This window comes from Diadema setosum, chromosome 3 (assembly GCF_964275005.1).
Source record: "Diadema setosum chromosome 3, eeDiaSeto1, whole genome shotgun sequence".
In the NCBI taxonomy this organism is placed as follows: Eukaryota; Metazoa; Echinodermata; class Echinoidea; order Diadematoida; family Diadematidae; genus Diadema; species Diadema setosum.
In genome coordinates, this window is record NC_092687.1 from 32977942 (window position 1) to 33122120 (window position 144179).

The 144179-nt window shown below is 38.1% G+C and overlaps 2 protein-coding genes across 2 annotated transcripts; both read right to left on the bottom strand.

Moving 5' to 3' along the window:
- Positions 1–2716: 2716 nt before the first annotated feature.
- Positions 2717–78498, bottom strand: LOC140246794 (uncharacterized). Its single transcript, XM_072326127.1, has 5 exons — positions 78111–78498; positions 33410–33703; positions 5907–7453; positions 4008–4169; positions 2717–2857 (listed from the first exon to the last, which is right to left on the bottom strand). Exons 1-5 carry the CDS (start codon positions 78496–78498, stop codon positions 2717–2719), a joined length of 2532 nt encoding a protein of 843 aa, XP_072182228.1.
- A 63867-nt stretch (positions 78499–142365) lies between these two features.
- LOC140226347 (uncharacterized) lies at positions 142366–143428 on the bottom strand. Its single transcript, XM_072306835.1, has one exon. It carries the CDS (start codon positions 143356–143358, stop codon positions 142366–142368), a length of 993 nt encoding a protein of 330 aa, XP_072162936.1. The 5' UTR covers positions 143359–143428.
- Positions 143429–144179: the final 751 nt, after the last annotated feature.

Here is a 144179-nt window from a genome sequence, read left to right on the forward strand (position 1 = left end):
TCACCCCCCGCCAAATCAGGGCACCCCTGGATCCGCCATAATCGAACATGAAATTTCAGTCATGAATGTCTCCACAACTCTAACTTTAACCCTTTCCTTTTTCGGTTCGACTAGGAAGATTTTGATACCTTTGAGACTCTGAAGGCTTCAACTACTAACCCCTCCCCTTTATCGTTGGGGGGGGGGGCTATTTTAACAACTCCCCCATCCCCTCCCCTTTATCGTTGGGGGGGGGGGGCTATTTTAACAAATTAAAATCATATCACCATCATACACTATTTGCCAAGTTTGGTGAAAATCCGTCGTAGATTTTTGGAGAAGATGCTGAAAAAGTGGAAAATTTCCCTCCTCTCACCCCTCCCGAAATTGGGGCACCCCTGGATCTGCTATAGTCAAACATGACATTTCAGTCACAAATGCCTTCATAGCATAAATCTAATAAACCTAAACCTTTTCTGTTTCGATTAAAAGATATTCAAAAATCAGACTTTAGGAATGATGACGTTTCAACTCCCCCACCCCCCCCCCCTTCGGCGATGGGGAGGGGGGGAGCCATTTCGACAAATTAAGATCACTAGAACATTAAGATGCTATATGCCGATTTTCGTGAAAATGCGACATAGATTTTTTAAGAAGATACTGAAAGTGCAGAAAATCCCCTTCCTCCCCTCATCACCTCCCTCCTCTTGGTTAGGGTCGCCTGGATTCGCCATAACTAAATAGGAAATTTCAGTCATTAATGTCTTCACAGCACTAACTTATCTCTATCTTTTGGGGGCTAAGAAAATGTAAAATTTCAGACTTTAGGTTTCTGAGGCTTGTACTCCCTCCCCCCCCCTTCGGCGGTGGGGGTGTGGGGGACATAAAGAAATAATTAAGATCATATCACCATAAAGATGTCATCAGATTCTGCCAAGTTCGATGAAAATCCGTTTTCAAGGTTTTGGAGTTAACAGGAAAATTACAACGGTAAAGGTTAATAAGCGATTTTGTTAGATATCGAGATCATCTATATACCATCGGTACGTAATACCATTGAAGTACATGATCGATGTGATATTTACATTTCCCGGCAGTGTTTTTATAATTCCCGGCAAAATTGAAAGTTTTTACATTTCCCGGCGAGACGATTTTATAAATCCCGTTGATGCGATTTTCGAGATTTTTACACTTCCTGGCGAGACGTTTTTACAATTCCCGGCGCTTTTACAAATCCCAGCATTTTCACAAAACCCGGCTCCACACCCCTCCCTAGCTATAACCATTTTACGCATGGATCCCCTCCTCCCATGCTCGATGGATCCAGAACATTTGAAACATGTGAAAATTCATTAAATGCTTATGGCCAATGACAATCGTTCATTCTAAATATTGGTCAGCAAGGGGGAAGTGGGGCGTAAGCTGTACACATTAGTTTGTTGTTCTCGCTGCTAAATAAGGCAGGGCATTGTCAATTACCTAGACCCACTTGACCTCGTCTACCATTCCCTTTAACACCATTGCTGAAAAGAATAAATCCGCGAAACATGTCATACAATCACACTGAATATATCTCTGGTATGTGAAATTTCCGTTTCAAGTAGGACTACATCCGGTTTCGGTTTAAAAAAGGTACTACACCTATAAATATAAAAATGATTAATTTATTAAGAATAATTGTATTGACCTGGATTTTCTTAGAGAGTGGTTTTAGTGTTGTTTCATTTAGCAGTATAATAGGGGGAATATCATTCCAGTCTAAGCTTGCTAAATATGATAATCAAAAATCATGTTTTTCTCAAACTTGAAATTATGGATGTAGTACCTTTTGAAACCGAATTCTTCATATAGGCATATGTTCGAATTTTTATGCAGATACCTTTATCCATTTACGAGATATGAAAAAAAAAAGAAATATTCATCTGACATACCTAATCTTTCCCTATAGATTTTTATCTAGTAATATATGTCTTATACAACTAAGACTTAATAAAATACATTCAGACACACGGAGGGACGGATTTCGAAAAAACCCAAAACAATAAGTGTTGAACCAGACTAAGATCGATATGCATAAAGGAGTTCCGTTCTTGCCAAATGTGACATAAAAAGTTGTAATCACTTGTCAAACAAAATAATGGCTGTCCCGAGCATGCCTCCAGAATCAGAGACTAAATCAATCAAACAAATTAAGACTGAGTTCCAAAAAGGATGTATATCAATAGCCCAACGTAAACCATACATACACGTAGGTCAAGATGATATACCTTACAGGATGATGCTAAGGCTTCGGCTGTTGAGAGGAAGTCACGATCCAGGTACGAGCAATTCAGACTGAAGCTTGACAAACTTGGCATAGTAGATACCCATTTGGCCAAGTCACCCCCCATCGAAGAGTGATTTTGAGAGACGTCATCCCAGCTTTGAAAAGACAAACTCACATCTTGAAGCTGAAGAAAGACACATTGACAATATTTAATTGATTAATGATATCAAGATAGTTTGTTGGCAAAAACCTTAAACAAAAATAGATCGATAAAGTATACTATGATTTAAGTAACTGTGGTACTGATCTGAAGAGTATATCAGTATATCAGTGTTTTGCTGCAATACCCGATAAACGCCACCCCTTAGTATACAAGGTGATAAGTCCACTTTAACCACTCATCACGTCGTATAATGATTATAATTTGTTTAGTGATTTCAAGGTGTCTGCCACCATGTTACGCTGTATTATTCATGTTGTACAGAATGTGTTTACACACATGATGCGGATCCGAAATGAGCATGCAGGCTGCAGCGACAACGCCACGGCTGCATGCTGATCTACATAATGGAAGGATACGACAGAAGCTTCTAGAGGCTGGCCAGCTTTCGTCTGATTCGGAACAAAAACGGAAGTACAAGTAATAACACAAGACGTTTATATGAAAAAGCAGTTCTTTAAAAAAATGAAATAAATATATGTGTTCTGCTCATCTTGATCCGACGAACAGTATGTGTGCCAAATTGCATAAGTACTGTTCAATGAGAAAAGAAAATTTGAAATGTAGTGTGAACCAGAAAAAAAAGTCAAGATTTATTGTCGTAAAAATGATAAAGTAGGTATCGTAGCAATACAATTTTAAAGACGCTCTATATAATTACATACTGTATAAATAAAAAATTCTGGTAATCACGCTGCATGTTAATGCGTGCAGTTTCAGTTACTGGACGCAATTTTCCTTCAGTACATTTCTGTAACTTGAACAAATTTTGCAGTAAATTACTGTTAAAACTTACACTGAATTACTGTAAAACTTACAGTAAATTATTCTAAATCTTACTGTAAAATATTGCAAGACTTACAGAAAAAAAAAACAAATCGGAAAAAAGAACAATAATAGACGATGACGTCCAGGATTCACTTGTGCCTAATGCTGACAGTAGCAACTAAAGGGAGAGGGAATGATTCGGCGAGAAAAAGCACATATTTGCTTTATAAAGATTGTCCTCATGCATTGTATTTGCATTAAATACATTGTTCATTACATCAAGTGCATAATGTATTAAAGGTATTAGCCCACATTTGTAAACCTGCAGCAATTGGGCTCATAGTCAGCATGGAGTTTGGGTATGATTGCAGTAACACCTGTGCAAAATTTCGTTCCAATTAGTCCATTACTTTCATAAAAATAAATGAAAACGCACCGTATGCATGCGTATAACGCTCGCTAGCTCCGGTCCACGTACGTACTACATGCATGCGATACATGTGTAAGTTACATGTACGTAGCTATAGCCCGCGCTCGTAATTCGATTTTTAGTCGGGTTGACCCGGTTTGAAAATTGACTTTAAAACGATGATTTTCTCTCTTTTATCGAATGGTATAGACAAAGAGTAACAGGTGAGGTATGTTACTGTTATAACTTGTACTTGAAGTCATATTGGACCTGTTTTATGCAGTTTTGATTTTCGTGGGTTTGCAAATGTGGGCTAGTACCTTTAAAGAGGGCACGAGTTACGAAACTATCATAGAATATCTAACCTTACAGGTCGACGCCTTATCTCCGATGATCTCATAGAATTCCGAGTGGAATTCTGAGTTATGTATTGTCATTTTGCTCATCATACAGCTAGAACACATTTCCAGCGCCAGGTCATGTGACTGAGTTCTTCCACAGGTGACTTCGCCAAGGTATAACGACCGCTAAAGCACGGACATAAATATTGAATGATGGAGCTAGAACAATAATGGTAATGATTCATATAACTGGTAGGAGGGGGGGGGGGAGGGGGGCGCAAGTACGAAGTGATACATTGCATTCATAATTTCATTGATTCCTTAAAAAAAAGAAACAAATCGAATGGTATAGTATTGATAAGATTGACAGGCATGTCCTGCTTTATTTCGCCGACTATAATGTGTATCCTATCAAGGCATTACGACAGGAAACCTTTCGAAAATAAGTGGTCTCAACTGCCAAGAATAAGAAAAAAAAAATGCATTTCTCTCCCAATGAACTTCGCTATTACTAATTGTCTTGGCAAACACAGTAGCGTGGTTCGATATAAATGTTCCCTGCCGGCTTTTGATATGATTAAACGCCGTATCTATGTCATTAACGATAGGCACGAAAGATTTTTTTTTTTTTGTATCAACTAAAAGGTCGGCTGCTAGTACGAGGAAATCATGTTTGAATAATAGACAACTTCTGAATGTGACCGTGCATCACAAAACGATGAAAAAGTCGCACGCACTGATTTTGTGCGAGGACTGACAATAGGTGAAATAGGTCAATTTTTTCAATCTTGACATTTTCATTTCTTTTTCTGAAAGAGCAAGTCCTCTTCTACACTACGCTAAAATTTGGTATCGTAAAATGAACAGAAAATGTGTTAATGACCCGTCACTGTACAGGCATGCTAGCCTGGAACTATTAAACTGCACATTACTTGAATATGAGACCATTCTGAAGCTAATAATTTTCACACAACAATGTACTCTTAAATGAATCCCACAAGAATTGTAACAATCATCCCCCAGCATTCCCACTGATTTCCACTGATCAGTTGCTAGCCATCCCCTTTGAAGGCAGATTCTGAAATCTCGAGCAGACTGTAGGCTTTAAAATAATGTACAGTCTGTATTACTCAATCCAAGCAGACAGCCCTAACCTACCTAAATTCTGGAAAGAAAACACACACTCTGGAATAGTGTGAACTGAGAAAAGAGGCTCTGAAATACACAGTCTATTCAAGCGTTTAATCTCCAAGCCGTACTAACTGTGTCACGAAAGGGACAAACAAAGGATGCAAATCACCGGAGCAAGAAAAATTAAGGGATTATCAGATTAAGCTGAAATTGATCATGTTCTTTCAGCACTTTCTGCCCATGATTACTGCTAACTTTTAAAGCAGTAGAATTATCCTTTCAAAAGTTATTATACTTGAAAGTGAAAAGTGTGTAAAGCATTTCAAGAAATGAAAAGGCGACTCTAAGACATACCCGATCTTTCTATTCTCCCAAATAAAAGGGTTATTGGAAAAAAAAAAAACAAGCTGAAAACACACTTTCTCATATATGTTATGATCCCAAACTAAAGAATTATGTAGAAGGTGAGCTCTTTCAGAAAAATATTCAAAACTCAATATTGACTAGGTTTACCCATTTCATCTTTGAGTCCTCACGTAAAATCAAGGAGGTGCGACTTTTTGTTTGTTTTGTTACGCACGGTCACATAATGTCTTTTTGAATAGAAAGGCTATCCACAATCAGCGTAATTAAGTTTTTAGAATGTTAATGACAATAAAGCTCAGAAGATTACAGATTTTACACTCACTCAAAGAAGTCAACTCTAACAAAACGCATTCAAAATTGCGTGGCTATTTTTATTTTTATTCTTTCATACAGTTTTCAAGTCGATATTCAAGTCGTGTTACTTACCACTTGGTCACATTGCACCATGAACACTACTCCTGATTTTGTATGTTCTGACGTATATGGTGATAGTACGTATTTTTCGTACCTTTCTCCAACTACTCTAGCGGCCTCTTCAGTATGACATTCAAACGCAACGTCAATGCAGAAATTCCTTTCAGCAAAATTTAGTAGACATTCTATGATATCAAGGCCAAGTTCATTTCTTGATGCTGAGACGAAGTAGAGTAGATAGCGGAACTCTTTATATCGAGAAATAAGTTTTTGCTTCAGCTGATTGTACTTAGCACGATCATTGACATACACTTTTGAAACATATACCCCTGCAACATATTCTTGGAACAGTTTGTGGGGGAAAGAAACCACTGACTCAACCAGGGATGGATTATTGATGTCATGCCGACGCTTCCCTCTGGTGACATCTTCATCTCTGGTTAAAATCCCGACTCTGCAGCATTTTGTCATAGCATCGTGACAATCTTTGAAATGTTCTTCAGGAAATGAAAGCGTTTTGTCAATCAAACCGTTCATCGCTATTTCACTTATGTCTTGAATCACCGTACCAGCTTCCGTCAAATGATAAGCAACCCCTTGATCCTGTTCATGTTCATGTTTACATACTTTTGATGCATAGTGTTCTTTCAGAAAAGAGATCATTTCTCCAAAAATGTTAGAGAAAGTTTGTAGTTTTGTCATTTCTTTCCGTTTCTCCTCACTGATGTCATTCCACATAAGGCAAAGCATTGCACAGTAGATGGGAAACGGGGCCATGTTCGACCGGACAATTTCATTTTCCTCCATAAAACTGATCAAGCTCTCTGCAAGCGCGCTCTTTTGTGTAATCATAAAGTATCGCTTGATGTAAGTTGCTAAATCACTCTCGTTAAATCCTTCCACTCTGATAAAAGTATAAGCTTTGGAAAGTTTTTTCGTCTTCTTGAATGTGCGGCTTCTCCATGGTCGTGTGGTCACTATTACCTTGCATGATTCATATTGCTCTAATGCTAGAATTCGAATGACCTCACTGTTGCTCCTTTCTTCTAAATCTTCGCTAAACTCGTCAAAGCCATCAAACACAAGAAGAATTTCATCTAGATTAGTTGAGATATAGCCGTCTATCTGTTCTGGTGTTGCTGCATTAGAATCAGACAAAAAACTTTTCACAATAGCACCAATACGTCTGCCGTCAGTGACATCTCGAAGAGGAATAACGATGACCATATCCAGATCCTGGAGAATCCTTCCCTGGCACCAGTCCCAGGCGATCTTAGCACAAAGCGTTGTTTTACCGACGCCTCCCTCACCCTGGATCAGAATGCGCTTTGAAATATGTCCGTACTCGTCATTGACCAAAATATCCTGGTAGGTCATTGGTGTTTCACGCATGTTACTTTCTATTAGACTCACATTTGTGTAAATGTCATCCAAGTTAACACGTTCCATAAAGTTGAGTGGATCCACTCTTACCGTTCGGAGTGACTCAAGGTAATACCTCTTCAGCTCTATCTTGCATTGCTGTACTTGCGTCTTCGTAAGCTCCGGTGGGCGTTTTGCTGATATTATATGGAAGAAAGGCAAAAACCCCGAAGAGAAATAAATGCATTACTTGTGCATATTTTATTATGTTGTGTGTAAATATTGTATATACGTATATGTATATATATATATATATATATATATATATATATATATATATATATATACATATATATATATACACACACACTTGGTGATTCTATCCTTCTATGAAGAGTGCTCGATATCCTCAAAGGAAGAGCTTTAGACAGAAGTATTGGAACAAGTTCACTCGGTTGACAGCAGGTTCATCCGCCGGTATTTTATTGCTACTCGGAGTTTCATGCCACCTCCATTTAGGGGCAATCATCAGTCAATGCTGTCAACCGAGTGAACTTGTTCCAATACTTGTATATATATATATACATATATATCACTGTTAACATGTACAAAAAATAAAACAAATAAATATTTACGAAAAATACAGAAAGAGAGAAGAGGAGAATGTGGAGAAATAAATAATTGAATCTCTAAAGAAAATGGAAAAATTTTGAATGAAATTTTGCTATTTAATACCAGGAGTTTATACTTTTCATCGTTTAATGAAATGTAAATATGTATTTCATCTTATGAATATGTCTTCTTCTTCTCTCTCTCTCTCTCCCAGGACTCTCCTTTGTTTTCATATCTTGTATTCCACACTGCAGTGGATTATTTGCACTAGTCATTGTTTAAGTATATCCTAAATTGTTCCTTTTTTTTTCCAGATGTGATACAGTTATTTCATCACTTTTTTTTTTGGTCCGTTTTCTTTGTTTTGTTTTGTTTTGTTTTGATGTAAAAGCTTTGTTTTCATGTTTGTTGCATTTATGATGTATTTTATCCGCACATACCTGGGGACTGAAGAGTATGCAGTCCTTAAATAAAGGAATGAAAAGAAATATTAAATAAGGAATATTATTGATGTCAAGCTATTGAAAGCGATTAAAAAAAGAAAGATATCCTAAGTGTTTTACATGTAGTATTCTATTATCAGTGGAATGATTACTTGTGCACTGCCACCCTCTTTGAATAAAACAATAAAGCAAAAAGAGAATCACAATGCACTATCTCATCTCATGGAAGTGTTTGTGTAGACTTTCAACTAACTGGACATTCTTTCACACCGTGTATTGAATGATATTGTAATTCAGCATACAAGCCAAATAATAATGGCTATATTTTGGCCCAAAACTGAAAAACAAATAAAGCAAAACAAAACAAAACAAAACAAAACAAAACAAAAATCATATAAATATCATAACAATGTTTCTCATACTAATCATGGATTGTTCCTCTTCATCAGGTCGCTTTGGTGCTTGTGGTCTCCGCCCGCAGGGAATCCAGTCACATCCTGTGAAACATGCTAATAGCATCAATAACGGCAATAGCTGTGCGATCGTTTTAGTACAGGTTATACTTATACATATATATATATATATATATATATATATATATATATATATATATATGAAGAGTTTGTTCCGCAAAAAACCCCATAAGTCCATTTTTGAAGATTTTAAAGTACGACGGTCTCTGTCATAAAGTACAAAATAATACCTTTTAAATAATATAGTGGTCACTACATTATAAAGGTACATTTTTGAAGTTATGGTCAAAAGAATCAAAATGTTCTTATTATTCTTTTTATTTCTCTTGACCTTTAATCGCAAATATCTCCATTTGGCAAATATGGACTTATCGGTTTTTGCGAACAAGCTCTTCATATATATACATATATATATATATATATATATATATATATATATATATATATATATATGTATAGAGAGAGAGAGAGAAAGAGAGATACGTAAATAAATAAAGACACAGAGAAACAGACAGACAGTGGTAGAGAGGAAGATGAAGAGAGAGTTTACATTTCTATCTTGGCAAAAGACGACAGACATCGTATGAAAAACATACATTTGTACCCAATACAGTAGGCCTATATTGCCGTCTTACAAATGAAGATGATCTCAAACGTATCTTATTATCTGTACAGTTTGCAATTCAGAGTTATTGTTATAATGATGTGTAGGGCCTACATCGAAATCAGCTCCGGGAAACCCACAAACAGACAAAGTAATATTTCTCGTTTTTTTTAAGCTTACTTTTCTTTTTAAGCGTGATGTAACAAACGGTATCAAAATTTGATATGCAAACAAAATAGTAATCGATCTATCTTGGCAATAATTTGATTACACGGTTTTCCATACTTAGTGTGCATAATTGTTCTTCCGCATCAAATGGCGTTGGGCTCCGCCAGCAGGGATTCCAGTCACACTCTGTGAACCGTAGCATGAAAAAAAATATTCAATAAAAAACAAGTTAAGTAACGATGAAAATAATCGCCTACATAATTATCTGTAATGAAGTGGGCCTCTGTGTGTGTGTGTGTGTGTGTGTGTGTGTGTGTGTTTATGTGTGTACAGGTGAAGATTTCTGGTAAAATATCAGATTTTCAAAATATTAAGTCCAAAATATTGTATGAGTGTTTCGTTACAGACTTACAAGAACTGTATACTTTGGAAATAAGACATGGAGAAATTAAGTGCAATTTCACTGAAAAGGAAATAAATATATTTATTTCACTTAGAAGTACGACTTTACTTAGTAAACACAGGGAATTTCAGTTTAAGTTGCTACACGTGGGATATACACAAGGGAACATTGTTCAAGTTCGGTGAATGATAATCTTTGTTCTGGAAAGGGAAACTTTTTACATATATATTTTTAATTGTGTTAAAGTAAAGCCAATATGGCAGTTTCTTATTGAGTATTATAATTTAGTTGAATTATAGACTCTCGAATGGAGAGATATTTTCTTGGGTTTAGGAGGTAGTTCAGATCGAATTGAAATTAATGTGTGAATGCTTTGATATGGTTAAATTTGATATGGTTAAATATAATTAAATTTCGGTCAAGAGAAGAAAATGAGTTGCCCAAGAGGGAAAAGATAAAGAAAAGTGTTTTGGATTTTATAGAGGAAAAGAAAATTGCGATGAAAGCAGGTTCGCTTGGGTTTTATTCGCAAAACCTGGAGCAGATTTGGTTTTCATTGATTTATCCACATTGTTGGCAGGTATAGGTATCTACATTGATGGTATGAATCATATATTTTTTGTTTCAATCATGCCTACATTTTTAATATCTTACCCCCCCCCCCCACACACACACACACACGTCAGATGTATGGCCAATTTTGGCTTGTGGCGTATCAATGTTAAGGAATTGGTATTTATCAGCATTATGATGATCATTTTTTTTTCTTCTTTCCCACGTCAGACGTTTGGTCAGTTTTGGTTTTTGGTGTGTGTCTACTAAACAGGTAACCATGATACGACATGTATGTAGTGTGATTTGGTGTGTGAGTGTTTGTGGTTGTGGTTGTGCGCGTGTTGGTGTGTTTGTTGTTGTTGATGATGTTTTGTGTTTGTATGGATGTGTGTTGATGAACATAACTTTCCGGGGGGGGGGGGTATGTCTGCTTAAATAAGTAGGGATGGGCGGGGTTAGGTAGATGTAGTAAGGTAATAGCAGAGTAATGGTGTGCAAATTCAGGGGGTTAAGCAAGAATGCGGGTTTGTTTTATTAATATTTGTACAGGGGTAGGTTGATAGAGAAAAAAGGATGAGTTTTGTTAGATCAATTTGAACATGATTTCTTTCTTTTCAGTTTATGGCAAGTTTTGGGAAGGGCTATATTCTCAAGGAAGTGTAAGGGAGTTTATGTAATGAAGCAGATATTCATTAATTTGATGAAGTTTATCAAGAAATTCTTCTTATATTTAATTTGATATAATTTTTGTATATAGCGTGTGCTCTGCAATAAAAATCATATGTTAAAAGATGTGATTTAGCAGTTTTGATTTTTTTTTTTTGGTGATTAGATGAATCAAGGTAGTCTTTTTCTGAGAGTTTTGCAGAATGTCCTTTTCACGAGGAGACTTATGATTGATTGTAGCTAATAATTTCTCCCCTAAACTTATTAATCAAAATAACGTCTGATATCAGACGGAAATTAGTCTCGACCATATGGCTGAGCCTATAGTTTCCGGCACGGGCTGATCAAAAAACAAAAAATACATATGTGACCGTGCATCGCAAAACGAATAAAAAGTAGCACACACTGATTTTGTGTGAGGACTGAAAATAGGTGAAATGGGTCATATTTGGTGAAAGGGCAAGGCTTCTTCTTTATCATACTTTGATTTGGGATCATAAAACGTGCAGAAAAGTATGTTTATAGCAGTTTATCCCGAACATTTTTGGTAGAATAGTGTGAATAGATGTGCCTTTGGAGTTTAATTCTAATTTCTTTAAAGAAAAAAAAAACACCTTGTACACATTCTCAATTTTCAACTCTAAAAACTTTTCAAAGGATAAATTTACTGCTTTGAAACTTGGCATTAATTACGAACAGAATGTGATAATGAGGCATGCTCAATTTCAGTTAAATCTGATAATCCCTTTATTGCTGTTACTCCGGTGGTTTACATCCCGTTTTTTTGTTTCATTCATCGCACAGCCAGCACGGCTTGGTACAGATTTAGCGCTTGAATAGATACTGCACTTCAGAGCCTCTTTTCTCAGTTCACACTTTTCCTGATTATGTGCTTTCTTTCCAATATTTAGATAGGTTAGAAGTGTCTATTTGATTTGAGTTATACATCATTTTAAAGCTTAAAGTCTGCTCCTTAAAAATATGCTCTTCACTAAAATTTCATGTCTGGCGACTTTCTGCTCCTTTTGTGGTGCTGGGTCACATAAATAACAAACAAACAATCATCAACAACAACAACAACAACAACAACACAAATAAAAACAACAGTTTATGCTTGACAAACGTACAACAAGAAATGCTCGCACGGCTTGCACAATGCAGCGTAGACGAGCGTATGTGTGATGTGGTGGCGCTTACAAATGCTTTGACTCTAAAAATTCTGTATGATGGCAGTATACATGGATAATCTGCCAAAGAGGATATTTGGAGTGTGACTGAAGGTGAATGTCGTGTATGCATTGCTTTTAGAAACTTTGAAAGTATTGACAAACACTGACAACCTACGTAAATTTGTTACAAGTTCACGAGATGTTTTATTTTTTTTTCTTTGGTTTTGGTTTTGTTTCTTTCTTTTGCATGTTCATAGCACTGCACACACACGCTGGTCCAGTGCATGCTTGCTGGCCCTTGTTGGGTTGATAGTCTGGGTGTCAGAGGCTGAACTTGTTTTGCAATCTGAACGATGTATTTTTTTTTGATGGTTTTCCCCTATTTTTGAGGGTGCTAAATCCGTATCTGGATGATGCAACTCTTGCGTCATCCTGGGTTCTTAAATATTCAAAATGGCCACCAAAGTGGCCGTCGAAACTGGCTGATGCAGCTCTTGCAGTCTATAGGGTTTTTGAGTTTTTCAAAATGGTCGTCAAAATGGAGAAATAAAAAACTCCAATGTGAGTATTTCATTCTCAGGTGTACTTCTTAACGGTGATAAATTGACTCTCTGACCTCATTCTGAGGGTGAATGTGAGGTGGAAACTTAGGTTAGCCACTTGAGCAAATATTTCAAATCAGTCAATTGTCAAAAATGGCCACCATGATGTAAATTTGCACCAGAATATTCCAGTCATGCATGCCTCATATACTAGGTGTTTCAAAAAACATTTCTCACTTTTGATTCTTCATATTTCATAAACTATATATCAGATAACACTGTCATTGATATGAGTAATAGCTGAATAGTGTACAATTTTGTTGAAGGTGGTTTAAATATGTAAGCATAAGTCAGTTTCATGAAATCCATTGTTAATTTCACAGTAGGTTCCAGATTTTGCTCTATTGCCAACCCTCTGCACAAAACTTTCACTTTGCACAGGTGTTAATGGTGTGTATGGGAGTGTGTGGTTAACATCCTGACAATGGTCCTGAACAATGGCCAGGGTTTGAATGCTTCACTGTTTATTCATGAGAAATTCCACTATCACAACTAGTCTTTATTCAGCCTCTGGCAGTATCTGTGTAAAGTCAAACGCCTGCCGATACTGTCGTTGAGTGGCGACAGTACTCTCCCTACTTCTGAAAAACAAAATTACGGTGAATACCTTCTATTCTGTCGTAAACATGGTGACAGGAAGCAAAGAAAATTAGAGTAATCACCTGTGTATATGGAGCCTTAAATAAATCTACTGTGAAACAAATCGCCCCAATGAAAAATGCTGCTGAACTCTTGACCAAAAATGATCTCTTTTTATCGAAAAAGCGACAAATTTGTCAGACTATTAGTAGACAGTTGTATCAAAATGAAAAAAACAACAACAAAACTTTAGATCATTTATGCTTATTTATATCCCAGATTTAGTGACATGTAAGGCAAAATTTGAAAATGATTGCCAGCTGGAATGAAATGTGATGTTTGCGAGCACATGGAAGCATGTGCTTACTTTTTCCATGTGCATGTATTTTACCCTTTACCATGCATGAATTCAGACTAGCAGTGCCCAGGGCAAGTCTATTTATGAATAATTGAATAAGCATTCATGTGCCTTGGAGCGCCAGACTGACGCCTAGGCAACAGGTGGCTCAGGCATGTCCATTGTCAGCACACACTCACATACACATCATTGGTTCCTGTGCAAAGTTCATTTTTGTACAGAGGGTTAAAATTTGACCAAAATCTGAAACCTTACTTCAAAATCAATCTTAGATTTAATGAAACTGATTCATGCTTTCACATCCAAATCACCTCCAACAAAATTATACACTATTAAGATATCACTCATATCAATGACAGTTTTATCGGATGAATAGTTGGGTTTTTTTAGTATGATGCTTTCATGCGTACTAAAAAGGTCGCTTTTACAAAACTATTTTTAGAAGGAGGGAAAGTTTCACAATTCTGACTAATGATATGCCAATATGGTTCTAAAGACGTTATCAATTGCTTACCCTCTCTATATCGCCCGTTAAAACGTTCTACAGGTGATTTTTTTTTTTTTTTTTACTTTCAGTTCAGAAAGAAATCACTGATGACAGATTTATATTTTTGATAAACCCTGCTTACATCGTCATTCAAAAGCTTTGAGGACTGATTTTTAGTATGACCACGAGTCTTTAAATGTGAAATGTTCCGCGCAGTAGAAAATTGAATGAGTTTTGGTGCTCTGTATTAGAACCACCAAAAATGACAAAAGAACTATTCTCGCTAATATAAATATTTGACAAACTTTACTGTCATGCCCAGGTAGCTATGTATTTCACTACAATGGCAAACAACAAAAATAAATCTCTGTTTTCGGTTCATTTTCTTCCGATCACGCTCCTCTATATCTCCTGCGATAAGTTCCTGTCCCTTCCTTGGACGAGAGCGTTATACAGTTAATGATATGCTTGGTAATCATGACTCTCGTGAACATTAAACAGAAAGGTTAGGGTTTTGGGATGCACTTGCCACAGAATCACATTATATATATATATATATTTTTTTTTGGACATATGAGTTCTTCTTTGTGCACAATAATCCAAACTGTTTGTAAAAATTTTCCTGTAAGAAAGTTGTAAAAACTCTGCAGCTATTATGCGTCTCTGACACCATTCTCCATATTTTTGTGCCTAAACCAGCTCAAGGAGGATAAGGAGAAGGTTATGCAGAGATTACCAAAGATTACCATGAACACTTTAATTGATTTATTGATTTATATTGGTGGTCTTCAACATATTGTTTCCGACACAAGTTGGATCTTATACCTATGTACTTATAAACATACAAAGTATAACAAAATATTATGCATTTGCAAAGAGTGGTTGGCAAACTCGCAGCAAATGCGCCGTTAACACAAAACAACAACATACAAACAGAGAAACAAAAGTTAAAACCAAAACCTTCGACAACATAATGTAACAAAAAACATAAACGAATATTATAGATATGCAGAATGATTTAGGATTCATATTGATATTATACTGGTCATGGATGTATAGCAATCTGCAATGGCTTTATCGGAATATGATACCATTGTGAAAAATATGAAATCAGATTCATAAGAATAAACAAGTTTCAACACTTATTGCAGCAAGGCACACTGCTTCTCCAGTCAAAATGAAATAACCATATTTCGAGCCATATTTGGCGGCCATAAAACAATTTCGTATTCCTATTTTGCAAAATAAATCAACAGTTGTATCTTGTTTTCGTAAGGTTCGGTATCATAATGATATCGACCTTTTCAGTACGCGTAAAAACGCATCATGCGGCCATTTTGGATACTATTGAGTTTTGTATGATTTGACAAATTCACTTGTACCTACCAAAAAAAAAAATTACGTATCATTTTTTTTTTTCGCCCAGGGTTTAATCCCCTGCTTCACTTTTATCACAATACAATATATTTGATCATTTCTGTGAAAAATGTAAATGAATATTTTGGTCTATAATACAGGACATATCTGAATATCTCAAACTTTCAATGATGCAAGAGGTGCATCAACCAATTTCGGTATTAGCAAGCTCGAAATAGGATAGGACCATCAACTTATTATCAATTTTGTTCCAATTTTTCGTCATTTTATAAGAAAATATTTTGTTTGATAGATACTTAATTTTCTGCAAATCAATATACATAAGTTACATAATCATGAAGATGCAGGAAATATACAAAGTAAATTCAATGCAGAGTCATTTGACTTGCATAAACCACGATACATATAAGTACATAATCATGAACATGTAGGAAATACATTTTGTATATAAAATAAATTTAACACAGTCTTTTGACTTGCATAAACAACGATATGAAAGAAATATAATATACAATATGCATGTCTATGCAGCAGTGATAAGAATAACATTTATAGTTAAGAAACGATTATGCAGAGGGCCGCCATAATAAGCATTGCTTGAAAAGATGGCCGGCCCGAGGAAAAGATAAGGACGTACTAGATTCGTAACAATATAAATTCTGCTGCGAAATTAGCAGGGGAAAATAAACTCTAGTGTGTGATGGTGGTGGTGGTGAATGTGTGTGCAGGTGCTTGAAGGTGCACAATGGCAGATAGGCTGGAATTTAGAATAATAAGATTGGTTTACTGAAAGAGGGGACGATATGCGTTGTTGCTATTGGGAGACCAACATTAGTTGTATAATTTGTTAGTTTTTAGTTCGTATTTGAAGTATACTGTAATAAAATGTACTTCTTTAAGTTTGCTTTAAATGAAAACAAGGAGGCACACTGTTTCAACTCCTCAGGAAGAGTGTTCCATGTATCCGGACCTTGATGTCTAATTGACTTTTGAGCAAGTAAAAGCTTCGGAGTACTTAAATGAAAATCATGGGCACGACGGGTAGGGTATAAGCGAATATGGTCATTGGTTACTAGGGTATTATGAAAAAATGGTAATAAATTTCGAGTGTGTTTATACATAAATATGGCAGTTAGGTATAGACGTATATCATGGGCCTTCAAAGTTTTTAGGCGATAAAATATGGGATCAGTGTGAGCCAAAAAATTTGAATGTGTGCATATACGAAGAGCCTTTTTCTGGAGAAGAAAAATTGTGTTCAATTTTGTTTTGCTACTGTTGCCCCATACAATATTACAGTACATTACATATGGTAAAAATAAAGTGTTATATAACATAATTAAAGGTTGATCATTAATTAAATATTTTATTCTTCTTAAAACACCAGTTGCTTTAGATATTGCTGTTGTAATATTCTGAACATGAGTATTCCAAGTTAGATTGCTATGTAGGGTCACTCCAAGGAACTTGGTTGAATGTTTCTCAGCAATGTTTATATCATCAATAAAAATACTTTGAGGAAGGGTGGGTTGGGATTGCAACGTATGAAAGTGTATAAAACATGTCTTATCAATATTCAATGAAAGCTTATTACTTCTAAACCATTTCGAGATGTTGCTTAATTCCGTATTTAATGTGTCAACCAGTGTTACAATGTCCTTGTGGGAATAAAAAACATTGGTGTCGTCTGCAAATAACATGAAATTTAAACGAGGAGAGGAGTTGATAATATCATTAATATAAATCAAAAAGAGTAGGGGCCCGAGGATAGATCCCTGAGGGACACCGCATGACACGTTAGAATATGTTGAGTGAGTGGATTTAAATGCAACATATTATTTTCGATGACTTAACTAACTTCTGAACCACGACAGAGTAATCCCTCTCACACCATAATTATGTAATTTTTCAAGTAAAATGTCATGATCAATAGTGTCAAACGCTTTACTAAGATCCATAAAAACTCCAATTATGTGCTCCTTTTTAGTAAGCGCATCAATAATATCATCAACAGATTTAATTATAGCATAATCGGTAGACAATCCTTTCCTAAAATCAAACTGATTCGCATTTAATATTTAATTTTCAATCATGAACGAGTGGAGACGCTTGTAAACTACTTTTTCTAAAATTTTCGATATTGCAGGTAACAATGAAACGGGTCTATAATTTTTCACCATTGAGGGATCTTCTCTTTTATAAATGGGGATAACTTTGGCCGTTTTAAAGGAGTCTGGATACTTTCCGTTGAGTAGGGATAGATTGAATATATGGGTGAGAGGGGCTGCTAGGGGGTAAATTATTTTTTTTCAACAAATTCACACTTAAGTTATCAGGCCCCCAGGATTTACTCCATTTCAAAAATCGAACAGTATCAATAATTTCCGATTCATTAATTGGAGTAAAAAAACAAAGAATTTTGATTACTTAAATAATCTTTATAATTCTTTATATCATTTATGGGAATAGATGCTGCCAAAGAAGGACCAACATTAACAAAAAAATTTGTTAAAATATTTGCAATTTGGTCAGGATTGGTAATAACATTATCGTTATGAGTAATGCTGTCAGGACATTCCGTAGGTTTCTTTTTCAGTATTCCATTAATAGTCTGCCAAAGAGCACTTTTATCATCCTTATTAGATTCGAGTTTATTCGAAATATATGATTTCCGTGAAACTCGAATCAAAGTAGTTAGTTTATTTCTATATATTTTGTACCTTTTCACGTTTTCAGGAGTAGGTTTTCTCAGAGATATTTTATAAAGACGGTTTCGAGTGAGAATAGAACATATAAGACCTTGAGTAATCCAGGGTTGCCGAGGTTTTTTCCTTCCATTTCTTTTGGGAGTTAAAGGAATGTGTTTATCACAATAATCTAATAATTTTTGTAAGAAAATTTCATAAGAAGAATTAACATCTTGGAGTTCAAAAACGTCATTCCATTGTTCTTCAAATAAATCTTGATTCAATGAATCAATATTATGTGGCGTTACGTTTCTATGCATTTTCAAATATTGTTTGGGTTGGTGGCGTATTGGGGTTGTTACAGATTTATCATTAATCTTAAAAATTGGTAGGTGGTCGGATATATCTAAATAAATAATGCCGTTCGTACAGGTTTCCGTTATTACGTTAGACATTATGTTATCTATTAATGTTTTGCTATGGGTGGTGTTATTTATTCTGGTGGGCTTATTGATGTGGGGATGCAGTGAATTGGAAAATAATATGTCATGGAAATGGGTGGGTTGCAATAAATCTATATTGTAATCTCCCATCAAGAAAATGGATTTTTCTCTCTCCAAAGATTTCATTAACACAATGGTCGAAGTTATCAAAAAAAGATTGAATGTCATTTTGTGGAGGACGGTAAATGGTACCAACTATAATATTTGTTCATTATCATTTAAGATTTCAATAAATAAACTTTCTGCTTCCTGAATACGCAAATCAGTTCGAATTTTGAATTCAATTTGATTATTGACGTACATGGCAACCCCACCTCCTTTGCCATGCTTTCTGTCATTACGAATAAAATTGTAATTTTCAATGCCAAATAGGTCCGGGGAATTGGTGTGCAACCATGTCTCGGTAATTCCTCTGACGGAAAATGAGAAATCATTGAGGGAACTCAAAAATAAATCAAATATTTCAAAATTTTTATTTAAACTTCTTTTATTAAAGTGAATTAAACTGAAATTAGCACAAATCTGATTTGCGTTATTGGAAGGAAATTGACGGTTAAATTCGTTGATATTGAAGTACTTGCTTGTGTGGTTCACTAGCGGTTGGTCATCTATTCCAAAATCACAATCCATTTACAATGAGTGACAGTACGTGATAGCTGCATATCATGCTTTTGCATCGTGAAGTGCAGTGAACATCGTATGCACGGGGTGTATATGATGAGGTGCATCGGTGCGTGGTGTGCTGTAACAAACTATAAAGGAGTGATTGAATCGAAATACTTAGAGCCAGAGTCAACATAATTACGTTACTACTAGTAGTCATTTCACAAAAACAAACAAACAGGGGAACTTAGTTATAAATCTGCGTATACATGCACATTTAACTATTATTGACCTTATTGAGTCCTCAATGTCACTGGATTTACTATCATAAGAATAGAACATAATAAAATCTGGTTCACCTGTAACATACAAATGAAGAGGTATTTAGCATTCAGCGACAACGAATACAAATTAGCTTGTCTCGGAGCTCTTTGATTAGGGGTGTGAAACGTTGAAATGCGGTTATTTCAGATCATCCTGTATAATAATTGCTTTCGCAATTACACCGCATGCATACCAACCATTGACATGTTCTAAAGTTTCCGCTCTCAATGTAGTGCAGGTGCCTAGTCCAACATAAAGAGCGTCACTTGTAGTAGTTTGTAAAATGGATCACCGATTGTCTGTTGACCTGTGAAAAGGTCTACACTTAAAGGTTAGTGACACACTGGAGCACACCGCGGGGCCAGCACGGCCAACCACCGGACCCCCACCCCCTCCACATGGTTTTATACCATATGAAAGGAGTGGAAGGGGGCCCGGCAGCCGACCACGCCGACCCCACAATACACTCCAGTGTGCACCATACCTTGACAATATATATTACACCAGTAGAGGAAAAAGAAAAAGAAAATATTTGGTTACAATGCGCTGAATAAACTGAAGCACCATCACTTTGGCAGTTGACAGGAAAAATGCGGACATGCGTTAAACAGTATAATGGATGGGCCTCCGCATAAATTGCTAACAACTGTAACAGTATGTACGGATTGAAGTCGGGGTCGGATAATAGACCGATTTGACTCTGCAATACACCCTAGGACTATCGAACTTTGCCTCATAAAACAAGAGAAAGAAAAAAAAATATAGACTTTACCATCTACTACCATGGGCGTAAATCCCGGGGGGGATGGGGGGGATATATCCCCCCCTGAAATGGAGGAGGGGGGGATGGCCTGTACAATCATCCCCCCCTGAAATTTGAGAAAAAAATGGAGGAAGCAGAAATGTGATTGTATCAATTTTGGCATATTGCATGACGTTCGTACGCCCGCCTTCAGACAGGTTACAGAGCTGAACAGTATTTTATCTTGTAGGATAATGTATACATAATTTTCTCAAGCGCTCGCTCGCTTCGCTCGCTCGCGAAGAAAGTAATATCGACATAAGGTATGGTCCAGACGTTGACAACGTCAAATAGCATAGGCTTACATGTAAACATGCTATGAAGCGAGCAACTCGGGACCATCTGCAAATTATGTACGAAAACAAACAAACAATAACAAAAACTATACCGCCATAATTGACCCCCCTCCATTTCCTGAATCATTCCTGAAACGATGATGACTCTGATACATCTATGGGCATACCCAGGGATGATGTGGGGCGTCGAATCTATCTGGGGGGGGGGGGGGGAGGGGGAGGGGAGGGGCATTTGCCCCTTCCCTACGGAAATGTTGGGGGCAGACAAATCTTTTGTCCCCCAAGCAATTCCCGAGATGAGGACAAATCTCGAACTTTCTTTATGGAAATTTTGGACAACTACCGCCAGAATTATGCACCGGATCGCTGAATTGCAATCATAAATATGCAAAAGCTCCGCTACTGGGTCCCTTTCGATAGACTTTGTACACTTTTGAGATTGACGTTTTATTTCCTTATATTTATCAAAGAGTGTGCAGCAGATCTTTCACTTACAAAAGCTCCCTCATATGCAGAGGCGTCGATGGAGGGGGAGGGGGATGGTTCCCCCGTAGAAGTATTGGGGACAAACAGATCATTTTGCTCCTCCTCGTAACTCCCGAGATGTGGAAATGTTCTTACTTTTTTGATAGAAATCTGTCTAAATATTTCACCCAAAGATGGCTGAATTTCAATTCTGAAAATACAAAATCTCCCTCGCGTAAGAGGGGGATAGGCCTAACCCCTCCCATACCCTCCTCGTTCAGTCATTTCTACTTAATACACTTTAGATTGACAGATTTCAAAATGTTTCATCTAAAGTGTGCACCAGGTCTGTTACTTCAGTTTAAAGAAATGCAAATGTTCCTTGGATGGGAGGAGATATACTTTCAATTAACGGAGGGTCCCCCCTCCCTAAAAAAAAAAAAAAATAGTATACACTTCTGTGATTGAAATTTCCCCAGATTACATCATAAATGTGTTTACGAGATATTTGTTGCTGCCAGTAATTGCCAGCAGTTGCGCCCGGTACGCCCCCATCCCTTAATTTCCGAAGCGAAAAAAAGTACAGCTACAAACGGCAGTTTTTGAATTGTAAAATGTCAACATTTTCAAGCTCGCTCGCATTTAATCGTCATGCCATTCTCCTGATGTCGCTGCCGGGTAATTGCCAGCAGTTGCGCCCGGTGCGCCCCCCCCCCCCCCTTATTGTTCAAAGCGAAAAAAATATAGCTACAAACGGCAGTTTTTGGACTGTAAAATGCCAAAATTTTCAAGCTCGCTCGCTCCGCTCGTTCGCATTTAATCGTTATGTCATTCTCCTGATGTTGCTGCCAGTAATTGCCAGCAGTTGCGCCCGGTGAGCCCCTACCCCCTTAATTTCCTAAGCAAAAAAATATAGCTACAAACGGCCGTTTGTGGACTGTACAATGTCAAAATTTTCAAGCTCGCTTGCTTCGCTCGCTCGCATCTAATCGTCATGCCATTCTCCTGATGTTGCTGCCGGGTAATTGCCAGCAGTTTGCGCCCGGTGCCCCGCCCCCATAATTTTCAAAGCGAAAAAAAATATAGCTACAAACGGCAGTTTTTGGACTGTAAAATGTCAAAATTTTCAAGCTCGCTCGCTTCGCTCGCTCGCATTTAATCAATATGTCATTCTCCTGATGTTGCTGCCAGTGATTGCCAGCAGTTGCGCCCGGTGCGCCCCACACCCCCTTAATTTCCAAAGCAAAAAAAATTGGCTACAAACAGCCGTTTTGGGACTGTACAATGTCAAAATTTTCAAGCTCGCTCGCATTTAATCGTCATGTCATTCTCCTGATGTTGCTGCCGGGTAATTGCCAGCAGCTGCGCCCGGTGCGCCCCCCCCCCCTTTATTTTACAAAGCGGAAAAAATATACCTACAAACGGCACTTTTTGGACTGTAAAATGTCAAAATTTTCAAGCTCGCTCGCTCCGCTCGCTCGCATTTAATCGTTATGTCATTCTCCTGATGTTGCTGCCAGTAATTGCCAGCAGTTGCGCCCGGTGCGCCCCCACCCCCTTAATTTCCTAAGCGAAAAAATACAGCTACAAACGGCCGTTTGTGGACTGTACAATGTCAAAATTTTCAAGCTCGCTCGCTTCACTCGCTCGCATTTAATCGTCATGCCATTCTCCTGATGTTGCTGCCGGGTAATTGCCAGCAGTTTGCGCCCGGTGCCCCGCCCCCATAATTTTCAAAGCGAAAAAAATATAGCTACAAACGGCAGTTTTTGGACTGTAAAATGTCAAAATTTTCAAGCTCGCTCGCTTCGCTCGCTCGCATTTAATCATTATGTCATTCTCCTGATGTTGCTGCCAGTAATTGCCAGCAGTTGCGCCCGATGCGCCCCCACCCCTTTAATTTCCAAAGCAAAAAAATTTGGCTACAAACAGCCGTTTTTGGACTGTACAGTGTCAAAATTTTCAAGCTCACTCGCTTCACTCGCTCGCATTTAATCGTCATGCCATTCTCCTGATGTTGCTGCCGGGTAATTGCCAGCAGTTGCGCCCGGTGCCCCCCCCCCCCTACAAACGGCAGTTTTTGGACTGTCTAATGTCAAAATTTTCAAGCTCGCTCGCTTCGCTCGCTCGCATTTAATCGTTATGTCATTCTCCTGATGTTGCTGCCAGTAATTGCCAGCAGTTGCTCCCGGTGCGCTCCCCCACCCCCCTTAATTTCCAAAGCAAAAAAAATTAGCTACAAACAGCCGTTTTGGGACTGTACAATGTCAAATTTTTTAAGCTCGCTTGCATTTAATCGTCATGTCATTCTCCTGATGCCTGATGTTGCTGCCGGGTAATTGCCAGCAGTTGCGCCCGGTGCGCCCCCCCCCCCTTAATTTCCCAAGCGAAAAAAATATAGCTATACAAACGGCCGTTTTTGGACTGCACAATGTCAAAATTCATGATCGCGTTCATGATCTTCAGTGTGAGAATTAATACAAGAAGTTTCTCTAAATGATACCATTTTATAGGCAAAATTGTTCAATAGTAATCTACATAGGAAAAAACCCCCAAATTTCACCAAAAGTGTGCACCAGATCGCTAAATTTCAGGTCTGAAAATGCCAAATTTTCCTCGTGTGGGAGGGGGATACCCCCCTCCCACACCCTCCCCCCGCTAGGCCGCTCCGCTCCCTCGCACAGATATTCAAACTCAAAGTCCCTCCCCTACCCCCCGTCATTAAAACGGAGCGATGCCCCTGGGATGATTGCTTTACTGACTTAAATCAAGAAATTGAAGAATACAATAAATAGCTACAGGAAAATATCTTCTACGTTATTACATACAAAGAAATGGATATCCTTATTAGCATTTTATTGAATTTATTTGGGCATTATTCAGGGCTGCGCTACGTTTTTGAAAGGGGGGGGGGGGTGTCAAAATCGCCTGTCAGTCAACAAGAAAGAACATCAAAAGACAAGAGAAACAACAACAAAAAAGTCTTCATACTTTTAAGGTCTATTTTCCGCCGAAAGTCGGCTGACAAGCAAAAAACAAACAAACAAACAAACAAAAATCAAGAAGAAAAAGTCTTCATATTTTTGCTACCACTTCCCTCCCACTTTGCATGGAAAAGAGTGGGACATTTGATCCCTGTAACGTATGTGTATGTGGGGGGGGGGGGGGGGCAAGCTTCTCCACCCCCCCCCCCCCCCCCCCCAGGGGCTGCGCCGGTCCGGTTATGGGCTTGTAATCGTGGTGATGGTGACTATCACCAATCATCCCCCCCACTCCACAATACGGATTTACGCCGTTGTCTACTACACAAACAGTTCGGAGATATTCAACATAGAATCTGTAGTTCATGAATACACCCGATTGTATGATGTAATAATCAATAATGTGAATGGATACAGTAGCGAAAAATTATAAAAAAACGCCGAACTGTGCCGTTGTTTAATTTGATTTTATTTTCAGTCTCGTCTTTGGGGCGACAGTGGTATCAACACATGTGCTAGGTTAAGCTCACTAAACCGAGCGTCATACTAAAATTATCTATTTAAAACCTAATCACTGAATGAATGTGATACCAATGATGATCGACCGGGGCTCAAGCTCTATTGCGGATAATATAGATAACCTGTCGACCAGTGTTTACAAAATACCTTAAAGAGGCAAAAATGTGTCCGATACCTGCCCGTACTGATTCAATACTGCGTATACCAAATTTTTCATACTGAATTGACTGCTTAGCAACAAGAAAGATTATGGCAGTCAGAGTTTTGCTAATACGTATTCAGATCGAGGTGTTAATCGTGCAACATCTGGTAGCCGGAAATTACCCCTTGGTATTTGTGCAAAAAGTTAGAATGAGCGCATTGACCGCAGTGACTCAGTACTGTGTATGCTACATCTATGATACTCAAAGGACTGCCTATATAATGACAAGAAAAATAATGACAGCCGGAGCTTCTTTAACACATATATTTGGAGGCGTTAATCATGTAACAACTGGTGGGCAGGAATTTGCCCCTTGGTATGTGTACCAATAGTGACAATGAGGGTATATAATTGACCGTATTGACTCACTACTGTGTATGTCAGCTTTTTCGTACTCAAAGGACTGCCTAGCAACAAGAAAAGTCAATCAGATCTTTTTGAACACACAGGGGTGTTAATCACACAACATCTGGTGTACATTAACTTAACCATTGGTATTTGTACCAAGAGTGAGAATGGGTATACCACGCTATGTTGCAACGTAATGGCAATTCAGAACAGGTTATTCTGACTACATAGCTTTTCGGGTGGCTGGTTTGAGGGCATGCACTGTACACAGTGAATAATGATTAAGGCGCCTTTTCTTAAGCAATCTGTATAACCATTTTCGGTTTCTTTTATAATAATCTGTGTTTATCAATACAGAATTAATGACAATTTATACACTATATGAATGTATTACCTCCTATCAATCCAACACATTTATGATTTACAGGTTTCCAACGTAAAACTTCGGGGTCTAAAAATGACCCTTCTCCACAGAACTCTACATGCACCGCAGACAGAAGGCCTATGTACGCCGTAGCACAACAATACCACGGATCGCCGAGATTATATGGGGTGTGTGTATGTTAAAAGCGGTGATAACAATAACACAGTTAAACCTGGTTCATAAATGATGCAAAACATAATACCAAAATTATTACTTTGCTTGAAGCCTAATATGTATGAAGAGGAGGGTGGGGTGGGGGTAACTCGAACTTTCAAAAATAAATACAGTAGTTATACTAATAGGTATTCATCATGGGATTTGGGGCGGGCTATACAATTTATATTCATATGAAGAGTTTGTTTGCAAAAACCGATAAGTCCATATTAAATGGAGATATTTGCGATTAAAGGTCAAGAAAAATACAGGGAATAATAAGAAAAGTTTTGCTTATTTTGACCATAACTTCAAAAATATACCTTCATATGTAGTGACCAATATATCATTTAAAAGGTATTATTTTGTAGTTTATGACAGAGATCGTACTTCAAAATCTTCAGAAATGGACTTATCGGTTTTTGCAAACAAACTCTTCATATATACAACTGTATTGGAATTTCAATTCGTAACAGCCGTTTTGGCAGTCTTCATAAATAACTCAAATCATTAAGGAACGCAGAAGTTGCATCAGCCAAATTCGGTCTCAGCTCCCTCGAAATAGATTGCTCTCATTTATTTTCATCCGTTTTTTATACAATTAAGAGGGAAATACAGTAAAATATCCATTTTTTAAAGACAAATTTTGGCAATGATCGTGCATATCTCATAAGCTTCAAGGATTCAAGAGTTGCGTCAGCCAGATTCGGAATCAGTACTCTCGGAATAGGGTAAAACCACAAATTGTTTTTAATTTTTCATGATTCAGATGAAAGTACATAAAAATCCCGTCTCTAGCGGCCATTCTGGCGGCCATCTTAAATATCTCAAGACCATCATGGATGCAAGAGTTGCGTCATCCAGATTCGGAATCAGCACCATCGAAATAGGGTAAATCCACACATTATTTTCTTCTTTTTTTTTCACGATGGAAATACATAGGCATTTCCGCTTTGGGCGGCCGTTTGGTGGCCATCTTGAATATCTCTAAAACCCTCAAGGATATAAAAGTGTCATCATCCAGATTCGGAATCAGCGCCCTCGAAATAGAACAAAACAGAAAAAAAAAAAAAAAATCGGGCATACGGCAAAACAAGGTCAACTCCAAATTCTGGCTTAGACACCCAGAATATGAAGGCTGGCCGGGCCGCGTTGTGCTCGCAAGAGCACCGGTCGCGCAAGGTGGGTAATCGCTGTATGCAATATGCTACATAACTGCAGCTGTCCTGTTCTCGTACAGCGTGAACGTTGCATGTGGAGGGTTGGGTTTAAGGAACAGACCGTACGGTTCTCAAGGGAAAGAAATGAAACTAGATACTAGAGAAAATTAGCGGTCGACTAAGGTTCGTAACAAGACCCCAGCTACAATTGAGTTAAGTCGGCCTCTTTATACTTGGATAGTTGATTTGGAAAATGATAAGAATTCTAACTGATTTGGCGAAGTTGTGATGGATTTTGCAAAATTAAAGTTGATGCAGGAGGAAGCTATAATTGATTTCATTTTAGGTCTCTTGATAAAACGGAGTCCTTCGATAGTAATAATGATTGAGAAGTTATCATAAATTTATGGACTTATGATTGACTTGGAAGAGGTATCGCTGATTTCCAGGACTTAAAAACGATTATAAGTGTTGATAAAACTTATATACCGGGACCCAGATCTTAGTATCGAAACAATATAATTAAACAATTTTTTTTTTTTTTTTTTACTATTTCAAGAAAATGTTTTGCAGGATTGATTAATTAGCAAATAATTGATGGTATTATAAATAACACTTAATAAATAAACAAATAAACTGAACACAGACAACAACAACAACAACAACAACAACAACAACAACAACAACTACAACAAATCGAAACCTTTTCGCGGAAGGGAATCCGGATAATTTTTTTGCAGAAACTTTCCAAGACGAAGAAATCCGATGACCAGGACAACGGACACAGCAATGACTGAGCCAACGATGACACCGACATTATCGCGTTTTCCTGAAATTTGACATGACAAAGTAAGCATGAGTCACTGTTTTATTATCACGCGTTGGAGACATTAACTCTTTACGTGCCACTTTCGCTCGTCCGACTCAGTTGACGGCGTGCCAACTTCGTTTATTCTGCTCAAACGCACAAACCCGCCAAAACCGACTGATAAATAGAAAAATGCAACAGTACATTGATAGCGTTTCTTATGATTCCGTTCTTCTATAGCGTGCATTTTAAGTGGTGATTGACTAGCAAGGAGTGTTTCCGACTAGTTTCCGGGTAAATTATATTAGGTCTTCTGTCACTGTTTTGTGTGCAAAAGTCGCTTAAAAAAACAAACAAACATAAATTTGTCATACAATTTACATCAAAGCAAAACTTGGCATTTCTCTACAACTTTGCTCACTCCATGTTCAGCGCAACAAACAATTATATAAAAGTAACATGCATTTGAAAAACAGAATGTTTTTCCAAACCATGACTACGTTGGTGTCTCAGAATACAGTGGCACACAGGGGGTTTCCACCATACATGGTACGTAAAGAGTTAATGTATACAGAAGTACACATCGATAATTTTACATCATCAGCATACTGTACACAGTGCTAAATAAAAGAATGTCATCGTGGGTCCAACAGTTATAAGATAAAGGCAAAGTAGTAAGCTTTAAAGACATGTGTCCTTACTCGGGGGGAAAATAAATGTTCCAAGACCTTCCTTGTATGAATTTCATTTTTGCTGTAAAATGGAGGTTTATTTCATTGTGTATTCAAGCATTAACTTTAGTCATAACTACTTACTTTGTAGAATTCTACCGTAACAAATCAAAAATTAACTATTGGGGGGGGGGGAGGGAACCACGGGACTCGGATCTTTCATCTTTTGCTTTCCGTCAGAAGTAGTCCGTGTTGGCCTGCCTTGCATAACAATGTTGGAATTTCGGAACTTGGGAATTTTTTTCAAGTTCATTGTCTCACCGCCGGAAACCAGGGAGCCTTTTGCAAAGACAACTCGCTATTATTTGTGCACACGCACACAGAGAGCAGTGGACTCGCATCCACAGCGCGCGAGCGACGAGCACCTTTCCGAAACTATAATTTTGACACTGATAATGAGCCTTGTGCATAATTTGCATAATTAACCTGTTGTATACTGATTCTGAAATCCCCGTACAGGCCTACTTAATACATAGACCACTAGGTTCCCGTAGGAAACGGGTTTACAATCATGCTAATTATTTGCATGACTAAAAACTTATAACATCGGCCAATGAAAACGCCAGAAAGGTAGGGAAGAGATTGTTACATCCACATTAGTGGGGGATATCTTTAAAAGTATCACATTTGATGCGTTTAAATCGATCGAGCACAATTTACAATATGTTTCATGTTCTCAAGAATTAGTTTTCATATTTTAACTCTACTTTGGAAGATGTGTTAATGGTTGGGACTGACTTGATAACGTTTGTTTTTCCTTTCAGATTCAGAGAAATAACCTCTTTAAGACATTTTAGATCTTCTACTCAGACATATGTCACAGCCCTATCTGATAGTAGACTGATTTTAGAGATTAATATGTTTCGAAATTTCGCATTTGTATCATTCTTTTTAAGTAATTTATGCGTACAATGTCAGCGTTATGCAGAAAATATGTGACCCTGCATCACAACCCCACCCCCCCCCCCCCAAAAAAAAAAAAAAAATCGCACCCCTTGGTTTTATGTCAGGCCTCAAAATAGGTGAAACGTGTCAATATTGATTTCTTTTTCTATGTTTTCTGGAAGAGCTGTTCTTCTACATTATTTAATAAGTTTGGGATCATAAGATAAATGTAAAAGTGTGCTTTTCAGCAGTTTGTATACAAGCTTTTTTTGTAGAGTAGTGTGATCAGATATGAATTAGAGGTCCCTTTTCATTTCTTGAAAATCTTTTGCACATTCTTCGCTTTTAACTCTTGTAATTTTTCAAAGGATAATACTAGGCCTATGACTGCCTCATTTGTTCCCACGAATGTTGTGGAAGTCGGCGTCTCTGATTAATTACACTTTTCCTAAACAGATTTGGGAGGAATAATCAAAGAAACAAGGAGAAACATAAGAATTGCGATGATACTTTTGAAAAAAAAAGTGCTGGCTCCAATCTGATCACTGTACGCGTGAGCATGCGAGTCTACTGCTCGCTGTGTGCGAACTGCCTTGACAAAAGGCTAGCAACCAGTATAAAATGGTGGTAGTGTCGCTGCCCGGAGAGCAGAAGATGCCAGGTTCGAGACCTGTGGGTCCTTTTTTCCGATAGGTTTGTTCATTACAGATCAGGAGTTGCGATCTCACAAATTTCATTTGTTAGAAGGAGACAAACTAAAGAAAATTCAAACCTCGACCTCCATCCCTCTACTTAATATCCTCGTGCAGTTAATAGCCCGTTATTATTAAAAACACCCCCCCCCACACACGCACACACATACACTCACATACACACATAAATTGATGTCAAAAAAAAAAAAAAAACCTGATAGAGGCAGAAGAGTAATTTCCTCGATCGATGTTCCATTCAGTGAGTCACCGGTAGCCGCGCACATGAAGGTTTGCTTTGTCCCATACTTCGCTGTAACAGTGACCGTCTCGAACCTCTCGTATGTGTCGTCAGATAGTGTTGTTTGTCGTGAAACCGTGGAATTCAGTGTCTCTCCTGACTCTTCGGTCCACAGCATAGAAATGTTAGGCTTGAAACCACTCACGACACACGTAAGGTTAAAGAAAGGTGTATTTGAGGTAGTTTGATATGTACATCGACTTTGATTGGACTGGCTCTCCTCCATGCATTCCTCGATCACATGCTTTGATGCCATAGCTGGTGAAAAAAATATTGATTAGTAAGACACAGTAAATATTTGATTTAAAAACTTTATTCGACAAATGATATTGAAGTTATTCCTGCGAGTCTATTTTCTTTCGTGGTCAAGAATCATTGTTTTCGATATTGTTTGCTACATTAAAATGTACTAGAAAAAAAAAAGACGAGCGGACAAGAATGATATATAATACATATATATATATATATATATATATATATATATATATATATATGAGTCAGAATTCTGAACGATGTACTATTGGGCGAAAACAACACCAAAACCTAGTAATCACTCAGACTCGTTTCTATTAACTGAAAGAGTATAATTCAAGCTTTAATATGAACCCAAATATACCAGTATCTTTCCAGAGGAACCATTGAAGACCTGAATATAAGAACAACCCAAGTCCAATTTTTGGCCAAATTCAGTTTGACATGGGAAATTGTAGCTTATGCATGGACTCATCTTGTGTATAAATGATAAATCCTAATTACCCCCGGAAGTGCCTGAAATGAATGATTAAATCTTATACGAGTGTAAGAATGAAGGACTTGGGTCATTCTTACATTCATATTTTAGCGCCCTCTCTCATCCTGTCATCTCTATAGCAGAATATCATGTATATGATTCAAAGAACGACCCAAGTCTATCACACAAAATGGCCTCTAAACAATTAATGTAAATGTTAATTGTCATAATATTATATGTTCTAATTTGCATGTGCAATGTTGCCTTCCCTTCACAGTTAAATAGAATATTATTGGACAAATAAAAAAGATATGAAGTTTTTTCAAGTTTACTCGAAATGGTCTTCCATGGACTTGGGTCGTTCTTAATATATTCAGATACTCAATTGTAACCTGTGGCATAGAGGATAACAGTGCCGTATATACAGCACTGGTTGATAAGACTCCCGATAGGTATCACTCCCGATCGGAGGACCAGAGTGTAAATCCTGCCCATTGCACGTAATTGGACAAGATGTTTTAGCCACCATGTCTCTCTCGACACAGGTGTATAAATGGGTATCTGGCAACGCTAAGGTAATAATGTTAATGGCAGGGTCCACTGGTAGAGCAGTGGCAAAAATGAAGAGACAACCTTAGGTAAAAAAGACATTATTATTTTTATTATTATTATTACTATTATTATTATTATTATTATTATCATTATTGTTATCATTAGTATTATTATTATCATTGTTATTATCATTATTATTATCATTATCATTATTGTCGTCATTATTACCACTGTCATTATATCAACAGCAAACTTAATACTGCCACCAACCAACTAAGCGCTACAGCAATCGAATTCATTGATGGGAAATGAGCTGTTGGAGGAGGTCTGCGCTCTCAGAGTACTTCTCTAGTTTGCTATACAGTCCACACACACGCCGCGGTGCGAATTACGCTGAAATTCTCTTCATGGAATTAGGAATTTAAGATTGAAAGAAATCAAAGATGTTATGGAAACCTTTTCTTATTTGTAATCTTGAGATCGCCGTCAACAACCGTGTCATGCCCTTGGCTTCATATTTAATTGAACAAGTAGCTTTGGATTCCCTGGCATTAAACCAATGTAACATTCCTATGAATTAATGGTTGAATTACTTGAATGTACCGAATGTCATTTCCTTAATAACATTGACTACTGTAAAATAAAGAAACAAAAGTTGTGTGAAATAACGTATGGAGATTTTTCAAAATGTCGCTGGACTATCAAAGTTTCACACTGAATTCTTGAAAGTATTGAATTGAAAACGCATTATTACATCAAACTCACTTGAAAGATTAATATTCAGCATGGTCGGGGGAGCACTTGTCGGTAGAGGGAATGTCGGATCTTCGGAGAAAATGTCACCTGATTAATATTGGTGGTAGAGGAAACATCGAGGGAGCAAACGTCGGCAAAGTAAATGCCGGAGGATAAATGTCGCGGAGCATTTGTTGTGGAACATTTTTTGCAACTTTGGGAGGTGAAGGACCAGTAGTAAATCCGCGTGTTTGTTTTTTTGTTTGGTTTCTATTTTGTTTTGTTTTCTTTCTTTATTCCATCTACGGACGGAACCCTATTAAATGGTATGGATTTGGTTATTTTGTGATTATCAATTTTCGTCTTCCATGTTAGTCCTCAGACCAACGAAATCGTTAAGAATTTACAGCGCGAGGCACTAATTGTAGTTTGCTGCGTCATTGGAATAAATAGTTTAATGTAAGCTTGTGGGGGTTCATTTCTTCCCACTCGATCTCTTCAGCTAAATAGGAAGTTCTCACATTAATTCTTTATCACATGAATGTGACCTAGATATGTTAAGGAAATTCGATTTAAACAGAACAATGTTTTCAAACAAAAAGAAAATATTATGTCTCAATTTTATGATTTCTTACCAAGTTTTGCTCACATCGCTTTCTCATTTTTTTTTTTATTTTTACCCGAAGACAAGACTATTGTTTTCATTGCAGAGATTTCATTCACAGATTATACTCGACTCAATATCAAAATGTTACTTACAGCTAATCGTCAAAAGGGTGGAGCTCTCAAAATTCTCATTCGTAAACCCCACTTGACAAATATAGAGTCCCTCATCTGCCACCTCGAGGTCGGTAATGACGAGGCTGAAGTCACTGTCCATTTGGAAACGTCCATCCCTGCTTTCAAATGTCCCTTCGTTATAAGTAGCCTTGGTTTCCCTGGATTGCTGTTCGGAGAGGCTCAGTTTGCCCCAGAACACAATGAGAGGCTTCTCTTCTATTTCACATCGCAGTCGAATGTCTTTCCCTTTCCATCCACGGACGACAAGAGAGGCTAGACAAAAGAAAAGAGTAGAGCATATATGTGACCGTGCATCACAAAACGAACAAAAAGTCGCACCCCTTGAATTTACGCGAGGATTCAAAAAAGGTGAAATGGGTGAACCAAGTCAATCTTGAGTTTTTATATTATCTGAAAGACCTATCCTTCTTCTACATTATTTTCAGTTTGGGTTCATAACATTAATGGGAAAGTGTGTTTTCAGCAGTTTATCCACAACCCATTTTTTTTTTTTTTTTTTGGGGGGGGGGGGAATAGAATGATCAGGTATGTCTTAGAGTCCCCTTCTCATTTCTTGAGATCCTTTACATACATACTCTTCACTTTCAAGTCCAATAACATTTGAAAGAATAACTCTGCTGCTTTGAAAGTTGGCATTAATCAAGGACAGAACATGTTAATACACCATGTCTAATTTGAGCATAATCTAATAATCCCTTATTGTTGTTGCTCCGGTGGTTTACATCCTGTGTTTTGTACCTTTCATTGCACAGCTAACACAGCCTGGTAAAGACTAAGCGCTTAAATAGACCCTGTACTTCAGAGCCTCTTTTCGCAGTTCACGCTTTATTAGGTGATACGCTATCAGCGTATCACCTATTGTGATTGTCAAAATCTCTCTTTATTAGGTGATACGCTATCAGCGTATCACCTATTGTGTTTGTCAAAATCTTCCTTTCTTTCTTTTTATTAGGTGATACGCTATCAGCGTATCACCTATTGTGATTGTCAAAATTTCTCTTTTTAGGTGATACGCTATCAGCGTATCACCTATTGTGTTTGTCAAAATCTTCCTTTCTTTCTTTTTAGGTGATACGCTATCAGCGTATCACCTATTGTGATTGTCAAAATTTCTCTTTTTTTTTGTTCTTCTTTCTTTCTGCCACATTTTGTGTCGTCAATATCTCAATAATGACGTTACGGAATGACATGACATTTTCAGTCAACATGTCTCATGACAAAATCTAGCCACAATAAGGTTTTCATGACAGTAACATATCTATGACGTCATCTAGGCGCCATTTTGTGATTTTCGGACCTTGTCACGTGATCGATCATAACTTCATAACTAGATGTTATTTCTGTATCATTTTCGGTGGACATGAAGTTCAGGTCACGCTCTATCTTACTTTTTAACGCTAGTTACACAGGTCATCATTACGCGCGCGTAAGCGCGCGTCAAAATTTTAAAAGACTCAAAACGACTTCCCAATGGGAAATCTCGAAGTTTCAGACAATTTTAAGCGTTTCAAACATTTTCTCGCGTGCGCGTCCGTCCGCGCAATTTCGCGCTCAGAGGGCGTAACCAACATGAAAATGCTATTTTTTTGACTGATTTGGATTCCTGATACTTTGAGTAACAATATCCACTGATTTCCGATCGATGTTGACCTATAACAAAGGAATGCGCTGGCGTCAAAGTTGAAATTTCGTGTGCGCGTCTATGTGGAAATATAGCGAAAAACATGTCTTTGTTTATTTCGCCATAGCTCTTTAAAACGTCTGGTTACCCTATGTTTTTATTGCATATTACAAAAACATATGAATTGGAAATAACGTTTCAAGTATCAATATCTCCATGAATACATTATGACGTCATCATATCATCATCTGAAATCAAAAAAGTGGAATTAATTTTTTTGAGGTACTGTTTCTAACATTCATTTGCTCGTATCTCTGTTGTTTAAGCTCAATATTATCCCAAATTCACATATGTTGTACTTTTAACATTTGCCTTTCAAGTCCATGTCATGGTTTTGAAATTTGATGACGTCATCATACTTTAAATTGTGATTAAAAGTAAAGATGCAAAATCGGACAAGTTTACGTGTTATGTCTATGGGAAGTGATTTTTTTTAAAACCATCCATTGACTTGACAACGTTTAAGCACCTTTATCTCAGATGATTTTGCTTCATTTCCTCTGAAATTTAAGTATGTTGTAGCTGAGACAATAAGCTGCAGTAATCATGCATTTTGTTCTTTGAAATCTTCTCATGAGGTTGACAATTTTGCAGTTTAAAACTGAAAATGAGAATGGAATGTGGACGAATCGATTCCTGATTCATCTTTCACATACATAAGTTTACGTTCCTCATATTTTCTCGTCGAGACGTATGGCCGAGTGGTTAAAGGCGCCGTCTCAGAGACGTGAGGTTGCACTCGTGCGGGTTCGAACCCCACAAGATCACGAAACAAAATACCTAGCTATTTTACTTTTTTTTCTTCAATGGTGTATTACACATTCGTCCATGTAGAAATTACGTTCGTATATAAACGCACCTATACACACACACACACACACACACACACACACAATATCCCTCTGTTTTGTGTTGGAGACCACATTGCTTCGACAGCTGCAGAATGTTGCATCCTGACTCTGTCAAATAGTATGTAATGACGACAACGGAGGTGTTGTACTTTGAGCAATTGTCTTTCAAGTCCATGTCATTGTTTTGTACTTTGATGACGTCATCACACTGAAAATTGTCATTAAAGGCAAGGTATCAAAATCAGCCGATTATAGGTTTTATGTCTGCGGGACGTATTTTTCCGAAATTGCCAGAAATGGCACAGCGACCTCAGTCGTTACAAGGCCGCATTTCCTTCTAGCAATGCAATACATGTTCACGCGGCCACAATTGTTGAGTGGGCATTGACTTTTTCCCCCTGTAATATCTATACATTTTTTTTTCGGCCTTACCGTTTCCGTGGATGTCCCGTGGCCGAGTGGTTAGAGAAACCGTTTTGCATGCACGCTCAATATAACTTCAAGGTGCCTATATCACATTCTTTTCTTTGTCGATCACAGATGACCGACATCTGATGACCCCAGGCGTATCACCTAACTCGTCAGTGTGACGAGTTTCATGTCTCGTTAGGTGATACGCTATCAGCGTATCACCTATTGTGATTGTCAAAATCTCTCTTTATTTCTTTTTATTCTTCTTTCTTTCTGGACAATTTTGTGTCATCAATATCTCAAGAATGACATTACGGAATAACATGACATTTTCAGGGAACATGTCTCATGACAAAATCTAGCCACAATAAGGTTTTCATGACAGTAACATATCTATGACGTCATCTAGGCGCCATTTTGTGATTTTCGGACCATGTTACATGATCGATCATAACTTCATAACTAAAGGTCATTTCTGTATCATTTTCGGTGGACATTAAGTTCAGGTCACGCTCTATCTTACATTTTAATGCTAATTACCTAGGACATTATTACGGGCGCGTACGCGCGCGTCAAACTTTTAAAAGGCTCAAAACAACTTACCAATGGGAAATCTCGAAGTTTCAGACAATTTTAAGCGTTTCGCGCGTTCGCGTCCGTCCGCACATTTTCGCGCGTAGTGCGCGTAGACAAAATGAAAATGCACATTTTTTGACAGATTTGGATTCCTGATACATTAAGCAATAATATCCTTTGATTTCCGATCAATTTTGACCTATAACAAAGGAATGCGTTGGCGTCAAAGTTGAAATTTCGTGTGCGCGTCTATGTGGAAATATAGCGAAAAACATGTCTTTGTTTATTTCGCCATAGCTCTTTAAAACGTCTGGTTACCCTATGTTTTTATTGCATATTACAAAAACATATGAATTGGAAATAACGTTTCAAGTATCAATATCTCCATGAATACATTATGACGTCATCATATCATCATCTGAAATCAAAAAAGTGGAATTGATTTTTTTAAGGTACTGTTTCTGACATTCATTTGCTCGTATCTCTGTTGTTTAAGCTCAATATTATCCCAAATTCAGATATGTTGTACTTTGAACATTTACCTTTCAAGTCCATGTCATAGATTTGAAACTTGATGACGTCATCATGCTTTAAATTGTGTTTAAATGTAAAGACGCAAAATCGGACAAGTTTACGTGTTATGTCTATGGGAGGTGATTTTTTTAGAAACCATGCATTGACTTGACAACGTTTAAGCACCTTTATCTCAGCTGATTTTCCTTCATTTCCTCTGAAACTTAAGTATGTTGTAGCTGTGACAATAAGCTGCAGTAATCATGCATTTTATTCTTTGAAATCTCCTCATGAGGTTGACAATTTTGCAATTTAAAACTGAAAATGAGAATGGAATGCGGACGAAATGATTCCTGATTCGTCTTTCACGTACATAAGTTTACGTTCCTCTAATTTTCTCGTCGAGACATATGGCCGAGTGGTTAGAGGCGTCGTCTCAGAAACGTGAGGTTGCACACGTACGGGTTCGATCCTCACAAGAGCACGAAAGAAAATAATTATTATTTTTTTTTTACTTTTTTTTTCTTCAATGGAGTACTACACCTTCGTCCATGTAGAAATCACATTTGCATGTAAACACACCTATACGCACACACTCACACAGTATACCTTTGTTTTGCGTTGGAGACTGCATTACTTCGACTGCTGCAAAATTTTGCAGGCTGGGCTTTTCGTCCATGTACAAATCACATTTGCATGTAAACACACCTATACGCACACACTCACACAGTATACCTTTGTTTTGCGTTGGAGACTGCATTACTTCGACTGCTGCAAAATTTTGGAGGCTGGGCTTTTCAAACTGATATAGTATATTGTAACAAAATGAAATTTGTCCATACCAATTCAGTAACACAATGTAGTCGTGGTTACTTTGTTCTGATTTATACATGTAACAAGCTATACATTGTAAAAAAGGTATTTGCATTGTTCCTTTAAGTCAGTCTTCTGTATTGATGATTATTTGTCAATTAGTGGTTTTTGTGGAGTTTCAGATAGTGATAAAAAGTATGGATGATAAGTGCAGCGATAATTCCTACAGTTAGTTCAAAGTTGTGTTACAGATGTTTGATACATGCATTTAGCATTGTGTGTGTATATACGTGTGTATACAGGTTGGCCATATGACACATTCTAGACAAATAATCTTAATTAATTAGCAAACGTGATCAGCTATGGAACTGAATATGGTACTGATGTATGATATTAATGATTCTAATTAAACTGTGACGAGTTTAAAGGGATAGCATAACTGTGTGTAAAAATAAGGCAATTATAAGGAAATTTTAGGGGAATTTGATAACCATGCCTATAATAATTTCATACAGGTACTAATATCTGCCTCATATTCGTGCGATTGATCGTCATGTCAATAGCAAACTGACAACGTACGATGAATGTGTTATATATTGAACAACTGTCTTTCAAGTCCATAACGTTCCCCATATTTTCTCGTCGAGACGTATGGCCGAGTGGTTAAAGGCGACGTCTCAGAGACGTGAGGTTGCGGGTTCGAACCTCACAAGATCACGAAACAATGTACTTAGCTATTTTACTGTTTTTTTTTCTTCAATTTTGTATTACATATTCGTCTATGTAAAAATCACGTTCGTATATAAACGCACCTATACACACACACAGACACACACACACACGCCATATCCCTCTTTTTTTGTGTTGAGTGGGCATTGACTTTCCCCCTGTTATATCTATACATTGTTGTTGTTTTTTGTCTTACCATTTCCGTGGATGACCCGTGGCCGAGTGGTTACAGAAACAGTTTCGCATGCACGCTCAATATAACTTCAAGGTGCCTATATCACATTCGTTTCTTGTCGATCACAGATGACCGCAATCTGATGACCACAAGCGTATCACCTAACTCGTCCTCAATGTGACGAGTTTTCATGTCTCGTTATTCTTCTTTCTTTCTGGCACATTTTGTGTCGTGAATATCTCAACATTGACATGACGGAATAACATGACATTTTCAGTCAACATGTCTCATGACAATATCTAGCCACAATAAGGTTTTCATGACAGTAACGTCTCTATGACGTCATCTAGGCGCCATTTTGTGATTTTCGGACATGTTACATGATCGATCATAACTTCATAACTAAAGGACATTTCTGTATCATTTTCGGTGGACATAAAGTTCAGGTCACGCTCTATCTTACTTTGTAATGCTAATTACCAAGGACATCTTTACGCGCGCGTACGCGCGCGTCAAACTTTTTAAAGGCTCAAAACAACTTCCCAATGGTAAATCTCGAAGTTTCAGACAATTTTAAGCGTTCCCCGCGTTCGCGTCCGTCCGCATATTTTCGCGCGCAGTGCGCGTAAGCAACATGAAAATGCACATTTTTTGACAGATTTGGATTCCTGATACATTAAGTAACAATATCCATTGATTTTCGATCAATTCCGACCCATAACAAAGGAATGCACTGGCGTCAAAGTTGAAATTTCGTGTGCGCGTCTATGTGGAAATATAGCGAAAAACATGTCTTTGTTTATTCCGCCATAGCTCTTTAAAACGTCGGGTGACCCTATGTTTTTATTGCATATTACAAAAGCATATGAATTGAAAATAACGTTTCAAGTATCAATATTTCCCTAAATACATTATGACGTCATCATGTCATCATCTGAAATCAAAAAAGTGGAATTAATTTTTTTGAGGTACTGTTTCTGACATTCATTTGCTCGTATCTCTGTTGTTTAAGCTCAATATTATCCCAAATTCAGATATGTTGTACTTTGAACATTTGCCTTTTAGGTCCAAGTCATGGTTTTGATATTTGATGACGTCATCATACCTTAAATTGTGATTAAAGGTAAAGATGCAAAATCGGACAAGTTTACGTGCATTGTCTATGGGAGGTGATTTTTTTTAAAACCATGCATTGACTTAACAACGTTTAAGCACATTTATCTCAGCTGATTTTGCTTCATTTCCTCTGAAACTTTAGTATGTTGTAGCTGAGACAATAAGCTGCAGTAATCATGCATTTTATTCTTTGAAATCTCATCAGATTGACAATTTTGCAGTTTAAAACTGAAAATGAAAATGGAATGTGGACAAAACGATTCCTCCTGTTTCTTTCACATACATAAGTTTACGTTCTCCATATTTTCTCGTCGAGACGTATGACCGAGTGGTTAAAGGCGCCGTCTCAGAGACGTGAAGTTGCGGGTTCGAACCCCACAAGATCACGAAACAATTTTTTTTATTTTACTTTTTTTTCTTCAATTTGTATTATATATTCGTCCATGTAGAAATCACGTTCGTATATAAACGCACCTATACACACACACAGACACACACACACGCCATATCCCTCTTTTTTGTGTGTTGGAGACCACATTGCTTCGACTGCAGCAACATTTTGAAGGTTGACTTTGTCAAACCGATCATAGTATGTAATGACGACGACTGAGGTGTTGTACTTTGAACAATTGTCTTTCAAGACGATGTCAGCGTTTCAAACATTTTCTCGCGTGCGCGTCCGTCCGCGCAATTTCGCGCGCAGAGCCCATAAGCAACATGGAAATGCAATTTTTTTGACTGATTTGGATTCCTTATACTTTGAGTAACAATATCCATTGATTTCCGATCGATTTCGACCTATAACAAAGGAATGCACTGGCGTCAAAGTTGAAATTCCGCGTGCGCGTCTTTCAGCAAATATAGCGAAAAAACATGTCTTTGTTTATTTCGCCATAGCTCTTTAAATCGTCCGTTGACCCTATATTTCTATTGCATATTAGAAAAGTATATGAATTGTAAATAACATTCCAAGTATCAATATTGCCAGGAAAACGCGATGACGTCATCATATTGTCATTTCAAATAAAAAAAGTGGAATTAATTTTTTTGAGGTACTGTTTCTGACATTCATTTGCTCGTATCTCTGTTATTTAAGCTCAATATTATCCCAAATCCAGATATGTTGTACTTTGAACATTTGCCTTTCAAGTCCATGTCATGATTTTGGAATTTGATGACGTCATTATACTTTAAATTGTGATTACAAGTAAAGTCTCAAAATCGGACAAGTTTAGGTGTAATGTCTATGGGAGGTGATTTTCTTTTAAACCATGCATTGACTTGACAACGTTTAAGCACCTTTATCTCAGCTGATTTTGCTCCATTTCCTCTGAAACTTAAGTATGTTGTAGCTCAGACAATAAGCTGCAGTCATCATGCATCTTATATTTTCAAATCTCCTCATCAGGTCGACAATTTTGTAGTTAAAAACTGAAAATGAGAATGCAATCTGTACGGAACGATTCGCGATTGTTCTTTGCAACTGTATATTGGTCGAATCCACGCGGCCACTTGTGGGAAGTTGAATAGCGCCATCTCAGTCAGCACTGTCACGATAGTATTATCATACATTTAAGTTTCGCATAGGATCTTCAGGACAGCCGTGTGGCGTAATCGCTTAGCGCGCTGGGTGTTCATAACGCCATACCGAAAGGCGAGAAGTTCGACTCCCGCAGTTTTCTCTTTCTTTCTTTTTCTTTTCTTTTTCGGCAGTTCAGCTTTACTCCGATGTCATTTATCGTATTATTTTATCAAGTATACGTAACCCGTGAACACGGTTGCTCTATTTCCCTTGTTTTGTAATGGAGTTTGGAGATTGGGTTTGCTTCATTAATTTTGTCACACTTAATGTTGTAAATTGCACCTTGTTACAGTGTCCCGCTTGCCACCTTTCGTTTGCTCTTTCCTTTTCTCTTCATTGGTTCTTGTTATATTGTAACAGGATAGGTAGGAACATGTACGTTTAGATAACTGGCAGGAATGGGAGCTGAATTGATTAACTCTAGTCCAGGTGTATGGCGTCTCACTCATCTCTTTGAAATTCCAGGTTGTTATTGTTTGACCCAATAACGGAGTTGTAGACAGGTTTTATGTTGCTATAGAGGTATCTTGTGCCACATGAATGGAAGGCATCACTGTTTAGTAGCAGTAATGAACTTTTTCATGTTGTAAATGATATATAGATATGAATTTCACATCCAATCTTCGGGACAGCCGTGTGGCTTTATAGTCGCTTAGCGCGCTGCATCATGGTCATTATGCACTACCTTAGGACGAGATGTTCGGGACCCGCAGGACGCTATTATTTTTTTTTACTCTCTCTCTTTCTTTGTTTTTCTTTTGGCAGTTCAGCTTCATTCCGATGTCATTACCCCACGACACACAGTCACTCAAGTTCCCCCCTTTTTTTTGTCGGAGACTTGAGGTTGAATTTGCTTGATTTATCATACGTAATGTTGTAAATTGTCCTTGGTATACAGTGCCCCGCTTGCCACCTTTCGTTTTCTCTTTCCTTTTCTCTACGTTTGTTCCTGTTACACTGCACAAGACAGGTCGGAAAATAATTTACATAACTCAACTGGAGCAGGAATGGCAACTGAATAAATTAACTCTAGGCCAGGTGTATGGCGTCTCGCTCGTCTCTTTGAAATTCCAGGTTGTTATTGTTTGACCCAATAACGGAATTGTAGACAGGTTTTATGTTGCTATAGAGGTATCTTGTGCCACATGAGTAGAAGGCATCACTGTTTAGTAGTAGTAATGAACTTTTTCATGTCCCTCCATGTCAATTATAGTGTGTTCAAAGGGGTTGTGTGTCTATCTGCCAAAGAAAAGGAAAACCTTATTTTCGTCATGGCTATTTCTCTATACGTAACCGTAGGTGATGAGTGTTGTTGGTATCTGAGCAGTGAATAACACAGCATCAGGCTTAAATCTTCCTTAGTTATACGCGCTAAGGCTGCGTTCACATAGAAGTATACTTTTCGGGTATTCGGGCTCGTTTTTCAAGGGCACGCCAATAGCTTGAATCGAACGATAGGATTTCCTCACACCGGTTCACATAAGAGGACACTATTCGAAAGTACGAATAGCTGCGAAAAGTATAGCAAAGTGGGCCGGAATCGAGCTTGTTCGATTTTCTTGCAGCGTATACCGTCGGTATACCGTCTGTCGTTTATGACATAATGACACTTTTGGTCTGGATTTGCCCTTTAGCAAAAATAAGCATGTAGACTGACATTCTGATGCAGTTTAGAAATTGTTAATAAGATTTGCTGGGATGCAGGAGGAAGAAATCGTCACTGCATGGGATGGTGAGTTGACGGTGCGGGTGGCGGTGTATTCGGTGCCCGAATACCGAATACCAAATAGCGAATACCGAATACGAATACCGAATACTTCTATGTGAACGCAGCCTTAGCGTTCAATTTGATATATCCTTATTTATGTAGTCAATCACTGCTAATGGAGTTACAGAATTATGTTATGACACCTTTCACTGAAAGTTTGTAAAGCAAAGTTTATGGACAAGGCAAGCAATTGTATATACATGAATAATACCAATGATTTCAGAGGGAAATTATGGTATACCTAAATGTAAGGGTATCATTGCTTTGGAATTGCTGAGACAATATCTTGGCACGAGGGCTTCCACCTCTAATAACTAATCCCTTTGAAGATGTGTCGGTCACGGGTGATCGTCATGATTCATCTTTCACGTAGAAGCTTCCGTTCCACACTCTTAGTTCGAGAAGACTTACCACCATACTTCAAATTGTGATTAAAGGTAAAGACTCAAAATCAGACAAGTTGACGTGTTATGTCTATGGGAGGTATTTTTTTTTTTAACCATGCATTGACTTGACAACGTTTAAGCACCTTTATTTCAGCTGATTTTGCTCCATTTCCTCTGAAACTTAAGTATGTGGTAGCTCAGACAATAAGCTGAAGTAATCATGCATTTTATTTTTTCAAATCTCCTCATCAGATTGATAATTATGCAGCTAAAAACTGAAAATGAGAATGGAATGTGGACCAAACGATTCCTGAATCATCTTTCACATATAAGCTTACGTTCCTCTTAACAAAGTGCATATTTTCTCGGCAAGACGTACATGGCCGAGAGGATAAAGGCGACGTCACGTCACAAGAGACGTGAGGTTGCACACGTACGGGTTCGAACCCCATAAGAGCACGAAACAAAATACTTACATCTTTTGCTTTTTTTCTTTTATGGAGTATTCACCTTCGTCCATGTAGAAATCACGTTTTCATGTAAACGTACACACACACACATGCACACACACACACAATATCCCTTTGTTTTGTGTTGGAGACCACATTGCTTTGACTGGCAACTTGGACTTGAAATTACAAATGTTAAAGTGAAGATGACTCTTAAAAGACCGCATGGCCATGTTTGATTTTCTTTTACAATATAAAGACCTATTGGTAAATATTCATTCACATATCCTTTCCAATCAACTTACTTGGACACGCCGACACCACACGAAATTTTCAATTGGTTGCATGACAGAAACAATTTCATCTGAATTATGTAGGACTGTATAAAGAATTGGACTTCACGAATATTTCTCAATATTACTTCAAGTCGCTACTTAACATTATTGTCGTTGTCGATCACTGAAAATGAGAATGGAATCTGGTCGAAACGATTCCCGATTTATCTTTGCAAATGTATATTGATCGAATTCACGCGGCCACTCGTGGGAAGTTGAATAGCGTTATCAGTCACTTGACGTATATCGCCAAAAATCTGAATATCAATGTAAATTTGTGTTCTGTATAGATAGATTTAAGTTTCGCAGAAGATCTTCGGATCTTCCGCGAGGCAGAATCGCTTAGCACGCTGCGCGTTTATAATGCCCGGCCGGAAGGAGAGAAGTTAATCGAGTCCCGCAGGACTTTTTCCTTTTATTTCTTTTTCTCTTTTTTTTTTCCTGCAGTTCAGCTTCACTCTGATGTCATGAACACTGCTACTCTATTTCCCTTGTTTTGTATTGGAGTTTGGAGGTTGGGTTTGCTTCTTTAATTTTGTCACACGTAATGTTGTAAATTGCCCCTTGAAACAGTACCCCGCTCGCCACCATTCGTTTTCTCTTTCCTTTTCTCTTCATTTTGTTCTTGTTATACTGTAGCAGGATATTTAGGAACGTGTACGTTTACATAACTAACAGGAATGGGAACTAAATTAATTAACTCTAGTCCAGGTACATGGCGTCTCGCTTATCTCTTTGGAATTCCAGGTTGTTATTGTTTGACCAAATAACGGAGTTAAAGACAGGCAGGGAAGGAAGTGACATGATATTGCTTCATAATGAGGAATTTCGGGCAACACCTTTCCATGCATATGTAGTGATTATGACGGGATTCTCTGTCGTTTATTTTCGTCATGGCTGTTTCACTAGTTTAGCCATAGGTGATATATGTTGTTGGCATCTGGGAGAATAGAACAGATCAGTACCAAACTGGAATAGCCCTATAAGCAATGTGGTAAGCGTTGAATTTCTTGCATTATCTTTCTTCTTTAAAGTCAATCACTACTGATCGAAATACACAATATGATATGACACGTTCCACTGGTAGTTTAGGAAAAGGGAGTTAATGCACGATGCAATGATAAATGTGCTACCATTGATTTTAGAGACGTCATTGTGGTGTGGTACTGGTGATGGTAAGGGAACCATAGATTGCATTTAAAGTAATGAGACAATCATTGGACCTTTGCATCAAGACCGTATTCCCATCTAGAATATAATGCATGTTCGTGCGGCGTTTTTTTTAAATCCTGCCGTGGACATTTTCTTTTTCTTGTTTTTAATTTAAGAATGTTATATCTAAATTTGTTTCTTTCCCCTAACATTTTTGTTGTTGTTGAATATAAAGTTGGACGTTCCGTGACCGAGTAGAAGAGCAGCGATTTAGTTACAGTTTCAATGCATCTTGTTTACCATCTTCTCTGACATTAAATTGATGGTTTTTATATTTGACATTGTCTGTCTATTTGCCTGTTTATGCTCATAAAAAACTGCTATAACAACTAATACATTTGCTTCACTTGTCACACGCAATGCTATGGATTGCAGTTGTGCATGCAGTTGTACTTCTGCCACCTTTCGTTTTTCTCTCCCCTTTTCCCTCACTTTGGTTTTGTTATACTGCAGATGGGAATGATTACAATAACATAACCCAACTTGAAGTAGGAATGAGAACTGAATAAATTAACTCTAGGCCAGGTGTATATAGCGTCTCGCTCATCTCTTTGAAATTTCAGGTTGTCATTGTTCGACCAACGGAGTTGAAGACAGGCTTTATGTTGCTATATCCAGGTATCTCGCGCCACATGAATGGAATGCATACGCTGTTTAGTATTAGTAATGAATTTTTTCATGTCCATCCCTGCCAATAAAAGTGAAGAGTGTTTGACGGGGTTCTGTGTCATTCTGCCGAGTGTTTGACGGGGTTCTGTGTCATTCTGCCTATGAGAAAGCAAAGTTTTATTTTCGCCATGGCTGTTTCTCTATGCATGGCCGTGGGTGATGGGTGTTGTTGGCATCTGGGCAGTAAAGAACCGAGTATCATGCTATAATACCCCCCCCCCCCGTTAGGTTCTAAGCGTTCAATACGGTGATATATCTCTCTTCTTTATTATGTCAATCACTGCTGATGAAATTACAGAATTATGTTATGACACGTTTCACTCAAAGCTTAAAACACAAAGTTTATGCACGATACAAGTAATGGTGCATGAGTCGTATAGGCCATTGATTTTAGATGAGAAATTATGATATGCCTATAGTAGGGGTGTCATTGATTAGGAATTAATGACACGATTAAGCACTCCTTCCACTTCTAACTGTCCCCTTTGAATGTGTGTCGATCACGTGAGATCGTCATAAATTATCATTCATGTATAAGCTTACGTTCAAAGTGTACTCTTAGTTGGAGGAGACCTATAGTTACATGGTTAAAGGCGATGTCTCTTTCGCTGGAGCCGTACGTTTGGCCCGTTTTTCTTTTGCCCTTTTCTCTTTAAATGAGGTATCACTTTTGTCCAGGATAAATCACATTCTCATGTAAACAGACTCACTTGCTCTATATCCCTTGTTTTGTATCGGAGGCTTCACTGGTTTTACTGCTGGTAAATCTCACAGGCTTGTATATAGCTGTAAGAGCTCTCTGAACTGATCATTATGATAGCAAGATTAGAGGGAGTCATATTGGTTATGTAAATAATGGTCAAAGGTCATGTTTTAAAAGGCCACTGTTAAAGCCAGGATGGTTATAAACACTTAATTGTCATGTTTTATTTGTACGTGCCGAGGATCACTTGGACCCCGTTTACAGTGCGAGGCTCGGCCGCAGCTCGGCCGCGCCGAGCCCACCTTCATTTCGGTGTAAACGCGCAAAAGGCCAAATGCGGGGCCAAAATTGGCCTCGCATTAGGCCACGCTCTGGGGCCCGTTGCATAAAACTCCAACCGGATTTTTTCCGGTTGAAATCACAAAATTCCGGTTGGAAGCTCCCAACCCGAGTTTTTATGCGACGAATTTTACATTCTTAGGTTAGCAACCTTAAAATATTCAGGTTTGGCAAATCCTAACCTGAATTTTTTAAGGTTGCTAAAAAAGTATTAAGCAACGGGACCCATGAAGTGGTGTCGGCCGCGGCCGAGCCGCGGTTGCGCCCGGCCTTTTTCTCAGTGTAAACGCAAACTGGGCTAAATCCGCGGCCAATTTTAGTCTGGCTTCCAAACCCTATCACATAGCCTGTACTTTTTCGCTATTCAGGATATTAACCACTTCAACGTCGAAAACTAGTATAGTTTAAGGTGGTTTTGTCCTGCAAAGGATTTTCTCCTTCGGCAAATGCCTTTGCCCGAACGGCGACTTCGTCGCCACGGAATTCAGTTGGCAAAGGATCTGAAAACCAGACAATACCAAATTGCGTTTGTTTACAAGTAGAGCGCCACTACGACAAAATATTGAAAGGTTTGAATCAAAAGCGCGGCCGAGCCCGGCAGTGTAAACGGACTAAATTGCGGGGCTCGGCCTCGCAATTGAGGTTGGCCTTGGCCGCGGAAAATGTGATCTGAATAATGTAGGCCCAAAAAAGTTCAACTAAGTATCTCATTATAACTTCAAGGTGCTATATTACATTCTTTTCTTTGTCGATCACGGATGACCGACATCTGATGACCCCCAGCGTATCACCTAACTCGTCTTCAGTGTGACGAGTTTAATATCTCGTTTTTTTTTCTTCTTTCTTTCTGCCACATTTTGTGTCGTCAATATCTCAAGAATGACATTACGAAATAACATGACATTTTCAGTCAACATGTCTCATGACAAAATCTAGCCACAATAAGGTTTTCATGACAGTAACATATCTATGACGTCATCTAGGCGCCATTTTGTGATTTTCGGACCTTGTCACATGATCGATCATAACTTCATAACTAGATGTCATTTCTGTATCATTTTCGGTGGACATGAAGTTCAGGTCACGCTCTAACTTACTTTTTAACTCTAGTTACACAGGTCATCATTACGCGCGCGTGAGCGCGCGTCAAAATTTTAAAAGGCTCAAAACGACTTCCCAATGGGAAATCTCGAAGTTTCAGACAATTTTAAGCGTTTCAAACATTTTCTCGCGTGCGCGTCCGTCCGCGCAATTTCGCGCGCAGAGCCCGTGCGCAACATTAAAATGCAATTTTTTTGACTGATTTGGATTCCTGATACTTTGAGTAACAATATCCACTGATTTCCGATCGATTTCGACCTATAACAAAGGAATGCACTGGCGTCAAAGTTGAAATTCCGCATGCGCGTCTTTCTGCAAATATAGTGAAAAAACATGTCTTTGTTTATTTCGCCATAGCTCTTTAAATCGTCCGTTGACCCTATATTTCTATTGCATATTACAAAAGTATATGAATTGTAAATAACATTCCAAGTATCAATATTGCCAGGAAATGGCGATGACGTCATCATATCGTCATTTTAAATAAAAAAAGTGGAATTGATTTTTTTGAGGTACTGTTTCAGACATTCATTTGCTCGTATCTCTGTTGTTTAAGCTCAATATTATCCCAAATTCAGATATGTTGTACTTTGAACATTTGCCTCTCAAGTCCATGTGATGGTTTTGAAATATGATGACGTCATCATACTAGAAATTGTGATTAAAGGTAAAGACTCAAAATCAGACAAGTTTACGTGTTATGTCTATGGGAGGTGATTTTTTTTTAAACCTTGCATTGACTTGACAACGTTTAAGCACCTTTACCTCATCTGATTTTGCTCCATTTCCTCTGAAACATACGTATGTTGTAGCTGAGACAATAAGCTTTAGTAATCATGCATTTTATGTTTTCAAATCTCCTCATCAGGTTGATAATTTTGTAGTTTAAAACTGAAAATGAGAATGCAATCTGTACAGAACGATTCCCAATTTTTCTTTGCAACTGTATATTGATCGAATCCACGCTGCCACTTGTGAGAAGTTGAATAGCGCCATCACAAGTCAAGACATTCACAATAGTATTTAGATTTAAGTTTCGCACTCAATCTTCAGGACAGCCGTGTGGCGTAATCGCTTAGCGCGCTGGGTGTTCATAACGCCATACCGGAAGGAGAGAAGTTCGACTCCCGCAGGACTTTTCCCGTTCTTTTTTTTTTCCTTTTTTTTTTCGGCAGGTCAGCTTTACTCCGATGTCATTTATCATATTATTTTATCAAGTGTCCGTAACCCATGAACACGGCTGCTCTATTTCCCTTGTTTTGTATTGGAGTTTGGAGATGTTGTAATGTTGTAAATTGCCCCTTGTTACAGTGTCCCGCTTGCCACCTTTCGTTTGCTCTTTCCTTTTCTCTTCATTGGTTATTGTTATACTGTAACAGGATGGGTAGGAACATGTACGTTTAGATAACTGGCAGGAATGGGAGCTGAATTGATTAACTCTAGTCCAGGTGTATGGCGTCTCGCTCATCTCTTTGAAATTCCAGGTTGTTATTGTTTGACCCAATAACGGAGACGTAGACAGGTTTTATGTTGCTATAGAGGTATCTTGTGCCACATGAATGGAAGGCATCACTGTTTAGTAGTAGTAATGAACTTTTTCATGTTGTAAATGATATAAAGATATGAATTTCACATCCAATCTTCGGGACAGCCGTGTGGCTTTATAGTCGCTTAGCGCGCTGCATGGTCATTATGCACTACCTTAGGACGAGATGTTCGAGACCCGCAGGACGCTATTATTTTCTTTTCTCTCTCTTTCTTTGTTTTTCTTTTGGCAGTTCAGCTTCATTCCAATGTCATTACCCCACGACACACAGTCACTCAAGTTCCTTTTTTTTTTTGTCGGAGGCTGGAGGTTGGATTTGCTTCATTTATCATACGTAATGTTGTAAATTGCCTTTGGTATACAGTGCCCCGCTTGCCACCTTTCGTTTTCTCTTTCCTTTTCTCTACGTTTGTTCCTGTTACACTGCACAAGACAGGTCGGAAAATAATATACATAACTCAACTGGAGCAGGAATGACAACTGAATAAATTAACTCTAGGCCAGGTGTATGACGTCTAGCTCATCTCTTTGAAATTCCAGATTGTTATTGTTTGACCCAATAGCGGAAATGTAGATAGGTTTTATGTTGCTATAGAGGTATCTTCTGCCACGTGAGTAGAAGGCATCACTGTTTAGTAGTAGTAATGAACTTTTTCATGTCCCTCCATGTCAGTTATAGTGTGTTTAAAGGGGTTTTGTGTCTATCTGCAAAAGAAAAGGAAAACCTTATTTTCGTCATGGCTGTTTCTCTATACGTAGCCGTAGGTGATGAGTGTTGTTGGTATCTGAGCAGTGAATAACACAACATCAGGCTAAAATCCCCCTTAGTTATACGCACTAAGCGTTCAATTGATATTTATTATCTTTATTTATGTAGTCAATCACTGCTAATGGAGTTACAGAATTATCTTATGACACCTTTCACTGAAAGTTTGTAAAGCAAAGTTTGTGGACAAGGCAAGCAATTGTACATGAATAATACCATTGATTTCAGAGGGAAATTATGGTATACCTAAATGTAAGGGTATCATTGCTTTGGAATTGCTGAGACAATATTATCTTGGCACGAGGGCTTCCACTTCTAATAACTGATCCCTTTGAAGATGTGTCGTCACGGGTGATCGTCATGATTCATCTCTCACGTAGAAGCTTACGTTCCACACTCTTAGTTCGAGAAGACTTACCATCATACTTCAAATTGTGATTAAAGGTAAAGACTCAAAATCAGACAAGTTGACGTGTTATGTCCATGGAAGGTGATTTTTTTTTTAAACCATGCATTGACTTGACAACGTTTAAGCACCTTTATCTCAGCTGATTTTGCTCCATTTCCTCTGAAACTTAAGTATGTGGTAGCTCAGACAATAAGCTGCAGTAATCATGCATTTTATTTTTTCAAATCTCCTCATCAGGTTGATAATTTTGCAGCTCAAAACTGAAAATGAGAATGGAATGTGGACCAAACTATTCCTGAATCATCTTTCACATATAAGCTTACGTTCCTCATATTTTCTCGTCAAGACGTACATGGCCGACTCGGAGAGGATAAAGGCGACGTCACAAGAGACGTGAGGTTGCACACGTACGGGTTCGAACGCCATAAGAACACGAAACAAAATACTTACATCTTTTGCTTTTTTTCTTTTATGGAGTATTCACCTTCGTCCATGTAGAAATCACGTTTTCATGTAAACGTACACACACACAGGCACACACACACACACACACACACAATATCCCTACTGAATATCAATGTAAATTTGTGTTGTGTATAGCATACATAGATAGATTTAAGTTTCGCACAGGATCTTCGGATCTTCCATGTGCCAGAATCGCTTAGCACGCTGCGTGTTTATAATGCCCGACCGGAAGGAGAGAAGTTAATCGAGTCCCGCAGGACTTTTTCCTTTTATTTCTTTTTTCTTTTTTCAGCAGTTCAGCTTCACTCTGATGTCATGAACAAAGCTACTCTATTTCCCTTGTTTTGTATTGGAGTTTGGAGGTTGGGTTTGCTTCATTAATTTTGTCACACGTAATGTTGTAAATTGCCTCTTGAAACAGTATCCCGCTTGCCACCATTCGTTTTCTCTTTCCTTTTCTCTTCATTTGTTCTTGTTGTACTGTAGCAGGATATTTAGGAACGTGTACGTTTACATAACTAACAGGAATGGGAACTGAATTAATTAACTCTAGTCCAGGTGCATGGCGTCTCGCTTATCTCTTTGAAATTTCAGGTTGTTATTGTTTGACCAAATAACGGAGTTATAGACAGGCAGGGAAGGAAGTGACTTGATATTGCTTCATAATGAGGAATTTTGGGCAACACCTTTCCAAGCGTAGTGATTATGACGGGTTTCTCTGTCGTTTATTTTCGTCATGGCTGTTTCACTAGTTTAGCCATAGGTGATATATGTTGCTGGCATCTGGGAGAATAGAACAGATCAGTACCAAACTGGAATAGCCCTATAAGTAATGTGGTAAGCGTTCAATTTTTTGCATTATCTTTCTTCTTTAAAGTCAATCACTACTGATCGAAATACACAATATAATATGACAAGTTCCACTGGTAGTTTAGGAAAAGGGAGTTAATGCACGATGCAATGATAAATGTGCTACCATTGATTTTAGAGACGTCGTTGTGGTGTGGTACTGGTGATGGTAAGGGAACCATAGATTGCTTTTAAAGTAATGAGACAATCATTGGACCTTTGCATCAGGACCGTATTCCAATCTAGAATATAATGCATGTTCGTGCGGAGGTTTTTTTTTAAATCCTGCCGTGGACATTTTCTTTTTCTTGTTTTTAATTTAAGAATGTTATATCTAAATTTGTTTCTTTCCCCTGACATTTTTTTTTTTGTTGGATATAAAGTTGGACGTTCCGTGACCGAGTAAAAGAGCAGCGATTTAGTTACAGTTTCAATGCATCTTGTTTTACATTAAATTGATTGTTTTTAAATTTGACATTGTCTGTCTATTTGCCTGTTTATGCTCATAAAACACTGCTATAACAACTAATAAATTTGCTTCACTTGTCACACGCAATAATGTGGATTGCAGTTGTGCATGCATTTTTTCTTTTGCCACCTCTCGTTTTTCTCTCCCCTTTTCCCTCACTTTGGTTTTGTTATACTGCAGATGGGAATTATTAAAATGACATAATCCAACTTGAAGTAGGAATGAGAACTGAATAAATTAACTCTAGGCCAGGTGTATATAGCGTCTCGCTCATCTCTTTGAAATTTCAGGTTGTCATTGTTCGATCAACGGAGTTGAAGACAGGCTTTATGTTGCTATAGAGGTATCTCGTGCCACATGAATGGAATGCATACGCTGTTTAGTATTAGTAATGAACTTTTTCATGTCCATCCCTGCCAATAAAAGTGTGTTTGATGGGGTTCTGTGTCATTGTGCCTATGAGAAAGCAAAGTTTTATTTTCGCCATGGCTGTTTCTCTATGCGTAGCCGTGGGTGATGGGTGTTGTTGGCATCTGGGCAGTAAAGAACCGAGTATCATGCTTTTATACCCCCTCCCCCGGTTAGGTTCTAAGCGTTCAATGCGGTGATATATTTTTCTTCTTTATTATGTCAATCACTGCTGATGGAATTACAGAATTATGTTATGACACGTTTCACTCAAAGCTTAAAAAACAAAGTATATGCACGATACAAGTAATGGTGCATGAGTCCTATAGGCCATTGATTTTAGATGAGAAATGATGATATGCCTATAGTAGGGGTGTCATTGATTAGGAATTAATGAAACGATTAAGCACTCCTTCCACTTCTAACTGTCCCCTTTGAATGTGTGTCGATCACGTGAGATCGTCATAAATTATCATTCACGTATAAGCTTACGTTCGAAGTGTACTCTTAGTTGGAGGAGACCTATAGTTACATGGTTAAAGGCGATGTCTCTTTCGCTGGAGCCGTACGTTTGGCCCGTTTTTCTTTTGCCCTTTTCTCTTTAATTGAGGTATCACTTTCGTCCAGGTATAAATCACATTCTCATGTAAACAGACTCACTTGCTCTATATCCCTTGTTTTGTATCGGAGGCTTCATTGGTTTTACTGCTTGTAAATCTCACAGGCTTGTATATAGCTGTAAGAGCTCTCTGAACTGATCACTATGATAGCAAGATTAGAGGGAGTCATATTGGTTATGTAAATAATGGTCAAAGGTCATGTTTTAAAAGGCCACTGTTAAAGCCAGGATGGTTATAAACACTTAATTGTCATGTTTTATTTGTACGTGCCGAGGATCACTTGGACCCCGTTTACAGTGCGAGGTTCGGCCGCGGCTCGGCCGCGCCGAGCCCGCCTTCATTTCGGTGTAAACGCGCAAAAGGCCAAATGCGGGGCCAAAATGGCCTCGCATTAGGCCACGCTCTGGACGTTGTCTCGGCCGCGGCCGAGCCGCGGTCGCGCCCGGCCTTTTTCTCAGTGTAAACGCAAACTGGGCTAAATGCGCGGCCAATTTTAGTGTGGCTTCCATACCCTCGCCTGTACTATTTCGCTATTCAGGATATTAACCACTTCAACGTCGAAAACTAGTATAGTTTAAGGTGGTTTTGTCCTGCAAAGGATTTTCTCCTTCGGCAAAGGCCTTTGCCCGAACGGCGACTTCGTCGCCACGGAATAAGCCAGTTCGGTGTTCCAGTTTGAGCATGAGCAGAAAAAGGTCATTTGTACCGAGAGACAGGTTGGTTTTTAATTTCACTTAGATAAGCATCTGTAATGCTATGATTATTCATGGTCCTTATAAATGGTGCCTGCCAGTACATCCACCTGGCAGCAAGCCTGGTATTTGGCAATGTTAACAGAAAAAGTTTGTTAATGTATTCAAAACAGCACAATGAAATAGATGCTTCCCAAAGTGTTGATTTACGAACCATTCTGGTCACTTCATCTACACAGGTTCATTCTTTGTTAGAATACGAGTTCCATAAATTGCTATGTTGGGCAAGCTGCTACATTATGTCGCTTTGAATTGAGTGAAGTGCCTAACCAACTGAGAAAAATGAAAGGTCATTTGTACCCATGTGCACATGAGCTATCTCCGAACTGGCTTATTCAGTTGCCAAAGGATCTGAAAACCAGACAATACCAAATTGCGTTTGTTTACAAGTAGAGCGCCACTACGACAAAATATTGAAAGGTTTGAATCAAAAGCGCGGCCCAGCCCCGCACCGTAAACAGGGTCTAAGTTTATGCACTGTACGTACTCAAAAAGTCCGTAAATCGACTTAGTCATACACGCACAGAATTTCCACATAGTTTGTGTGACAGAAAAACAAATGTGATCTGAATAATGTAGGCCCCCAAAAAAGTTCAACTTTAAGTATCTCATTGTAACTTCAAGGTGCTATATTACATTCTTTTCTTTGTCGATCACGGATGACGGACATCTGATGACCCCAAGCGTATCACCTAACTCGTCTTCAGTGTGACGAGTTTCATATCTCGTTCTTCTTTCTTTCTGGCACATTTTGTGTCGTGAATATCTCAACATTGACATGACGGAATAACATGACATTTTCAGTCAACATGTCTCATGACAATATCTAGCCACAATAAGGTTTTCATGACAGTAACATCTCTTTGACGTCATCTAGGCGCCATTTTCTGATTTTCGGACATGTTACATGATCGATCATAACTTCATAACTAAAGGACATTTCTGTATCATTTTCGGTGGACATAAAGTTCAGGTCATGCTCTATCTTACTTTGTAATGCTAATTACCAAGGACATCTTTACGCGCGCGTAAGCGCGCGTCAAACTTTTAAAAGGCTCAAAACAACTTCCCAATGGGAAATCTCGAAGTTTCAGACAATTTTAAGCGTTCCGCGCGTTCGCGTCCGTCCGCATATTTTCGCGCGCAGTGCGCGTAAGCAGCATGAAAATGCACATATTTTGACAGATTTGGATTCCAGATACATTAAGTAACAATATCCATTGATTTTCGATCAATTCCGACCTATAACAAAGGAATGCACTGGCGTCAAAGTTGAAATTTCGTGTGCGCGTCTATGTGGAAATATAGCGAAAAACATGTCTTTGTTTATTCCGCCATAGCTCTTTAAAACGTCGGGTGACCCTATGTTTTTATTGCATATTACAAAAGCATATGAATTCAAAATAACGTTTCAAGTATCAATATTTCCCTAAATACATTATGACGTCATCATATCATTATCTGAAATCAAAAAAGTGGAATTAATTTTTTTGAGGTACTGTTTCTGACATTCATTAACTCGTATCTCTGTTGTTTAAGCTCAATATTATCCCAAATTCAGATATGTTGTACTTTGGACATTTGCCTTTCAAGTCCAAGTCATGGTTTTGAAATTTGATGACGGCATCATACCTTAAATTGTGATTAAAGGTAAAGATGCAAAATCGCACAAGTTTACGTGTATTGTCTATGGGAGGTGATTTTTTTTTAAAGCATGCATTGACTTAACAACGTTTAAGCACCTTTATCTCAGCTGATTTTGCTTCATTTCCTCTGAAACTTTAATATGTTGTAGCTGAGACAATAAGCTGCAGTAATCATGCATTTTATTCTTTGAAATCTTCTCATCACATTGACAATTTTGCAGTTTAAAACTGAAAATGAATATGGAATGTGGACAAAACGATTCCTCATGTATCTTTCACATAGATAAGTTTACGTTCCCCATATTTTCTCGTCGAGACGTATGGCCGAGTGGTTAAAGGCGCCGTCTCAGAGACGTGAGGTTGCGGGTTCGAACCCCACAAGATCACGACACATTTTTTTTTTTATTTTACTTTTTTTTCTTCAATGTTGTATTAGATATTCGTCCATGTAGAAATCACGTTCGTATATAAACGCACCTATACACACACACAGACACACACACACGCCATATCCCTCTTTTTTGTGTGTTGGAGACCACATTGCTTCGACTGCAGCAACATTTTGCAGGTTGACTTTGTCAAACCGATCATAGTATGTAATGACGACGACTGAGGTGTTGTACTTTGAACAATTGTTTTTCAAGACGATGTCATTGTTTTGTAATTTGATGACGTCATTACACTGAAAATTGTGATTAAAGGCAAGGTCTAAAAACCAGCCGATTATAGGTTTTATGTCTGCGGGACGTATTTTTCCCAAGTTGCCAGAAATGGCATAGCGACCTTTGTCGTTACAAGGCCGCTTCTCCGTCTAGCAATGCAATAGATGTTCACACGGCCACGTTAGTTGAGTGGGCATTGAATTTCCCCCTGTTATATCTATACATTGTTTGTTTTTTTTTGTCTTACCATTTCCGTGGATGACCCGTGGCCGAGTGGTTACAGAAACGGTTTCGCATGCACGCTCAATATAACTTCAAGGTGCCTATATCACATTCTTTTCTTTGTCGATCACAGATGACCGTGATCTGATGACCACAAGCGTATCACCTAACTCGTCCTCAATGTGACGAGTTTTCATGTCTCGTTAGGTGATACGCTATCAGCGTATCACCTATTGTGATTGTCAAAATCTCTCTTTATTAGGTGATACGCTATCAGCGTATCATCTATTGTGATTGTCAAAATTTCTTTTTTTTAATTCTTCTTTCTTTCTGCCACATTTTGTGTCGTCAATATCTCAAGAATGACATTACGAAATAACATGACATTTTCAGTCAACATGTCTCATGACAAAATCTAGCCACAATAAGGTTTTCATGACAGTAACATATCTATGACGTCATCTAGGCGCCATTTTGTGATTTTCGGACTTTGTCACATGATCGATCATAACTTCATAACTAGATGTCATTTCTGTATCATTTTCGGTGGACATGAAGTTCAGGTCACGCTCTATCTTACTTTTTAACGCTAGTTACACAGGTCATCATTACGCGCGCGTAAGCGCGCGTCAAAATTTTAAAAGGCTCAAAGCGACTTCCCAATGGGAAATCTCGAAGTTTCAGACAATTTTAAGCGTTTCAAACATTTTCTCGCGTGCTCGTCCGTCCGCGCAATTTCGCGCGCAGAGCCCGTAAGCAACATGAAAATGCAATTTTTTTGACTGATTTGGATTCCTTATACTTTGAGTAACAATATCCATTGATTTCCGATCGATTTCGACCTATAACAAAGGAATGCACTGGCGTCAAAGTTGAAATTCCGCGTGCGCGTCTTTCTGCAAATATAGTGAAAAAACATGTCTTTGTTTATTTCGCCATAGCTCTTTAAATCGTCCGTTGACCCTATATTTCTATTGCATATTACAAAAGTATATGAATTGGAAATAACATTCCAAGTATCAATATTGCCAGGAAAGCGCGATGACGTCATCATATCGTCATTTTAAATAAAAAAGTGGAATTATTTTTTTGAGGTACTGTTTCAGACATTCATTTGCTCGTATCTCTGTTGTTTAAGCTCAATATTATCCCAAATTTAGATATGTTGTACTTTGAACATTTGCCTCTCAAGTCCATGTGATGGTTTTGAAATACGATGACGTCATCATACTAGAAATTGTGATTAAAGGTAAAGACTCAAATTCAGACAAGTTTACGTGTTATGTCTATGGGAGGTGATTTTTTTTTAAACCATGCATTGACTTGACAACGTTTAAGCACCTTTACCTCATCTGATTTTGCTCCATTTCCTCTGAAACATACGTATGTTGTAGCTGAGACAATAAGCTTTAGTAATCGTGCATTTTATGTTTTAAAATCTCCTCATTAGGTTGATGATTTTGTTGTTTAAAACTGAAAATGAGAATGCAATCTGTACAGAACGATTCCCAATTTTTCTTTGCAACTGTATATTGATCGAATCCACGCTGCCACTTGTGAGAAGTTGAATAGCGCCATCACAAGTCAACTAGTCACGATAGTATTATTATATATTTAAGTTTCGCACTCAATCTTCAGGACAGCCGTGTGGCGTAATCGCTTAGCGCTGGGTGTTCATAACGCCATACCGGAAGGAGAGAAGTTCGACTCCCGCAGGACTTTTCCCGTTCTTTTTTTTTCCTTGTTTTTTTCGGCAGGTCAGCTTTACTCCGATGTCATTTATCATATTATTTTATCAAGTTCACCTCCTTAAGCAGTATTCCCCAGGATAACATTCTGATTTCTTTATTGTATTATAATCAAATGTATATAAATATGTACGTGATACATAATGCATGGATGTGTGCATACATATATCGATTTATTTATCTATCCATATTATGAATATCAGTATGTATATGTATGTATAGGATACATCATGTATGAGCATGCATGTGTACGATGTGCCTTACCATTAATGCGTACATAAAACAAGCACGATATATGTTATTCAATGTCAGATAACAATACGTATAAGATATCTTTTATTCACATACTATTATTTTCATAGTGCATATTCGGTCATTACTCCGGCAAAGGCAACTGAACGTGTTAACTTTAATATCATTATCATATTGTACTTATCATCATTACTATTATTGTAAAGTAGTTGGAGTGGTACCCATACACTCTGTAACTTTCCCTATTCCCCCTACCCTTCCCTATTTCTCTCTTTCTCTATTCCCTATTCTATTCAGAGTAGGTAAGCATATAGTCTCCATACCGTCAAGCCTCGGCTTATTTTGGAGACCCTTCTGTTTAAGTTCCATGAGCTTGTATGTTTGTATTTGTCTTGTATAATTGTACTAAAAACTATGTGTCGATATACTGTTTGTCATAAATGACATGTACATGATCCTATCTGATGTAACGGAATTAAGCAGAAATAAATCAAATCAAATCAAATCAAATCAAAAATCAAATCAAGTGTCCGTAACCCATGAACACGGCTGCTCTATTTCCCTTGTTTTGTATTGGAGTTTGGAGATTGGGTTTGCTTCATTAATTTTGTCACACTTAATGTTGTAAATTGCCCCTTGTTACAGTGTCCCGCTTGCCACCTTTCGTTTGCTCTTTCCTTTTCTCTTCATTGGTTATTGTTATACTGTAACAGGATGGGTAGGAACATGTACGTTTAGATAACTGGCAGGAATGGGAGCTGAATTGATTAACTCTAGTCCAGGTGTATGGCGTCTCGCTCATCTCTTTGAAATTCCAGGTTGTTATTGTTTGACCCAATAACGGAGACGTAGACAGGTTTTATGTTGCTATAGAGGTATCTTGTGCCACATGAATGGAAGGCATCACTGTTTAGTAGTAGTAATGAACTTTTTCATGTTGTAAATGATATAAAGATATGAATTTCACATCCAATCTTCGGGACAGCCGTGTGGCTTTATAGTCGCTTAGCGCGCTGCATGGTCATTATGCACTACCTTAGGACGAGATGTTCGAGACCCGCAGGACGCTATTATTTTCTTTTCTCTCTCTTTCTTTGTTTTTCTTTTGGCAGTTCAGCTTCATTCCAATGTCATTACCCCACGACACACAGTCACTCAAGTTCCCTTTTTTTTTTGTCGGAGGCTGGAGGTTGGATTTGCTTCATTTATCATACGTAATGTTGTAAATTGCCTTTGGTATACAGTGCCCCGCTTGCCACCTTTCGTTTTCTCTTTCCTTTTCTCTACGTTTGTTCCTGTTACACTGCACAAGACAGGTCGGGAAATAATTTACATAACTCAACTGGAGCAGGAATGGCAACTGAATAAATTAACTCTAGGCCAGGTGTATGGCGTCTAGCTCATCTCTTTGAAATTCCAGATTGTTATTGTTTGACCCAATAGCGAAATTGTAGACAGGTTTTATGTTGCTATAGAGGTATCTTGTGCCACATGAGTAGAAGGCATCACTGTTTAGTAGTAGTAATGAACTTTTTCATGTCCCTCCATGTCAGTTATAGGGGTTATAGGGGTTGTGTGTCTATCTGCCAAAGAAAAGGAAAACTTATTTTCGTCATGGCTGTTTCTTTATACGTAGCCGTAGGTGATGAGTGTTGTTGGTATCTGAGCAGTGAATAACACAACATCAGGCTGAAATCCCCCTTATATACTTGCTAAGCGTTCAATTGATATTTATCATCTTGATTTATGTAGTCAATCACTGCTAATGGACGGTTACAGAATTATGTTATGACACCTTTCACTGAAAGTTTGTAAAGCAAAGTTTGTGGACAAGGCAAGCAATTGTTCATGAATAATACCATTGATTTCAGAGGGAAATTATGGTATACCTAAATTAATGTAAGGGTATCATTGCTTTGGAATTGCTGAGACAATATTATCTTGGCACGAGGGCTTCCACTTCTAATAACTGATCCCTTTGAAGATGTGTCAGTCACGGGTGATCGTCATGATTCACCTTTCACGTAGAAGGTATACGTTCCACACTCTTAGTTCGAGAAGACTTACCATCATACTTCAAATTGTGATTAAAGGTAAAGACTCAAAATCAGACAAGTTGACGTGTTATGTCTATGGAAGGTGATTTTTTTTTTTTTAACCATGCATTGACTTGACAACGTTTAAGCACCTTTAATTCAGCTGATTTTGCTCCATTTCCTCTGAAACGTAAGTATGTGGTAGCTCAGACAATAAGCTGCAGTAATCATGCATTTTATTTTTTCAAATCTCATCAGGTTGATAATTTTGCAGCTAAAAACTGAAAATGAGAATGGAATGTGGACAAAACGATTCCTGAATCATCTTTCACATATAAGCTTACGTTCCTCATATTTCTCGTCAAGACGTACATGGCCGAGAGGATAAAGGCGACGTCACAAGAGACGTGAGGTTGCACACGTACGGGTTCGAACCCCATAAGAGCACGAAACAAAATACTTATATCTTTTACTTTTTTCCTTTTATGGAGTATTCACCTTCGTCCATGTAGAAATCACGTTTTCATGTAAACGTACACACACACACACAAACACACACACACACACCCACACAATATCCCTTTGTTTTGTGTTTGAGACCACATAGCTTTGACAGGCAACTTGGACTTGAAATTACAAATGTTAAAGTGAAGATGACTCTTAAAAGACCGCATGGCCATGTTTGATTTTTTGTTGTTGTTTTTTTGCAATATAAAGACCTATTGGTAAATATTCATTCACATATCCTTTCCAATCAACTTGCTTGGACACGCCGACACCAAACGAAATTTTCAATTAGTTGCATGACAGAAACAATTTCATCTGAATTATGTAGGACTGTATAAAGAATTGGACTTCACGAACATTTCTCAATATTACTTCAAGTCGCTACTTAACATTATTTTCGTTGTCGATCACTGAAAATGAGAATGGAATCTGGTTGAAACGATTCCCGATTTATCTTTGTAACTGTATATTGATCGAATCCACGCGGCCACTCGTGGGAAGTTGAATAGCGCTATCAGTCACTTGACGTATATAGCCAAAAAACTGAATATCAATGTATAGCATACATAGATATATTTAAGTTTCGCACAAGATCTTCGGATCTTCCGTGTGGCAGATTTGCTTAGCACGCTGCGTGTTTATAATGCCCGACCGGAAGGAGAGAAGTTAATCGAGTCCCGCAGGACTTTTTCCTTTTATTTGTTTTCTTTTTTTTTTCCTGCAGTTCAGCTTCACTCTGATGTCATGAACACAGCTACTCTATTTCCCTTGTTTTGTATTGGAGTTTGGAGGTTGGGTTTGCTTCATTAATTTTGTCACACGTAATGTTGTAAATTGCCCCTTGAATTAAAACAGTACCCCGCTCGCCACCATTCGTTTTCTCTTTCCTTTTCTCTTCATTTGTTCTTGTTATATGTAGCAGGATATTTAGGAACGTGTACGTTTACATAATTAACAGGAATGGGAACTGAATTAATTAACTCTAGTCCAGGTGCATGGCGTCTCGCTTATCTCTTTGGAATTCCAGGTTGTTATTGTTTGACCAAATGACGGAGTTAAAGACAGGCAGGGAAGGAAGTGACGTGATATTGCTTCATAATGAGGAATTTCGGGCAACACCTTTCCAAGTGTAGTGATTATGACGGGGTTCTCTGTCGTTTATTTTCGTCATGGTTGTTTCACTAGTTCAGCCATAGGTGACATATGTTGTTGGCATCTGGGAGAATAGAACAGATCTGTACCAAACTGGAATAGCCCTATAAGCAATGTGGTAAGCGTTCAATTTTTTGCATTATCTTTCTTCTTTAAAGTCAGTCACTACTGATCGAAATACACAATATAATATGACACGTTCTACTGGTAGTTTAGGAAAAGGGAGTTAATGCACGATGCAATGATAAATGTGCTACCATTGATTTTAGAGACGTCATTGTGGTGTGGTACTGGTGATGGTAAGGGAACCATAGATTGCTTTTAAAGTAATGAGACAATCATTGGACCTTTGCATCAAGACCGTATTCCCATCTAGAATATAATGCATGTTCGTGCGGCGTTTTTTTTTTTTTAAATCCTGACGTGGGCATTTTCTTTTTCTTGCTTTTAATTCAAGAATGTTATATCTAAATTTGTTTCTTTCCCCTAACATTTTTTTTTTTGTTGAATATAAAGTTGGACGTTCCGTGACCGATTAAATTGATGGTTTTTATATTTGACATGGTCTGTCTATTTGCCAGTTTATGCTTATAAAACACTGCTATAACAACTAATACATTTGCTTCACTTGTCACACGCAATTATATGGATTGCAGTTGTGCTTGCAGTTTTCCTTTTGCCACCTCTCGTTTTTCTCTCCCCCTTTCCTTCACTTTGGTTTTGTTATACTGCAGATGGAAATGAGTACAATAACATAACCCAACTTGAGGTAGGAATGAGAACTGAATAAATTAACTCTAGGCCAGGTGTATATAGCGTCTCGCTCATATCTTTGAAATTTCAGGTTTTCATTGTTCGACCAACGGAGTTGAAGACAGGCTTTATGTTGCTATAGAGGTATCTCGCGCCACACGAATGGAATGCATACGCTGTTTAGTATTAGTAATGAACTTTTTCATGTCCATCCCTGCCAATAAAAGTGTGTTTGACGAGGTTCTGTGTCATTCTGCCTACGAGAAAACAAAGTTTTATTTTCGCCATGGCTGTTTCGCTATGCGTAGCCGTGGGTGATGGATGTTGTTGGCATGTGGGCAGTAAAGAACCGAGTATCATGCTATAATACCCCCCCCCCCGTTAGGTTCTAAGCGTTCAATACGGTGATATATCTTTCTTCTTTATTATATCAATCACTGCCGATGGAATTACAGAATTATGTTATTACACGTTTCACTCAAAGCTTAAAAAACAAAGTTTATGCACGATACAAGTAATGGTGCATGAGTCCTATAGACCATTGATTTAAGGTGAGAAATTATGATATGCCTCTAGTAGGGGTGTCATTGATTAGGAATTAATGAAACGATTAAGCACTCCTTCCATTTCTAACTGTCCCCTTTGAATGTGTGTCGATCACGTGAGATCGTCATAAATTATCATCCACGTATAAGCTTACGTTCAAAGTGTACTCTTAGTTAGAGGAGACCTATAGTTACATGGTTAAAGGCGATGTCTCTTTCGCTGGAGCCGTACGTTTGGCCCATTTTTCTTTTGCCCTTTTCTCTTTAATTGAGGTATCACTTTCGTCCAGGATAAATCACATTCTCATGTAAACAGACTCACTTGCTCTATATCCCTTGTTTTGTATCGGAGGCTTCATTGGTTTTAATGCTGGTAAATCTCACAGGCTTGTATATAGCTGAAAGAGATCTCTGAACTGATCATTGTAATAGCAAGATTAGAGGGAGTCATATTGGTTATGTAAATAATGGTCAAAGGTCATGTTTCAAAAGGCCACTGTTAATGCCAGGATGGTTATAAACACTTAATTGTCATGTTTTATTTGTACGTGCCGAGGATCACTTGGACCCCGTTTACAGTGCGAGGCTCGGCCGCGGCTCGGCCGCGCCGAGCCCACCTTCATTTCGGTGTAAACGCGCAAAAGGCCAAATGCGGGGCCAAAATTGGCCTCGCATTAGGCCACGCTCTGGAGGTGGTCTCGGCCGCGGTCGAGCCGCGGTCGCGCCCGGCCTTTTTCGCAGTGTAAGCGCAAACTGGGCTAAATGCGCGGCCAATTTTAGTCTGGCTTCCAAACCCTCGCCTGTACTATTTCGCTATTCAGGATATTAACCACTTCAACGTCGAAAACTAGGATAGTTTAAGGTGGTTTTGTCCTCCAAAGGTTTTTCTCCTTCGGCAAAGGCCTTTGCCCGAACGGCGCCTTCGTCGCCACGGAATTCAGTTGGCAAAGGATCTGAAAACCAGACAATACCAAATTGCGTTGGTTTAAAAGTAGATCGCCACTACGACAAAATATTGAAAGGTTTGAATCAAAAGTGCGGCCGAGCCCGGCAGTGTAAACGGACTAAATTGCGGGGCTCGGCCTCGCAATTGAGGTTGGCCTTGGCCGCGGCTCGGCCGCGGCTCGGCCCAGCCCCGCACCTCAAACGGGGTCTAAGTTTATGCACTGTACGTACTCAAAAAGTCCGTAAATCGACTTAGTCGCACACGCACAGAATTTCCACTTAGTTTGTGTGACAGAAAAACAAATATGATCTGAATAATGTAGGCCCAAAAAAGTTCAACGAAGTATCTCATTATAACTTCAATGTGCTATATTACATTCTTTTCTTTGTCGATCACGGATGACCGACATCTGATGACCCCAAGCGTATCACCTAACTCGTCTTCAGTGTGACGAGTTTCATATCTCGTTTTTTTTTATTCTTCTTTCTTTCTGGACAATTTTGTGTCGTCAATATCTCAAGAATGACATTACGAAATAACATGACATTTTCAGTCAACATGTCTCATGACAAAATCTAGCCACAATAAGGTTTTCATGACAGTAACATATCTATGACGTCATCTAGGCGCCATTTTGTGATTTTCGGACCTTGTCACATGATCGATCATAACTTCATAACTAGATGTCATTTCTGTATCATTTTCGGTGGACATGAAGTTCAGGTCACGCTCTATCTTACTTTTTAACGCTAGTTACACAGGTCATCATTACGCGCGCGTAAGCGCGCGTCAAAATTTTAAAAGGCTCAAAACGACTTCCCAATGGGAAATCTCGAAGTTTCAGACAATTTTAAGCGTTTCAAACATTTTCTCGCGTGCGCGTCCGTCCGCGCAATTTCGCGCGCAGAGCCCGTAAGGAACATGAAAATGCAATTTTTTTGACTGATTTGGATTCCTGATACTTTGAGTAATAATATCCACTGATTTCCGATCGATTTCGACCTATAACAAAGGAATGCACTGGCGTCAAAGTTGAAATTCCGCGTGCGCGTCTTTCTGCAAATATAGTGAAAAAACATGTCTTTGTTTATTTCGCCATAGCTCTTTAAATCGTCCGTTGACCCTATATTTCTATTGCATATTACAAAAGTATATGAATTGTAAGTAACATTCCAAGTATCAGTATTGCCAGGAATACGCGATGACGTCATCATATCGTCATTTTAAATCAAAAAAGTGGAATTGATTTTTTTGAGGTACTGTTTCTGACATTCATTTGCTCGTATCTCTGTTGTTTAAGCTCAATATTACCCCAAATTCAGATATGTTGCACTTTGAACATTTGCCTTTCAAGGCCATGTGATGGTTTTGAAATATGATGACGTCATCATACTAGAAATTGTGATTAAAGGTAAAGACTCAAAATCAGACAAGTTTACGTGTTATGTCTATGGGAGGTGATTTTTTTTTTAAACCATGCATTGACTTGACAACGTTTAAGCACCTTTACCTCATCTGATTTTACTCCATTTCCTCTGAAACATAAATATGTTGTAGCTGAGACAACAAGCTTTAGTAATCATGCATTTTATGTTTTCAAATCTCCTCATCAGGTTGACAATTTTGCAATTTAAAACTGAAAATGAGAATGCAATCTGTACGGAACGATTCCCAATTTTTCTTTGCAACTGTATATTGATCGAATCCACGCTGCCACTTGTGGGAAGTTGAATAGCGCCATCACAAGTCAACACTGTCACGATAGTATTTAGATTTAAGTTTCGCACTCGATCTTCAGGACAGCCATGTGGCATAATCGGTTAGCGCGCTGGTTGTTCATAACGCCATACCGGAAGGCGAGAGGTTCGACTCCCGCAGGACTTTTATCCGTTCTTTCTTTTTTTTCTCTTTTTTTTTCGGCAGTTCAGCTTTACTCCGATGTCATTTATCGTATTACTTTATCAAGTGTACGTAACCCGTGAACACGGCTGCTCTATTTCCCTTGTTTTGTATTGGAGTTTGGAGATTGGGTTTGCTTCATTAATTTTGTCACACTTTATGTTGTAAATTGCCCCTTGTTACAGTGTCCCGCTTGCCACCTTTCGTTTGCTCTTTCCTTTTCTCTTCATTGGTTATTGTTATACTGTAACAGGATAGGTAGGAACATGTATGTTTAAATAACTTGCAGGAATGGGAGCTGAATTGATTAACTCTAGTCCAGGTGTATGGCGTCTCGCTCATCTCTTTGAAATTCCAGGTTGTTATTGTTTGACCCAATAACGAAGTTGTAGACAGGTTATATGTTGTTATAGAGGTATCTTGTGCCACATGAATGGAAAGCATCACTGTTTAGTAGTAGTAATGAACTTTTTCATGTTGTATATGGTATAAATATTTAAGATAAATATATATATATATATATATATATATATATATATATATATAAATAAAAAAAAATTAAAGATAAATTTCACATCCAATCTTCGGTACAGCCGTGTGGCTTTATAGTCACTTAGCGCGCTGCATGGTCATTATGCACTACCTTAGGACGAGATGTTCGAGACCCGCAGGACGCTATCATTTTTTTCTCTCTCTTTCTTTGTGTTTCTTTTGGCAGTTCAGCTTTATTCCGATCGATGTCATTTATCGTATTATCTTATCAATTATACTACCCCACGACACACAGTCGCTCAAGTTCCTCTTTTTTTTTTTGTCGGAGGCTCTAGGTTGGATTTGCTTCATTTATCATACGTATTGTTTAAATTGCCCTTGGTACAGTGCCCCGCTTGCCACCTTTCCTTTTCCCTTTCCTTTTCTCTACGTTTGTTCCTGTTATATTGTCACAAGACAGGTCGGAAAATAATTTGCATAACTCAACTGGAGCAGGAATGGCAACTGAATGAATTAACTCTAGGCCAGGTGTATGGCGTCTCGCTCATCTCTTTGAAATTCCAGGATGTTATTGTTTGACGCAATAACGGAGTTGTAGACAGGTTTTATGTTGCTATAGAGGTATCTTGTGCCACATGAGTAGAAGGCATCACTGTTCAGTAGTAGTAATGAACTTTTTCATGTCCCTCCATGTCAATTATAGTGTGGTTTAAAGGGGTTGTGTGTCTATCTGCCAAAGAAAAGGAATAACTTATTTTCGTCATGGCTGTTTCTCTATACGTAGCCGTAGGTAATGAGTGTTGTTGGTATCTGAGCAGTGAAGAACAGAGCATCAGGCTAAAATCCCCCTTAGTTATACGCGCTAAGCGTTCAATTTGATATATCTTTCTTTATGAAGTCAATCCCTGCTAATGGAGTTACAGAATTATGTTATGACACGTTTCACTGAAAGTTTGTAAAGCAAAGTTTATGGACAAGGCAAGCAATTGTACATGAATATACCTACCATTGATTTCAGAGGGAAATTATGGTATGCATAAATGTAAGGGTATCATTGCTTTGGAATTGCTGAGACAATATGCTTGGCACGAGGGCTTCCACTTCTAATAACTGATCCCTTTGAAGATGTGTCGGTCACGGGTGATCGTCATGATTCATCTTTCACGTAGAAGCTTGCGTTCCACACTCTTGGTTCAAGAAGACTTACCATCATACTTCAAATTGTTATTAAAGGTAAAGACTCAAAATCAGACAAGTTTACGTGTTATCTCTATGGGAGGTGATTTTTTTTTTTATGTGCATTAACTTGACAACGTTTAAGCACCTTTATCTCAGATGATTTTGCTCCATTTCCTCTGTAACTTAAGTGTGTGGTAACTGAGACAATAAGCTGCAGTAATCATGCATGTTATTCTTTGAAATCTCCTTATTAGTTTGACAATTTTGCAGTTTAAAACTGAAAATGAGAATGGAATGTGGACAAAACGATTCCTGATTCATCTTTCACATACATAAGTTTACGTTCCTCTTTTTTTTCTCGTCGAGACGTATGGCCGAGTGGTTAAAGGCGACGTCTCAGAGACGTGAGGTTGCACACGTGCGGGTTCGAACCCCACAAGATCACGAAACAAAATACCTAGCTTTTTTACTTTTTTTTTCTTCAATTTTGTATTACATATATCGTCCATGTAGAAATCACATTCGTATATAAACGCACCTATACACACACACACACACAATATCCCTCTGTTTTGTGTTGGAGACCACATTGCTTCGACTGCTGCAGAATGTTGCATCCTGACTCTGTCAAATAGTATGTAATGACGACAACGGAGGTGTTGTACTTTGAGCAATTGTCTTTCAAGTCCATGTCATTGTTTTGTACTTTGATGACGTCATCACACTGAAAATTGTGATTAAAGGCAAGGTATCAAAATCAGCCGATTATAGGTTTTATGTCTGCGGGACGTATTTTTCCGAAATTGCCAGAAATGGCACAGCGACCCCTCAGTCGTTACAAGGCCGCATTTCCTTCTAGCAATGCAATACATGTTCACGCGGCCACGATTGTTGAGTGGGCATTGACTTTTTCCCCCTGTAATATCTATACATTTTTTTTTCGGCCTTACCGTTTCCGTGGATGTCCCGTGGCCGAGTGGTTAGAGAAACCGTTTTGCATGCACGCTCAATACAACTTCAAGGTGCCTATATCACATTCTTTTCTTTGTCGATCACAGATGACCGACATCTGATGACCCAAGGCGTATCACCTAACTCGTCAGTGTGACGAGTTTCATGTCTCGTTAGAGTGTGTGCTTTCTTTCTAGTATTTAGATAGGTTAGTGGAGTCCATTTGAAATGAGTTATACATCATTTTAAAGCTTAGCGTCTATTCTTTAACAATCTGCCCTCAACTACAAATTCATGTCTGGCGACTTTTTGTTGGTTTTGTAGTGCAGGGTCACATATTATGTCATGCATACACAGGTACAATGGATTTATATAGCTACATTAAAATAAAAACGTGTACTCTAACAATCCCTTTTCAGCTGTAGTACGAAACACCACTATCATTTCTCTTTTTAATAAGAAATCATCCAATCAAACATAATGATTTTTTTTTAAGACTTCAGATATTGCTCAGACCAGTAAGGATAAGATTATTACATGGTCCGAGATTCATTCTGACATCACAAGGAATCTCCTCTTAATGTGTGGGTGTGTGTGTGTGGGGGGGGGGGACGAAAATCCTCTCTTCGATTGAGATCTTTTCTATTGAGTCTATGACGTACCATCTCCAAATGCAGCAGATTGGTAAACAGCCCGTTCATTCAATCAACTCTTTTGACTTTTGCCACCGGCGTGCCTGTAAATTATGACACCAATCACTCACACACACTCACATACACAAGCCTACGTATCCTGTCGCAGCGCACATGATTGTCAACAAGTATTCATGCCCTGTTTTAGTCCGTGGCAAAGGACCTACACAATCCACTATGATCCTTGGAAAAAGGTTCGTCGAAAGCTGGTATTGGCTTCAATGGAGCTGATGGGATTTTCTGATTTGGTTTGCCTACCACCTGACATGCATGACAGCTTCTACAAAATTTTGCAACATCACTCTGCACTCCCGGCGAAAAGAAATGGGAAATTATTTTCTCCTGAGTTTTGTGAACTCCCAAATGACCTGAAAGTGGGACTTCATGAGCAAGACTGATAATGTCCCGTCTATACACCGAAGGAACGACAATCTGATGGATTTCTTTCCATACTTCATCGGCCTGAACATCTGGTGGCCTCCACTTTCTCATCAGAACACCTGATTTCCTGTAGTAGCACACAGGCATAGTCAGTGCCTCCTCCTCAGATACAGCTCTCTCACTCAATGAAATCAATTGAGGATCATTCTGTTGTTCCTCCAACAACCTGGTCTTGTTCAAAGTCACTGGTTCAGATTTAACATCCGCACTAAGATTATGCACAGCTTCATTCATACTAGAAACAGGCTCATCATCAACAACCAAGCGACAAAAGAATGAGTCTCCTAGATCAATGTCTACCTCAGCAGTCTTCTTCTCAGACTCCGCATTCCTTGCCATAGAACGCGTTACAGCACATGCTGGGAACACATGAGGAATTCCTCCACCAAGCGATTTGTTTCATCACCTTCACATGGACGTTCAGTCACGACTGGGGAAGACACCACTCTCTCACCAGCAAGATCATTGCCCAAGATGACTGAAACATCTTTCACAGGAAGAGACGGTCGAACACCCACTTTCACTTTATACCAGAAACAAGGTCTGATTTCAAGTCTACTTCATGAAGAGGAGCATTTACATATCCACCTTCAACCCCTTGGAGCAGAACACTTGCACCAACTGAAGACTCATTACAGAAAGACAGCACGCTTTCTAAAATCAAGGACTGAGACGCTCCCGTATCTCTGAGCACTTTCACTTTCCTCGCATCATCACTACCTGGTAAAGATACATATCCAACCGATATAAATGGTTCATACTGTTTTTGTATTTTTTTTCCATGTCAACAGGCTGAATTTTCTCTTTTAGTGATTGTGTCACATTTTTCACAAGTGCATTTGGGTAAGCACCTGAGTTATGTTTCTTTTTTTCTTTTTTTTTTTTTGGAGCAGTGGACATTTTGGTTTGATGTGCCCTGGTTTCTTACAATTGAGTATATGAATATAAGAACGACCCAAGTCCATGGAAGATCATTTCGAGTAAACTAAAAAAAACTTCATATCTTTTTTATTTGTCCAATAATATTCTATTTAACTGTGATGGGAAGGCAACATTGTATATACAAATTAGAACATATATTACTATGAAAATTAACATTTACATTAATTGTGGAGAGGCCATTTTGTGTGATGGACTTGGGTAGTTCTTTGATTCATATGGACTTGGGTCGTTCTTTGATTCATATACATGATATTCTGCTATAGAGATGGGAGAAGGATGAGAGAGGGCGCTATTATGTGAATGGAAGAATGACCCAAGTCCTTCATTCTTACATTAATATAAGATTTAACTCATTCATTTCAGGCACTTCCGGTTGTAATTAGGATTTATCATTTACACACAAGATGAGTCCATGCATAATCTACAATTTCCCATGTCAAACTAAATTTGGCAAAAAATTGGACTTGGGTCGTTCTTATTTTCATATACTCAATTGTAGCACACAATAGGCTTTTTTGTGCTAGTATCGCCCTATTGTGATTGTTTCACATGTGCACTCTCATCTTTTTTTTTTTTTTTTGCCTTTTGCTTGCTTTTGTGCGTGAGTGCATAATCATCAGCAATTCTTGCTGTTTCCTGCATTGCAGTGCAATGTATCTACGCGCTGTTCTTCGAGATGCACGCGCACATCCTGGCGCACACTGCGCTTGAACTCTTCCAGTAAGATAATTTCACGCAACTGAGCATGACTTTTCGTCTGAACAGACAAACACCACCTGTCAAACAACTGCTCTTTCTCTTTAGCAAACTCAGAGTGTGTCTGTGAGTCCTGTTTGCGTGTACTACGGAACCGTTGGCGATACGCTTCGGGCACGAGTTCATACGCCTTCAGCACTACCTTCTTCACCTTATCATAATCACCAACATCACTCATAGTGGGGGGCGCAAGGGATTTTTGGTTCAAATTTTTCGAAAAGCATCAAAATTTGGCACAAATGTAGCCCAAACCATACTATTTCGATTTTTGATGGGCGCCAAGAAGGGCGCCCTCTGGGGCCGCCATATTGGCAAAATCAAATATGGCCGCCATATAGGTTTAAAGGTCACTTGCATTTGAAAACATAAAAGGGTTACAATCATTTAAAAAGTCAGGTTAAGAGGTTTTATGGGTCAAGGAATTCGAATCTGAAGTTGTTTTTATGGTCTGAAGTCAATTTTTCCTTGTAAGGTCACCTTAAGGTCATTTAGGGGTCAAGCCATTCTATTCATAACAATTTATTGAAAAAATGGCTTGCCCATGGTCAATATTCCAGGATTGCCAGCCTTAGTAATAGAATTGCAGTTGTCGACGGCAGAAAAAATGCGTATTCCTTGTGAAGGGCGCCCTCCGGGGCGGTATATTAGCAAAATCCAATATGGCTGCCACCTACGTTTAAAGGCCAGTCCATAACAAAAACCTTTAAAGTGTTACAATAATTTGAAAAGTCAGCTTTAGAAGATTTATGGGTCAAGGAATTTGATTCTGAAGTTGTTTTTATGGTCTGATGTCAACTTTTCCTTATAAGGTCTCCCTAAAGGTTATTTCGGGTCAAACCATTATATTCACAATAGGTAATTTAGAAAATGGCTTGCCTATAGTCAATATAGGAGGAATGCCAGCCCTGCTAATAGAATTGCAGTTGTTGAGGGCTGTGGGAGAGGGAGAGGTGGGCTTTCTCAGGAGTAACATCAATATATCTGCTTTCGTGTTAAGATTTCAAACACTAGGTATACACTCATGAATTATGATAAGAACCCCTTTCTAAGAGTAATTAGGTTTAAGGGATCTTACTCAGATCCTTATTTCACAATCAAATTTGAAGACTTGGTAACCCTTCAATTTCATTTTTAATGGTTGTACTGCCAGTATTTTTTTTTTCTGCATCATTTCAGTTATGGCCTGTTATAATATGGCTACACAAGCTTTTAAGTGAGGTTCTGTCCAAAGCTATGGAATATTATAGTTCATGTCACAATCATTCCATTAATTATTTTAACATTACAGATGTAAGAGGAAATTTCCTCACCGACTGGTCATATTTGCGGAATTCAATATACAGAATTTGTATTTGCTTTAATGATAGCCAAAAGAGCTAGTTAAAATTATGGGTAATGTCCTTTAAAAGAGTTTTCAAGATTTGATTATTGGATTATTATTTTCATCTTCATCTGCAAGGAATGCAATAAAAACATACATGCATGAGAAATAGAATCCTATTGCTACCTGATATATTAATCGTTTAGCAATAAGGGGGGGGGGGGGGCTACTCTCTATATTACCAGCGTCCTTGACGTTGCCACTAAAAAGAGAAGTGTTTTTATTTCTCTGTTGCAGGTCAGGGATCCTCAATCACAATAGATATTCATAATTCAGATTTAAATTCAATGGAATAATAATTATAGAGATCACTCCTAATTTGGATGAAAAAAGAAGAAAAAACATCTGACGTGTTTAAGACAGTTTTTAGTACATCGGGTTGGCATTAATTTGCTATTTTCGAACTTGTGTAAGAAAGTTCGATTCTAAAGTCCTTATAGGAAATTTATGTGCCTCCACAGCTAAATATGCCGTTCAGAGAACATGACAGTCCTGGACAGGTGACGCCATGTAGGGAACACGCATATTTCACAGGTGCCACAGTGACGCCATTAACAGGGTACAGATTAGATATGCTATAGTACAACTTTTATGACACCTTCTAGGGTCTATTAAGATTCTACCCAAAGTGCTTGGACGCAAATTGGTATGATATCACAAGACTTTATAAGTTGGTATCTCGTTGGTCTGAATACTATAGGTTGCAACTCTACTCTCCGCAACATCTTTACGACGCACGTCTCCTGGAGACGAGCCCAATCTCCAGGATTCGCAGGAGAATCGAACATTTCCGATTTTTGCAGAGACTATTTCCGTCTTCCAGCTTTTCTCCGAGACGTCTCTGCGAAGTCTCCATCACTGTGGCCATGTCGTAGGGACTAAATTTGTCTGCAACATCTTTAAGATGTCCCCGCATGTTGTGGAGACCGTAATGACATAATGGCGACGAAAGGGAGAAGTCGCTGAGAAAAGACGTCTCTGATAAGTCCCTGCTACTGCAAAAGCTGTGCCAACATCCCCGTGACTTCCAAGCAAATAAGTTGTCCCTTTGTTTGAAGACGCCTTGGACGTCGCCCTGGAAATCGCGTTAGTTGTGACAGCGAAAATAATTTCTTCGAGACGATGGCATTGCGACAATGTCTCCTCCCGTCGGATAGGCCCTCAATCCCCCCCCCCCTTTAAGTTTGCAGCAATATCAAACTACTGACCATGGCTAGTCTGACACCAGCTCTACATTGTGCATTTTCGCCTTCATTCATTCATTCATTCATTCATTCATTCATTCATTCATTCATTTCATTATTATTTTTTTCTATTTCCATGTTTTCCACCTGCCAATGCATGCCTTGAAATAGCTGTGGTGCAGAAGAATGAAATTTTGTACTGAAGCATTGCGGAGAGTGGCTGATAGTACTAGTAATTGCCATGTACCTGTGCCATCTTTCCTCCAACTCCACTCCCTGAAGTCAGGGATCACATCAGATAGGGTGGTTTCTGATGATCTGCTCCCACGTTATGACGAGATGATGCCTACCCTTGTTGACGCAGGTTGCCCCATAAACCTTGTTGCTCATCAGTCCTTGCTGGACATGAGCACGATTATTAAAGTAGTTAATGTGTCGGTGAGCTCTGGTTTGCTGACCCATACTACTTAGGCATTTTGCATGCCACATCAAAGCAAGTCTGAAGTAATGTCGCACCCTGGCAGTACCTGATGTTGGGCTCTGGAAGAGAGGTATGCTGTACAGGAAAGAGCTGAAAAGGCCTTTATCTTTTCAATACTACGACCCACCCGTAACTCCCCCAGATCAAAGGGATTTAAAAAAGCACACTACAGAAAATGTGATGTTGTGCTCATCCGTGCGATTGTATACTGTTTTCAGAAAATGCTTTCAGAAAACATTATGTCATCCTTTGTATGGATATCTTTGCGTAGACCGCATCTAAGTTGTTGGAAAGCTGAAGGGTTGTGAGATCACAATTCCTGTTGGATATTTCCGTCTCGAATCAGGTGCTCAGGATGAGTTGTCCGTCCCATTTATTCTTGGATATCTGTGCGCTGATAAATGAGGGCAGTTCTTTATTTTTCAATCTTCATTTTCAGGAAGCCGCTACCCTCTTCCTATCGTAATTTGAGATTTGAGTGGTGCCATCACCATCTCTTGTCAGAGGACTGCACAGTGTTGCTGCGCAAAAATGTTAAGATTATTTTCTTCAGGATCAGTATCCCATACAACATCAATAGGTGTTCAGTTTCCCTATTCCTTTGCGCTTTCAGTAAAGAAATGGTTTCGTTTGATAAAAAGAGAATAAAAAAAAGATAGGAAAAAACCTTCAGCTGAATTGTCTTCACCTACTCTGATACGATACTGCCATTAAAGGACTTTAATGATCGAATTTAGTTCACTGCCCCTAGAATACTGGTCTGACCAGTATTGAGGAGCTCGATTCCCCGGAAGCAAGGGAGAGCAGGCATACACTAATTTCAGAAGGAGGAGAATCATATCACTTGCCAGCTAGAAAGTTATATAATTGACCATGAAAGGTGACGAGGTGGCTCAGTCGGTAGCGTATGGCTTGCAGTCTAAAGACTTGGGTTCCGGCGCGTGTTCGAATCCCACTTATCTCAAGTCTAGCTGAGCAATGGTGTGTGTTGTCATACCGTCCCCTCTAGTAGAGGCACAACACTTTGCACCTCATCAATTGGATATAAAAAGTGGAAGTCCCTTGTGTGAAAGAATCACAAACCCAGACACAAAAGATCCCGAATCGGCATTCCGTTATCGGAAAATTCAAGGTGCATAAACCGGTAAAGTGGTCCACCCCAATAGTACTTACAACTGACCAGCTAGTTACATACGGGATATCCAGCTATCTCGTCAGAAGGAAAAACGAAGAGAAAATAAGATTAGGCGTGTTTATTACCCTCTTTGCCACTGCACCCTGATTCCGCACCTTGGAATAGGATGGCGGCCGAATTTAAGCATTGAAACAAAGAAAGGAAAAACTGACCAGAAACAATTGATAAATAGTGAAAACTTTGAGCAAAGAAAATTGGAAAAGAAAACGAAACCGATGGAAGCCCATTTTTTGTGCTCAAAATTTCAATATTTAATTATATATATATATATATATATATATATATATATATACCTTAAATATAATTTTTCATTTATTTGTCATTTAATCATGATGGATATGTAGGTGGATGGAACCGCTCCTGACCTTAATTGACCATAGAAGGAGTATGGAAGAGATGACAAATGGGACAAAATAGGGGTACCAGTGAATTGCAGTTGAATGCTCACAGACACCATTTCGAAAAATGCACAAAATGCCTGATTTGACCCTAATTTGACCTTGAAAGTCACCTTGAGAGGTTATAGTGACCTTGAATTGCAGAAATGATATTTAGAATCACATTCTCTAACCCCGTAAAATCTTCCACATGGGATTCATAACATTAATCAACCTTTTCAACTTGTAACTGCAGTTGACCTTTAACCCGGATGGCGGCCATATTGGATTCCACCAATATGGCGGCCCCAAGGGTTTTTAGTCTTGGCGCCCATCAAAAATCGAAAGTGTATGGTATAAGGGACCTATGAGCCAAATTTGGTGCTTTTGGAAGAATCTGAACCAAACAACCCATTTTGAGCCCTTAGGCCCCCAACTTACTATCATCGACAGAGCTAAGTAAGCGTCCCTCGCTTTACCAACCAGCTTACACTGTACCAAGGAAGACCACTTCTCCCTAGGCCAACCCATGATTTGGGCTACCTTCTCAAAGTGTGGGAAATGCTTCTCCACTCCATCCTCCTTGAAAGAAGGAACCATCCTTGCAAATTTTGCAACATCGAAATACCTCTCATTCTCATAGCGATCACTTCGATTCACATTTATAGCAGCTATCCTCTCCCTGTCAAGGTCTGTCCTAGCTCTTTCTAACTCCAACTCTTTAATCCGCACCTCGTTGTCTGACACTCTCCATTCTCCAGCCTGAGTATCTCGACCAGGGGACTTACATGTAGATCGAGGAGTTACAGAGATTTCCTTAGCTGCCTCAGGAGGAAGGACTTCCTCCTCCACCAGAAATTCTACAATGTCACGCAAAATCTCTGATTTGCGCATATAGCGTTTTACACCTGGCATTTCGTAGTGACATGCAACCTGAATTAGTTCACCCTTCTTGCACAAGAGTAATTTCTCTATTGCTGGATCTCCTATAGATTCTCTCAACGAAAATTCATCAACTCCGTAATCACAACAAACTCACTGACTACAGACACTAAACTGTAGAACCTATACGTAAACAGAGCACTTAATACTCTACCACTAACAGTTTAGACTCTAGTTACCACATGTACCACGAGACCAGTCCAATCCCTGCACACATTTGATGCAGAGAACACGGGTACGAATCAAATTCCACCCGCAAACCCACAGATTTATTGATGCTCAACAAACCGCGCACCCCGTGTAATAGTGTACACGTTCGTTCGCGTACAGTATCTACAATACCAATGCAATACATTATACGCAGCGTATGCAGCACTGCATGCATATGCTCTGTCGATGATACACGGTAAACGAAGCCGTCGCGTTTTGCTTGCACGGCCATGACAAAACGCTGTGACATTTCCTTACCAAACCAATTTTCCTGGTTTCTTTGTCCATATCTGTTCCCGGACAAGCCCCCAACTGTTACGGGTCCGACCACTTCTCGAACACATAAGAACGAAACTTGTATATATAATACAACCATCTCCAGATATGAACGCCGTTTATTGTGGGAAAACGATCACCATCCCGTTCGTCACCAAAGATATTTTTCTCCTCCCCACACGTCCGCATCCATCTTGCTTCAGAGTATGGAACGCCACATAACACCCACATAACACCCTGTCTGTGACTTTGACTTTGTGGTGACCATCGCGACTCCCCAAAGGACATCTACCATCCGTACCTCTCGTGGGCTCGACAAAAATCGTTTAAGGTTTCTTACTGCAACTTGGCATTTATACTTATGAGTAGGTAAAGTGTTGCCCATCAACTTTTTTTTGGCACACGTGCTCAAGGTCAAAGATCAAAAGATCAAGGTCAAATACACAAAATTTCATTATTTCCCCCATATTTATGCAATGCCTGAAGGTAGGGCCTATTTTCTTGAAACTTTGTTTTTACATGAAGTACTAAATGATTCTCCAGGGGGAATTTTGTGTCGTGTGATCTAAGGTCAAAGCTCAAATTTTAAGTGAAACTATTACAATTTCACTTTTTTTCTCCATATCTCACAAACGGTTTAGGATATCTTCATCGAACTTTGTATATATGCATACACTGACTGGCAGTGATTATGTAGGGAATATAGGGGTCACAGGTCAAAGGTCAGGGGTCAAAGGTCAAGGTCAACTCCTCAAAATTTCGCTATTTTCCTCTTATCTATGAGATATCTGCAGGATTTTTCTTGAAACTTAACGTATGCAAGTATTACCGAATAGAGATTCCGTTGGCAGTACCTTGGGGCTATTCCACAGATTGGTGGACATGAGCTTAAAAATTCAAATTCAGTATTTTTCTACATTATTTTCATTTTTAGTCCTTCATATGTGATAGTTTAAGGAACCAAAAATAAAAAAGTTTATTTTCATATGTTTACTTTGGGTAAAATGGTTGAAAGTTGTGACATCCATTCTGTACCAAAATACAAGAAAAATAGTGAGAAATGGAATATGGCATATTACCATTTGATTATTGCATCATACAAGTTTATTCATTGCTGAATTTTAGAAAACTCAAATTACCTAAAATACACAACAGCTTTTCAAGTGAATTTGTAGAACTCATTCAAAAATAAATATTGTAACCAACTTAGGCGATGTAACGTGAGTAACCCCAAAAAAAAAAAAAATGAGAAAAACCCTTCACATTACATTGGTGGGATTTGAAATTCTCTCCCTTCAAGCAATCTTTGACAAGGTGATGACTATCAAAATCACAGCAAAATAGGCCCTACTAATCTTTATAAAAATGATGAAGAAAACTGTAGTAACCCTGTTTGAGTAACCCTGTAACGTGAGTAACCATTTTGTAATGTAACCAGCAAAAATTATGAATTTAGGTAACATTCACTCTGAGATGGCAAATTCTAAGTCTCATGGTAAGTTTGGAAGTTATTTTTGGTTAATTAAAAGCAAAATGAAGGTACCCCTCTTTGATGTGACTCTTTTTTCATCAAAAAAACAAACGAATAAATAATAAAAGCTTCGTACATGGCATTGTCAATTTTGGAAACGCATGCTCTTTTCTATAAGGTGTTTCCAGACGTGAAAGTGGGAAAGTGTATTAAAGTAAAACTTGCTGAACTTTGTCTCAACCATATCCACAATGTTTGTACACAAATATCGAGGGAACTTTATCATGGAAATTAGTGCTTTTCACAAAGTATCATCAACATGTCCCTTTCTGCATGTACTCACATGAGCTTCCAGAGATCTAGAGATTTTTGTGTATGTAGTAAACCTACATAATATGTGTTATGCTAAGGTACATTTGTTGCTGCAGTAAAGGGCATGAAGAGTGTAATAGCGGCAGTCCTGTCTGAAGCTGAGATCAAGGCAAGAAGTTTTCTTCATACCGGTATCATATTTGAAGCCACGCAGCTCATTCCAGGAATCACAAGCATGAATCGTATTTTTTTTTTTCAAAAGCAGAGGACATTTTGACATTCCCGATTTGTGCGGATGCAGCAAGTCAAGCTCAACCAAAGTCAGAAGAGACACAAGAGAACCCTTCCATTGGAGGCTGGTATGCAGTGGAGTAAGACAGAAGAATGTATCCTGGAGAAGTCATTGCTGTTGGCCAAGAAAATAACTTATCAAGTATCTGTAATGGATCAAGTTGGGATGTATTGGAAATAGCCCAACCCATGTAATGTCATCTTTTACTTGAGACAGAAGAATATGTTTAATGAAGAAACTAGTGCAGATGCAGCAGCCATCAATATTGAAAATAATTGTGGACATTTTAACTTCACAGACACATACTTTAATCAGCTGGATAGTATACTGGTAGTCAAAATGAAGGATAAATGACATGGAGAGTGTCAAGAAAGGAGAGCTCAATGTGAACATTTGATTTGGATTTTGTGTCTTTGTCTAGGGTAGAACTGTATAGCCAATCTGAAGAGTATCTAATTATGTTTATCTTTTTTATACTTATTGTTGTTCTTTTTTAAATTGATGCTGAGGCAAAAAAAAAATAAATTGAATGCATTTGTTTCATATTTTTTTCATTTGCAAAGCCCATGCCAGATCTCATACAGTTTAGTAAAATACATTACATAAATAACAATATACAATGTACCGTCCAATTTAGTAAAAGAGAAAAGGAAACCTACTCAGAATGTTATCTTTAAACATAAACTGGTCTCTGATATCCTACACACATTATTTCAGAAAAAGAAACCATGCATGGACAAAATGCAATGTGAGTAACCGTAACGTGAGTAACCACTTTATCTGCACCCCTAGAAAACAAAAACAAAACATCTGTTCCTTATTTGTTATACCAATTATATACAAAGTTTGTCTCCCTAATATACTTCTTTGAAACGGATATAATGAACTTCCATAAAAGCTTGGTATGAGGACACTTTTCACTTTTGTCGACTTTTCATTTTATGCATGTCCTAATTGTGGAAACGTAACCGACACGTTTTAAAGATTTACCAGGAGCATATCAAAATTTCTCAAGTTTTGTTTTTATACAAAGGATAGTCAGACTGTGTACTTGGTTGTGATAAAAAGTTGTTTGGTTCATATCTATAATAAGGGAGTTACAGCTCCAAGAACGAGTGAAGGTTTATCCAAGTGTAACGTGAGTGACCGTGGAATAGCCCCTTGTCATAAGGTCAGAGGTTAAGAAGTCAAATGTTCAGTGAAAGTGGTAACTTTCAATTTTTACTTACAACTTATGAAAAGGGTCGAAAATTAAGTTAAAATCCTGAAATCCCCAAATACCCGCAGTCCGTCATACACCTTGTTTACAGTGCGGGGCTGGACCGAGCCGCGGCCGAGCCCGGCCTCAATTGCGGGTCCTAGCCCCGCAATTATGTCCGTTACAGTGCCGGGCTCGGCCCGGGCTTTCAATGAAAACCTTTCAATATTTCGTCGTAGTGGCGCACTGCTTGTTAAAGGGGATGGCTAGTAACTGATCAGTGGGAATCAGTGGGAATGCTGAGGGATGATTGTTCCAATCCTTGTGGGATTCATTTAAGAGTACATTGTATATCTATTCTTGTGTGAAAATTATTTGCTTCAGAATGGTCTCATATTCAAGTAATGTGCAGTTTAATGTTTCCAGGTAAGCTTCCCTGGTCAGTGACGGGGCATTAATCTGCACATTACTTGAATATGAGACCGTTCTGAAGCAAATGATTTTCACACAACAGTAGATATATAATGTACTCTTAAATGAATCCCACAAGGATTGGAACAATCATCCCTCAGCATTCCCACTGATTCCCACTGATCGGTTACTAGCCATCCCCTTTAACATACGCAATTTGGTGTAGTCTGGTTTCCAGACCCTTTGCTAAATGGATTTTAATGTCTTGTTTAACATACTTTTATGTTACTCAATTCAGCTGATCATTTTCTACATAGGAATGCATTTTGAAAGGCCAGAAGAGTGTTGTCCTTATCTACATTTGAGTTCACAAATGTTAATCAGTACCATTATCCTTGAGCCTTGAGACTAGCCATGTTCAGACGTATTTCTAGTCGGAGTAAAAATTTATGGCACGGCAATTAAAATTCAAATTAATGCATATCTTACCACGACCCTTGTGTCCACACGACGGTCGTGGGAAGAAACTCCGACCAATTTATGTGCGAGGGTCGGTGTAACTTCCGGAAGTGGTAGCGCGGCGCACGTCGACCATGCGATTTTTTTTTTCCAATGGCATTTGTCTTCTCCATTCATATTGATGGAAATTTCTGCACGAGCGCTAGCTTCTTCGTCGCGATCGACTAGGTTAGAATTGCACTACACGCGCACGTGTACTCGCAAAATGTCAACATTGCGATTTGACCCAGGAAGTTTTACCTATATAGGTCGTAAGGCATGTAAGTTCATAGATACTCCGAGGGCTTGTCCGCACGGGCAATTTACTCCGACCGGCTAGACGTAGTAGCGAGATACTCCTGAGAAAACTCAGGAGTATCTCGTTCGGAGGAAGAGGTCGTGGTATGTTCCTCCGATCGGAGGAAGTTCCCACGACCTTGTTCAGACGGGCACAACTCCGACCTATCCTCCGCAGTTACTCCGACCAAGCTTCCTCCGAAGTTACTCCGACCAAAACTGCCTCCGTCTGAACACAGCTTAAGGCGTCTCGTGAATTTGATGTTTGCAAAGAATGCTCCACATTCCTCTGGCACTTTGTCTTTGCAGGAATTCTTTTGTGTCGCAGATCCTCTCTTTTCCATTTCACAGGAAATGTACCATGGTCGGGTTTTCCTATGACAGTGTGATTGCCCACGAAATGCGTGTTTAATGTCGATGGTGCATGGCAATAGCGATTGTTATCTTGACGGCAGATGTTATCGATGTTTAGCAAAACTCTTAATAGATTTAATATGAAAATATAGTGTTTCAAAGTGAAAAAAAAAAACCAATTGGAGAAATATCATCAATTACCCTGTCAAAAACTGACAATCACAGTGAATTTCTCGTTGACTTTACGACAGTGAAAGGTTTGCATTCGGCAGCAATTTTTAAGTAGTTTCCAAGTGCAGAACCCTCCTGAATTTTCAAGTACATGTAGTTGCATTGACTGCTATCAGTCTTTTATTTGAAGTAAGGTAAGATGTTATACTCTTTGAAATGAATGGGAAAGAATGACAAAATTTAATACTATAATGATGTGAAAGAGACAGGGAAACTATATTTCCGTGAAAGACAATCTGTATTATACCTTGGAGAGTAGACTAGAATTCCTTCCGGCTCTGCAATGTCTTTGGATTCACACTGGTGCTCAGCCAATGAAATTTCGATATTGCAGACTGCCAACTGTCTTTTCACGCCCGGTTCCGCGACTCTATTCGGAGGTTTCTTACTTTACGTTTTTAGTCGACTACGACACCGGCCAGCAGCTCTCCTAAGTCGCGCCCTCTTTTTACTGGCGATCAAGGACTGATTCAGGCTAAAGGCCCGATAGACTAGATTAGAACCTACGACGTTCTAATCTCCGGACGGGCATCATCTCCACCAGAGCACCGAGCTTTCGCGCGACAGCAAGTGTTGGTTCTTATCTTTATAACATGCAGCAGGTACTGTGTAATTACTCAAATTCACGAAATTCTTCCGTCGAGTGTATTTTCGTTACTGCTGATTGAAAAAAAGATTGTCCTACATCAACGAAAATAAGCACTCAATCAATCAGTTATACAGTAGTAGCCATAATAACAAAAAAAAAAATAAAAAATCATGGGAGTACGTACTCGAGCAAGATTTTAACTAGTCTAGCGGGTGACGTATTTTTAGCCTCAATCAGTCCTTGATTGGCAGTCCATAGAGGGCGCGACGATGTGGAAGTCAAGTTGACTAAAAATACGTCTAGTAAGAAACCTTCGAATAGAGGCGTGGAACCGGGCGTGGCATGACAGACTTTGCCAGTCTTCAATATCGAAGTCTCATTGGCTGAGCACCAATGTCAATCAGAACATATTGCAGAACCCAAAGGAATTCTAGTCTACTTTCATAGGTATAAGACATTATTGTCTTTCAGTGAAAATAGAATTTCCCTGTCTTTTCACATTATTATATTATTTTGCCATTCTTTCCCATTCATTTTGAGGTGCATAACATCTTATCTTACTAAGAGAATGATAGCAGTCAATGCAACCACATGCATTTGAAAATTCGTGAGGGTTCTGCACGTGGAAACTACTCCAAAATTACTGCTGAATGCAAACCTCACACTGTTGTAAAGTCTTCGAGATATTCACTGTCATTGTCGGTTTAGAAAGTGTGATTTATGAATTCTTCCCATGGTATGTTTTTCACTTTAAAATTCTTTATACTTTCATATTAAATCTTCTAAGATATTTGCTAAATATCAATTAAATCTGCCGTCAAGATAATCTCTATTGACAAGCACTATCTACATTAAACAGACATTTCGTGGGTGATCACACTGTCATAGGAAAATCCGTCCGTGGTACATTTCCTGTGAAAGGGAAAGAGAAGATCTGCGACACAAAAGGATTCCTGCAAAACCAAAGCCCGGGGAAACATGTAGTGCATTCTTTGCAATCCGTAATTACGAAACGCCAGTCTTACAGATGGCGGTACAGGTATACTAGTGAAGGGAAATCGAGCCATGCTGATTGACATTCTCTACGCAAATAATTATGGAGATGAGGACATCTCTTTTTGTCGATTTGTCGGAATGCATGCTTATGCAGAAAAACGTGAAGCTAAATTGAGTAACACCGACAAGTTTGTGGATGATGCACACATAAAAAAGTGGGGCGCAACACTCAAAGTCTCTGAATGAGTCCAAAGCAACCGTCAAGATCCGTGTGGCGCAACTGAAGCGTTTGGCACCTTTTTCAACAGCAATATCTCATTTAGAGGAAAGCTATTGTTGATTAGGTAGAAATTCTTATTTGTTTAGATCTGTCAGAAATAATTTTTTCCATCTTTCTCGACATGACTTTATCAAAACTGTGTTCTTTGTATTCGAAGGATCGTTAATTCGAAAAAGAAATAAAGTTAAAAATTCCTAAAATGAAGTGAACTTGATTTAGAGACAAAAGACTGTAATATTTTGTTATTGTTGCTCAAGGGTTCCACAATTATATTACAAACATAACAAAAGGTATGATAGGCCTGTTACGCAATGAAAATTGAACGAGAACAGAGAGAGAGAGAGAGAGAGAGAGAGAGAGAGATGTGGAAAATGCACAAACTTCCCGATACACTCACTGGCGAACTGATCGTACAATTTGCAAATAGCATTTTTCATGGAAACATGAACAATTTCTCCCTCTCCGCCGTATGCTCCCATATTCATCTGTGGCATCATTATGATGAGCCATGCATGACATATAAATATATAGAATCAAATATTACAAGAGGCCACCTAAGGGCTGCTCCCCCCCCCCACCAAAAAAAAAAAAAAAGAAACGAAAAAAGAAGTCACGCATGCGTGTACTGATGATAGTCCCTCTGATAGACTACTGTGTACACCCTTGATCATTATCACCACTCTCATACAACTAAAATAAAAGAAACGATAACCCTCCCTCTTCTCCGCAGTTTCTCCACAAATGGATATAGTGTTCTGATTAATGAACCTTTATTGGTGGATTGACGAAGCTTAATTCATGCTGGGATTAACAAACCTTATTACATTTTGAATAAATGAATCACCGGAAAACCGGACCTTGTTTCATTTTCGAACTAACGAACCTTCGAAAAAAACGAACGCAATTTCATTTTTAGACCATCAGACCTTTGGAATATCAACCCATATATCATTTTAGATCAACAAATTAACTTTAGGAATTATAATCCTTATTTCATTTTCGGAATATCGAAAGGGTCTATAGACCCTTTATGATAGAAACATTCTGGATGAAACTGATTTTGTCAGCCTCATGTGAACGGTTTGAGTTCAAACTAGGTAAGATCCCAAAAGTATACTTTTACTACATTGATTTGGTCTATAGAATAATGCTCAAGTGATATAACTTGCATACCAGTTAATTATTGCACGTTCTCAATGTGCGATATCACGAAGTTTCCACCAAGAGACATGTGTTATGGGTTAGAGGAATCAAATACATGAGACACGAAAAAAAGTAAAAACGGTGACGTTAGATCCGTGACATAAATTTCATGTTTATTCGAGGTTATTCGTTACCATCGCTCATTAGGAAGAGTGGAAATCTCATATAAATGTTAGTGTATCAATATAAAGGCCGAAACTGCTTTCGTCATCCCTGCCGGCCTGCTCTCGAAAGTCTAAAGCTGTCCTTCTGCTACCCAATTGGACATGTCAGTCCTGAGCGTCGATGAAATGATTTATCGAATGGAGATTACTTATTGTTATTGCCTATTCAAAACCGTACATCCTCGGAGCTATGACAATAATCCTTTAGTTCGCCATGCATATTCTGGGAAACATTATTTCTTCGGAAGATTTCTCCTAAAGTCCGGAAACATTTTTATTATAACTACTGTTCAGGTTTTGTATATTTAACAATACAGCTGTACTTAACTTCGATTTCACTGATTCAAATTCTTACTGTGGTTGTTTCTATCCCTGATAACTCACATTCCAGAACTTTTTTAAAGACCTAATAAAATGCTTGCAAAATGTTTTAATATGCAAAAGAAATGTAAAATATATGTCATGATTATCAGTGTAAATATGTTGTCAGTGTCGTTCCGGTTTTTATCGCTTCTAGAAACTCCCCCAAATATCACATTTTTGGAGGACCCCGTTGCAGCTTTTGCGAAAAAGATAGTCACGTGACCAACACCCCTGAACCGATTGATGACGTATAAGCACGGAGTTGTGCTCAGTTAGCAGACGCCGCTCAGCACAAGCACTCAGATTACTAGCTTGGTACACTCGCGTACACGATAGCTAGCCCGGCCAGGCCCGGGCCGGCCCCGCGGAATGTGCGCTCCCGGTCGACACACTGACTGTCGACATGTACGCATTACCACGTACATTATCACTAAGTTAGCTTGCACAGATACCTGGTACCTCGAGCATAATGTCTTCCCCTATATGGGTAAACTTCGACATTGATGATGATGATGAAGACTGCAGCTCTGACGATAGCGGAGAGGAAGAGGAGGCACCTGAAGTTGAAGGGGAAGATGGGGAGGGAGAGGCAGCCGATGAACCAGAACGTTATCGTGGGGCTGCACCTTACCGATATGAACCAGCTGCATCTCCCCCGCTGCCAGTGCAAGAGCGTATGAACATGGCACCAAGCCCGAGAATAGACCTCACGGAAACGATCGCCTGGGAAATACAGAGTCGTATGTCTGGTATGCCCCCATATAGTTTAACGTTAGAAAGGATATACTGTATTCTACATGACTGACATTGTAAGTTGTAACTGTCTAGTAAGTAGATTAGAAGAACAGGCCCAGCTCGCTCACAAAGTATAGAGCGGCTACTCCGGCCGCAGCAAGCAAGCGCGAGCGTCCCGGCCGTGGCCTGGCCCGTCGGCCGGCGCTTACAAGTTAAACTACCAGTAGTAGTCTAGTAGTAGATCTAGTAGCAGTCTACTAGTAGTTATAGTAGTCTACTAGTAGTAGTAGTCTACTAGTACTACTACTAGTACTAGTAGTAGTACTATTACCACTAGGGCACTAGGTCTAGTAGACTAGTAAGTAGTAATAGCAGAATCTTTGGTAGTAGTACAGAGGCTACACTCTAACGCCTAACGGTTAGGGGGATATGTTGTTACAGGGTGGGTCGTGGCTAAAAAAAAGAAAGAGAAAAAAGGCCTAACCAGTTTCCCATAGTCAGTTTCTGCAATATGATCAGTAATTTAGATGCGTCATTTTCTAAAAAAAACGATACCAAGAATGATCGTCAATTTTGGTCGAGTAGTTTTTGTTTTATGCTAAAAATCATACTGTGGAAGAAAGCCCAAACGCCGTGCTTATCTACCGATGAATGCCACGGTGGGGCTGGATTCACGAGTAGGTCTAGGCCTATAAAGCAGGCGAGTCGCCGTAGTATTAGTACAGACACGAAGTGGTGGTGGGGCTATTGTGAAATAGGCCCCACCGCAGTGCGCGTGCACCGTACCTGTGCGTTTATAGCAAGCAAGGGTAGGTCCTCCTAGGGTTTAGGGTTAGGTAGGGTTGTATTTATGGTTAAATTGGCCGTTAAATTAGTCGAGCCGAGGGCCATATTATTATGAAGTCATTTTCGCCGCATTCACGAGTATTCACTGTGGAAGGCAGCCCCACCGCCGTGCTTACCTACCGCGATGAACGCCACACGGTGGGGCTGAAACAGGCGAGTCGCCGTATTTTTAGTACAGACACGCAGTGGTGGGGCATATTTCACGAGTTTGCCGAAAATAATGGATATTCAAGCGTACCACAGTTGTAATCTGTATTATTGACAGTATTAAATCCGATACAGTTCATTAAATATTCTTTTCTCTAAAGGCTTAGCCAATGACAATAGTGCAGCGCAGCACCTGCTATGCGCTCGCTAGCTCGCCCCCCCGCCAGCGCTAGCCATTTGCGCCGTGCAGCCGTTAGCCGCCGGCCGGCTGTCGCTGCGCTGCGCGCTAGCATAGCCTTGCCAGCTCGCTGGCTACGGCTAGCTGGTCGTGAACGACTCCGTTCTTAGACGTCATCACAATTTAGAAGTGATAGTGCGCCGCATGCGGCGAAAGTATAGAAAGTTTTCCAAAACCGAGGAAATTGCATCCATTATGTTAACAAATATAGAACAAAATTCAGAACAGTAAAAAACCCCGCACAACCATAAAATTACTTAGAATTTAACATTTAATATTATTACATCATTGAGAAAAAAATGCCTAAACCATTTTATTAGGTCTTTAAGCACTAATGCTAGGTTATTGTTTCATCTGCAAATGGTAAATTATGCCTCTAATGAAACTTGGCAGCCATAATATATGTATGAGTTGGTGACGTTATGCCCATCAACTGTCAACTTTTGGACACACATGCTCAAGATCAAAAGGTCAAAAGGTCAAATGCCCAAAATTTCACTATTTCCCCTATACCTACGCAATGCCTGAAGGCATTTCTTGAAACTCTGTGTATACTACCAATTGAAGATTCTCCAGAGAAAGATTTGTGTCATGAGGTCAAACGTCAAAGTTCAAGTAAAACTTTTGAAATTTCACTCTCTCTTCATATCTCTCAAATGGTTCAAGATATCTTCATGGAACTTAGTACATATGCATGTAGTGACTGGCAGTGATTATGTAGGAAACATAGGGGTCATGGGTCAAAGGTCAAGGTCAAATACTCCAAATTTCAGTATTTTCCTCTTGTCTAGATGCGATGCAGGATTTTTCTTGAAACTTAATGTATGCAAGTATTACCCAAGGAGATTCTTTTGGAAGTACCTTGCCATGAGGTCAAGGTCAAAAGGTTCAAGGTCTAGTGAAAGTGCTTTATTTCACTTCTTCCCTTAACATATAAAAGGGTCTAAAAGTTAAGTAAAAATCCTCGAATCTTCAAATACACGCAATTTTAGACAATATAGTCATTCATCCAACTAAACCTACTTCAACGAAAGTGAGCATTCAGCACGACAAACCTGTCATTTCAATATTTTTCTGATAGGTATTATGTGAAACTGTCATCACACGTCAAGACATTGCATATAAACCTACAAGGTGCACCATGCATTATGGCGGAAACATACCACTCGTCATGGCGGCATTTCTATGTGTGTGTGTGTGTGTGTGTGTGTGTGAGTCTGTGTTTTGTTTCGTTTTAAGTGGCCTCTTAGTGCAAAAATTGTTTCTACGTCACATATGGCTCATCCTTATGATGTGTATACAGAGGAGAGGATAAGAATAACTAATGTTTTATTTATGATATAATTTACAAACTACGGTTGTATTCCGGTTCGCCAGTGAGTGTGTATTGGTAGTATTTTTAAATACGTGTCCGTGTGTGTGTGCGTGTATGTGTGGGGGTACTTGTGCATGTGTTTGTTCAATTTTCACTGCGTAATATCCTACTTCTTTCTTACATCGCCATATTTTGTCGCTAAAGACAGCTAAATTTACTTCATCTTCGGAATTAGGAACCCTATTTCGTCTTCGGATCAACGATCCTTCGAACAACTTCGGAAAGGACATCAAGGAACACAATTCTTCATTCACAATTCACAATTCTGGAATCTTGGCATAAAAGGCAGACAGTGTTTATCCCTGACAGATCTATACTAATTTGTATATAATACGTAATCAGAAATTCATGGCTTTCCTCTAAACGAGATGTTTCTCGTGAAAATGTTTCTCGTGAAATTGGTACCAGACACATTTGAGCCACATGGGTCTTTTCTGGCGCTTTTGACGTGGTCATAGATTTTGTGCGTTGTGCTCTAGTTTCGTAACATATCGTGTTTTCGCTCATTGTGTGTGTGTGTGTGTGTGTGTATACCATCCACATAGGTTAGCTTGTTAATGTTATTAGGTGATCCGAGTATCCTCTCGGATCACCTTCTGTATCTGTACTGATTCTTTGTTTTTCTTTTTCTTCTTTCTCCTCAAAAGTTGTGCAGAGGTTAGCTCAGAAAGTCCTCTTCCTATCAATTTCAAACTCATACCATACATGTATCATGTCCCAACGACGACAAATCTAATGTATCATAGTGATCAGTCAACCGTGACGTCACTATGACGTTATTATATGAAAACACATTCTCAATCATATCTCATTATTGGAATGGAATTATTCAATGAAATTTACGTCACATATATTTCAAGTCAAGCGCATTCTACTAATATTCTCAAAATTCATATTTATCCTTAAAGCGTGCGCGTACGCGCGCGTTGTAATATTTGTATGCTCAAATCGATCTCAATTTTTTTTTGCATACGTTTTAGACGATTTGGAGCATTTTTTTGTAAAATTGAAAAAAATGGACGGACGCGTACGTGCGCGCACATGTACGCACGCACAGCTCTTATGCAATAGAAATTTCCTGTTTTTTCACTCTTATCGGATGCCTGAAATGTCAAGGAATATTTCTACCAAGTTTCAAGTCAATCTGATTCAATATGATGTCATACGGGCCCGTCAAATTTGAAATTCCGCGCGCGCGTCAATGGCGATATACAGTGCAACTATGCCAAAAAACCGCCAATGTTAAATCCGATTTTACTCGTCAGAATGGACGGTGAACCCCCATTTTCGTTACATATTCTGAAAGCTGATGAGTTGTAAATATCATTTCATGGGTTGGCGATGCTGGAAAAGTGATTAAAAGATATCAAATTTCTTAATAAAATAAAAGAAGTAAATTTTGAAAATTACGTCATCAAATTTCAAGTTCACTCGAGCGTATCTCACTTATCCTTCGCCAATTTTTTACCAAAATTTCAGTATGTTGTACCTTATTATATGCTCTTTTATTAATATAATAACAATATTTTAATCAGATGACGGCATCACCTCGTAAAAATGGATTGAAAGTAATATTGTCAAAGGGGAAGTCCAAGATAATGTCCCCTCAGATGCTCAAAATTCATCTTGATTTAATCAAAAAGTTATTGATATCATGTTGTAGCCAAAGAGTTAAATCATATAGGGCAATTCCACGATAACACCGTGACACTTTTGAGTATAATTTCACTCATCAAATGTAAATAATAATCAAAATGTAACACTTGAGAAAAAATTTTTATTGTGTATCTATGCATATCGTCATAAGCAATTTTGAAAACAAAAGATAGGAAGATAAACTGCTGTGGTAAATGAGTTATGCACGATTAATTACCACTGTAACACCGTGACGCAAAATGGACATGGGTTTTTGTGCACTTTGTTTACTGACAAAACTCTGTGAAGTTAATGAACATTTTGATAAGTGGATGTGTTCATTGGATGCACAAGAGACTCAATGACAATAATGAAGTAAAATTTGATTAAAGAATCAATTGACAGGAAAACTAAGACATAGATTTTATAGAAGTGCACCGTAACACTGTGACTGTAACACCGTGACCTCTGAAATGTGTGTAGAAAACCTTTGGAGAATCCTCTTGTCTTACTTTCAGCTCATAGTGTTTCTCCATTAGGTAGAATGAAATGATGATTCATGATGAACGTTTGACATCACAGTTTAACACTTCCAGATAAAGCAGAAAATTATTGAAATCATAACAGATTAACAAAAACAACAAAGTAAAGAAAAACTTTGCACTGTAACGCCGTGACATGTCATATACGTTTGTACACGTTACAGTCAGGAACACTGCTCTTTCAGTAAAATATACTTTATGTTTTGAGACATAATTCACTCTATCATCATTGAAAGCTTGTTAGATATTTCTGAGTGAACTTTTAGGGTTTACAACTACTCTTTGAAAGTCCGATTTGTATACTTAAAGATGACATACAAATGTGAAACTTTGATTTTAATACCTGTGGTCACAAAGCCAGGTGAACCCACTGAGCAATTTCAGTAGCAATAAAAAGAATCATTCAAGCAATTTGTGCGGTACAAAATGTACCATAGTTATTATTCTTTTTCAAAGATGTACTGGAAAATGAACATGTACAGAAAAATGATTACAATGCAAATTCTCATTCATACACATAAATCCTAGTGAGTGTGGCTCTTTTAATGGTGACACTTGTAAGATTGTGCACAGCACCATGCACAGGAAAGTAGTATTCTAGTGAGATTAACTATTGGTGGACACATCGATCTAGCTTCAGTATGTCCTTTAAGTAATTCTTTAGGATACCAAGGAAGCTGCTGCAAGATTTCAGACTGTTTATCATGTTAGGAACACATCTGAGTTTACAAAATAAGAGTCAAACCATGTGATAAAATGGTCAATTATGATAAAAAAAATATTAAACAAAGGGTATTAACTCAACTGAAACTTTGTCTTTACCGTAATTAAAAGTTCAAAACCTTCAAACATGTTTGCTCTGGATAGTTATGAATCTGGTAGGTGGCACACTGTGAGTGGACTGCTTCCATTTTAACCCACCATGTGCTCTGAGTGTTGATTGGCATATATCAAACCCCACTGCATTGTAAACACAGTTCTCGATTTTTGGCACAGAAAGGGTTAAAATTGCATGATGCTGGCAACAAGTACAAGTGATAATCTTTGTGGATATAGCTTGACCCATCTGTTATGAACAATCCTTGAAAAACCTCTATCTTTTGAGTAAATGTGACAGAGAAATCAGATGGTCACTTCAACAGTTAATTATCATGTGTAATCCGGTATGTGTCCTGTGTTATTGCAATGCAAGTCACGGTGTTAAAGTCACGGTGTTACAGTTACTGTAACACCGTGACACATTTTAATCAGCTTTAATTAATAAACAAAATGAGTTACCATCACTTTAGTACTTGTATATGGTAGCTACATGTGGTCATGATTTGGGCTATCAAAATAAACCCTTTTGTGTCTGTAATTTTCAAACAATACTAAAAACATCAGTTTTTACTGTAACACCGTGACATTATTGATGATCGTATTTGCGATGTTCGCTGAAGCTTAACACATAGAAAATCTTGCACTCTGATGATTTGGTAATGACGTTCAACCCTTAAACTCTGAAAACAAAGGCAAAGTTTTTACCTCCTTTTTCATTTTCTCATGCTACATTCATTTAACTTCATTATATTTTTCAGATAATTATGTCAAATTTAATTATGCTGATATTTAGCAAAGTAAATGATGTAATTTCTTAACAAGATGGTCAAATATGAAAAATTCAGTCCTTAAGCTTTCATTTGATACCAAAATAAATGAGATTTGACTATTTTGAAAATTTGATGGTCATGTCCACTTTATGGTGGAATTGCCCTATATTTCCAGCAAAGAAAATATTGAATTATGCAAATTTATGCTAGAAATATGGCCTTGATTTGCATAAATCACAAACAAACCTTACGTATGGGACAAATTATAGATATTCATCTAAAATCAGTTGAATTTGTCCTTGACCTAGTTCCTTTATGGACATGACCCCTGTATGAGCTAGTACAATCTGCAATTGGTAAGACAAGGTCAGCACATTGATTATGCACTTTCCCAGAACATAGTGTCCCATACGTAAGGATTTGAGTATGTTTTTTAAAGTTTTTTCTGAAGATTTCTAACATTGACCAATCATACTTTAGGAGGTTCTAATTTATTCATTTCAACTCTAGATTAGCAAAACTAAATGTGGAAATTTGATTAGTCCTTCATCTTATAACTTATCAAAGTTTGCTTACGTATGGGACAAATGCCTTACGTATGGGACATTACATGCAAAGTGAATGGGAAAACCGCCTTTTGACATGGATGCTATATGTCCTTACATTTGTTTGGTTAATGGTTATCTTTGCACCTACTCTGAAGGACATGTCTATATATCTGCCTCTCCTACTCAGTTGACCTCAGGGAGAGTGTAAGAACAGCATTATTGAGTCATTCTAAGATTAAGAAAGGAAAATAAAGAATATTCATTTATACTTATATTTTCTCATTTTCATCACAGGCTGTGCAGCTGGTCTTAAATTAACATTCCCTGTTAACATTTTGATATTAGACATTTTCTTAATTCAGTTATTCGTTTCAACTTTACCCCTCTACAAAATGACTTTGTCCAAGAGAATGGATTCTCTGAGTGTCATTTTAGGTGCAGTACACTGTTCAGCATGTACTACAGGTTGTACAGCCTCAAAAGGGAAATCAAAACAATTGTGCTTATAGCACTCATCAATGACAACATTATAGGTCTTACTGAAAAGAAAAATCACTAAGGTGACAGCAGGTAACTTTGTCATTACTAGAGTTGATAGCAAAGGAAAAACCCGATGAGAATACTTTTTATTTTGATATGATTGTTAATATTTCAACTGCTGACCCTCAGAATATGTCATGACTTTATCAAGGTCATGAACATGATTTCTGAAAATCCTGTAAAATGAAGACTATAGTTTACATTTGCCATAAACCACAATATCAATACTGGTTCTGTGGTTGGAGTGCTAAAAACACAAATAACACAAACAAATGAGGAATTCAATATTCTTTTCTATTTTGTGTTTGAAGAGACAGATGTGCTCTGAGACACCTTCATCAACTCATACTTTACTTTGTACCCCAAATCTACACAATTATCAACATACATTGCAATCTGGTAGTGTATGATCAAATGAGGTTATTAGAATTTATTCAAAATTGTAAGTTGCAGATCAGTGAGTTACTTAAGTGTTTCAAATCTAGCATTGAATGTGCAAATGATTATCTTTCCTGTATCACTACACAAGCATGTATGTATGTACAAAGTAACACAAATTTTGTCGTCTTTGGTTTCATAGTCTTGAAGCCAAGCAATTTGAAAAAAAAAAAAAACCAGCATTGGTACATACATTGTACATTCTTCTATCTCCTTAAAATTTAAAATTTTCATTAAAATTTGATTGATTTTGCAGTTCAGCTAAAATTCACATGGCAAAACATGATTACAGAGCAAAATGAAGTACTCTTGTTGTTGTGTTTTGTGCTGCATTTCAAACAATTATAAAACTTTATAAAAAACTTAAACAACTTGCAAGGTAAGCCTAGAAGCTACTGAAAGTACCCACCTCAAACTGTATTTGCAAATTACATTGTACATGACATTTGATTCTAAAGTTGAAATTATCAAGACTACAAATAAGATATTGTACATGTACATGTATGCTATATCAAGGTCGCAAGCTAGAATTCGCTCATTTTTGTTTTCATTTGATAAAAAACATATTGACTAGAGTATTACAAATGGGCTAGAAATAGAGTGTCAGTATATATCTGTACGTGTAGACATCATGAGGACAGTGTTAATGCATGACGGAATCCAAACTAAGACATTTAATTGTAAATTGGTAATTACTTTTATTTCTTTTATTTTAGCTTTTGCTAGGTACCTGAACAGGGAAAGTACCCACTTAGAAGTCTATTTCATTTGTTACATGTTGTAGCATGATTTGTGGAACTGAATATGACACTATGGGGAAATTTTAAGTCATTCCCATGAATGCATTTGAGCACTAAAGACAAATGTCCCATACGTAAGTTGAGCCATGTCCCATACGTAAGGTGTACTTTCGTTAATTAAACCAACTTCATGAAAATATGCTTTATTCTTTTGCAGTGAAACTTTTCTGAAAGATACTTCAGTATTGTACCTTTCTTCACTTCTAAACAGAACTTGATTAGTAAGGTACTTTCAGAGAATTTTTGGTTCAAACTTTATTTTAAAAAATCCAGTTTTTCTCTGGTCCCATACGTAAGTAATTTTGCCATATCTTTCTTAATAAAATAATTAACCAAAGGTCAAATGACATCAAACGTAAACACAATATTCTTCTCAGGGATACCAGTCCTCCTGATGATAAACAATAAAATCCAAGTGCTCCTTCATTACTTTTCAGAGGTTTGAAATCTCTGAATGTCCCATACGTAAGGTGCGCGATATCTTGGACTTGCCCCAAATTTGACCAGTTTACGTGTTATCTCTATGGAAGTGCAGTTTTTCTGGAAATGAAAATTGACATGACTATCTTTTTCGAGCACTAGCTCACCTATACTTCGGTGAATTTCTCTAAGATTTTAATATGTTGTAGCTGAGACTTTGGGCTATCGTGAATGTGCCCTTCATTTTTTCATACGGTATCGGGATCACGTCCAAAAACTTGGTTGAAATCAAAGCCTATCTTCGATGTATTTTCATATTTCTTTCTTTTTCCAACTTTCTTTGCAATAACTCAAGAAAAACATACCCTATCACCACCATATTTTGCACATGTTTAGTTCATGTCACGTACATTATTTCATAAAATAACAACTACTGCATCAGACGCCATCTTGGGTATGTAAATTAGGGTCAAAGGTAATAAATGTTTCATCCTGTATCTTGGTGAATACATATCCTATCTTTCCCATATTTTGCACACGTAAAGACCGTGTTACAAGGATCATTTCACAGAATAACCATTTTTTGCTCAGATGCCATCTTGTCTGTGCAGATCGGGGTCAAAGGTCATATGTACTTCTTTCTTTATCTTCGTTATGACGTGTTATCTCTATGGGAGGGAATTTTTCTAGATGTGAAAGTTGACATGATTGCCTTTATTGAGCACTAGCTCACTTACCCTTCGGTGAATTTCTCCCAGATTTTAATAAGTTGTAGCTTAGACTTTGCGCTATCGTACGTGTTCCCTTTGTATTCATACGGTGTCGGGATCACGTCCAAAAACGTGGTTGAAATTAAAGGTTATCTTCGATGTATTTTCATATTTCTTTCTTTTTCCAATTTTCTTTGCAATAACTCAAGAAAAATAGCCCCTATCACCACCATATTTTTCACATGTTTAGTTAATGTTACGTACATTATTTCATAAAATAACAACTACTTGATCAGACACCACCTTGGGTATGTAAATTAGGGTCAAAGGTCATAAATGTTTCATCCTGTATCTTGGTGAATACATGTCTTATCTTTCCCATATTTTGCACACGTGAAGACCATGTTACAAGAATCATTTCACAAAATAACTACTTTTTGCTGAGATGCCATCTTGGCTGTGCAAAGTGGGCTCAATGCTCAAATATACTTCATTCTGTATCCTCGTCATAGTGTGAACAGAATTTGGTACCATAGATGGCAGACCTGACTACCTTTTCAAAATCAGTATCCAAACATCACACAGCCAATATCCCTAAACACAGATGAAACCTGTATAGTCATGTCTAATTTGGGATCAAAACTCAAATCATTGATTTTTAAAAGATCGGATCACCTAATTTGTCAGTCTTGACAAATTCCGGGTCTAGTTTCATTTTATCAGCTTCACATTTTCTACATAGGCATGCATTTCGAATTGCCAGGAGAGATGCCCTTATGACCTTATCTATACATTTGAGTTGAAAATGTTAATCATCAGTGATAATTAAGTCTTCTGTGAGACTGGCGTCTCGTAATTTCATGATTGCAAAGAATGCACCATATTCCCCTGGCACTTTGGCTTTGCAGGAATCCTTTTGTGTTCTTTCCCCTTTCACAGGAAATGTACCACGGACGGATGTTCCTATGACAGTGTGATCACCCACGAAATGCCTGTTTAATGTAGATGGTGCTTGGCAATAGTGATTAGTTATCTTGACGGCAGATTTAATTGATGTTTAGCAAATATCTTACAAGATTTAATATGAAATTATAAAAAAAGTTTTTTAAAGTAAAAAAAATGCCAATGGGAAAAAATCATAAATCACACTGGTCTTTCTAAACCGACAATGACAGTGAATATCTCGAAGATTTTACAACAACAGTGTGAGGTTTGCATTCGGCAGTAATTTTGGAGTAGTTTCCATGTGCAGAGCCCTCATGAATTTTCAAATGCATGTAGTTGCACTGACTGCTATCATTCTCTTATTCGAAGTAAGACAAAATGTTATGCACCTCTAAATGAATGGGAAAGAATGGCAAAATACTATGATAGTGTGAAAGAGACAGGGGAATTCTATTTTCACTGAAAGACAACATGTATTATACCTAGGAGAGTAGACTAGAATTCCTTTGGGTTCTGCAATATGTTGTGATTGACATTGGTGCTCAGCCAATAAAACTTCGATATTGAAGACTGGCAACTGTTATGCCACGCCCGGTTCCACTCCTCTATTCGGAGGTTTCTTACTATAGTCTGGGTGCCAGAGGCTGAAGCTTGTTTTACCGTCCACCCAATGTTTTTTGATGGTTTTACCCTATTTCGGGGGTGCTGAATCCGAATCCGGATGATGCAACTCTTGCATCCTTGAGGGTTTTGAGATATTCAAGATGGCCGCCAAAATGGCCGCCAAAACCGAAAATTCCCACGTATTTCTTTCTAAATGGTGTGAAATTGAAAAGAATTGATGATTCTCCCTATTTGGAAGGTGCTGAATCCTAATCTGGATGATGCAACTCTTGCATCCATGGAGTTTTTTAGATATTCAAGATGGCTGCCAAAAATGGCCGCCAATTAAAACCGGAAATTCCCATGTATTTCCTTCTAAATGTTGAGAAATTAAAAATAATTGATGGTTTTACCATATTTCGAGGGTGCTGAATCCGAATCTGGATGATGCAACTCTTGCATCCATGAAGTTTAAGAGATATTCAAGATGGCCGCCAAAATGGCCGCCAATTAAAACCGGAAATTCCCACGTATTTCCTTCTAAAAGGTGAGATGTTGAAAACAATTGATGGTTTTACCTTATTTCGAGGGTGCTGAATCCAAATCTGGATGACGCAACTCTTGCATCCATGAAGTTTTAGAGATATTCAAGATGGCCGCCAAAATGGCCACCAAAACCGAAAATTCCCACGTATTTGCGTCTTCTAAATGGTGAGAAATTGAACACAATTGATTTTTTTAACCCTATTTCGAGGGTGTTGAATCAGAATCTAGATGGTGCAACTCCTGCATTGTTGAAGATTTTGAGATAGTCAATACGGCCGTTAAAATGGCCGCCCAAAACGGAAGTTCCCATGTATTTCCTTCTAAATGGTGACAATTTGAAAGCAATTGGTGGTTTTTATCTTATTTTGAGTGTGCTGAATCCTAAGCTCAGGATACAACTCTTGCATCCTTAAGGGTTTTGAGATAAAGATGGTCGCCAAAAATGACCGAGAAAAACGGAAATTCAAATGTAGACCCCCTATTTCCTTCTAAATTGTGTAAAATATAGAACAGTTGGTGGTTTTACGCTATTTTGAGTTTGCTGAATTTGAAGCTCCAGTATACAGCTCTTACTTCCTTGAGGGTTTTGAGATAATAAAGATGGCCGCCAGAATGGCCCCTAAATGGCCGTCAAGAACGAAAATTTCCATGTGAGCCCTATATTACCTTCTAAATGGTGTGAAATTGAAAACAAGTGGCGGTTTCACTCTATTTCGAGGGTGCTGAATCCGAACCTGGTTGATGCAACTTTTGTGTTCTTTTTTTAAGGGTTTTGAGATGTCCAAGATGACCGCCAAAATAACTGTCAAAAATTGGTAAATTTTAGGCCCTATTCAGCACCCTCGAAACTTGGTTGTTGAAATTCGTCCATTCTTTAGGGTTTTTAGACGTCCAAGATGACAGCCAAAATAAGTGGCAGAAATTCCAATGTCAATATATTTTTTCTTAATGGTAAAATTTTTAAAATAAATTGATGGTCTTAGCCTATTTCGAGGGTGCTGAAGGTCTTTGAAGGTTTTCGGACATCTATAAATGTCCTGTATGAACGGAAACTCCTTAAAGGTAGGGGATACCTTTTACAGAACTCCCAAAATGCAGCAAAACATTACATATGAACCTCAGGGGACTTGCTTAGGCCACTGCTTAGAAATTTGAAAGTCAACAGTTATCTACAATTTGCATAATGCACAAAACTCAACTACTCAGTAGTTCTGTGTGTCAGCCACACCTAAGCCTTTTTGTTGCAGTCTTCTGTATTTTTCATCTATAAACACAAATCTAAAAGTATAAGAGCTGATGTAATAACATATGGAGTGTGTGGCAAGAATGTATATAGAAATGTTTGTAAGTTTTGATGAACTTTCTTCACAAAATATGATGATGGACACACATGCAGTGCATGGGTCTGCATTTGAAGGTAGCCTAGTAATGTACTGGAATTTACGGAGAGTCCCGAAAAAATTCAAATCAAAATCTAACGGTCAATAAAAATGTACTAAATGTTACCTTCCACTTTCAATACTTTATGGGAGTTGCTAAAATGATACTCTCTTCAACATACCACTGTGTTTATACAACTCTTCATTTAAGGCATGCAAATGGGATTCCCTACCTTTAACATGTTCTTATACTGAAATGGTGAAGTATTGTGCTCCAACGCGAAGCGGGAGATTAAACCCATGCAGGGTGAAAAGCAATAATTCGTATTCTTGAATTCAACTCAGTTGAGCGAATTTGTCAAATCAGCCAAAATTTATTGAAAGTCAAAATGACAGTCACAATGGTATTGTAATATACTGAGATATTCCGATATGTCTCAAACGGAACTTTTACACGTACTGGAAAAAAAGAAGAAGTGATATTGACATCATACTGAAACGTACAAACGCAAAAAAAAAAAGATACGATTGAAAATGTCTTTATGCATAATTGTTATGAAATAATGCTTGTGGTCTCCAATAATATGGTTCCATAGATGTAAAGTTAATCATTTTCGGCTATCAATAGAGTAAAATTAAATTATGGCATGTTGGTATTTGGTGTTGAAACTTGTCTTGTATTCTGACGAGTCTCGCCTCGTATTCTTGTGAAACTTGTCGCATATTCTGATTAGGTCATTGGAAATGGTTGCATCCATGACCACTATAGTAGATATCAATAAGGGTAATTTCAAAAGCACTCTGCGCGATTATATGATATTCGTAAGTACTGGATTATCAACTATTACCTTCCATGTTGTCGTTTGATTTTTATTTAGTTTTTTTTTCCAAGGCGCGTTACCTGTGATTTATCCGTCCCCTCACGCTAGTGTGTGTTTGTAATAGATTATATACATATACATAATGTTACATCATATTGAAGAAAAAATTGAAGCATAACAATAAAAATGTCCCACTCGTGTCTTCAACAATGTCATCAAGACCACCAATATAAACCAAATAACCAATTTGAGTGTTCATGGATAAAGAGATTAAAACTGCTCATGGATTAAGGCAGGTAATGTTGGGTAATTTCAGTACCCTTCTCTACATCACTATCACAATATGATTTAGATGAACATGTCTTGTGCATTATTGTTAGTGTTCAAAACTTGTCCGTTATATGTAGAGGAAACAGTGTAATCTTGCAATTATTCAACCGCATCTGTAGTCTTGAAGGATTAATTATTGCTGGCACACTTGTATCGTACCAACTCAAAGATACCCAGTAGAGCTGGTTTCACTGTATATACAGCAAGTTCAAACTGTGCCATTGACGAAAACCATCAATTGTTATCAATATCTCACCATTTATAAGAAGGAAATACATTGGAGTTTCCGTTTCGTCGGCCATTTTGGCGGCCATTTTGACTATCTCGAGGTGCATCATCCAGATTCGGTTTCAGCACCCTCGAAATAGAGTAAAACCATCAACTGTTTTCTATTTCTCACCATTTAAAAGCTAATACATAGATATTTCCGGTTTTGATTGGCGGCCATTTTGGCGGCCATTTTGGCGGCCATTTTGGCGGCGATTTTGGCGGCAATCTTGAATATCTCAATACCCTCAAGGATGCAAGGTTTGCATCATCCAGACTCGGATTTAACACTATACAAATAGGGTAGATCCATCAATTGTTTTCAATTTCTCACCATTCAGAAGAAAATACATGGGAATTTCCGGTTTTAATTGGCGGCCATTTTGAGAGCCATTTTGGCGGCCGTCTTGAATATCTCAAAAACTTCATGGATGCATGAGTTGCATCATCCAGATTCGGATTCAGCACCTTCCATATAGGGAGAATCATCAATTATTTCCAATTTCACACCATTTAGAAGGAAATACGTGGGAATTTTCGGTTTTGGTGGCCATTTTGGCGGCCATCTTGAATATCTCAAAATCCTCAAGGATGCAAGAGTTGCGTCATCCAGATTCGGATTCAGCACCCTCGAAATAGGGTAAAACCATCAATTGTTTTCAATATCTCACCTTTTAGAAGGAAATACGTGGGAATTTGCGGTTTTGGCGGCCATTTTGGCGGCCATCTTGAATATCTCAAAATCCTCAAGGATGCAAGAGTTGCGTCATCCAGATTCGGATTCAGCACCCTCGAAATAGGGTAAATCCATCAATTGTTTTCAATATCTCACCATTTAGAAGGAAATACGTGGGAATTTCCGGTTTTGGCGGCCATTTTGGCGGCCATCTTGAATATCTCAAAAACCCTCAAGGATGCAAGAGTTGCATCATCCAGATTCGGATTCAGCACCCCTAAAATAGGGTAAAACCATCAAAAAACATTGGGTGGACGGTAAAACAAGGTTAGGCCCAAAAAGTGGCTTTGGCACCCAGACTACTAGACGTACTTTTAGTCAACTTGACTTCCACATCGTCGCGCCCTCTATTGACTGCCAATCAAGGACTGATTCAGGCTAAAAATACCCCGCCCGCTAGACTAGATTTTAACCTACGACTTCCTCATTTCCTTACAGGCGTCATCTCCGCTAGACCATCGAGCTTCCGTGCGAGGGCAAGTGTTGGTTGTAATGCAAAGCATGCAGTGGGTACTGCGTACTTGTTCAAATTCATGAAATTCTTCAATCGAGACATGTTCGTTGTTACTGTAGCGATGATAGTATTTACTTCAGGTGAAAATAAAAATCATAATACAGGTTGTCATGCACAAATATGACTGCAACATACATAAATACAAACACTATCATAAACCCTCACATGGTATGCTTTCCTAAATACTATGAAAGCATTGCAAGGCTTTGCTGGGGGCTTTTATTTTGTTATGGACTTACCAAACATCTGTAAAAATAAAAATTGAATTTGCTACTGTATTTCGTATTAGGAAGGCAACAGATGTGTAGGAAGGCAACAGGTGTGCATGAAAGCACAACTTCAGACAATTTTTTTGTTTATACGTAAGGGCAATTCCGCATGGAAGGGGCAAAAACAGGAAAATTCAAAGTAAAGTAAATGCTCACAAATTTAAGTTTCCCACACAGACAGGTTGTTGTGCTTACGGAAAGAAAAAGCCCTTTTCCAATAACTTCCCTCGTTTTTGTTGTGCACATCTTTAAAGTTAGAAGACTATTCATTGTATTTATCTAAAATTTTACAATATCACTCTGTTTGCAACTGATTGACAAATTGCCCTACATCGACGTAAATAAGCATTTACGTCGATGTAGGGCAATTTGTCAATCAGTTGCAATGAAAACATCTCGACGGAAGAAATTCATGAACTTGAATAACAAAGCAGTACCCGCTGCATGCTATAAGGATTAGAACCAACACTTGCTTTCGGGCGAAAGCTCGGTGGTCTAGTGGAAATGACGCCTGTCCGGTGATCAGGAGGTCGTAGGTTCGAATCCTGCTCGAGTATGTACGCCCATGATTCTTTATCATGGCTACTAATAAAACACTGATCAATTCAATGCTTATTTACGTCGATGTACGGCAATTTCTCAATCAGTTGCAATGAAAACATCTCGACAGAAGAAATTCATGAATTTGAATAACAAAGCAGTACCCGCTGCATGCTATAAGGATTATAGTCCATGGGCCAAGAGCCGAAAAATGGGTTGTTGGTACCACCCGAGGTGGCAAAACCTGATTGGTGTCATTTTGTTTGTCGGACATAGATATGCTTATCAAGCTATGATAGCATTTCCAAATGAGTAGCTTAGTCATATTAAATGAATTTTTAACCAATTTGGTATCGTTTTTATATCCCTATACTTCTGAATCGAAACTAACCGCTATACAAAGAAGAGCGCTGTCTTCCTTATGTCCACAGGTGTTCTGTTGTAAACGCGGTGCGCTTCGTCTTTATTCAAGGCAGCGAAAGGAATATCCAAAGGGTTATGATGTCCACAGCTGTCACGCAGTGCACTTAGTCTTTATCTGGACCAATGTACCGTTTTCATTATCTAAAGTTCCTAATAAAAGGGATGATCTATACTGTTTTAATACCACCCTCTCAACAAATACATCGACAGTTTTAAACAAAATCACTCTGTTTATTTACAACATTATCAATTATAATGTATCATAGTGTACCGGTACATTGTTTTTGCATAATCTTTCATTGTTGGATGGAAATAAAGCGACATTGGCGTGGTATTAGCGTTTTCACCGTAGAGTTTTCACCGGAAAATGATAAATAAATGAAAAAGACGCTAGAATTCACTAGAAATTGCTTTGTTGTTGTTGTTGTTTTTAGATAAAGGGATATACACTGTATTATAAGCTTTGGATATTCCCTTCGCCGTCTTGAATATTAGACTAAGCGCTGTGGACATCATATCCCTTGGATATTCCCTTCGCTGCCTTGAATAAAGACTAAGCGCACCGCGTTTACAACAGAACACCTGTGAACATACAGAAGACAGTGCTCTTCTTGGTATAGCGGTTGGTCTCGATTCAGAAGTACAGGGACATAACAACGAGGCCAAATTGGTTTAAAATTCATTTATTATGACTAAGCTACTCATTTGGAAATGCTATCATAGCTTGATAAGCATATCTATGCCCGACTAACAAAATGACACCAAAAAGGTATTGCCACCTCAGATGGTACCAATATCTGGCCTGGCCCATGGACTATTAGAACAAACACTAAGCTTTCGGGCGAAAGCTCGGTGGTCTAGTGGAGATGACGCCTGTCCGGTGATCAGGAGGTCATAGGTTCGAATCCTGCTCGAGTATGTACGCCCATGATTTTTTATCATGGCTACATCTAAAACATTGATCAATTTAGTGCTTATTTACGTCGATGTACAGGGCAATTTGTCAATCAGTTGCAATGAAAACATCTCGACGGAAGAAATTCATTGATTTGAATCACTCTGCTTTATACATACTTCCATACTTTTTCTTGTTATGCTTCAAAAGGCACATTTTTTTGAAGCATTAAGTCACTCCCTTTGATATTTTTTTTTGAGAAATTTTCAAAATCTATTGACAAATTGACGTAATTCCGTTACTATGAAAATAAGAAAAGTTTTGTTCTAAACAACCTAATCACTGATTTTTTCCCCACTTATAGATTTTTTTTTCTACATGTGACTCCCTGAAAACTCACAAAACATTTTGTATTAAAATATCTCCTTTAGTTCTGCTGTAATTGTGGTAACGGAATTACATGGTAACAGAATAACACAAACATCTATAAAATGGAAATGAATGACATAACCTACGTTTATGGCAATGGGTATATGAATTGTCCATGATAGCTTCAGGGCATTTACATCCTTGAGCTTAATGGTGTTAGTGATTGGCAGGAAAGGAGTGAAATTTGAAATATATGTATGATGTACACGGACATGACTCAGCATATCTGGATGCCTCTGACAGTGAGTCCTGACATCAGGGTAGGTTCCTACATGCCGGACAAGACTACTTGTGCTTGAAGTCTTCTCCCTACTTTCACCTTTTTTCATTAACAAAAACTACATGGAGACTGTGCTAACTTATAAAATAGGTTATTGCTAAAGACAGTCATTTTCAAATGTTAAAAATCATGCTGAATTCTGAGATATCAATGTATCTTTTCCTGCTTAAAGAGTTGTATGGTTTAATACAATATCTTATAGTGCTGAGGGACTATTGAATGGGTATGATGTTTCAAAGCATAGTTGAACAAAGGTTAGAAAGAAGAGGAATGGCACACAATTTCTTTAAAAATAGAGGAGAGCACTGCTACTAATAGAGAGAAATGAACAGGATTATTTTTGTGAGGAGAGATCAAGTATTTAAGACAAGGATCATACTCATAGTATGATAGAAGTCATAAATTGATATGGGATGCCTATTGAATGTGACACCATTGATCTTTCTGTATGCTAAAGTCTTTTATTGAATATGTCCTGTTTTCATCTTCAAGTCATTTCTCTTTAATGGTAAGTGTATGACAATGACCTTCTTTCATCTGTTTTTCCTCCACAAAGACACTTATCATGATTGTAATGACCCCTTGATGTAGAGCATCTGCTACCCTTTGAAATTTGTTCTTTAATCCTTTCTTTTTAAAAGGAATAAGGACAATAATAACATGTGTGATGAACATACACTATTAAATCGTTTTTTGTGATACAGCTATAAAATGTAGCATTTAGGCCTATACCTCCCATATTTGGAAGATTTCATTTAAAGTCAATGCATATCTGATTAACTATCTTTCTTTTACCACTTGCTGTAGAATCCAGTTTCTTTAGTGCCAGTACAGTGTATTTTATCATTTGCTTTCAGTCAGTCAAAATACCACTTACTGCAGAAGAGAAGATGCACACTTTTTGTGAGTGAATATCTGGCAACACACAGGAAGAAGAAGATTGTCAAAGTCAAGAAGAAAGACAGAGTCAGAAAACAGGTAGGAAATTTGTAGCCCAATTCATGAATATAGTCAGTGATCAAATCTCTGCCATATTTCTGAGGGCGTCATTTGGAAAATATGTGTGGTCAGAAGTTAAAAAAAAATAACATTGTTCACACGTTGTATAATGTGGCACTAACTTAGTGAGCTGCAGATTGATAAAAGAAGCCCCCCACCCCTTACAGAATTTAATGGACTCACTTTAATTATTCACAAAGTTGTAGTTTATTAAAGGTATTTTTCTGTATTATATTTCATTCTAGCTTTGTTCATTTTATTTTTGTAGGCTGAAGTATATAGGTCCTACATTGTAAAGTACTTATTAAAGTATATGCACTGCATTGTAATACCAGCAGGCAACTTTAGCGCCATTGGTAAAATGTCACTTTTAGTGATTAATATAAGGCACAACGTACTGACTGAACACTGGTGCATCTACAATTATGAAAAGAAAACTTTCTTTTCAATTTATAATTGAATAGTAATTTGTTATGTTTGTCATCGAACAACAACTGCATCTTTTCACTTAACAAAATACAAGTTTCTATTGCATCCTTTGTGTTTATCCTTAATATTAAATATTGTGTTCAATGATGGGTTTGCACACTATGCTCTTGCACTGTCAATTGCCACTTCATGATTTCGAATAAAATTTAAGTGATTGGCATGTCAATGTAGACAGTTTGTTTTATTCTTTTCGTGTGCGTGTGCATATAATATTATGTACAGCAGTTGTAAGAAGTTCAGATTATATTTTCAATAATTGACATATTCAGGAACAAGAAAATAGAGAAAGGTGTCTTGCATTACATTAACAAAAAAAAAAAGAAATACAAGAAAACTTGAGCATTGTTGACTGGATTTACAGAATTGTATTTGTGTAGGGCTATTATAATGTAATTCCGTTGTCATGCATCTTAGATGTAATTTGCCTACAGAGTGTAGAAGACAAATCTTGGTAACTTCAAACCACAGTCGTTAGCATAACAATTTAATTTTTTTTTTTGACAATAGAAACTCATTTGGCAACTATTAGACAGGGCAGAGCCAGGTAAAACCTCCTTTTTTTCCAGTCAAGGTTTTCTCACTTTATTCTGGTACTTTAGACCATACTTAACAAAATAAGCTTCTGCGCCATCTTGAAATCTGTCCCGAATCCAAGATGGCCGCCAAAAATCCAAAATGGTCTCCAGAGGACCTAAAAAGTGCCTTCTGTGGTTAAGATTTGTCTGGGGATGGTTTTTTTAAAACTGTATTTGATGATAAATCGTAAGAGAAATAAGATTTAGTTGATTAAAATTAAAATCAGTGTTTTTTATTGCGAAAACCCAAGATGGCCGCCAGACGCAGCTCCCGAAATTAATAAATGTCGTAACTTCTGTTCTGAAACGTTTACGACCATGCTTCTGGTGTCTACCGCTAGGTTTTTAGGGGTGAGGAATCTATTTCTGCATGTATATTACCAATTTGAGTGTTTGATCTTTAAGAAAATTCAATATGGCTACTACAACTCGGCCCTTGTTAACCTGAATTGGACTACGACATTCTCTGAAACTTTTTTTTTTTCAGGGTATGGTTTTGTGAACTAAAGAGACTGTAATGCTAATTTAAAGGTTCTACCCCATCCAGATGCATGGATTATCGGCAAAAACCGGCAAAAAACGGTGAAACACTATTTCAGATTTCAAATGGAAATTCCCATGAAGTTTAAAAATTCAGATCAATGATAGATCAGCTCTTGCCCAGCTGTACTAGCCGTAGACCTATTGTATTTTCTGGTTTGTGGTTGTCCAGGGTTCTGAGTGTACCACAGGGATGCCAACTGTTCCGATTTAGCCGTATTTTTCCGATATTTCTGATAAGAATACACTTGTACGCTTTGTTGTGGTTTGTCCCGATTTTTTAAGTTTCTGGGCTGACCATACCCACTCATTTAATGCACACTTGGCAGAGATACATTGCGCAGGCAAAGGCTACTGCATATGAATAATGTGTCATATGCGTGTACTGAAAATGCAGTGCTTTGTTAATGGCCTTGAGTAAAACAAAAATTTTTCACCTGACATGCTGCCTAATTTGTGAATTAATTAGTGACTTTGCGTAGATGTTGTGAGTATAAAAATACTTACGTGGGCATGATAATCATGTCTGTCATAAATATTTACCTCTGAAAATGAAAATTATATATATTTTAATGCATTTTATTCAATTTTCTCCCGATAATCTTAATTCCCATGGCCAGTCCCATATGAGTAATTTTCTGTTATGTCTTGTGGTTTAATCACAAAGACTTAGAGGCCGACTTCATAGTTTCAGGCAGCAATAATAGCCATATATTTATGACAGAAATGTATGTAATATACGTCGTGTGTTCCATGAAATGATAGATTTTTTTTTTTTAATAATTGATATTTTGATTAAATAAATGACAAATAACAGATTTTTATTCTTTTCTTCGTTCTTTTCTCCAGGCCATTCCTTCAAATATTTTACAAGCGAATTATACTTACAAGTGTAAGATATATACCATTTAAGCCTGAATTTTCTTCTTACTGCTGTATTGCTACTTTTGCAAGATTTTCCCGAAAATCCTTTTTTTTTTTGGTCCCAAAAATATATATTTTTTTAACTTCTAGGAATACTTTTTTTTTTAGACGCCGAAGGTTGGCATCCCTGGTCCCAGGTCTTTTGGATCCCTTTCACTCGGAAGGAGTTGACTCCCAGCTGGCGCCATTTCCGCATTTCACACTTTCCGAGTTATTTTTGACGCCGCAAAAATAAGAGTTTAAGCTTTCTCATTACTTGCAGTGGAGGAATTGCAAATAAAGCAGACTTAACTCTGTGGCAGTGATCCTCTGCGAACTCTATACGGTCTGGTTTCAGTTGCCGAATCACAACTTTCAGGGTCTGTGTTTGGTGTGACTGTGGATTTCTGCAGTTTGCTGGACTGGTCTTCAAAACGCTTCAGCTTCGTTTGAAAATTGATACGGCAGCTATTATGAATGGTGATGTCAGAGTTAACTGCGGATAGCCGTTGTGCCGCCAAAAGAACCTCAGCATAGGGATTCTTCGAGCATGCTGGCAAACTGCTGTCTATCCTTGACCACTTGTCTGCTAAATCCTTATACCGTTGTAGTCCATTTTCGGCCACCGGCACCCTACAAAAGTTCTCATCTGCCTTAATGTAACTGTTGCAAAGAAAGCACAAGCTCAAGAAAGGTGTCGCAGCCATTGCTTTAATAGTCTCTAAAACTGCATTGCTTGCACTGTTAGCATTCTCTGATGAGTCACAGCATCACAGAGTCTGTACGATATTTTGATTAATTCTCATCACCAAAAGGGACTTTTTTGTGTCCCGGGTTATATCCCAGGTCCATGGTATCCTCCCAATTAAACAATTAATGTTATACTAAAACTAACAATGACACCTCTCGCTAAAACCCCACAGAAATTCGCTATCTTAGGGATCCAAAAGACCTGGGACTTTTTTGAATAACGACAAGAAAATATTCCAAAATGGAGCATAACTTCACTCTCTAAACGGAAAATAATTGTCAGAAATCGTTGCTAAAATTTCAAATTTTGACTTCGTGAACAACAAAAAACTTTCAAGTATGTTACTAAGTATGTATTTCTTTCCGGAACTCTAAAATATCACATTCGAGAAGTCATGCGTCCGGATATGTCTGGAAATAATCAAAAGAGGTGCACTTTCTACCTTCGTTCCGAGCACGAAATTTCATAGTCATTCGCATACGGTAAGGCAGGGTACAGTCCCACGTACCCACGTCTTTGTCGCTCTAACGTCACCTGTACTTCAGTGCTGTACGGCACTGCTGTACTCTGATCGTAACTCGTATCGGGAATTCGTAGTTGTAATGTTACTTACTAGAGTGAAGTAAAATCTGCGTTAAGTCCGAATAATCCAATGTCGTGAATTTGCAACTGCATAAATGGTATCATAGCCGATTATATACTCAAATTTTTGCTACATTCTTTTTAATATGCCAGTTCTGATAACAAAGTGCTTGTCTTTGAGGTAGCGAGGTCCCCAGCACACTGCTACATTGTACTTAGCGACATCCCGCGTCCCACTCTCATAGCATGCATGAGCAATGTTCCGCAGCATGCAGCCACCTCGCATCGCACAGTAACATTACGCTGCATTGCATCGACCAATCAGCTCGCTGGATCGAAGCAGCATGGGAAAGTCCATTCATTGCGCAAGCGCAAATCAGTTTTTCTTAGAATATGACGTCATTATTTTGGTTTGCTGCTCCAAGATTTTTGACAAGATGCCTCATTTATTTTCACTTGTAACTTCCAAAATAGGTCTTCGGCAAAGCAAACAGGGCTACATTAACGTCCGCACATGTCTTATGAATATGTATGTCAAGTTTCATGAATATTAAGTGTGCGTCCAGATGTGTCTGGAAATAATCGCACGGTAGTTTTCCGAGACAGAGAAACATGAAATATTGAAGAACTTAAAAAGTTCCTGATTGTTTCTCGTGATTTTTCGTATGTAGATAGAAATTATGATTTTGCATTGATACTGAAAGTTTGAGCGATTTTGTTCAATGTATAGCGGAGATATGAGAAGGTGAAATTTTGGTGAAAATGAGAACGCCCGATTCGCACTGCCTCGGTGACGGTTGAAAATTCAAAACGTTTCGTGGGTTTCGGGGGAATTAATTATAGTCGTCCGCGGTGAGTGTATATGGCTATTTTTGCTTCCTGAAACTCTGAAGTCGGCGTCTAAGTTTTTGTGATTAAACCACAAGACATAACAGAAAATTACTCATATGGGACTGGCCATGGCATTTAATATCATCGGGAGAAAATTGAATAAAATACATCAAAAATATATAATTTTCATTATCAGAGGAAATATTTATGACAGGCATGATGATCATGCCCACGTAAGTATTTTTATACTCACAACATATACGCAAAGTCACAAATTAATTCACAAATAAGGCAGCCTGTCAGGTGAAAAATGGTTGTTTTACTTAAGTCCATGAAACTGCATTTTCAGTACACGCACAGGTACACATTATTCATATGCAGCAGCCTTTGCCTGCGCATTGTATCTCTGCCAAGTGTGCATTAAATGAGTGGGTATGTTCAGCCTTGATCAGAAATTTAAAAAAATCGGGACAAACCACAAAAAAGCGTACAAGCGTATTTTTATCAGAAAAATCGGAAAAATACGGCTAAATCGGAACAGTTGGCATCCCTGTGGGACACTTAGAACCCTGGACAACCACAAGCCAGAAAATACAATAGGCCTACGGCTAGTACAGCTGGGCAAGAGCTGATCCAACCTTGATCAGAATTTTCAAACTTCATGGGAATTTCCATTTGAAATGTGAAATAGTGTTTCACCTGGGTTTTTCCCCGGTAATCCATGCATCTGGATGGGGCAGAACCTTTAAGTTAGCATTACAGTCTCTCTAGTTCACAAAACCATACCCTGAAAAAAAAAAAAAGTTTCAAAGAATGTCATAGTCCAATTCAGGTTAACAATGGCCGAGCTGTAGTAGCCATATTGAATTTTCTTAAAGATCAAACACTCAAATTGGCAAAATACATGCAGAAATAGATTCCCTACCCCTAAAAACCTAGGGGTAGATACCATAATCCTTTCAGAACAGATGTTATGACATGTATTACTTTCGGGAGCCGCGTCTGGCGGCCATCTTGGATTTTCGCAATAAAAACAACTGATTTTGATTTTAATCCACTGAATCTTATTAGGTGATACGCTATCAGCGTATCACCTATTGTGATTGTCAAAATCTCTCTTTATTAGGTGATACGCTATCAGCGTATCACCTATTGTGATTGTCAAAATCTCTCTTTATTTTTTTTTATTCTTCTTTCTTTCTGGACAATTTTGTGTCGTCAATATCTCAACAATGACATTACGGAATGACATGAAATTTCAGTCAACATGTCTCATAACAATATCTAGCCACAATAAGGTTTTCATGACAGTAACATATCTATGACGTCATTTAGGCGCCATTTTGTGATTTTCGGACCTTGTCACATGATCGATCATAACTTCATAACTAGATGTAATTTCTGCGTCATTTTCGGTGGACATAAAGTTCAGGTCACGCTCTATCTTACTTTTTAACGCTAGTTACCCAGGTCTTCATTACGCGCGCGTAAGAGCGCGTCAAAATTTTAAAAGGCTCAAAACGACTTCCCAATGGGAAATCTCGAAGTTTCAGACAATTTTAAGCGTTTCAAACATTTTCTCGCGTGGGCGTCCGTCCGCGCAATTTCGCGCGCAGAGGGCGTAACCAACATGAAAATGCAATTTTTTTGACTGATTTGGATTCCTGATACTTTGAGTAACAATATCCACTGATTTCCGATCGATGTTGACCTATAACAAAGGAATGCGCTGGCGTCAAAGTTGAAATTTCGTGTGCGCGTCTATGTGGAAATATAGCGAAAAACATGTCTTTGTTTATTTCGCAATAGCTCTTTAAAAAGTCCGTTGACCCTATGTTTTTATTGCATATTACAAAAGCATATGAATTGGAAATAACGTTTCAAGTATCAATATTTCCCGAAATACATTATGACGTCATCATATCATCATCTGAAATAAAAAAAGTGGAATTAATTTTTTTGAGGTACTGTTTCTAACATTCATTTGCTCGTATCTCTGTTGTTTAAGCTCAATATTATCCCAAATTCACATATGTTGTACTTTTAACATTTGCCTTTCAAGTCCATGTCATGGTTTTGAAATTTGATGACGTTATCATACTTTAAATTGTGATTAAAAGTAAAGATGTAAAATCGGACAAGTTTACGTGTTATGTCTATGGGAAGTGATTTTTTTTAAAACCATCCATTGACTTGACAACGTTTAAGCAACTTTATCTCAGCTGATTTTGCTTCATTTCCTCTGAAATTTAAGTATGTTGTAGCTGAGACAATAAGCTGCAGTTATCATGCATTTTGTTCTTTGAAATCTTCTCAATGGGTTGACAATTTTGCAGTTTAAAACTGAAAATGAGAATGGAATGTGGACGAATCGATTCCTGATTCATCTTTCACATACATAAGTTTACGTTCCTCATATTTTCTCGTCGAGACGTATGGCCGAGTGGTTAAAGGCGCCGTCTCAGAGACGTGAGGTTGCACTCGTGCAGGTTCGAACCCCACAAGATCACGGAACAAAATACCTAGCTATTTTACTTTTTTTTCTTCAATGGTGTATTACACATTCGTCCATGTAGAAATTACGTTCGTATATAAACGCACCTATACGCACACACACACACACACACACACAATATCCCTCTGTTTTGTGTTGGAGACCACATTGCTTCGACTGCTGCAGAATGTTGCATCCTGACTCTGTCAAATAGTATGTAATGACGACAACGGAGGTGTTGTACTTTGAGCAATTGTCTTTCAAGTCCATGTCATTGTTTTGTACTTTGATGACGTCATCACACTGAAAATTGTGATTAAAGGCAAGGTATCAAAATCAGCCGATTATAGGTTTTATGTCTGCGGGACGTATTTTTCCGAAATTGCCAGAAATGGCACAGCGACCTCAGTCGTTACAAGGCCGCATTTCCGTCTAGCAATGCAATACATGTTCACGCGGCCACAATTGTTGAGTGGGCATTGACTTTTCTCCCTGTAATATCTATACATTTTTTTTCGGCCTTACCGTTTCCGTGGATGTCCCGTGGCCGAGTGGTTAGAGAAACCGTTTTGCATGCACGCTCAATATAACTTCAAGGTGCCTATATCACATTCTTTTCTTTGTCGATCACAGATGACCGACATCTGATGACCCCAGGCGTATCACCTAACTCGTCAGTGTGACGAGTTTCATGTCTCGTTTTTTAGGTGATACGCTATCAGCGTATCACCTATTGTGTTTGTCAAAATCTTCCTTTCTTTCTTTTTATTCTTCTTTCTTTCTGGCACATTTTGTGTCGTGAATATCTCAACATTGACATGACGGAATAACATGACATTTTCAGTCAACATGTATCATGACAATATCTAGCCACAATAAGGTTTTCATGACAGTAACATATCTATGACGTCATCTAGGCGCCATTTTGTAATTTTCGGACCATGTTACATGATCGATCATAACTTCATAACTAAAGGTCATTTCTGTATCATTTTCGTTGGACATAAAGTTCAGGTCACGCTCTATCTTACTTTTTAATGCTAATTACCCAGGACATCATTACGCGCGCATTAGCGCGCGTCAAAGTTTTTAAATGCTTTAAACGACTTCCCAATGGGAAATCTCGAAGTTTCAGACAATTTTAAGCGTTCCGCGCGTTCGCGTCCGTCCGCGCATTTCCGCGCGCAGTGCGCGTAAGCAAAATGAAAATGCACATTTGTTGACAGATTTGGATTCCTGATACATTAAGTAACAATATCCATTGATTTCCGATCAATTTCGACCTATAACAAAGGAATGCGCTGGCGTCAAAGTTGAAATTTCGTGTGCGCGTCTATGTGGAAATATAGCGAAAAACATGTCTTTGTTTATTTCGCCATATCTCTTTAAAACGTCAGGTGACCCTATGTTTTTATTGCATATTACAAAAGCATATGAATTGAAAATAACGTTTCAAGTATCAATATTTCCCTAAATACATTATGACGTCATCATATCATCATCTGAAATCAAAAAAGTGGAATTAATTTTTTTGAGGTACTGTTTCTGACATTCATTTGCTCGTATCTCTGTTGTTTAAGCTCAATATTATCCCAAATTCAGATATGTTGTACTTTGAACATTTGCCTTTTAATTCCAAGTCATGGTTTTGAAATTTGATGACGTCATCATACCTTAAATTGTGATTTAAGGTAAAGATGCAAAATCGGACAAGTTTACGTGTTATGTCTATGGGAGGTGATTTTTTTTTAAACCATGCATTGACTTGACAACGTTTAAGCACCTTTATCTCAGCTGATTTTGCTTCATTTCCTCTGAAACTTAAGTATGTTGTAGCTGAGACAATAAGCTTCAGTAATCATGCATTTTATTTTTTGAAATCTCATCATCAGGTTGACAATTTTGCAGTTTAAAACTGAAAATGAGAATGGAATGTGGACAATACGATTCCCGATTCAGCTTTCACATACATAAGTTTACGTTCCTCATATTTTCTCGCCGAGACGTATGGCCGAGTGGTTAAAGGCGACGTCTCAGAGACGTGAGGTTGCGGGTTCGAACCCCACAAGATCACGAAACAAAATACTTAGCTATTTTACTTTTTTTCTTCAATTTTGTATTACATATTCGTCTATGTAGATATCACGTTCGTATATAAACGCACCTATACACACACACACAGACGCACAGACACACACCATATCCCTCTTTTTTGTGTTGGAGACCACATTGCTTCGACTGCTGCAAAATTTTGCAGGCTCACTTTGTCTAACCGATCATAGTATGTAATGACGACGACGGAGGTGTTGTACTTTGAACATTTGTCTTTCAAGACCATGTCATTGTTTTGTACTTTGATGACGTCATCACACTGAAAATTGTGATTAAAGGCAAGGTATCAAAACCAGCCGATTATAGGCTTTATGTCTACGGCGCGTATTTTTCCCAAGTTGCAAGAAATGGCATAGCGACATCAGTCGTTACAAGGCCGCATTTCCGTCTAGCAATGCAATACATGTTCACGCGGCCACGATTGTTGAGTGGGCATTGACTTTTTCCCCCTGTAATATCCATACATTTCTTTTTTGCCTTACCATTTCCGGGGATGTCCCGTGGCCGAGTGGTTAGAGAAACGGTTTTGCATGCACGCTCAATATAACTTCAAGGTGCCTATATCACATTCTTTTCTTTGTCAATCACAGATGACCGACACCTGATGACCCCAAGCGTATCACCTAACTCGTCAGCGTGACGAGTTTCATATCTCGTTTTTATTCTTCTTTCTTTCTGGACAATTTTGTGTCGTCAATATCTCAACAATGACATTACGGAATGACATGAAATTTTCAGTCAACATGTCTCATAACAATATCTAGCCACAATAAGGTTTTCATGACAGTAACATATCTATGACGTCATTTAGGCGCCATTTTGTGATTTTCGGACCTTGTCACATGATCGATCATAACTTCATAACTAGATGTAATTTCTGCGTCATTTTCGGTGGACATAAAGTTCAGGTCACGCTCTATCTTACTTTTTAACGCTAGTTACCCAGGTCTTCATTACGCGCGCGTAAGAGCGCGTCAAAATTTTAAAAGGCTCAAAACGACTTCCCAATGGGAAATCTCGAAGTTTCAGACAATTTTAAGCGTTTCAAACATTTTCTCGCGTGCGCGTCCGTCCGCGCAATTTCGCGCGCAGAGGGCGTAACCAACATGAAAATGCAATTTTTTTGACTGATTTGGATTCCTGATACTTTGAGTAACAATATCCACTGATTTCCGATCGATGTTGACCTATAACAAAGGAATGCGCTGGCGTCAAAGTTGAAATTTCGTGTGCGCGTCTATGTGGAAATATAGCGAAAAACATGTCTGTTTATTTCGCAATAGCTCTTTAAAAAGTCCGTTGACCCTATGTTTTTATTGCATATTACAAAAGCATATGAATTGGAAATAACGTTTCAAGTATCAATATTTCCCGAAATACATTATGACGTCATCATATCATCATCTGAAATCAAAAAAGTGGAATTAATTTTTTTGAGGTACTGTTTCTAACATTCATTTGCTCGTATCTCTGTTGTTTAAGCTCAATATTATCCCAAATTCAGATATGTTGTACTTTGAACATTTGCCTTTCAAGTCCATGTCATGGTTTTGAAATTTGATGACGATATCATACTTTAAATTGTGATTAAAAGTAAAGATGTAAAATCGGACAAGTTTACGTGTTATGTCTATGGGAAGTGATTTTTTTTTAAACCATCCATTGACTTGACAACGTTTAAGCAACTTTATCTCAGCTGATTTTGCTTCATTTCCTCTGAAATTTAAGTATGTTGTAGCTGAGACAATAAGCTGCAGTTATCATGCATTTTGTTCTTTGAAATCTTCTCATGAGGTTCACAATTTTGCAGTTTAAAACTGAAAATGAGAATGGAATGTGGACGAATCGATTCCTGATTCATCTTTCACATACATAAGTTTACGTTCCTCATATTTTCTCGTCGAGACGTATGGCCGAGTGGTTAAAGGCGCCGTCTCAGAGACGTGAGGTTGCACTCGTGCAGGTTCGAACCCCACAAGATGACGAAACAAAATACCTAGCTATTTTACTTTTTTTTTCTTCAATGGTGTATTACACATTCGTCCATGTAGAAATTACGTTCGTATATAAACGCACCTATACGCACACACACACACACACACACACACACACAATATCCCTCTGTTTTGTGTTGGAGACCACATTGCTTCGACTGCTGCAGAATGTTGCATCCTGACTCTGTCAAATAGTATGTAATGACGACAACGGAGGTGTTGTACTTTAAGCAATTGTCTTTCAAGTCCATGTCATTGTTTTGTACTTTGATGACGTCATCACACTGAAAATTGTGATTAAAGGCAAGGTATCAAAATCAGCCGATTATAGGTTTTATGTCTGCGGGACGTATTTTTCCGAAATTGCCAGAAATGGCACAGCGACCTCAGTCGTTACAAGGCCGCATTTCCTTCTAGCAATGCAATACATGTTCACGCGGCCACAATTGTTGAGTGGGCATTGACTTTTTCCCCCTGTAATATCTATACATTTTTTTTCGGCCTTACCGTTTCCGTGGATGTCCCGTGGCCGAGTGGTTAGAGAAACCGTTTTGCATGCACGCTCAATATAACTTCAAGGTGCCTATATCACATTCTTTTCTTTGTCGATCACAGATGACCGACATCTGATGACCCCAGGCGTATCACCTAACTCGTCAGTGTGACGAGTTTCATGTCTCGTTTTTAGGTGATACGCTATCAGCGTATCACCTATTGTGATTGTCAAAATCTCTCTTTATTTCTTTTTATTCTTCTTTCTTTCTGGACAATTTTGTGTCATCAATATCTCAAGAATGACATTACGGAATAACATGACATTTTCAGGGAACATGTCTCATGACAATATCTAGCCACAATAAGGTTTTCATGACAGTAACATATCTATGACGTCATCTAGGCGCCATTTTGTGATTTTCGGACCATGTTACATGATCGATCATAACTTCATAACTAAAGGTCATTTCTGTATCATTTTCGGTGGACATTAAGTTCAGGTCACGCTCTATCTTACATTTTAATGCTAATTACCTATGACATTATTACGCGCGCGTACGGGCGCGTCAAACTTTTAAAAGGCTCAAAACAACTTACCAATGGGAAATCTCGAAGTTTCAGACAATTTTAAGCGTTTCGCGCGTTCGCGTCCGTCCGCACATTTTCGCGCGTAGTGCGCGTAAGCAAAATGAAAATGCACATTTTTTGACAGATTTGGATTCCTGATACATTAAGTAACAATATCCCTTGATTTCCGATCAATTTTGACCTATAACAAAGGAATGCGCTGGCGTCAAAGTTGAAATTTCGTGTGCGCGTCTATGTGCAAATATAGCGAAAAACATGTCTTTGTTTATTTCGCCATAGCTCTTTAAAACGTCTGGTTACCCTATGTTTTTATTACAAATTAGAAAAACATATGAATTGGAAATAACGTTTCAAGTATCAATATCTCCATGAATACATTATGACGTCATCATATCATCATCTGACATCAAAAAAGTGGAATTAATTTTTTTGAGGTACTGTTTCTGACATTCATTTGCTCGTATCTCTGTTGTTTAAGCTCAATATTATCCCAAATTCAGATATGTTGTACTTTGAACATTTGCCTTTCAATTCAATGTCATAGTTTTGAAATTTGATGACGTCATCATACTTTAAATTGTATTTAAAGGTAAAGACGCAAAATCGGACAAGTTTACGTGTTATGTCTATGGGAGGTGATTTTTTTAGAAACCATGCATTGACTTGACAACGTTTAAGCACCTTTATCTCAGCTGATTTTGCTTCATTTCCTCTGAAACTTAAGTATGTTGTAGCTGTGACAATAAGCTGCAGTAATCATGCATTTTATTCTTTGAAATCTCCTCATCAGGTTGACAATTTTGCAATTTAAAACTGAAAATGAGAATGGAATGCGGACGAAACGATTCCTGATTCATCTTTCACGTACATAAGTTTACGTTCCTCTAATTTTCTCGGCGGGACATATGGCCGAGTGGTTAGAGGCGTCGTCTCAGAAACGTGAGGTTGGACACGTACGGGTTCGAACCTCACAAGAGCACGAAAGAAAATAATATTTTTTTTTTTTTTACTTTTTTTCTTCAATGGAGTACTACACCTTCGTCCATGTAGAAATCACGTTTGCATGTAAACACACCTATACGCACACACTCACAGAGTATACCTTTGTTTTGCGTTGGAGACTGCATTACTTCGACTGCTGCAAAATTTTGCAGGCTGGGCTTTTCAAACTGATAGATTATTTGTGTAACAAAATGAAATTTGTTCATATCAATTCAGTAACACAATGTAGTCGTGGTTACTTTGTGCTTATTTATACATGTAACAAGCTATACATTGTAAAAAAAAGGTATCTGCATTGTTCCTTTAAGTCAGTCTTCTGTATTGATGATTATTTGTCAATTAGTGGTTTTTGTGGAGTTTCAGATAGTGATAAAAAGTATGGATGATAAGTGCAGCGATAATTCCTACAGTTAGTTCAAAGTTGTGTTACAGATGTTTGATACATACATTTAGCATTGTGTGTGTGTATACGTGTGTATACAGGTTGGCCATATGACACATTCTAGACACTTAATCTTAATTAATTAGCAAACGTGATCAGCTATGGAACTGAATATGGTACTAATGTAAGATGTTAATGATTCTAATTAAAATGTGACGAGTTTAAAGGGATAACTTAACTGTGTGTAAAAATAAGGCAATTATAAGGAAATTTTAGGGGAATTTGATAACCATGCCTATAATAATTTCATACAGGTACTAATACCTGCCTCATGTTCATGTGGTGGGTCGTCATGTCACTAGCATACTGACAACGTACGATGAATGTGTTATACATTGAACAACTGTCTTTCAAGTCCATATCGATGTTTTATAATTTGATGACGTCATCATGCTAGAAGTTGTGATTAAAGGCAAGCTACCGAAATCAGCGAAGATTATACGTTTATGTCTATGGGAGGGGATTTTTGTTTTTTAACCATGCATTGCCTCGATAAAGCTCGAGCACCTTTACCTCACTTGATTTTGCTTTATTTCCTCTGAAACTTAAGTATGTTGTAGCTGAGACAATAAGCTGCAGTAATCATACATTTTATTTTTTTTTTTGATCTTCTCACCAGGTTGAGAATTTTGCGGCATAAAACTGAAAATGAGAATGGAAGGTGGACGAAACGATTCCTGAGTCATCTTTCACACATAAGCTTACGTTCTTCATATTTTCTCGTCGAGACGTATGACTGAGAGATTAAAGGCGACGTCTCAGAGACGTAAGGTTGCACACGTGCGGGTTCGAACCCCATAAGAGCACGAAACAAAATACTTATCTATTTTACTTTTTTCTTCAATGGTGTATTACACATTCGTCCATGTAGAAATCACATTCGTATATAAACGCACCTATACAAAGCCACACACCCACACACACAATCACTCTGTTTTGTGTTGGAGACCACATTGCTCAGACTGCTGCAAAATTCCGCAGGCTGGGTTTTTCAAACCGGTCATATTATGTAATGACGACGACGAAGGTGCTGTACTTTGAACAATTGTCTTTCAAGTCCATGTCATTGTTTTGTACTTTGATGACGTCATCACACTGAAAATTGTGATTAAAGGCAAGGTATCAAAACCAGCCGATTATAGGTTGTATGTCTGCGGGACGTATTTTTCCCGAGTTGCCAGAAATGGCCTAGCGACATCAATCGTTACAAGGCCGCATTTCCATCTAGCAATGCAATACAATGTTAACGCGGCCACGTTTGTTGAGTGGTCATTGACTCTTCCCCTGTTATATCTATACATTGTTTTTGGGTTTTTTGTTGTTTTGTTGTTTTTTTTTTTTTGGTCTTAACATTTTCGTGGATGTCCCGTGCCCGAGTGGTTAGAGAAACGGTTTCGCATGCAGGTTCCATATAACTTCAAGGTGCTTATATCACATTCTTTTCTTTGTCGATCACAGATGACCGACATCTGATGACCCCAAGCGTATCACCTAACTCGTCCTCAGTGTGACGAGTTTTCATATCTCGTTTCTTTTTATTCTTCTTTCTTTCTGGACAATTTTGTGTCATCAATATCTCAAGAATGACATTACGGAATAACATGACATTTTCAGGGAACATGTCTCATGACAATATCTAGCCACAATAAGGTTTTCATGACAGTAACATATCTATGACGTCATGTAGGCGCCATTTTGTGATTTTCGGACCATGTTACATGATCGATCATAACTTCATAAATAAAGGTCATTTCTGTATCATTTTCGGTGGACATTAAGTTCAGGTCACGCTCTATCTTACATTTTAATGCGAATTACCTAGGACATTATTACGTGCGCGTACGTGCGCGTCAAACTTTTAAAAGGCTCAAAACAACTTACCAATGGGAAATCTCGAAGTTTCAGACAATTTTAAGCGTTTCGCGCGTTCGCGTCCGTTCGCACATTTTCGCGCGTAGTGCGCGTAAGCAAAATAAAAATGCACATTTTTTGACAGATTTGGATTCCTGATACATTAAGTAACAATATCCATTGATTTCCGATCAATTTTGACCTATAACAAAGGAATGCGTTGGCGTCAAAGTTGAAATTTCGTGTGCGCGTCTATGTGCAAATATAGCGAAAAACATGTCTTTGTTTATTTCGCCATAGCTCTTTAAAACGTCTGGTTACCCTATGTTTTTATTGCATATTACAAAAACATATGAATTGGAAATAACGTTTCAAGTAGCAATATCTCCATGAATGCATTATGACGTCATCATATCATCATCTGAAATCAAAAAAGTGGAATTAATTTTTTTTAAGGTACTGTTTCTGAGATTCATTTGCTCGTATCTCTGTTGTTTAAGCTCAATATTATCCCAAATTCAGATATGTTGTACTTTGAACATTTGCCTTTCAAGTCCATGTCATAGTTTTGAAATTTGATGACGTCATCATGCTTTAAATTGTGTTTAAAGGTAAAGACGCAAAATCGGACAAGTTTACGTGTTATGTCTATGGGAGGTGATTTTTTTAGAAACCATGCATTGACTTGACAACGTTTAAGCACCTTTATCTCAGCTGATTTTGCTTCATTTCCTCTGAAACTTAAGTATGTTGTAGCTGTGACAATAAGCTGCAGTAATCATGCATTTTATTCTTTGAAATCTCCTCATGAGGTTGACAATTTTGCAATTTAAAGCTGAAAATGAGAATGGAATGCGGACCAAACGATTCCTGATTCATCTTTCACGTACATAAGTTTACGTTCCTCTAATTTTCTCGTCGAGACGTATGGCCGAGTGGTTAGAGGCGTCGTCTTAGAAACGTGAGGTTGCACACGTACGGGTTCGATCCTCACAAGAGCACTAAAGAAAATAATAATTTTTTTTATACTTTTTTTTTTTGTGCAAATCACGTTTGCATGTAAACACACCTATACGCACACACTTACAGAGTATACCTTTGTTTTGCGTTGGAGACTGCATTACTTCGATTGCTGCAAAATTTTGCAGGCTGGGCTTTTCAAACTGATATAGTATATTGTAACAAAATGAAATTTGTTCATATCAATTCAGTAACACAATGTAGTCGTGGTTACTTTGTGCTGATTTATACATGTAACAAGCTATACATTGTAAAAAGGTATTCAGTCTTCTGTATTGATGATTATTTGTCAATTAGTGGTTTTTGTGGAGTTTCAGATAGTGATAAAAAGTATGGATGATAAGTGCAGCGATAATTCCTACAGTTTATATAGTTCAAAGTTGTGTTACAGATGTTTGATACATACATTTAGCATTGTGTGTGTGTATATATACGTGTGTATACAGGTTGGCCATATGACACATTCTAGACAATTAATCTTAACTGATTAGCAAACGTGATCAGCTATGGAACTGAATATGGTACTAATGTATGATGTTAATGATTCTAATTAAACTGTTAAAAGTTTAAAGGGATAGCATAACTGTGTGTAAAAATAAGGCAATTATAAGGAAATTTTAGGGCAATTTGATAACCATGCCTATAATAATTTCATACAGGTACTAATACCTGCCTCATAGTCGTGTGATAGATCGTCATGTCAATAGCAAACTGACAACGTACGATGAATGTGTTATATATTGAAGAACTGTCTTTCAAGTCCATAACGTTCCCCATATTTTCCCGTCGAGACGTGTGGCCGAGTGGTTAAAGGCGGCGTCTCAGTGACATGAGGTTGCGGGTTCGAACCCCACAAGATCACGAAACAAAATACTTAGCTACTTTACTGTTTTTTTTTTCTTCAATTTTGTATTACATATTCGTCCATGTAGAAATCACGTTCGTATATAAACGCACCTATACACACACACACACACACACACACGCCATATCCCTCTTTTTTGTGTGTTCGAGACCACATTGCTTCGACTGCAGCAAATTTTGCAGGTTGACTTTGTCAAACCGATCATAGTATGTAATGACGACGACTGAGGTGTTGTACTTTGAACAATTGTCTTTCAAGACGATGTCATTGTTTTGTAATTTGATGACGTCATTACACTGAAAATTGTGATTAAAGGCAAGGTATCAAAACCAGCTGATTATAGGTTTTATGTCTGCGGGACGTATTTTTCCCAAGTTGCCAGAAATGGCATAGCGACCTCAGTCGTTACAAGGCCGCTTTTCCGTCTAGCAATGCAATAGATGTTCACACGGCCACGTTAGTTGAGTGGGCATTGACTTTCACCCTGTTATATCTATACATTGTTGTTTGTTTTTTTGTCTTACCATTTCCGTGGATGACCCGTGGCCGAGTGGTTACAGAAACGGTTTCGCATGCACGCTCAATACAACTTCAAGGTGCCTATATCACATTCTTTTCTTTGTCGATCACAGATGACTGTCATCTGATGACCACAAGCGTATCACCTAACTCGTCCTCAATGTGACGAGTTTTCATGTCTCGTTTTTTATTCTTCTTTCTTTCTGGACAATTTTGTGTCGTCAATATCTCAAGAATGACATTACGGAATAACATGACATTTTCAGTCAACATGTCTCATGACAAAATCTAGCCACAATAAGGTTTTCATGACAGTAACCTATCTATGACGTCATCTAGCCGCCATTTTGTGATTTTCGGACCTTGTCACATGATCGATCATAACTTCATAACTAGATGTCATTTCTGTATCATTTTCGCTGGACATAAAGTTCAGGTCACGCTCTATCTTACTTTTTAACACTAGTTACCCAGGTCATCATTAGGCGCGCGTAAGCGCGCGTCAAAATTTTAAAAGGCTCAAAACGACTTCCCAATGGGAAATCTCGAAGTTTCAGACAATTTTAAGCGTTTCAAACATTTTCTCGCGTGCGCGTCCGTCCGCGCAATTTCGCGCGCAGAGCGCGTAAGCAACATGGAAATGCAATTTTTTTGACTGATTTGGATTCCTGATACTTTGAGTAACAATATCCATTGATTTCCGATCGATTTCGACCCATAACAAAGGAATGCACAGGCGTCAAGGTTGAAATTCCGCACGCGCGTCTTTCTGCAAATATAGTAAAAAAACATGTCTTTGTTTATTTCGTCATAGCTCTTTAAATCGTCCGTTGACCCTATATTTCTATTGCATATTACAAAAGCATATGAATTGTAAATAACATTCCAAGTATCAATATTGCCAGAAAACTCGATGACGTCATCATATCGTCATTTTATATAAAAAAGTGGAATTGATTTTTTTGAGGTACTGTTTCTGACATTCATTTGCTCGTATCTTTGTTGTTTAACCTCAATATTATCCCAAATTCAGATATGTTGTACTTTGAACATTTGCCTCTCAAGTCCATGTGATGGTTTTGAAATATGATGACGTCATCATACTAGAAATTGTGATTAAAGGTAAAGACTCAAAATCGGACAAGTTTACATGTTATGTCTATGGGAGGTGATTTTTATTCAAACCATGCATTGACTTGACAACGTTTAAGCACCTTTACCTCATCTGATTTTGCTCCATTTCCTCTGAAACATACATATGTTGTAGCTGAGACAATAAGCTTTAATAATCATGCATTTTATGTTTTCAAATCTCCTCATCAGGTTGATAATTTTGTAGTTTAAAACTGAAAATGAGAATGCAATCTGTACGGAACGATTCCCAATTTTTCTTTGCAACTGTATATTGATCGAATCCAAGCTGCCACTTGTGGGAAGTTGAATAGCGCCATCACAAGTCAACACTGTCACGATAGTATTTAGATTTAAGCTTCGCACTCGATCTTCAGGACAGCCATGTGGCATAATCAGTTAGCGCGCTGGTTGTTCATAACGCCATACCGGAAGGCGAGAGGTTCGACTCCCGCAGGACTTTTATCCGTTATTTCTTTTTTTTCTCTTTTTTTTTCGGCAGTTCAACTTTACTCCGATGTCATTTATCGTATTATTTTATCAAGTGAACGTAACCCGTTAACACGGCTGCTCTATTTCCTTTGTTTTGTATTGGAGTTTGGAGATTGGGTTTGCTTCATTAATTTTGTCACACTTAATGTTGTAAATTGCCCCTTGTTACAGTGTCCCGATTGCCACCTTTCGTTTGCTCTTTCCTTTTCTCTTCATTGGTTATTGTTATACTGTAACAGGATAGGTAGGAACATGTACGTTTAAATAACTTGCAGGAATGGGAGCTGAATTGATTAACTCTAGTCCAGGTGTATGGCGTCTCGCTCATCTCTTTGAAATTCCAGGTTGTTATTGTTTGACCCAATAACGGAGTTGTAGACAGGTTGATTATGTTGCTATAGAGGTATCTTGTGCCACATGAATAGAAGGCATCACTGTTTAGTAGTAGTAATGAACTTTTTCATGTTGTAAATGATATAAAGATATGAATTTCATATCCAATCTTCGGGACAGCCGTGTGGCTTTATAGTCGCTTAGCGCGCTGCATGGTCATTATGCACTACCTTAGGACGAGATGTTCGAGACCCGCAGGACGCCATCATTTTTTTCTCTCTCTCTTTCTTTGTTTTTCTTTTGGCAGTTCAGCTTTATTCCGATCGATGTCATTTATCGTTTTATCTTATCAATTATACTACCCCACGACACACAGTCACTCAAGTTCCTTTTTTTTTTGTCGGAGGCTGGAGGTTGGATTTGCTTCATTTATCATACGTATTAAATTGCCCTTGGTACAGTGCCCCGCTTGCCACCTTTCCTTTTCTCTTTCCTTTTCTCTACGTTTGTTCCTGTTACACTGTCACAAGACAGGTCGGAAAATAATTCACATAACTCAACTGGAGCAGGAATGGCAACTGAATGAATTAACTCTAGGCCAGGTGTATGGCGTCTCGCTCATCTCTTTGAAATTCCAGGATGTTATTGTTTGACGCAATAACGGAGTTGTAGACAGGTTTTATGTTGCTATAGAGGTATCTTGTGCCACATGAGTAGAAGGCATCACTGTTTAGTAGTAGTAATGAACTTTTTCATGTCCCTCCATGTCAATTATAGTGTGGTTTAAAGGGGTTGTGTGTCTATCTGCCAAAGAAAAGGAAAAACTTATTTTCGTCATGGCTGTTTCTCTATACGTAGCCGTATGTAATGAGTGTTGTTGGTATCTGAGCAGTGAAGAACAGAGCATCAGGCTAAAATCCCCCTTAGTTATACGCGCTAAGCGTTCAATTTGATATATCTTTCTTTATGTAGTCAATCCCTGCTAATGGAGTTACAGAATTATGTTATGACACGTTTCACTGAAAGTTTGTAAAGTAAAGTTTATGGACAAGGCAAGCAATTGTACATGAATAATACCTACCATTGATTTCAGAGGGAAATTATGGTATGCCTAAATGTAAGGGTATCATTGCTTTGGAATTGCTGAGACAATATGCTTGGCACGGGGGCTTCCACTTCTAATAACTGATCCCTTTGAAGATGTGTCGGTCACGGGTGATCGTCATGATTCATCTTTCACGTAGAAGCTTATGTTCCACACTCTTGGTTCGAGAAGACTTACCATCATACTTCAAATTGTTATTAAAGGTAAAGACTCAAAATCAGACAAGTTTACGTGTTATGTCTATGGGAGGTGATTTTTTTTTTTTTAATGTGCATTGACTTGACAACGTTTATGCACCTTTATCTCAGCTGATTTTGCTCCATTTCCTCTGTAACTTAAGTATGTGGTAACTGAGACAATAAGCTGCAGTAATCATGCATTTTATTCTTTGAAATCTCCTCATCAGTTTGACAGTTTTGCAGTTTAAAACTGAAAATGAGAATGGAATGTGGACAAAACGATTCCTGATTCATCTTTCACATACATAACTTTACGTTCCTCATATTTTCTCGTCGAGACGTATGGCCGAGTGGTTAAAGGCGACGCCTCAGAGACGTGAGGTTGCACACGTGCGGGTTCGAACCCCACAAGATCACGAAACAAAATACTGAGCTATTTTACTTTTTTTTCTTCAATTTTGTATTACATATTCGTCCATGTAGAAATCACATTCGTATATAAACGCACCTATACACACACACAGACAGACACACACACACACACACACACACCATATCCCTCTTTGTGTTGGAGACCATATTGCTTCGACTGCTGCAAAATTTTGCAGGCTGACTTTGTCAAACCGATCATAGTATGTAATGACGACGACGGAGGTGTTGTACTTTGAACAATTGTCTTTCAAGACCATGTCATTGTATTGTACTTTGATGACGTCATCACACTGAAAATTGTGATTAAAGGCAAGGTATCAAAACCAGCCGATTATAGGTTTTATGTTTACGGCACGTATTTTTCCCAAGTTGCCAGAAATGGCATAGCGACATCAGTAGTTACAAGGCCGCATTTCCGTCTAGCAATGCAATACATGTTCACGCGGCCACGTTGGTTGAGTGGGCATTGACTTTTCTCCCTGTAATATCTATACATTTCTTTTTTGCCTTACCATTTCCGTGGATGTCCCGTGGCCGAGAGGTTAGAGAAACGGTTTTGCATGCACGCTCAATATAACTTCAATGTGCCTATATCATATTCTTTTCTTTGTCGATCACAGATGACCGACATCTGATGACCCCAAGCGTATCACCTAACTCGTCAGTCTGACGAGTTTCATATCTCGTTTCTCTTACCATTTATCATCAAATACAGTAAAAAATAATAACAAAAAAAAAAAAACCATCCCCAGACAAATCTTAACCACAGAAGGCACTTTTTAGGTCCTCTGCCGGCCATTTTGGATTTTTGGCGGCCATCTTGGATTCGGGACAGATTTCAAGATGGCGCGGAAGCTTAATCGGTAGTTATTTTGTTAAGTATGGTCTAAAGTACCAGAATCAAGAGAGAAAACCTTGACTGAAAAAATGGCAGATTTTGCCTGGCTCTGCCCTGTCTATATACACTTGAATCAGTTTTAGGTTAAAAGCTCGAGAGTACTTATTTAGTGCTTACATTATAGCTGAACACATGTCATGTACCCTGACGTAAGGACTCACTGTCAGAGGCATCCAGCTAAATGCTGAGTCATATCAGTGTATCATACATGATTATATTTCAACATTTACTTCTTTACTGCCAATCAATAAAACCATTAAGCTCAAGGATAATTCCCTGAAGCTATTTAATGAACACTTTACATACATATTGGCATAAAAGTAGGTTATCTCATTCTTTTCCATTTTAGATGTTCGTGTAATTCTGTTACCATGAAATTCCGTTACCATAATTACAGCATAACTGAAGGATATATTTTACAAAATGTTTTGTGAGTTTTCAAAGAGTCACATGCAGAGTATAATCAGTGATTGGTTTGTTCAGGAGATTTTTTTTTTTTTTTAATTTCTCTCAGAAAAGGAATTACATCACTTTGTCGGTCGATTATAGAAGTTCGCAATAAATATCATAATGACAGTGACTGAATGCTTTTAAAAAATGTGATTGTTGAAGCATAACAAGAGCCATATGTTAGTATGAATAAAGCAGAGAAATATTGAAGAGTCAGTTCACAAAAACCGATAAGTCCATATTTGCCAAATGGGCAATTCCACGGTAACTGACATTACGCGTAAGAATTTTTAATGAAATGGTTTAAGTTGTAGTTTTGTGAATGAAAGCACCAGGGGCTGGTAATTAGCACTGATGAATGAGTTCATGAAAATGAAGAAACAGGTGGAAAGTTTTTCTGTCAAGCTGCATTTCTTATGACATAGCAAGTAAAAATGTGTCGGTAACTGACGTTACGGAAAAAGGACATGGGAAATTATGGTGTAGATTTAAATGGAAATATCTCATGTCCCTGACTTCTAAACTTTATGTGTTTAATATGGCAATATACCTAGGTTCTTAGGAACAGGTGTGCAAAATAATGTGCACTTTAGATATTTCATTTTACCACCATGCCAATTTTAGTGAAGGCATGACGGTTACTGACGTTACGTAACTGACGTTACGCTTATATTTGCCATAGGGTTTACACATGGAAAATCATGATTGGGAATAGTTTTGTGATATTTTATAATTCTGACCTTTCAGAGTGATTTGTTTGATATGGAATCATACCTTGGTTCATCAATTACACATACCCAAATGATATGAAACATTAGTCCCTTTTCTTTGTGTTTTATGAAAACTTAAAGGTAAACATGTCAGTAACTGACGTTACGTAACTGACGTTACACATACTTTTGCTATGGGGTTTACAGAGAACTAATTTATTTAACAGGTTATTATACTACTGCAGTATACCAATAACAATCCCAGGTATTTACTTAGCAACAAATTAAAACAAAATCTAAAGACACAAATGGGATGGGGCCTTTAGAGGACAAGCTTCCCCCCATGCCATAACACAGTTGAGCAAAAATAATGTAAATGCACCAGGGGATATTTCTTGACATTTGTCTAAAGATTGAATGGTTATTCAACAGTTATGATTACACAGAGCCATTTAGATTCAGCAGTTCCAAGTAATAGTGACATAACTAAGGGATTTTGTTGTTGTTGTTTTTTAATGAACTGGAAAGTTTCTATCTTGAGTGCCCCACCCATAATGCCCTGCAGTACTACACAAAACACAGATATTTTTGTGTGTGAAAAAAAAAATATCTTTCAGGTCAGGGGGAAAAAACACATACAAATATAAATATGTGTGAAATCTACCTGTGATATAATTCTTCTTCTTTTCTTTATTTTACTCCTTCTCCCTCAAGGCATTGTTAGGGCCACAAATAAAAAAATGATCTCCATCATCAATAATGATTTAAATGCAGTGTTACACTTTTAATAACTTTTTTTGGGAAGAAGAAACATGCGTTTTGGGTCAAAAGGGCATTATTTGTTTATTCTTTGCTTGAACTAATATGATTGTTTTTCTTTTCCTTTTCACTGGTATATCAAGGCTTGCAAATACATCCCAGATGCAACGGAAGAATTTTAAGATCGATATAAATGAATCTTCCTGTTCATAATTATCATGTATTACAAAAATGTCCCTGCATGAATGAAATAAAGTAATCAACAAATATGAACATTATTTTTATTTTACCTCACCTCTCACTTTGAGCAACATCAGTGTTAAACGTTGAGCAACATCAGTGTTAGTTTCAAACAGTAGTGACAGTACATGCTTTATGTCAGGCCTGCTTATGTAAGATGTGCCATATTAACTATAAAACCACACATTTAAGTGCAAGCGAAGAAATATATCTGTTCCTGCATTTGCCTTGAGGTAGAAACTTCAGTAAGCTACCGGAAAAAAAAAGAAAAATGCTAGCAAAAGTAATCATTACTAAAGATTATAAAACTGTTGGTATACAGCTGTACACAAGCTTTTTAATAGAAAAAGGTGGTTACCATGCAACCATATCATTGATTAGGCCTAGAAACTTTGGTAGCTTTATCATCCTGTAGGACTGTGAATGTGCTGTATGGTAATTTGAGTGCATATATATTGCATGTGGTAAACCTAAACTTCCAGATGATTTAACTTTAAACTTGTGCTGAACCGAAAATCAAAAGCTCAAGGCCCCCCGCCCCCCCAAAAAAGATAATTATGATAAATAAATCAATAAATAAAATGAAATAAAATAACATAAAATGAATGAAAAAAAAATGTATCCATGGACATATGGTGATGACATCATTCCCTATCAAAGAGATTGCTACTCTTTTTCGATAACCTTTGACTTCCCAGATGTATTGAAATGGCCTAAAGTCAAAAAAATTGCCTCAGTTATAATTACTGTCATGGTAACTGACGTTACATACTGGTATATGACGTTTCGGTAACGGACGTTACACATTTTGATGTGTTCATTTTGACTCTCCAGTATGCCAAGTACAAGGAAGGCATATGGGCATACATTAGAAATCCTAAGTTACATCATACAGCTCACTTTCTTTGATGAATAAAGTTAAAAATTCCTTGTTTTTGGCAACTGACGTTACATCCATCATTGTCCAAAAAATCAAAAGTTATTATAAAATTCTTTAAAGCAACCAGCTTTTTCTTCCTATCATGTGGTAAAAGACTTGTCTGGTAACTGCATACATGTAAAAGATTGTTGTTTAGAGTACTAGTAAAGTGGATATACAGAGAGTAAGTTATGTGACAATACACTCTTTCTTACCATTGAGTTATAGGCTTATTTTGGCAGCCGTTTTGAAAATCAAAATGGCCGCTTTTGTTGAAAAACATAATGATTCTCAAAACTTCAACTCAAGTATTGTCTGAAAATGTATGGTGTTTGAAACAAATATCATTTTGAATTTTCGGCATGTGTGTCCTACATACCGTGGAATTGCCCAAACGGAGATATTTGCAATTAAAGGTCAAGAAAAATAAAGAGAATAATAACAGAATTTTTGCTTCTTTTGACCATAGCTTCAAAAATGTGCCTTTATAATGTAATGACCAATATATCATTTAAAAAGTATTATTTTTGTACTTTATGACAGAAACCGTACTTAAAAATGTTCCGAAATGGACTTGTCTGATTTTGGCACAAAAACTCTTCATTTATATTGTTGTATTTTACATTTTTTATTTGATTTTGTAAAATTAAAGTACAGTAAATAGTCCTGCAACTTTGAAAGTATAAAAAAAAACGGGAAATGTTATTGAAAAGGGTGGGTTTTTTGTTTTGTTTCTGTAAGTACACCATCCTGTTTTTGCCCTTAACATACGTAATTTGCCTTTTTACATATTTTGATTTGATTTGAGAAGTATAAAAAAAAAGAAATCAACGTGAGAAATGTTGCAGACGTACAAGAAATAGTGTACGTTCAAACGCATTTTATTTCTCCACCACGAAGTGTCGCCTTTCCGTCGTCCTTCCGTTCGTCTTAAATCCGCTTCTTTTGACAGCGTAACTAAACAACCGTCTGAGGTACGTAACCTAAATGAAAGTTGACATGTATAGACCTATGTATGAGTGGGTGAAGTTCTGCCTATCAACTTTTGGGTGCACATGCCCAAGGTGAAAGGTCAATGTCAAATATGACCCCGCATCACAAAACCAACAAAAGGTCGTCAGACATGGATTTCAAATTAAGGATAGATTCTGAAAAAGGAGACTCTAAAGCTTTAAAAGGATGTATAGCTCAATTGAAATGGACTCTTATAACCTTTTTAAAAATTGGAAAGAAAGGACACACTTGGAGGTGTAAACAGAGAAGAGAGCTCTGAAGCACATGGTTTATTAAAGCGCTTAATCTTTACTATACCGTGTTAGCCGTGGGATGAATGCAACAAAAATAACCAAGATGTAAACAACCAGAATAACAACAATAAAGCAATTATCAGATTGAGCTGAAATTGAGCGTGATTTACACATTCTGCCCATGGTTTAAATAGATTTATGCCTTCTAAAGTAAAGGTGTGCAAAAGATTTTGAAAAAAGGGGGGCTTTAGGGCATATTAACTGATTTCACCGCTCCACAAACACACGCACACACACACACACACACAAAGCCCCAGGATGCATGCAATGTATGATTATGCGCTCACACAAGCGCCCGCCCACACGTACGGAAATTGTGTTACTGAATGTCGATCGTTTCCCAAGATTTAGGGTTTAAAAAATAAGGGATTTGAGGTAGACAAATATGTCTCAGTTGAAAAACGTATGTCTCTTTATCAGAATACCCGAATCAGGACTAATTCAGACAAGACACGAAACGGTAATGGGCTCACACCTTTTAATAAAGTGGACTGTCCCAGACCCCTTTACAAATTCGTACCAAAGATACCAAAATAAATGAAGAAAAAAAAAAATAAAAATCAATGATGTACTTTGGCGGAAAACTGAGTAGCTGTAGATATTGAGTATGAATTCCTCTACAAACTACATTTTGGTTGGAAGATGAAAGCTTTTCTGATGGAATGGGGGGGGGGGACTATATTTCATTGGGTACGTGTACGGAATATAGGTGATTTTTTTGAGTGACAAGAACTCGAAGTCTCGCTTTGCGGACCCTTGGACACAATTTGAGCAGAAGAACCCACCCTGGAAATTTGATGGATGAAAGGTAATATCTCACTTATCCAGGTTAATGAAGATGAAACACCTCATTTCTCCCAGCGATTTTACAAAATTTTTTGAAATTTGAATTTTAACACACGTCTCTACTGGGAATTATTTACCCATGGAGCCCTATAGACAATGCACGCAATGCTTGCAAGTCTATGGGAAGTATTCATCCCATACAAGCTCTGCTGGTTTATGTTGATCTTGTGTTGTGTCAGATCTCTTCCTCCCTCCCCCTTCTGATTCCTACCCCCCCCCCTCTACCTCTCTCCTCTACTCCTCCCCCCCCCCACCCCACTCTGCCTCGCCACAATTTGTTTTCTTATTATCTTCTTGTGGTACTAGATCTTAGTACATTAGCAATCATCAGTATCACACAACTTTGAATGACTGTGTTATCTTTGCAACTGATTGACAAATTGCCCTACATCGACGTAAATAAGCACTGAATTGATCAGTGTTTTTCAGTAGTAGTCATGATAAAAAATCATGGGCGTACATACTCGAGCAGGATTCGAACCTATGACCTCCTGATCACCGGACAGGCGTCATCTCCACTAGACCACCGAGCTTTCGCCCGACAGCAAGTGTTGGTTCTAATCCTTATAGCATGCAGCGGGTACTGCTTTGTTATTCAAATTCATGAATTTCTTCCGTCGAGATGTTTTCATTGCAACTGATTGAGAAATTGCCCTACATCGACGTAAATAAGCACTGAATTGATCAGTGTTTTTTAGTAGTAGTCATGATAAAAAATCATGGGCGTACATACTCGAGCAGGATTCGAACCTACGACCTCCTGATCACCGGACAGGCGTCATCTCCACTAGACCACCGAGCTTTCGCCCGACAGCAAGTGTTGGTTCTAATCCTTATAGCATGCAGCGGGTACTGCTTTGTTATTCAAATTCATGAATTTCTTCCGTCGAGATGTTTTCATTGCAACTGATTGAGAAATTGCCCTACATCGACGTAAATAAGCACTGAATTGATCAGTGTTTTTTAGTAGTAGTCATGATAAAAAATCATGGGCGTACATACTCGAGCAGGATTCGAACCTACGACCTCCTGATCACCGGACAGGCGTCATCTCCACTAGACCACCGAGCTTTCGCCCGACAGCAAGTGTTGGTTCTAATCCTTATAGCATGCAGCGGGTACTGCTTTGTTATTCAAATTCATGAATTTCTTCCGTCGAGATGTTTTCATTGCAACTGATTGAGAAATTGCCCTACATCGACGTAAATAAGCACTGAATTGATCAGTGTTTTTTAGTAGTAGTCATGATAAAAAATCATGGGCGTACATACTCGAGCAGGATTCGAACCTACGACCTCCTGATCACCGGACAGGCGTCATCTCCACTAGACCACCGAGCTTTCGCCCGACAGCAAGTGTTGGTTCTAATCCTTATAGCATGCAGCGGGTACTGCTTTGTTATTCAAATTCATGAATTTCTTCCGTCGAGATGTTTTCATTGCAACTGATTGAGAAATTGCCCTACATCGACGTAAATAAGCACTGAATTGATCAGTGTTTTTTAGTAGTAGTCATGATAAAAAATCATGGGCGTACATACTCGAGCAGGATTCGAACCTACGACCTCCTGATCACCGGACAGGCGTCATCTCCACTAGACCACCGAGCTTTCGCCCGACAGCAAGTGTTGGTTCTAATCCTTATAGCATGCAGCGGGTACTGCTTTGTTATTCAAATTCATGAATTTCTTCCGTCGAGATGTTTTCATTGCAACTGATTGAGAAATTGCCCTACATCGACGTAAATAAGCACTGAATTTTTTTTTTTTTTTTTTACAAATTTATTTATTTCCTCTTCATTATGCAACATAACATACAAAATCATATTACAAATCATGTTTTGTTTAACAAATTACCAACAACAACAACAACAACAAAAGATGGGTATCAAACTCTTCAACAATTGAACAATATCCTAAAGATACAGTCAGCTTTCGTTACAATAAACTCCTTGGGCCCAGCGAAACCATCGTGATCTTGTCACTTTTGAAATCTTGCCATATCCAGGGCACAAATACCTCTGAATAGGAAAATTTTCAAACCCTGGGCCCCCCCAAAAAAAAACTACCCCATCACGTCGGGGTTCTGCCATATGGATATTCTTTATAGCGAGAGTCGACTGTATGTTCTTCTACAATGACCTAAAAAATATGTTCTACAGGGGACCATTTCTTATAATGAAAATTTAGTTTGTTTGTTCGTTTTGCAATGTTGGATTCTATATGTCGGATGTTAACAATAAATGCTGTCAATCCATGAAATTTCACACCTGTATCTTTGCATCTCTGAATATATATGTACCTTTTGTATAACAATATTAAGTGATTCAATAAATTCCTGTGGGGCCCTTTCCAGTCTTTGATGAATCCAAACATTACTCTAATTCTTGTACAATCCTCTAATTTGACATGAAAGATCGTACCAATTTCATCCACAAATTTTTGAAGTAATTCTTTGGCAGCTTTACAATCAAAAAACAAATGTACAGGGGTCTCAGCACATGACTTACAAAGCGTACACAACTCTGATTCTGATATTTTCATCTTAAACAATCTTTCATTTGTGTAAAGTATATTATGCGACAACTTGAACTGAAATTCTCTCAATTTTACTTCAATTGTACATGTAAATGGCAACATATATATTTGTGTCCAATCTTCTGGTTGAATTCCATACTTGCCAGCAAAAACTGTTTCGCAAACAGGTCTTGATTTAATCTCTTTTAAAAATTCCTCATATATTGGTTTTGATTTTACATCTTGTAACTGTGAGATAATAAGATCCCTTTGTTTATGCGCCACTTCTTCTTTCCAAAACATCTCCAATAAGAGTGTATTGAAGGAACATTTCGAGTATTTTTTAACAGAGTATACAATTGCCATATACATCATATTATATTTGCTTGGCACTCCTTTCCTTAACCAAAATTCAAAATCAATGAGCCGTCCATCAATACTAAATATTTGATATATATAACATAAACCTGCTTCAAAAAACGGTCTGCAGAATATTGAGTGCTTATCAATCAAAATATTCTGGTTATTCCATACTGGTTGTTGTAGGATGTCTGCTTGGCTATTTTCATCACCAATAAAATGCTCATGTATGTTTGTCTTTAACCATATTCGTAGAATATTCTCATAAAATGGAGGGATACCCCTCTTATCAATAGTTTCAAGGGAATAATTACTTTGGAACACTAGAATTCCACCAAGCCTTTTTAAGAAATAATCTCCCAATAGCACCCATTGATGGTTACGATTTCCATAATATCTTTTAACCCACTTAATTAACTGCGTATCAATCATACATTGTAAATTGGGGAATTTGAGACCACCCTCAGCATATTGTGCATACATAGTTGACCTTGAAATCTTATCTGGGCCATTCCATAAAAAGGAAAACATTAACTTCTCTACTTCTTTCACAAAATCTTGAGGAATTTCAACGTTTGACATCAAATAAATTATCTTAGACATAATAAATGTTTTCAAAATTTGAATTTTACCAATTAACGTTAAATTACGATTTTTCCATATAGAAAATGTTCTCTTAATCTCACCCAATCGATCTTCAAAGTTTCTTCGGATTGCTTCTTTTTTGTCATATGAAAACCAAATTCCAAGAATTCTAAGACCATTGTCTGACCACTTTATCATCTGTGGCTTTTCTTTCGATAGTCTATCATTTCCTATCCACATTCCTTCTGATTTGCTTCGGTTGAGGCAAAGGCCTGATATATCAGAAAATTCTTGAAAGCTTTCTAATAATACTGATAATGATTCTGTATCCTTACAAAAACATGTTATATCATCAGCGTAAGCTGTATATTTAATCTGTTTTCCGAGCATCTCCATTCCAATGATTTTTGGATTATTTAACATTCTCATTAAATATATCTCGAGCCCTAATATGAATAAAAGGGGGGCAAGGGGGTCGCCTTGGCGAACACCCCTTCCAATTTCAAAATAACCAGTGGTAAAGCCATTTATCAATACACAGCTATTTATACCTGCATGCAATGTTCTCACCCATTGTATCATTGACGGGCCAAAATTAAGACATTCTAAACACTGTAGTAAATACCTATGACTGAGTGAATCAAATGCTTTGGTAAGATCTAATGCTAACACAATTCCAGATACATTGTTGGCATCTGCATAAAACATTAAGTCTGAAATCAGTCTTATACCTTCACCTATATATCTGTCTTTAATAAATGCTGTTTGCTGATGATTTATCAAATTACCAATGATTTTGGACATACGTTTCGCTAGACATTTAGAAAGTATCTTTGCATCCACATTTATTAAGGTGATTGGTCGCCAATTACCCAATAATCTCTTATCTTTATTGGATTTAGGAATCAATTTAATTATTCCTTGCCTCTGTGACACTGACATACTTCCTTTTTCAAAAGCATGGTTAAATGATCCTATTAGTTCTTTAGAAATCAAAGACCAAAATGTCTCATAAAATTCCACCGATAAGCCATCATTACCAGGTGTTTTATTTTTTGACATCCCAAGGAGGACTTCCCTTGCCTCTTCATGTGTTATCAGACCTTCACAAGAGGCCTTTTCATCTTCCGTGAGGTGTTTTAAGCAGGAACTTTTTATGTAATCATAACTCACTTTGTCAGACACTGTTTCCCTATTTTCAAACTGTTTACCAAAAGATTTCATCACAAAATTTCGTATATGATGGGGATGTTCAAGAAGTTCCTCACCTGTATCTAATACATCTATGTTTGTACTCTGTGCTTGTGTCTTTTCCAATGATAAAAAATATTTTGTACTCTTCTCTCCTTTCTCGTACCAGGTACATCTTGAACGTAATATGGCCCCCTCTGCTAAATAGTTGTACATGCAGTTAAGTTCCTGTTCAATTTTCTCTTTCTTTTCCCATTTTTGCTCATTCATTTCTGTCGGGTCCATGTCATTTATTATTTTCAATTCTTGTTCTAATTCTTTTCTTCTAATTTCTTTTATATTTTTCTTCCTTTTAGAAAATGTGATTGTAAATTCTCGTATTTTGAATTTTAACCAATCCCATAATTTTCCTTTATCATTTTTATCTTCCCATTCATTTACCCACATCTCATAATGTCCCTTTAAATTTTCAACATACTCGACATCATTAAGTAAGCTGTTATTAAACTTCCAATAAGATGGGCCCACAGTGTACTCTTTAATTCTCAGATGTAAATTCACAAAATCATGATCTGACAAAACACAGGGGACCATATCACAATCTGTCACCATATTTTGTACAGACTCATGGATTAACCAGAAATCCAGTCTTGACTGAACACAAGGATTGGAGCGTCTCCAAGTAAATCGTCTTAATAACGGGTTCTTGTCTCTCCAGATATCTATTACATGGTAAACGTTTTTAATATTTTCTATTATTTCACAAGAGTGCTTCCAAGTGGACTTCATATTACCGCCCTCTCGGTCCAATGCCAAATTTTGAATGAAATTAAAATCTCCCCCTATTAATATTGTCTGTTCCGCATCATAATATTCTTGTATAGTCAAGTCTACAGCTTTAAAAAAATGCATGTGGTCTTTTTCATTATTTGGTGCATATACATTACATATCATAAATTTTTTTCCATATACTTCCATTTTAACCAGCAAAAATCTCCCGTTAGAATCTTTCACTGTCTCTGTCAATTTTATATGTGGGGTTTTCCGAAATATGATACACACTCCCCTACTAGAGGAGGTTCCATGACTGAATACAATATCGGCTCTTAATTGGTTCTTCCATAAATTTTCATCCTTATCAGTCGAATGGGTTTCCTGTAATAAAATAATATCCTTTTTTAATTTGGATAAAAAACAAAAGTATTTTTTCCTGGCTTTAAAGTCCCCTAACCCATTAACATTATGGGTCATTAACTTCAGATCCATATACATATTTCACAAGTAGGTAACCTTGAAAATTCTTATGACCCACCATGATCAGGACAAAACAGACAACAAAACATTGGCAATGAAAAAAACACACATACAATTTGCATGAAATCGAGTAAAACATGATCACAAGGAATCCAAGTGCCCCTGGGCATCTTCACAGTTATTTTTTCCTCAGGTTGGCAAAAACAAATAATTTTCCCTACCACTTAATCACATGAATAGTGTATCTTGTCTTCGGAGATATCAACTGTTAATATACTGCTGGCATGACAGGGTGCTGACTGCTGAGCTATGGCAGTCGTGTCAAGAGCTTTTCAAAGTATGTCGTATTTTGTTAGACCATTGTCTACTGTGCAAAAGCAAACTGCCAATAACCATTCTATCTTGTGGTGTGCTGCTTGTACTCCACTTCTTTTCCGCTCTCAGTCTCCCTGTAAAACAATCGCGCCGGATATTTGAAGTACACCTTTCGCTTTGGGTCCTCCTCTTTCAGCTTTCGTTTCAGTGGCAGCAATTTCCTCCTGCTTTCTCGCACTTCCACCGGCAGCATCTCATCGACAAATATCTGGTGATCCTTTCCGTTGTGCTGAAAAGGCCTCTCCTTCAAATATCTGCGGGCACTGCTGATCACTGTTTGTCTGGTTGTGTATCTACTGAAAGCTACCACAACTGGGCGAGGAGGACCGGGTTTTGGCCTGATGCGGCCTGTGCGATGAGCTCTTTCAATGCTCACTTCACCTTCCATTTGCATATTTGACTTGGCAAATTCTTTGATCAATTGCTCACACTTCCCAGTGTTTTCAGCACCTTCGGGAAATCCGTAAAACACAGCCGTATTCCTCATCTCTCTCGCAGTGAGGTCAACAAGACGCTCTCTCAATTTCATATTCTCCTTTTCTTGCTTGTTTACTTGGTCCTGTAACTGTTTGATATCAAAACGGCACGACTCTTGCTCCTCTTTCAAGTTACTGATTTCTTTCTCATTTGTTTCAATCTTACCAAGAGCTGTGTCCAACCTGGATGTGAGATTGGAGTTCATTTCGTCTATCTTGTGGATAAGGGTCGCGAGTAGTTCATCTGTGGTTGACTTCTCCCCGTCTACTCGTCGTTTTTTCTCAAGCGAGGAGCGTGGAGGTGATTCCGCCGACGCGCCCGGGCTGGTTCCCTCCAGATCTCGGTGAAGTGGATTCACTACCGTGTGCACTGCAGAGTCAGTTAAGCCGTGTGCATTATCACTGTCACTGTGCTCTTGCGTAGCCTTCTCCGTAGTAGCGTCGCTAAAATCCATCTTAGGGTCAGAATCCTCCTTTTCCTTGAAATAATGGGAGATTGTAACGACTCCTTGGTCTAAGATCCTTTTTCTCGATGTCATTTTGACTTTTCAAACTGTAATAGGCGAAATGAGCTGCAATTTTATTTCCTCCTAATGCCTCCGTACCACTCAGGCACGTCCTAACCGCACAGCGCCATCTTGGATTCCCTTCAAATAAGCACTGAATTGATCAGTGTTTTTTAGTAGTAGTCATGATAAAAAATCATGGGCGTACATACTCGAGCAGGATTCGAACCTACGACCTCCTGATCACCGGACAGGCGTCATCTCCACTAGACCACCGAGCTTTCGCCCGACAGCAAGTGTTATCTTTGTATTGTGTATCTTGTATTGTGTCAGATCTCTTCCTCCCCTCCCCCTTCTCCTCCCTACCCCCTCTACCTCTCTCCTCTACTCCCCCCCCCCAACTCTGCCTTGCTACAATTTGTTTTCTTATTATGTTCTTGTGATGCTATAGATCTTACATAGCAGTCATCAGTATCAAACAACTTTAAATGACTGTGTTATTCTTGTATTGTGTATCTTGTATTGTGTCAGATCTCTTCCTCCCTCCCCCTTCTCCTCCCTACTCCCTCTCTTTACCTCTCTCCTCTACTCTCCCCCCCCCCCCACTCTGCCTTGCTACAATTTTTTTTCTTATTATGTTCTTGTGGTACTAGATCTTATAGTACATAGCAGTCATCAGTATCACACAACTTTGAATGACTGTGTTATTCTTGTATTGTGTATCTTGTATTGTGTCAGATCTCTTCCTCCCTCCCCCTTCTCCTCCCTACCCCCCTCTCTCTACCTCTCTCCTCTACTACCCCCCCCCCAACTCTGCTTTGCCACAATTTGTTTTCTTATTATGTTCTTGTGGG

Bases quoted from the DNA above. Each gene is read 5' to 3' on its own strand.
- LOC140246794 (XM_072326127.1), bottom strand. From the start codon at position 78,498: ATGCCAGGTGTAAAACGCTATATGCGCAAATCAGAGATTTTGCGTGAC. The intron at 4,170-5,906 runs GTAAGTAACACG...TCCGTGCTTTAG, and splicing joins TGGTGCAATGTGACCAAGTG to CGGTCGTTATACCTTGGCGA. The intron at 2,858-4,007 runs GTTAGATATTCT...GTTCCGAATCAG, and splicing joins ATAAGGCGTCGACCTGTAAG to ACGAAAGCTGGCCAGCCTCT.
- LOC140226347 (XM_072306835.1), bottom strand. From the start codon at position 143,358: ATGACATCGAGAAAAAGGATCTTAGACCAAGGAGTCGTTACAATCTCC.